The sequence below is a fragment of the Citrus sinensis genome, chromosome 5, assembly GCF_022201045.2.
Source record: "Citrus sinensis cultivar Valencia sweet orange chromosome 5, DVS_A1.0, whole genome shotgun sequence".
Taxonomy (NCBI): Eukaryota; Viridiplantae; Streptophyta; class Magnoliopsida; order Sapindales; family Rutaceae; genus Citrus; species Citrus sinensis.
Window position 1 is genome coordinate 37,276,828 of NC_068560.1, and position 128,143 is coordinate 37,404,970.

Sequence of the window (128,143 nt, forward strand, 5' to 3'; positions counted from 1 at the left end):
GGCTGGTGCCAAATCAGGCGACTTTGAAGTTGAAGCTTGCCCAGTAGGCAGTTAGATGTAACCATGCTGGCATTACTATGATAGCCTTAGAGCTTGAAGGTCTCTGCCCCTAGGAACGTGATGCTTAGGGGCGAGGTTGAGATGACGGAAAGACAGAAGAGGATAAGCAGCTGTAAACAGGGCATGCCACAGCGGTCTTGGGCTGGGCTAATAAAGTATAACTCATGTCTAACAAACAATATGACTAACTCTTTCCTTGTAACTTTGAAGTGCCTCATTCGCACTCTGCATTTCTTATTTCAACCTTGTGATTAATGCTATTAAATTAGTCTCTCATTGAAAAGTTTTGGTTCACTCTCTTATGAGATCCAAGTGTGTAATTAATATATTATGGTCCGAAATTTCGCTCTGCGGACATACGCATGTATTGCAATTACATTCGCGTTCAGTGTTAATTAACCATTTCAATATTTAATTAGCTTGTCTGGCTGCTCGACCGCAGCCAAGCTGCATTGATTTGTTTTCCTTTTCCAATTCCTCTTTCACATCACACTGCCGGACAGCTGCATTGATGTTAAGCAGTTAATGATTAGATTTAATGCTGAATTTACTTGTGCTTAATTTTGTATAATTTTTTTTATCACATGTGTATATATAACAATATATAATTAAGATTTAATTAGTTTAATATTCTTTTAACCCAACATTAAATCTAAATTCTAACGTTAAAGGGTTCACAAAAGATACAATCATCTTGCGGACGTTTTTATAAAATTATTTTCGGTCAAATTTTATCATTCATATATTCTCACTTGAAAGTCAATTAATTAGGACTGTAAATAAAAGGGTAATTTTTAAAAATCTCCCCTGAGGTTTGGGCTTGTTGCAAGTAGATGACGAGAATTTGTTTATTTGTAAAAAACCATCTACCGTCAGTTAACTTTAACATTGACCGTTAGTTGACTTTGCAAAGACAATATTACCCTTAATAACAGTTTGTAGACGGAAATAACTAAAAAAAAATTAAAATTATTGGCGCGAAAAGCACAAACCCTATTTTTTGACAATTTTATCCTTGTCAATTCCAAAGATTTACAATATCATAGGTAAAGATTATAACTATTTTATTTTCAAGTTTTTAATTTTATCTTTTTTGTAGGAACTTTAAGAAAATATCAATAATTTAAAGAGGATTTTTCAAAATTTTAATTTTATCTTTCTTGTAGGAACTTTAAGAAAATATCAATAATTTAAAGAGGGTAAAATAGCCAACAATTTTAATTTTTTTTTTTAGTTATTTCCGTCTACAAACTATTGTTAAGGGTAATATTATTTTTGCACAGTCAACTAATGGTCAATGTTAAAGTTAACTGACGGTAGGGAGTTTTTTTACAAATAAATAAATTCTCGCCATCTACTTGCAACAAACCCAAACCTCAGGGGAGGTTTTTAAAAATTACCCGTAAATAAAATACATATTATATAATTTTATTGGATAGTGCTATGCAGATGTTCCATAAAAAACTTTTCTTAGAACTCCGAAATATGCCTGGTTAGCTTTCCTTGTTTCGATGGGACTCTCACTTTTGGCTTGACGGGAAAGAGATCAAAGCCAATAATTGTCATTATCCATGTTCCAACACATCAATAAGTATGAAGTATGAACTTGCATTCTTTCAAGCTTAGAAGTTTTGTTGTAAGTCCCTATACTCACAGGATCAGCATATCTTTTTAAACAATTGCTAAGTTTGAAATTCTTATCCAAAAGGAGTAAAAAGAGCACATTTAAAAAAAAAAAACTCTTTACAAAAGAGGAGAATTTTACTGTATATATTAGAGGTTTAAAGATATCAAGTGTGCCCTACAACAACTCAATAATATCCTATCACGTATATATTTATATTATAAAACTGTTAGATAATTTAAAGTTACATATCCCTTTAAAGTACATATATCACATTCTTATTGACATGTTGAATTACATTTGGTACATATCGAATTATATTTGATACATATCGTAGACTTTCTCTTACAAAAAAGGAATGGAATGTACTTATAAAATACATTTTTATGACAGCAAAATAATATTGTATTGTTTAAAACTCTCGCATTAAAAGTGTGGATGACAGCAATAAAGAATGACTAATATTGAAAAACTATTAATCAAGAATAAATATGAATTTAGTATTCATAGAAGTCATCATAAAGATAAAGACAAATGGAATAAACAAATTTTAGTCTAATCTCACCAACAATCTGAACTTTGGTTTTGATAGAATTGTTGTAGCTAGCGAACTAATTTTAAATTTCGTAAAAAAATTAAAAGGATGCAATAATCATCTTCAAAGAAGCCATGATTAGGACAAATCCTCGAAGAATAAACAATGGATAATGTACACTGCTTTGTATATATCCATCCTTTTCACTTTAAATTATAATTAAAATGCAGCTTAGACCTGAAGAGAAATTAAAGTAGTCAACGGTTTACAAGGATTAAGTTGCAATAGAAAATTAAATTGAACTAGAATAATTAAAATGTTCGAATCTTTGAAGAACTGATGTCTCAATCGCGCCTCTTGTTTGTTAACGTCTGGTTATTGCTTATTTTTATGAAACTGTTAGCTGACTTTATAGATAATTTGCCCCATTGTGCCACAGCATTTAAATTAAATATTCGTAAAAGATCATGAGAAATTCTGAAAAAAATAATTTATTTAGATTTTGAGTGAGGGAAATTCCAAGCATGAGATAGGCAGAGCATAATATAGAATATAATATTGGGAGTAAAGGAATATTTCGATAATTTTTCAAATATTATCGTAAAGAATGTGGAGCATTCTTGGACGAAAAATGATTTGATTTGTTTAAAATGGCAAGTTAATCATCCGGTTTTTTTTTTTTTTTTAATTTTTTCTCTAAGAATCTTCAACAAGCAGATTCAATGAATAACATTAGCCTATGGTTCGAGAAGAAAAAACTCTCGCAGTTGAAACTGAGTTGTTTTTTCATTGAAGTTAGCATGTCCTCATCAAAATTGTGCTCCCCAAAATTGACTTAATTTATATAACTAGCAAGAATATTATTGGAGCCAAAAAAAAAAGAGAGATTAATCCTTGAATATTTTATAAACGATTATTAATCAAGACCAATATTTTAGCATAAATTGGCAAGAGCCGACACAATTAAGGATTTGATCAAAACACTATTGTTTAACTATATAATAATTTAATATGCTGTAACTAGACAACTTAGTTTCTAAACTATGATGTTTTCAGATTTATATTTTAAAACGAACACGTGAGAAATACTCATATTTTAAATTTCTTATTTAAAAGATGTTGAGAAACATAGTTTATGGTAATTAAATTAAATTTGTAATATACCTTATTATGATAATTTTGGCGAGGATAAAATAATAAAATAGTGAATAAAGTTAACACCTTTATAACAATAAGAATTTTGAATTATTTTAAAATATCAAAGAATTTTGCTTATTTCACCAAACAACAGCCGTGCAGCTACACTCATTTTTCCTTGTCCTATTTTTCGAAGTTTTAAATTTTAAAACAATGCCGGCATTTTCCACTCACAAATATATGAAATCCCACCTACTAGTTGAAGATCATAAACAATGTATCAACTGAAGAAAAAAAAGAAAGAAATGGATGAAATATTTATTTGAGCTAGAGTCAAACTAAAACATTCATGTATACGGATTATTGATGTGTTTATGTTAAATGTACCAAAGAAGACATATAGCAATATGATTGCATTGTTTTTAAAGATTTCACAGCTCATCATGATTGCATTGTTCGTGTTGTTGATTAATAGAATACATATATGCTCTTCATCCACCAAATCAGAGGATATTTATTTCACAGAGCTAACCATGTTATTACCCTAACCAAATATGACAGAACCAGCTGCAAATTATAAATGCCCCCAATCATCTTCTGTTTTCTTATAAATCAAACCTGATTTTTTCACCAACGTACGAAAGTTTGAAAACATTAAATCATTTGATACTTGATTAATGGATTCTAGCCCAGTGAATTAATTTGGCTAATTCCAGGCCTCATATACAATTATTAGTGTTAGAGGGGGAAAAAAAAAAACACTTCTCCAAAATATTCGACTATTAATTAGGTAAGGACCCAACAACCATGCACTTGAAATGTGGACGCTAAAATAACATAGATAAATTATGACGTATTATTTGATTATTAGACCCAGAAAGCCGAACTTATTATATAACAGCAGGAAACATATATATTCAATAAAAGTCTCAATACACTTGGTCGTTGTATTCATGTTTTTTTAATTTTTTTAGTTCTAGGTTTACATTTTTGTAGTGCCATACATCTTATGAGGAGTAAAGTTCAATACATATCCTGATTAGGAGTCATATTTTTATTTTACTTAATAAATTTTTTCTGGTGCCATCGAGGTTTCCCAAAAAAAAAAAAGTTTCCGTTTTTTATTGTTAGATATTGGTTTTGTTTCATGCATAGGGGAAGAGAGGATTTACAAAAGATCTTGACAAAACTTTTATAGCTTTTTTCTTTACAGTGTGTCATGCATGCAGCGCAAGGCAGCGAAAAGAGATGAATTAGCTTTGACAAAAGGAATATTTTCTCAGCGAGATGAAATCTCATTTAATTTCTTCAGGCAAAAGTTTTGAATCCAATTACAGAATCTACGGACAGAGATTAAAAAACATTCTACATTTTGTGCACGTGATCAACTCCATTAAAAAGAGTAAACATACAAATGGAATTCCCTTAGGGTCCAAATTAGCTTGTTAAGATATAGGTATTTTACCCCTTTGTAAAGAGTGTTATAACCAAATTGGATAGTGTTTGGCTAAAAGTATGTGAATTTGAGGAATTATGATAGTTTTCACTATGGAATTTCTCTAGAGCAAACATGCGAGTGTATCGAATTATGCATTGGAGCAAGATTATATATAATATCTTGCTACAATATAATATTAAAGAGTAATTTTTCAATCAGTGATCCCTGACTTTAATAAAGTCAGTGATAAGCTAAAAAATAAAATAAACACATTCTTCAATGTATTGTATTTTGTACTGTAATATATTGAAATTTAATTTTTTTTTGTCTTTTAGACAATCTCTGATTTTATTAGAGTTAGAGATCCCTAATTAGAAAACCACTATAATATCAAATTATAATTAGATAGTGCAATTTAGCTTAAATCCAACTTTTGACTTTTTAAGAAAACCAATTTGATAATGATTTGATGTTTGGCTTGTTTATCTCTTCTTCCAATTTTTTTTAATGCTTTATGAGTTACTATGTTCACACCGTTTACCAAGTTGGCCAAATCTTGCTTTTATGGTGCTAGGTTCTCAATTTGTGCAACTCGGTGGGCTGTGTACATTTTTTTCAGATTCAAAACCCTAACTCGATCGCTCTGTGATGTTGGTACTCAATCGTAAATAACTTTTCGATTCCCCTATTTTGGGTTATATGAGGCCGACACCATTATCAGATTTGTAAAACTAATAACTAGAAAAGAAAAAAAGAAAATTACTACCCACAGAAACCAAACGCGGAATCTAGAGGAAAGATTAATTAACAATATAGGCTAGATTAATTAGGGTTAACTTATTAGTTATTATAATCCCTACGCATGAAAAGAGTCGTCTAAACGTATCTCTAGCAACATGACTCAGAGAATATGAATGATAAGTGAGGAATAATTCCAAAGCTAATAAAAAGAGCAAAACGACCAAATCACCAAACGCTGACAGAAGCTAATGATTTGGACATTATTCCGGAGCATGTATTTCATGACGAAAACTCTTGAGCTGTCCGGCCATCGAGAAAAGAAAAGAGAATCAATTCAGAGAATTAAATAATAAAAAAATCAGTGTGCACCGACAAAAAATTAGAAGAACAGAGAGAGACGCGGACCAGAGAGATGCGCGGCTGTTAAATTGTGAAAATGTACATTGGAAAAAAAAAAAAAAAAAAGAAGAAGCAAAACTATGAACTTTTATTGCTGTACGATGACAATCAGAAAGATGATGAAATATTCAACTGTTCCAACCACAACTCGTATCTTTTGCCTCATTCTCTGATTTAAAGCTTCAATTAAAACAAACCTAATTAATTAATTAATTAATCAGATGTGCTTCAACTAAAATCAGAGAACAATCAATAGAAACCCATTTTCAGTCCTCACATTTTCATGTGTCATAAAATGTGTACCAAATTAATATAACCCATTTTCAGTCCTCATACTTACACGTGCCATAAAATGTATATTAAGCTACACAATAATCAAGTTATCTACATTTTGTATGTCTTGTCTAATTTTCTCTTTTAAAAAATAAAAATAAATTAGAGTCTCTTGAAAACTTTTAAAGATTTTGTGTTTATGCCTTTTGAGGTTAGTGTATAATTAATTATAATTCAATTACTTTAATTTCTTATTTATTAAGCAATAAACTCATGTAAATTTTACTCATTTGAGGTTAAAGTCATGAGAGAATTTTAGTCTAAAAATGACACCTTTGAAAGATTAAAAGGGGCAAAAGCTCTTAATAGAACATAAATAAAGAGATCAAAGAGAGAGAGAGAGATGGGGAGGGATAAATTTTAGAAATGAAAGATTAATGATTGTTGAAAAAGAAAAACAACCGGCCAATATCTTTCATAGAAATTGGCTTTAAAAATAATAAGATAATTGGCTAGGACAGAAAAAAGAAAAGAAAAGAAAATTAAATAAATGACTATAAACTTAAGCAAAGAGCCTAATGTACGTAGATGAAAATTAGTCTGTACAGATAACACAAAATTAGTCTTTACAGTTGCCCAGGCGAAAATTACTTTTTTTTCTAATTAATTATAAAGTAATGTTTTTTCTTATTAAAGAAGAATATATCAATTTCATTGAGGAGAATCTTGCCCCCACACGTTTACTTGCGTGTGGGATGTTTAAAATGTCCGCCCTCTTACAAGTATTTAAAGGAGACAAACCTCGAGACATCCACTGCACACAAAACCGGACCACAGCAAGGAAACACTCAGATCCAAACCCAAACACAAAATACATAATTCCAAAAAAACCCAACAATGGGCCAGTACTCATTTATAGTACTCTTGTTTCAGCTCATTTTGTGCAGCCACCGGATTGTGACCGACGCAGCGGGTGGCGGGTGGCAACTCCTCCAGAAAAGCATTGGCATATCATCCATGCACATGCAACTCCTCAACAACGACCGTGTCGTAATGTTCGATCGATCTGACTTCGGACCATCAAATTTATCGTTACCCCCTGGCAAGTGCCTTAAGACTGACTGCACTGCTCATTCCGTTGAGTACAGCGTTTTGACCAACGAGTTTCGGCCTCTTTTTGTGCAAAGCAACGTATGGTGCTCCTCAGGCGCTGTGAGGCCTGATGGCGTCTTGATCCAGACCGGTGGATTCAATGATGGCGAAAAAAAGATCAGAAGTTTCGTGCCTTGTAACGATGAATCCTGTGATTGGAAAGAAATTGACGGACTTGGTGCTAGAAGATGGTACGCCACTGATCATATATTGCCTGATGGTAGGATAATTATCATTGGCGGGAGAAGGCAATTTAATTACGAATTTTATCCGAAAAATGGTGCTCCGAACGTGTACAGCTTACCATTCTTGGTCCAAACAAATGATCCTAGAGTCGAGAACAATTTATACCCCTTTGTTTTTCTCAATGTTGATGGATTCTTATTCATTTTTGCTAACAATCGAGCAATATTGTTCGATTATGTTAACAACAAGGTGGTTAAACAGTACCCAGCTATGCCCGGCGGCGATCCGAGGTCTTATCCGAGCTCGGGCTCTGCGGTTTTGCTTCCATTGAAGAACTTGCTGGCTCCCAGCGTTGCAGCTGAAGTTTTGGTGTGTGGTGGAGCCCCGAAAGGAGCTTATGAGCAAGCAGAAAAAGGTGTCTTTATCGCAGCTTTGAATACGTGCGCACGGATTAAGATAACCGACCCGACTCCAACATGGGTCCTGGAGACTATGCCTCAGCCTAGAGTCATGGGTGACATGACATTGCTTCCCAATGGGAACGTGCTACTCATCAATGGTGCGGGTAAAGGAACTGCCGGGTGGGAACTCGGGCGGGACCCGGTTCTTGCCCCGGTGGTTTACCGACCTGATAACATACCGGGGTCGCGTTTCGATTTGCAAAATCCATCAACCATACCCCGCATGTATCATTCAACAGCAGTGTTACTTCGTGATGGCCGAGTCCTTGTTGGTGGCAGCAATCCCCACGCGTACTATAACTTCACAGGCGTGCTATTTCCTACGGAACTGAGCTTAGAGGCATTCTCTCCCTATTATTTGGACGCTCCTTTTGCTAATTTGCGGCCAACAATCGTTCTACCCGAATCCCAGTTTACGCTAAAATACAAGCAAAAGTTTAGAGTGCGATTCTCAGCCAGCGGTCCAGTCGCCTTAAATAAAGTGACTGTAACGATGGTGGCGCCATCGTTTAATACACATTCTTTCTCAATGAACCAGAGATTGTTGGTGCTTGCAAGTGACACTGTGACAAAATTGGGGAACTCGGGTTACGAAATTGTAGTGAATTCACCCGGCTCTGGAAATCTTGCACCGTCCGGATATTATCTTCTATTTGTGGTTCATCAAGATGTTCCAAGCGAGGGCATTTGGGTCCATGTGCAGTAACTTTTTTTTTTCCCCCTCACGTACTCTGGTTTCAAAGTAAAAGAATTGTTTGAGTTAATTCTATCTTTACAGTTTACAGATTTATCATACCAATTCTACCAATTGCAATTGTATTTACAAAAGTAATAATGATAATAATAATATATATATATAAAAAAAAAGAGTGAATTGTTGTTTCATTGTTTGTTACGTGTATACGTGTGTGTGTGTGTGTATATATATATATATATGTACGTGTGTGTATAAATAAATAATCCTTTACTTTAAGTAAAGGAAAAGGGAATAATTACTTTGATCAGTGCGATTACCCTCTTAAGAATATAAATAAACCAAATTGAATTACGGCAAGCAACGAGAGCTAGAAAAAGAATGCAATGACAAGAAGAGCATATATTATGCAGCTGAAACTAGCTTATAGAGCTAAGACGTGGCAGAGGTATACGTAATAATTAAATATTTAAATATGTAAGCGAGAAAAGGTAAAGCTTTTGAGCTTTGAGATAGGAAACTATTCTCATGATCTCGCCACATGGTCGTATCCTGTTTAGCAGTCAGATGATATTGGTTTTAATAATTTCTCTTTACCGATTAGTCCTTTTGCCCTTTTGCAGATATGCTTTATGACGAGATATCACTTGAAAAAAAAAAAAAAGAAAAGAAAAAGAATACAGCTGTTTTCAGTTTTCCCTCTTATGCAAGTTTTCTCAAGCCTTTGAGATTAATATTCTAGTTTCCCATCAATTGAAGAACCAGCCAAAAGATTGAGTTGCGTTGCAGTTATAGTTGATAGATATATATAGCTTGGGCTGCATTATATTGGGAGGGGTCAAAATCATGTAATGCAAATTCTAATTAATTAAGACTTGTTACTATGGACCTCAATAAAAGGATAGACTCTGCTCAAGAGTCATTTTAAGAGTCAAAATTTTGGCAGAACGTGAACGTCACCTTCCAGGGGACCGGCCCAGCACAGATCAAATCATTCTCTTAATCATAGTATATATGAACATATAATGACTTAATCAGTTCATTATACAGATTTGGAATCAAAGTTGAACCAATGATTGCGGGTAGAATGAAGGCGACATCAAAGGGTTTTTTTTTTCGCTCATGCTGCTGAGATGAGGACTCCCGTTGTGTTTCTTTCTTACTCTAATTAATACTTAATTATATATATATATATATATAGTCTGCATCAGTTACTTGGATTATATATTTTTCTTTCAGGAATACGATGTCGTATGTGTCCAAAATTATATTCCACATCATCATAAAAGATATATATGAAATGTGGAAGAAATGATAAATAGAACGCGGTTTCGATCTACACAATTGTACACCGTTGGTGTTGGCCACCAGGCTAAGTAAAGAAATCACGAACTTGCGAGAAGTGAACGTGTGTTCAAACTACGTACAAAATCCTTGGACTCTTTTTCAAACTCATTTTTGGCCTGGACAGCATCAACATACTTTTGCCTCTACTTGTTAAGTCCTATTTAGGCTTAGATGTCAACAAGAATATATTCACACTCTGTAGGAAAATGTGACCCGGCCATAGTTTTCGAATTTGAAAACATCAATAATAATAATAATAATAATAAGCTGATAAGTTAAATTAGACAGAGGTAGAATCCTTTGATTTGGGTGAACATCCGTGAATGAAATAGAAAAATTAAATTTTGCTTGAGGACATCTTATTAATTTTGGTGAAATAGCACGAACTACATGTGGCATGTGCATGCAGAAACATGAAAAAAAAAAAAAACATAAAACTAAAAGAATAAATAAATAAAAGAGATTAAGGAAAAAAAAATGAATAATTTACACCAAAAAAAGAAAAAGAAAAAGAAAAAAGAAAACATACGCAATCTATATAGGGATAAGTTTCTCGTGGGACAGGTAAAACATGGGATTCATGCATGTGATGTGGGGGAGATCTGAGATTGGCGTTATTGATAGAAAAAAAAAAAAAAAAAAAAAAACAAAACACAGTGAATAAAATAAATGAGAGAATCAGAAAGAGCCATAACCGTGTCGTGTGTGCCAAAAGAGTTTCGGCGCCAGTATTTGCAAATTGCAATTGTTTGCGATTGGGCGGATAATGGCGATTGCCACTTAATGTGTCACGGGTTATTATTGGGATTTGGCTCCTTGAATCTCAAAGTTCACAAACCTGTTTCTGCTTTCTATTTTCAACAGTCTAGTTAACACTTTAGCTACACACGCCCTGTCTCTATCTCGAGCTGGTGGTCCTCCATTTATGGAAAAATGGAACCCAAAATTAAAGAAAACCATCATGAGTTGAGCTACCAGCAACCCTTATAGATATATCTTATAAAACCCTATATTTAGTATGTTTACACTTTTGACCCTAAAAATAATTTTATATAACTAAAAGTTCTTTCTAAACTCTGTTTTCATTCTTCAATACTGATAAATACGGGACAATCGATTATGTCTTAATCGACTATGGAAAATCTATAAATAAATAAAAAAAACAACTATAGAAAAAGTGTTTGAAATTTTAAATTATGAACAATCCAAACTAAAAATAGAAATTTTAACAATTCACACAAAAAATATATTGAATTTAAAAAAAAAATTACTTAAAGGGTGAATGTTAAAATTCTTTTTTGGAGAGAAAAAAAAAATTAAGATTTTTTGGGGTTTTATCCGGAAATAGAAAGAAAGGATAATGATCTGAAACAAGGCTATTGGTATTATGAAAAGTTCTCAAATGAATTTTGTACATGAGAGGAAATCTAAACCAAAATGAAAATATTATGAGTCCCTATTGGGCTTTCCCGAAAAGCCAACAATATTAAAGAGAAATCTATATTTTTTTCCCCGAAAAAGTTGAATACATGCATGTACTCGAGAGAAGTGGTGCACCAGCCCTTACTGGGCTGCAAAGCCAATGCAAGAACAATTTATGTTTAAAAAGAAAAAAAAAAATTGTACAGATAGTTTGTCGGGAAGTGAATCAGGCTCCGACAGTCCGACTCCGTGGCGTGGCTATACATTTATTTGGAAGATTGTAATTTTTCAAAGTTCAAAGGGTCTGTTTATAACTTTCTGTATAGAAATATATGCCTGCTAGTCTAGCATTGCTAGTATATTAACCACTTTGCCAGAGCCTTATCCCGAGCTTGTTCTGGCCCATTGTAAGATAAGAATAAATGTAATGCTCAAAATGAGGACAAGTAACTTAGACCGGTGAAGTCGGTAAACAAAAGGTAAGAACTTGTAGAACAAGTTTAAGGTCAATATTAGTCTAGTTGTGAGCGAGGCAAGAGAGGAACGTCACAGGAATCAACTATCGGTGAGAAAACCAAGTTGAAGCACGATTTGTAAGGTACAAAAAATTGGTCATCAGAAGCCGGGAAGCAGGATCGGTGGACTTTGTACAGGTGCTTTGGAAATTGGAATGTGATTACCAGAAGCCGGGGGGTTCTGTAAATGGATCACTCGGTTGGGGTTAAGCCAAAATCCATGTCAAAATTGTAAGCCACTGGAAAATGGTTACAGTTTTTGCTGCCAAGTGTCGACCTTAAGGTTATATAACGCCTCCCCTGCTTGTTCCATTGTATTTTCAATTTCAATTGGTCATAGAAATCGCCGGGGTGACATAAATAAACAAGTTTCCAGAAATCATTCAAATCACGGTATGATTTATGCTGGTATTGAAATAAGAGTCTGGGCTGAGAAAGAAAATTTGGCCAAGGACTCTTACAAATAAAGGAAAGTCTCCATGTAATTTGCCTTATTCAGAAATGTCATATATGATAAGTCAGACCTGTTGAATCTGGCAAATCTGGTGGCTTACCTAGAGAAGAGTACATTGTAGATGAAATGCAAGTCCTACATTTCCTAATTCCATTTGAGATGATTACAAAGTTTTTGTCAAGCATACAGGAGTATATAAATCATGAGTTATAATGAACAATTATATGTTTCCGAAAATCATCAATGACTTAACAGCCAAAATCAACATTATATTGGGAGTATCACATGATAAAGCAAATTCAATAGGTAAATTACAAAATAAGAGCCATAGCATAGAGGAGACTTGAGTATATAAGTCTAGTGTAGACAATAAAGCACCACAATAGATGGGCGGGCAAATTACAGCAAGTTCAACATGATGCCCCCTCAGGGTTTAAGTTCAACACAATGAAACAAACACCATGCATAATAAAGAACAACCCCTTTTCTAATATTAGTCCTAGTTCCATTAATCTTCCACAAATACATGCAGTTTGCTTCCACAAATATTTTTTTGACCTACCAAATTGATGCAACTTAGATTTACATTTATTTTTTTGTCTGAATTTTTTGAAGTTTAAATGAGTATGTAAATAGATATTTGAATGACATGTTTATATTTTCTTCTTTAATATCTGACTATGAGTGGCATTTTATTGTTTTTATAAATTAAAAATATCTTAAATATAATTATTTCACATTTATGCCATTGCAAATTAAAACAAAAAAGGATTAAAATTTATAGTTTAAGAAATAAATATATTTTATAGGTATATTTAAAAATATAATATTTACTTTTCATTTAAAATTTTCTCATTTAGTCACAAAAATTTCCTTTTTATACTCAAATGTAAAATATTAATCACAAAAAACAAGCATGCTAATTTAAGAAAATGTCTAAAATTAATAAAATTCCATACTTTATATGTTTAACAAACAATTCCTTAACTCCACTAAAAAAGTAGATGGTTGGCATTAAGTGAGAATCGCGATATTCAATATATAAATGATCACTTATATTGAATTCTTTTTTTTCAATCGGCTCAATCGAGATTCGGTGATAAAGTGGGATTGAAAACAAGGTTTCCAAACTTTTGATTAAACCCTAAGATCATGTTTAGCTTGAAGAAAGGGGAGGAGAGGGAAAGAGTGGAATAGAGAAGAAATTAGCAGTTTATAACTCTTTTCTCCTAATGCAATGACCTTTTCCCCTTCTATACTGTAAAATTTTTCAAATCTTCCCTGTTGATGCATCTTTTAGTCCAGCATACGCGAAAAGGACGGATCCACCTAAGAAGTGGCCATACTGAGACTACGACACGGCCTCCTATGAGAGGCTGCAATTTGAAATTTATCAACACGAGACGAAAGCCCAACGAATAAGTTCAACGAGGGGATAGAAAGCCGGCAGGTTATGAACTTCTTTTCCCAGAAAAGAAGCGACGACGGTAATCTGGCAACCGAGGAGTTTGTGCAGTTGTGCTTTTAATAAGCATTACACTTGTCTTTTACTCAAGGTTAAAATTGTAAATGCAAGTTGGGTTTTGTGAGAATGATTGAGGGTGCCAATGGCTCAACTCTAATAAGGCTTATGAAGAAGGCATTTGCGCAAATAGCTGCCCCGCGTAATTTAAACTGCAAACATCGGCCGATATTCCATATTTGTGGTGCCACGTTGAAAACGTATACGATGAGACTGCATCAACTCAATTTAGGGAAATTTTTTTTTTCCTTTGAGAATATTTGACTCAAACAGGAGTCCGTGGAAAGAACCCATTAGCCTTCCAATGAAAATTCAAAATTGGCCGTCTCAAGAAGATTGGCAAAGAAAATAAAATTGCCGAAAATCCATACACGCAAGTCCTTAAAACCACCGATGAAGGTAAAGTGAAACAAGATAAGCTCCACAATAAACATTTATCTAGCAAATATCAAATGCCAAATATTCTTCAATCCATCATATCATTCTTTACATGTAAAAACCGAAATAAAGAAAAACTAGCAAACTAAATAGGAAACTGACGACTACCTAAGGAATCACAAATTAAGCACGCTCGCCTCGGATTCGCCTTGCCAGTTGAATATCCTTGGGCATAATGGTGACTCGCTTGGCATGGATAGCACAAAGGTTGGTGTCCTCGAACAGACCCACGAGATAAGCCTCTGCCGCTTCCTGCAGCGCAAGAACCGCGTGGCTTTGGAACCTCAAATCTGTCTGTCCAACCCAAAACCATGTCAATAATGAATTCATGATTCCAAACATCAATTTCTTTTAATCATAATTAAAAAATTAGCATTATCAGCCGAGCAGATCTTGCAAAATTTACCTTGAAATCTTGAGCAATTTCACGAACCAGCCGCTGGAAAGGCAGCTTGCGGATCAAAAGCTCAGTGCTCTTTTGATATTTGCGGATTTCACTGTAGGTTCAACAAACAAACAATCATTAACCAAATACAAATTAATTAAGCGTTTCTATTCAAAACCAAAAAGGTCAAAATCAAAGAAAATTCACCGTAGGGCGACAGTTCCTGGACGGTAACGATGGGGCTTCTTGACTCCACCAGTTGTTGGAGCAGATTTTCTTGCAGCCTTACATCAATTGGAAAATCAATTTCTCAGATCTAACTAAGAATTACCATTCAGCAAGAAATAAAACTAGTGCAATAAATTACTGAAACCCTAGGCTGAAGACAGAAATGTTTGCTTGTAAACGTACATGCAAATTTTCCCGCAAGTAATTTCTAATCAAATTGCGTAGAAAACATTAAACACCGACCACTTCTCTAAGATAATTTTCCTTCTAACCAAACAGACTAGGGAAAAAGACAAAAGGATGAAACCCTAGCGAGACACACCTTTGTGGCGAGCTGCTTCCTCGGAGCCTTTCCTCCAGTTGACTTGCGCGCGGTTTGCTTCGTACGGGCCATTACTCTTTAATCACCAACACAAACTGCAAAATGCACAGATCTGAATGCAACGCCTCAATAACGTAAAGAAATTCAAAGAAAAGTTTGTGAATTCCAGGTTTAAATAGGGAACAAAGGAGTTACGTCGGTTTTTTAAAAAGATACTTGAAACGGCGGCGTTGCAAGCCTTTAGAAAAGTCCTTGATCCTAGTGCTTGTCTTTGATTGGCCCGTTTAATGATAGGGGGATCGCCAGCTTGGACGAGTTGTGTTTCTTCTGTGAGAGAAAGTTGCTGCCGACTCACATGAGTCAAAGTAGTACTAATGTTTTAGTCCCTTTATAATTTTAATTTATTTAATAAATATATAATTTAATCATTTTATTAAATAAGTCTCTAACTTAACTTTATTTTGAAAAGAAAAGAAAAATTGAATTGGGAAGATACATGAAAATAAAACAAAACCTATGATATTAAATGAAAAAGTATAAAAATTTTACGGCCATAACTAAAATTGTATTGGGTTAGACCGAGCTAACCTAGGCATTGGCCCGCCTTTGCTCTATTTAAATAATATAAATGTATTTTTTGTTGGCACTTATTATCTTATGTAATAATAAAAAATATATAATTATCTCATAATTATTTTATGTAAAAATATAAGGTACACAATTATTTCATAACCATTTTAATAAAATTTTAACGATCGCTAAAAAAATGAAATAATAATTAAATTTTTACTAAACAATTGTGAAAGTAATAATACTCTTTTTTATTTATGTGTTATCCTAACTGATATAATATTTATATAATTCACGTATGTCAAATTCGTAAATAACATAAAATAACTAAGGGCCAGTTTGGGATTGCGGAGGCTGATGAAATAAGTTGATTGTGTTATGCATATGAAATAAGCTGCTAATTAAAAAAGTAGTTTGGTGTTTGTTAAACCGTATTGTTGCGGTTGTTGCGAGTTTAAAAAGTAGAATACATGTATTTGGTAAATTTTATTCTGAAAGTGTTGTTGTATTATTTAACGACCAAAATGGGCATACGTTTTAATTTTTTTATTTTATGTTTAATAAATTGATTAGACATATTTTTTCTTAAATATGTGAAATTAATTAAAAAAACTCAATTAAGAAAAATCTAAGAACTTCATAATCTATTACATAAAATATAATAAAAATTTATACTTTTACATAATCTAAATAAAATAAAAAGTAATATGTATTACATTCACAATAAATTTTTTACAATAAAATTATGACTCTAATAATTTATATATTAGGGTTTATGAACAAACACGATATAATTATTTTTTTATTAAAATACTAAAGTTATAACAAATATTTTTTAAAAAATATAATAATTTATTAAATAAGCTTATTATAAAAAATAATCTTATACTTAATTTAAAAAACTACAGGCAATATAAAAAAATTATAAAATAAACTATTTTTATAAAAAATTATAAAATAAACTATTTTTATAAAAAATTATAAAATAAACAGCTTATTCGGTTTTAACCTCCATCCCAAACGGGCCTAAGGTAGTGTTTACTTGCTGGAGTGTGGAGTGTGGAGTGTGGATTCCTCCCACTCCAGTGTTTACTTACCTTAAAAAAGGAGAGAGTGGGAGTGAGAATCCGTGGGTCCCACTCAATTTTGGAGTGGGGAGTGGGATTCCCACTCCCATTGGGGAATCAATATGTGGGAATCCACTCCCCCTCTTTCCATTTTATCCTTATAATTAAAATAAAAATAAATAAATAATATTTAATAAAATAAATAAATAATATCATATTTAATAAAATAAATAATATCATATTTAATAAAAATAATAATTATATCATATTTATTTTATTAAATTTAATAAAATAAAAATAAATGAATATTATATTTAAATTAATAATATTAAACATTAATTTTAATAAATATTAATTAATTATTTAATTAATAATAATAAATATTTTATTCTAAAAAATATTAATTTTGTACTATATTATCAATAATAATATTTCATTTGTGTTGCTATTATTAATAATTTTTATTCACATAATTTAAATTTAAATTAATAAAAAATTATAATTTACATAATTAAGAATATTAGTAATTATTATTAATTTATAAATATAATAAAATATTTATTTTATTTTCTAAATATATTTTTTATTAATTTTTTAATTACAAATTATAATTCTGTACATAAAGATAAAATTATAATTTAAAATAATTTACTCCCAATCCAAAATAAAATAAATAAATAATTAAAATTCTAATTAACAATTCATACTTTCATTTAGTCTAAATAAACACTTATTTCCAATCCCACTCCACACTCCTAATCCAAAAATTCTCACACCTCAATATTCCCACTCCAATAAAAAAAATAAACGCAGCATAAGAACCGACAGAAACTTCTTAAACGGCGACAATGTTCCGCCGACATTACACTATCGAGCGACGAAGATTTGGAGCCGTGCAATGGTGATGCCAGCATCGAGCGGCCAAGATCTGGAGCAGCGGCGATAACGCACAGCTTTGAACGGAAAGCGTAATCTTTCTTCCGCCCGCACTCGTTAATATCTAATTCGAAACTGAAAATTTCACAGATATTGCAGCTATGGAGGGCAGAAAGAGCAGAGGCTACACGTGGGCAATATTGGCTGGACTCAATGCTGCTCTTGCTGCCGTTTCCGCTAAATTCATCTCATCTCAGGTATTCATTTTCTCATCTCTCAATATGATTTCAATTCTGGGACTCAATTAGGCAATCAATTTAACGGATTTCGACTTTTTCCAAATAGGGAGGAGATATATATTTGATTTAACTAAATGTTAACCTTTGGGCATCAATGGCTTGGTGTTTTATAGATGATGCCAGTATCATTTGTTTAAAATTGGAAGTCATTTACTTTGTGCTTGACTTAGTGTGTCATTAACCTATGATTATTTCTTGTTATTAACAGATGATTAGATATGGTCTGGTGATACTATTTAACGTGGCCATGTGGGGATGCTACATCAACAGTCTTAGAGTTCTCTCGTCCCTACAGGCTACCGTCACAAACTTTGCTACTAACTTCCTCTCTTCTGGTCTAGCTGGATTCTTCTTGTTTGAGGAACAATTGTCGTTTCAGGTAATTATATTTATTGGTTATGTGGTTAACAGTGTTGGAATTTGCCCACAGGGTTTGTGCATGCTTTTATCAATCTGGATCTTTTTAGGATTCCTCTTGCTCCACTGAAATAAAACAAAAATGACTCTGGTGTGAAGTATTGTGACCCTTACCTTTGCTTATTTTTAGAAGGTTATCTTAAGTATTGCACACCATGACTTAGTGACTCACCCCAAATTGTTTGCATAGTTGGTTTTGTAAATTGAGAAACCATGAAAGTGTTTGTTTGCCTCTGGTGGTTTGTCCTTCAATGAATGATAGTAGCAAAAAGATTGTTCTATGCTAGGTGATGTTCTTTGGTGTAACCAGAATGATCGGGAGAAAGTCAAATACTATGGTTTTCAGTTTGTTTGTGCTTGGCCCCAAACAAATTGTACTCTATATTGATAGGTATCTGTTGATATGCATGCATACCATTATGTGATGGGGAATCAATATTTTATTTTTTTAGAATATGCAAGAAAAGATTGTCTTTCTGCAATTTTTCTGAGTATCAGGATATGAGTATTTAGCGGTATCTTATCATATTGGCTGAAAATGAACTACTCATCCCAAAATCTTCATTCTAAGTGATGTAGCAATCACCATATGGATGTAGGATGGTGTAACAATTTATCTTGAAAAATTCATTATCCATTCGATGAATACCACATCATGAGGGCATCATTTGTGAGGATAAATTATTAGGATTTTTTTTTGGGTTGAGTATTACTTATTGAAATCTTAGAAGGTGATTGATAAACTTTAGAATCCATTTAAATGGAAAAAAAAAAAAAAATTTCTTAGGCATCTCTATTGTGTGTCCTGTGCTTTCCTTTATCTGTATGGGATAGCATAATTTGCTTGCAGTATTTGACTTGAGTTGTTTTGTGAAACCACATCACGGTTTTGATTGATCATTGAATTTGAAATGCTTCTGGCCAAAGTACATATTGTTTTTGATCACCTTACCCATTAATTTACATATTTTTGATAAAACCTCATTTTGCAGTGGTTTGCAGGCGCCTTATTCATTGTAGTTGGAGTGCTTATTCTTAGTAAGTCAAGTATAGAGATGAAGGACAGCATAGATTGAGGTTGAAGCAAGATAATGGTTGGATCCAATGGTGCCTTCCCAAGAATTTCATTGTTTGAATTGAGGCGGGTACATTAAGGAAATGGCTGTTCAAAGAGCTTGGAGCCTGTACTCCTTTAAAAGTATGTGATAGAGTGCTTTATGATAATAAATAGATAGTATTGATCTAAATTGAACCAGTGGGTCGGCTCCCTATGGACCCTATCCAAGTGGCCGAGCCGATGCTATAGTCCATTGTATGTATGAATAATTGGCTTCATTGAAGTTAATTTTTGAAATATTTGAGCCTTTTTATGTAAGAAAGAGGATGAACATTCATCTGGTTGAAGATGCTCTTCGATTTAACTTCCGTCAAAGAAAAGCATAAAACATTGATGGAACATAAATAATTCAAAAATGTTATAATTCTATTCGAAAGAAAACATGTAATTGGGAAACCATGTGTATTTGGGATCTGATTCTTACATTCTTAATTAAAATATTAAATTTGTAAATTCAGCAAAAATAACATGGCTAGCATTACCACTTTGTGACTCCTAAATTTTTTTTACGTTGAGTCTATGACAAAAGAAAAGAAAGCAAGAAAAAGAAGAACACACAGGCAACAACTGTCGCAAAAGAGGCTACCAATTTCACTCCTTGCATTTCCTGGGGTCCATGACAATATGTCCTAATAAAACAAACAATCACAAAAGCTTCGATTAAGTATAGGAAACGCTGACGCACGGTCTTACCATCTCTCCTCTCTCCCAACCCACCAAAACAATCTCAACCGTCCAATCAACCAAGAATCTCTACGCTTAGTCCACTTTGAACGGTGGAAACCGACTCTATCCGTTGGCCCATTTGCCTCACCTCATCACAGTAACTCAATAGGCTTCTTCATAAAACCGCGAGCAGTGAGTGAAGTTTAACTGCTATCTATGAGTTAAGTAAAAAACAAGACAATAAAAATAGGGACAGATTACACAGTCGATGAGCAATGAAGAGTAAATGACAGACAAAAACAAAATAAAAAAGGACATACATAAAGTAGAAAAATTCTCTTGCTCTCTCTCTCTCCTGCCCTGTACTGTGCTGTTCCCTCTTCCACAGATTCTTCACCTCTTGATTAGGGTTGTTTCACCCTTGCTGGCTCCTTCACCTGGTAAGCTTTGATTACTTTTTCCTCTCATATTATTTTATATATTTATAAATTTTATCTGTTTCTGCTTGCTATAATCGCGTACAACATTTTTATTTTTTGTTACATGAAATTGGTTTAGTAAATAGCTGAAGTGATATGAAGCGATTCAGAATTGTTTCTCGTGTCAGTTTCTGTTGGGTAGTTTTTGTTTGTGCAAGCGAAGCTTGCTTTGACTTGCTATAACTGTTTTGATTTCTACTGTTCTGGTTCTGTTGTAAAGTAAGTGTCGTGTAAGATTGTTTGGTAGGTGAATTTTGAGTTTCCCATCTTAGGTATTAGCAAGAAACAGTGTGTTTCGGTTTTTGATTGAAGCATAGGGTGTTTGACTAGACGAGAATTTGGATCTTGCTTTGGGGATTGGAGATTACTTAGCAACTTGGAAGTTGGTACAATTATTCAAGTTTTTTCAATCGTATTTGTAGAACTTATGGCTCCCAACTGGGTTGGATACCAGTCATTTGGATATTTGTTTTGTGTGATGCATATGAGGTAGTAGTTTTTTATGTGGAACTGGAACAGCAGTTACCATGTTTGAGATTCTTATGCTTTAACTTGACCTATTGACGACGTATAATTGGTTATGCAGTTGTGGTTGTGCTTGGTGATTAGCCAGTCTGAGAATGTTGTATGTGTTTTTTTTCCCGCTTCTGCATCTTAGGGCTTCTATGAAATTTCTGTCCTGTAGTTACTTACAGTTGCTTGGCTTTGTTGTCCTTATCCATCTTCCATGGAAGGTTATTTCAGCGACATTCAGTGTCATGCATCAAGTTTCATCATAGGCTGCCTTGAGTGTGACAGGGTTGATCTTGTCTAAGTCTAGAAGTTGTTAAATCATATAGTCATTGGATTGTTGGGTTTCCTTCACATGATGATTATATTGTCACATATCAATGTTTCCTGTGCAGGGATTGGCAGGATTTGTTTGGGCTTCTGATGTCAATTTTTTTTTGGTAATGTCTTTGCAATCATCCTCCACCCCGCCCATCCACATCCTTCATATCTCTCTCTCACACACACAGATTTTGGTTATTGCCTGAAACATGAAGGAAATCTTGTGCATATTGCAAGAATGAAATCTGAGTCCCCTTTTGTACTGTGAAAAGCAGGATATTTTCCATGAAAATTAACATTTAATTATGCTTATTTGACTCGGCGTTGTACATTTAGTTGAGTAGCATATCTGTTATTAGCAAATTCAGCTTTTTGTGCATCACAAATGGATGACGGTGGGCATCGTGAAAATGGAAGACACAAAGCAGATCAGTATAAAGCAGCTCAGGGACAGGTATGTTGAAGAAATTCTGCATAAACAATGTGGTTTAACGTATCACATTTTGCAATGTAAGCTTTTTGCATATGAGATCCTCTGTCTACTGACAATTCTTTCACTGATGTTGCCGCAGTGGCTCATGCATCACCAACCATCAATGAAACAGATAATGACCATTATGGCTGAGAGAGATGCAGCTTTACAAGAAAGAAATTTGGCTATTTCTGAGAAAAAGGCAGCTATTGCAGAGCGAGACATGGCATTCTTACAGCGAGACACAGCCATTGCAGAGCGAAACAATGCTATTTTGGAACGAGACAATGCCATTGCTAGTCTTCAGTATCGAGAAAACTCCTTGGGTGGTAATATGTCATCATGTCCGCCAGGATGCCAAATATCACGTGGTGTGAAGCACATGCACCATCCACAGCAGCATGTACATCAGCTGCATCACGTAAGTGAAGCTGCTTACTCAAGGGAAATGCACACAGGTGATGCCCTCCCAGTGTCTCCTGGCGCTTCCGAGGCTGCAAAGCCACGGCGGTATAAACGAGCAAAAGAGCCCAAGGTGTTGTCACCTAATAAGAAGACTGCAAAATCTCCTCGGAAGGTGAAGAGGGAGAATGAGGACCTGAACAAGGTCGTGTTTGGGAAGCCAAGTGAGTGGAAGAGTGTGCAAGATTTGGATGGTGGAGATGATGATGTAAACAAACAGTCAACAGCATCAAAGTCTGATTGGAAGGGTCAGGTATTGGGGTTGAACCAGGTTACGTTTGATGAGTCAACTATGCCACCACCTGCATGCTCATGCACTGGGGTATTAAGGCAGTGTTATAAGTGGGGAAATGGGGGATGGCAGTCAGCATGTTGCACAACCTCCTTATCAATGTATCCGCTACCAGCAGTTCCCAACAAGCGGCATGCCCGAGTGGGTGGGAGAAAGATGAGTGGAAGTGCTTTTAACAAGCTTCTTACCCGGCTCGCAGCTGAAGGCCATGATCTGTCACATCCAGTTGATCTAAAGGATCATTGGGCCAAGCATGGAACAAACCGCTACATTACAATCAAGTAGATTTTAAGATACCGATTCGGATGGAGGAATTTGGAATCTCACTGTAATGGTAAGGCATGATTTTGCTGGAAAACAAGAATCATAAATAGCCGCCATGAGGATTGTTAGGTATGGGTGTTTCATTTTTCATCCCATCTCTCTACTCACCATCACGGTATCACCATTTTTGTTGTCAACTGTATTAGTTTAATGATATTTAAGTTCAATATGTGTTGTTGTACTGAAGCTATCCTGAACGACTCTAGATAATTGTAAAGATCTGTATCTCGAAATCTTGTTATGTATGAACAAAAGTGTTGTATAAAGTTATCCATGGTCATTTGATTGTTCCAAGTTATCTACAGGATTGACACTCAAAAAGCTCTTTTAATGTCCTCGTATTTATGCCAAATAAAATCAAAATCAAAATCAAAATAAATTGTTCATTTTGTAGAAATTGTTGGAATTAGGATGAGATATATTATCATTGATGTATTTACTTTATCTTAAAATTAAAATAAATTATTACATAAAATGACTTTAAAATTATTATCATTATTAATTATAATTATCATTATTCAAAATAATTATTGTTAATAATAATACAATTATCAATTTATCACCATCATCAATAGATCAATCAATCAATAGTATTATTATTATTATTATTATTGTAAAAATTATTGTTATCATTAACAATAATTCCAAAAAATAATAATAATAATAATTCAATTTATAAAAAAATTAAAATTATAAAATTAATGAACGAGAACATTCCCAATCGTACCAACCCTTCTCATGGGATCAAATTCTTATTTCCTAATTCGAAAAACACGTGGTCCTGTATACTTCATTCTTATGCCCTGTAACTACTATTCATTCAAATAGGCAAACACCATTCCTTTCAATTCCGAATTTCAATTTTCCCAATCAGAGAGAGGAATCGGGGAAGTAAACCCTAAAGCCTAAACCCACCATTAATCTACTAAATGTTTGACCCGTCCCTGACGACTTTAACTTGTTTGTTTTTGTTCGCCGGTGCTGTTATCTTCTTCATATTAGACATTGTAGCGTTCAATAAATAAGAAAATAAAAATATCGAACAGTGAAGCAGAACAACAACAGAATCAATGCTTGGCGATGAAGATTTACAGTGTTTATGTCAGATTAAAAAGAAATGTCAGCACAGATAATCAGCCAGGGATAACTGTATTATTATTGATTTCTCGTCATCCATAAACACTGTCAAATTTTCTGAAAAGGAAAATAAAATTGAAACTTCGGCAAATAAAAATTTTATGACAGCACAAATCAAAAGCTAAAAAACATGGAATAGAAAAGCCTCAGACCGTCCTAGTTCATGAGTTTCAACATTAACGCAAGTGAGAACACCCGCAGTCTGTCAACCATTCCAATGTCGTCATCGGCCCCTTTTTCTAATAACAAAACAAAAAACATCCTGAAAACAAAATGTAAAATTATTAAACTTTGCATCATACAGTGGTGTCAGAGTTTAGAAATATCAGCAGAAATAAGTCAGACAGGGATAACTGTATAATTCATAATTCTCATCATCCACGAGTTTTACAATAATTTTTAAAAAAAAATTTAAAAAAAATTTAAGAAAACAGTTTGAACAATAATGAGGCATCAGATCTTCCTATTCAATGCATTTTAGAATCATAGCACCCAAAACAGAGTCTGGGCATTCAACAAATCGGCATATTCATCATTTGACCCCGTCAAATTCTACACAAAACATGTTCATAAAAGAAACAAGAGAAGAGGGGGGGAAAAAAAAAGAGAAAAAGAGGCATTTGCGACAGCAACTACAGGAACTGAAACAAGAAAGTAGAAATAAGAGAGACGGCTTAAATGAGCTAGGGTTTTAGAATCGAACTCTAGCCTCCAGGTGCCATTTTATAGGCAGGGTTTTCTTGGTCTCGAGTCTTTTTGCCTGGCTTTTGGGCTTTAATCCGACGGCCGAGATGTTGGATTCGAAAGCTGCAGGCGTAATGGGTTTACGAGGCGATGTTGGGCCTAGTCTTGTGATGCCCGCAACACTTGGGCCAGGTCGGTAAGAGAGGGAAGCTCTTCGATGAATTCCAATCATTTTCACTTTCTAAATAACGTGCGTTCTATTTCCACAGTTATTTAACTGCCACAGCTACTATGCTTGATAATTTCAATGTAAATTCACAATTTTATTATTGTTATTATAGTTTAATCATAGCCTTATTGGAAACTCCAATGTATCCTACTCTTAGTCAACTCAAAATAACTTCGAAGAATTAGGAGAAAAAAAAAAGTATAGTCAAAAGTCAAGACATCAACCAAGAAGTATAATTTGCAAATAAAAAAATTGATAAATTTGTAATCATACAAATTACCCCCTTTTTTTTTAATCTATCAGTGCAATATTATTCCCAAAAAAAAAAAAAGATTCATTACAATAAAATAAAGGATAAAATCTACGGCGGCGACGAAGGAAAACAGATTCCCACACCAAAGTCCAAACAAAAACCGCGTATATGTGGCATATTCTAGAATTATAGATTTAAAAAAATTTAAAAAAAAAAAAAAGCGAAAGAAATTTATTTAGTTTAAAGAGGAAAGTGAAGGAGTGAGCAAAGCCAAAGACAAAAGACGGTGTGGGGTGAGTCTTACTCTTAAAAATCCAATCTTGTCCTACACGAAACCCTTGTGCTTCTCTCGGTAATATTGAGGTTTCACAGATTTTTTATTTATTTAATATTTCTAATTCCGGCAGTTTTTGTAAATTTTGGCGTGATTACCGCCATATTTGCTTTCACAAAATCTCCCCTCTCAGATTCACTTTCCATTCTCAGCTCTCATTTGCCGTGTACGGACATCTTCTAAACCGACCATTCGGGTTTTGTTTTTTAACTTTTAAAAATAAATAAATACTTTGTTTTGCTTTGATTTTACAAAATATGCAAAAACTTGATTCTTCATCATCATCATCATCATCATCATCTTGATTTACAAAGCCTGTGACTGTTTACAGTGCAAGTCAAATGAGTCCAGACAGCAACAAGAGACCAGGTATCCCTCCTTCACACCCAAATAATAATAATCCTAATGCAATTTCTTTGCCTTTTCCACATATGGTGCTGCCATCATCTCATTATCGACCATTGCTTGATTCTTTGCCTCCATTGAGTCCTTCTATGTCTTCTTTCTCTGACCCTAATTCTGGTAATAATACTACTAGTGTTTGTATTGACGAAAGAGTTGTTAATTCTCTTGGATTATCAATCCCTTCTCCTGTTAATAGAGTCACTAATAATAATGGTTCAAGGGTTTCTGAGAATTTGCCTCCCCGTCGAGGTCATCGACGATCTAGTAGTGATATTCCTTTGGGATTTTCGGCTATGATTCAATCATCGACCCAATTGATACCCATTGGTAGTAAGGGAGCGATTGAGAAGCCAATTCAGTTGGTTAAGCAAGAATCCGAGTGGAATAATGTTAAGAAGGATGCAAGTAGGAATGTGGAAGGGATGGGTGAGAGGAAATCGGAGGAAGATGTTGCGGATGATTTGTTTAACGAGTATATGAATTTGGAGAATATTGATACATTGAACTCATCGTGTACTGAGGATAAGGATATGGATAGTAGAGCTAGCGGGTCTAAGACGAATGGATGTGAGAGTAGTGATAACGAGGTGGAAAGTCGAGTATATGGGAGGAGTAGCTCCGGTATTTTGAGTGAGAAGAGGGAGGGGATCAAGAGGAGTGCTTGTGGAGATATTGCTCCAACTGTTAGGCACTGTAGGAGTGTTTCGATGGATAGTTACATGGGGAATTTGCCTTTTGATGATGAATCACTGAGACTTCCTCCGGGAGGTCAACTTTCACCTGGCAATCCAAGTGATGGGAACTTAGCTAAGATGAGCTTGGAGTTTAATGGTGAATTCAATGATGCTGAATTGAAGAAGATTTGGGCTAATGAAAAGCTTGCAGAGATTGCTCTATCAGATCCGAAACGTGCCAAAAGGTGTTGTGCTTTTGACTTTTATCTGCATTAGTGTTCATCATTAATGACATTAATATGTCATTGAGCTCTTTTTCCCTTGTTTCTTTACCCATCTTAGGATTTTGGCTAATCGGCAATCAGCTGCTCGTTCCAAGGAGAGGAAGATGCGATACATTTCAGAATTGGAGCAAAAAGTTCAAACTCTGCAGACCGAGGCTACCACATTGTCTGCCCAGGTGACAATACTACAAGTGAGTATTGCAGAGTTGATTTTGCCCATTGCTGAGTTTTTAATTGTTTTGCTCCCATTTTTAATTCGAGCAATTTTGATTGTGCACTTGTTTGTTTTCCTTACCTTGTTCTTCTTCAGAGAGATTCTGCGGGGCTTACAAGTGAGAACAATGAGTTGAAATTCCGACTTCAGGCCATGGAGCAACAGGCTCAACTCAAAGATGGTATAAATTCGTTTCTTCTTTTTTATTACCTTCTTCTACTTCATCTGTGAACTCAGACCTATCTTATTTATATGCACAAGGTGTAAGCTCTTTTGTTATTGTGATTTATATCTGTTGACTACACCAGAAGTGCGAAACTTTTTCTGTGTTTCACCTTTTGTTCTGATATTGCTCTTAGCATTTGATTCCATGGCTTGTGAAACATACTGAGGTAGTTTTCTTTCATTTAATCCCTTAGATAGATTGATTGATGGCTTGTTATACTATTCATCATTATTTTGATTGATTTAACGACTAGCGCTTCTGAATAGCAGCACTTTCTTTGTTTTCTTATGAGAACTCTTCTCCAGCACGGTTCACTGCTCCTTAGCTCTCTTGAATGAGTTGGTCGGGCATATTAGATATGATTAACACCTCAGGATTGATACTTTGTCCTTGTGCTTTTGATTGGGGGCAGTGAGACCAGTGTTGATCATTGCACTGGTTCGGTTTGTTACTTGTCCTCTATTTATGCAATTAAGGGCATCTTGACTCGTGTTAGATTTATCTCCATCTTCCAAAGCAAGTTAATGGATTTTCTTAGTTTTTACTTATGGATTAATAAACTATTTTAGGATCACGCTGTCATAAAAAGGGGTTTTCTGTTAGTTATGCATCCTACTTTGTGCTTGATTTGGCAGCTTTGAACGAGGCATTGGCTGCAGAAGTACAGAGACTGAAGCTCGCTGCTGCAGAGGTCAATGGAGAGGCCCAACTTTCAAGCCGCATGGCTCAGCAGCTTTCCATTAATCATCAGATGTTCCAGATGCAGCATCAGCAGCAGAACCAAGATGCAGGAGCAGCCTCAGCGTGGCCAACTGCAACCTGGGCAGCAAAGTCATGAGGCTGCTATGCATGACTGGAAGTAATAGGCCGGCCATGTCGGCTAATAGTAGTATAGCAGTATACGTAGGCTCAAAAGTATCGTTCAATAGTTATTTTATATATAAGTGAACCTTGACTATTGTTCTTGTTTTCTTGGTTGGTTTCTTGTGTCTAGACAATGGAGAATCCAACTAACTTTGCTTGTTCATCCATTTGCCCGGAATGATGTTCCAATTTTAGAAATAAATAATTGTGTTTGCTCAGAATATTTACAATATTATATTTTATATTATGACTACGGTCTGAATTGCCTAGATCAGTGATTGGCCACTAAACGACCACCAATTCTTCATATCCAGTGATCAATAGTTTAAAACAAGAAAAACGGTTGTTTGTTTCAAGATTCATTATTAGTAGTATTATCGATAAAGTAATCGGCTGCGATGAGGGCAATTGAAAGTTTTTAACGGGTTACTTGGTGAATGTTTGTTTCAAGATTCATTATTAGTAGTATTATCGATAAGTAATCAGCTGCGACGAGGGCAATTGAAAGTTTTTAACGGGTTACTTGGTGAATGTTACGTAAGATATGGAACAAACTCTTGGTACCATAATTCATGGATTCGCGAACATGGAATCTTCTGGAAAATTGAATTTATGCTTTTATAATTGCACAACGAAAATTTACCAAGAATAATTTAGAAACCTGCGTCAACTAGAGGGAGAGATTCTTCTTCTAATAGTGCTAGTGTTTATGGGTTGGGGACTGTGGCAATTCAATACTATTTCTTTGGTAACAAGCAAACAATTGTGGCAGTTCAATTCTATTTCTTAGGTTTTTTTTAATTACACAAGACTATTTCTTAAATTACAACTCATATTACATGGGATTATAATTGATATTTACAAATCAGATTATTACTAGAACCAACTTACATCAATGCTTATGGAGCTCTGCCCAGATTTTTAATCTTCACTAATATGCGAAGGATGTCTACTCCACTCACACTTAGGTAAGGGAAAAGATTATATTTACTCAATTATACATTATAATTAAGGAATGAAATACCCCCACGTTGCGTTTGTGGGGGTTCGAACTGCTACTCTCCTGCCCTGACCACTCGGCCAAAGGGCGAGTGGCTATTCTATTTCTTAGGTTACAAGCAAACAATTGTGCATTTGTCTCGGTCTACCTATTCGTGGAACGGGGTTAAGTATCCAGCGTTCGTATTGGTGCCTTGGTGATGGTCTTTGTCTGCCTTGTAACGAGCAATTAAAATTCAATACAGGTATTATTGTCTGTTTGATGATTTTGCATAATTTAATTAATTTGCTTAAATTAATATTAGTTACCATAATATATGTGTGTGTAGGGATGGGAATGTTATCCGCAAACTTGCACCCCACTCAAACTTGTCTGTCAAAACTCGCTTGCTGTGGATAATTTTGTGGGTTGCGGGTGGATTTGGTATTAGCCAAATATCCAGTGGATACTCGAATAGATATACACCAACCCGCAACTTTTTTTTAATACTTTTAATTCAATTTTAATTGAAAAAAATTTAAATCTAAAAATATATAAAGTAAATAATGTAAAGTGCAAACGTGTGTGCAAGTTGCAACATGCCTAAGTCCTAACAAGCTTTAATTTAATGTATGGATTATTTTATACTTATTATAATTTTGTATGAACTATTATTCTTTAACTTAATGCATGCATTATTTCATTATTATAATTTTAGTCTTTGGATTAGTACTTAAAACATATTATTCTTTAAAAAATATTAATCTTGATTATTATTGTAGGAATGGTGTTGGATGGATGCTAATGGTGGTGAATGAAATAAATATCTTTTTTTGGAACTTGTGTTTAATGATAATATAAATTGATAATTGTTATTTTTAAATACTAGTTTGTAGCTTTTTTTATGGATTTATATATTTTATTCTTAAATTTCAAAATTTGTGTTGGATTGATGTTGAAAATTTAATTTTGCATTTACATTGGTTAAATTTAGAATTGAGTATGTTATGTAGAATTTTAGGTTGTTATTAATATAAATTTATATATTGAATATTTGTGATTTTAAATGTGAAAACCCATAAAAAATTCCTTGGGTACTATTGCGAGTTTGGTAATTGTAAAAACCCACAAAAGGTGGATTTTCTTTACAAAATTGAAACCTACAGCAAGTTACGGGTAGGTTTGGCAATTTAATTTTTGTGCAGATTTGAGTTTGGTAATGTCAAACCCGATGCGGGTAGTGCCCATTGACATCACTATGTGTGTGTAGGTACATACTGAACAATTTTTAAAATTAGAAAAATATTAATTTAGGACGGTGAGGCTACTTTCACTCCAAATTTTACTTTCTATACTTTAAAACATTATTTTGCATTTGTAACATACGTAAAAAGAAAAATAAATGGCAGGAAATTTTTTTACAAAGAAATGGCATATTTCGTTAATCATATTAAAGTATTATGTCTTTAAAGGCATTAATTTAACAAAAACTATACTTGCATATATAGAGCTAAAATTCTTAGGGCTTAAAGGTTATTTGGCCTATCAGAGTTGCTAATATCGACAAAACTTTAAAGGGGGAGCAACAAGCAAGTCACAATCCCCCTTTAATATGTAATTCAAGTACTTATTTTCTTGCTAAGATGTTTTTTTTTTAATTACTTAATTACTGAAATAGATTTAGCATGGTAGGGAGATTATGATATCCCATGAGAATCTTTTTGAAACTTTCTTTGTATTTTTTGACATGTACACATATATATACCAAGCTAATCTCAGAATTGACTTATCTTTTCTCAATCAGAAGTGCAATTCTAGAGAAGAAAATGTAAACGTGATTTTTTTTTCCTTCAATTATTGTGTTACTTTATGCATGGTTCTTTTTTATTTATTTATAAATTATTGATTATATATTAGTTTGCTGTGCATGATATTAACTTTTGTTTGGCATAATAGAAGAAGATTATAAGCCGATTAATTATAGATAAGAAGGAGAAAAATAATTAATTAACAGGACAATTGCTTAATGGCTTGATACTTAAAAAGCTCGTCAAAAGCTGCCTAGTTAGTTATAATGAATTGGCACCCTCTTGTCTTCAGTCGTTTGAAACGTTGAACTTCAAATCGGAAAGCTCTCTTCTATCGGGTTTCAAAATCAGCGTCATGGCGTGTTTGATTTTAGTTTGCAGCTCTAAATAGCAAAATAAATTTAGATCGAGCTGCAGCTAGCTGCTACAACTGACAGTACCAAGACCCCATCATAATTCGTCGGACGTCCCGAATGCAGCATCGATCAGCTTAGGAATTTGGCATTTGGCGTTTGCAAATGGCAATCCTTCTCACTCTCAGCAGCGAAATGTTAAGCTAACCAAAGTCCAAAGCTAATATGAGTAAGCCAATCATTCTCTATCAACTACATACACTTTTTATTTTATTCAAAACTAATGGTACATTTACTAATTGATAAATAATAATAATAATAATAATGGGTTGGAATTATGAGAAGCTGGAATTAGAATGGACTAAAATAAGAAGAAAGAATGTGAATGATAATAAGATATTTACTTCAATTATAGAAATTGGAATAAATTATATTGCCATTACTGTGTTTATTCTGTTTGAATTGAGATGAATTGTTACAAGTTAATAAAACTTCCTTAATTTATTATTAGTTATCATAATATTTATGATTATTACTATTATTCTTCAAAAAACTTACTGTTAATAAAAAAATAACAACATTATAACAATAATAACAACAATAATATTAATGAAGATAATAACGATGATGACCACAACAACAACAGCAACAATAATAATCATAATAATAACAACGCGAAAACAATACTAATAATAATAACAACAATAGCAAAAACAACTAGAGTAGCAATAATAATAATAATCATCATCATCATCAGCGTATCATCAACAATGACTGACATTGAATAGCAATAGCAACAACGATCGGCAACGATGACGAGTGCTTAGCGACAGTATTGGCAGTAGCAACCGTGATCTCCATAGTGAATTGATCTGATTTGTTGTTTTTCTCTTTCGAATATTTAACAGATGGATAAAATGGAAAATTTGAAAATATAGTGAGGGTAGTTTGGTCAGTCTTGGAGACGGGGTTCTGATTCTTAAACTCTCACTTAGAAATCTCAACATAATAGGGAGATTATGTTATCCCACAAGAATCTTTTTGAAACTCTCTGTATTTTTTGACATGCACGCATATATATACCAAGCTAAGCTCTGAATTGACTTATCTTTTCTCAATCAGAAGTGCAATTCTAGAGAAGAAAATGTAAACGGATTATTTTTTTTTATACATATATATATATATATATATAAACTATTGATTATATATTAGGTTGCTGTGCATGATATTAATTTGTTTTGCAGAATAGAAGAAGATTATAAGCCGATTAATTATTTCCAAGTTCATATAAGATGGAAATTCATGATGGAGTCCCTGCAGCTACAGGGTTTGCCGGTGATGTGATTTTTTCAATGGCTATAGCGAGTTTATTCACTCCCCCATCTTTGGACGAATAAATGAACTTTCGTTATTTATTTATTTATTTATTTTAAAACCTATTATTATCCCCATAATACAATACACACAAATTTCTTCATATATATGATAGATTATAGATAAGAAGGAGAAGAGTAATTAATTAACAGGACAATTGCTTAATGGCTTGATACTTAAAAAGCTCAACAAAAGTTGCCTAGTTAGTTATAATGAATTGGCACCACCCTCTTGTCTTCACTCGTTTGAAACGTTGAGCTTCAAATTGGTCCTTGGAGAGCTCTCTTGTATCAGGTTTCAAAATCAGTCTCACGATGTGTTTGATTTTAGTTTGCTGCTCTAAATAGCAAAATAAATTTAGATAGAGCTGCAGCTAGCTGCTACAGGTGACAGTACCCATTAGAATGTGTTTATTTTGTCTGAAATCGAGTTGAATTGTTACAAATTATTAGAATGTCCTTAATTTTTTATTATTTATCATAATAATTCTGATTATGATTATTATTATTCTTCAAAAAACTTACTGTTAATAGAAATAAAAAATAACAACATTATGACAATAATAATATTAATAAATATAATAACGATGATGATGACGACAACAACAACATCAACAATAATCATAATAATAACAATAACACGAAAACAATATTAATAATAATAATAACAACAATAGCAAAAACAACTACAACAGCAATAATAATAATAATCATCATCATCATCATCATCGGCGAAATTAACAATGACTGGCAGTAAATAGCAATAGCAACAACAATCGGCAACGAGCAGCAACGACGATGACCAACAGGTGCTCAACGACAATATTGGCAGTAGTAACAGTCATCTCCATAGTGAATTGATCTGATTTGTTTTTTTTTTTTTTCAAATATTTAACAGAGGGATAAAATAGAAAAATTGAAAATATAGTGAGGGTAGTTTGGTTAGTATTAGAGATGGGGTTATGATTCTTAAACTCTCACTTGGAAATCAAAACTCCAAAAATGATTTCCAAAATGGTGGTTCCAAGTCCAACAACAATTTTATTTCGATTCCAAACTTCAAATTTGTAAGTAAACACCTCATTTTAGAATTTCTATTCTTATTTCTTGTAAGTAAACACCCCATATAAATTTTTTGCGTTAAGTGTACTTGACCTAGGTGATCGATCTATATAAATTTTAACAATTCAAAAGTTACTGTCACTTAATCTTTTATCATTGAGAATATGTTATTGCTGCTACTACATTTGAAGGAATTCCATCAAACGACAGAGTATTACAATGCCTGAAAGAGTAGCGAAGAACTTGACCGCAGTTGATTAAACCTTTCACTAAATTTGTTCAATTTCTACAATGTTTCCACTTCGCAGATCAGTTCAGTTAATCTCCTCTCATACATCAACAATTGCTATTTAATTCTTTGTTGAGAGTCCTGCGAATTCTTTGAGAAATGAAAAGGAATGTCACCTGTCAAGTGGAGTGGATTCAAATTACTTTTTTCTTGCAAGTTAAATGAAAAAGATGGTGAGGGAAGTGCTATTCGTCCGATTACATTCAGCACGGGCCGGGTAAATGGACCTGAGCCGGTTTGAATTCCAAAAGGGGAACAGTTTGTGGGCTAAAAATAAGAAATCCGAAACCAAAAGGCGTCTGCATCTTGTCTCACTTTATCCATTCAACCACTACTACTCTTGTTAGTTAAACTGACAACATCAGCGAAATCAAGCGAGGGATAAAACTAAAACGAGTACATCACCCAGCCCCGCATGGGTGTCTTTTCCTTCTTAATTTTGCATCCAACTTTTTTTTTGGGTAATTTCTCCGTAATTCCTTTTAATAAAAATAGATTGACCAAGGTCCTCGTAATCTTAACAAGTAAAAGTGCAAAACAGAGAGACATGCGACAACCTAGTCCTAACTAATGGTAGGAGAAGAAAAATCTCCAAGACAATGACTAGAAAAAAGAAAAATCAAAAGTACTTAAAAAGAATTCGAGTTGAAAAAATAAAATTGTAGGCTACGGCTGGCTAAAGGTAAGGAGTGACAAAATCAATTGTAGATATGGAATTACAGACTATAATAAAATTAATCTTTTCCTTTTATAATTAACAACAATAATAATGGTAATAAAAAGGATTTAAAGGACCCACCCTGTTCTTGGAAATCCCAAACAATCGCTTTTTATCCTTTTAATAAAAAGTAAAACAAATACATACCCAATTACACAAAACATATAATACACTCCACCTCAACCGCAAGGCTCCTCAAGTCATCGATTGCTATTAAAGTTAAAGTTGCCCCTTTTGAAAATGAATTAGGGTTTTGTTTCGTTTTCTTCTTCACTTCCGTCCAACTGCTTAAACCCTAATTCCTCGATCTCGGATACTAGCCGTTATCTCCCCCTTTCCCGCCAATTTTACCCTTATTTTGGCCGTTGCTTGTTCATATTTCAAAACGCAAGCATCTAGATCTGCTCCATTGGGCTTATTTGACCCTTCCTCGCGCGTTTGACTTGAAATGGCGGAGCTAGAGGCCGAGAAGATGGTGGAAGAAGAGACTGGGAAGGAGAAGGGAGGAGAGCTGTTGTTTTGCGGATCCACGTGTTGGGATGCTGTTGGTCGACGCAAAGGTGCTCTTGATGGCAACTTGGTTTCTCCCACTCGCCTCCGCCCCCTCGTAGGAGTCGACATCCGCTTCGTTGCCGCCGGTTGCGGTTAGTACAATCAATTACTTTTTTAATAATGTAAAATGAATTATTTCAAGAGAATCGTCTTTTTGGTTATTCATTTATTTGTTTATACTTTTATTATTATTTTATTATTTTTAATTTTCATGCTATATTGCTATGGGTGATGCAGTGTCGTGCCATTGTGTGGCAGTAGACGTTGAAGGGCGATGCTATACTTGGGGACGCAATGAGGTTTGATTTAGCTTCGTTTGGATGTAAGTATGTGTATTAATCTATTTTGCTCCGTCTATCTCTACCAATGAAGCTTGTGTACATCTTTGCAGAGGGGGCAATTGGGTCATGGAGATAAAATTCAGCGTGATAGGCCGACAATTGTTTCTGAACTTTCCAAGTAAGCTGCCACTTTGTTACTGGGATAAACTTTTGTTTGTATGGCTTCTATTTATTAGAAATGCTATTGTTGACGATGATTGTAAGGAAGATTTGAGCGGAAAGATATATCTTTTTCCTTAATTGTATCTGCATCTTTCTGTTAGTTGATCATTCTGAGATGTAATTTTGTGCATAGAACTCTCGGCTTAGTGAATTAACAGCTAGTTCTTTGTGATGCTTCGGTTTTCTTAAGGTACAAAATTAAAAAGGCTGGAGCAGGGAGGAGTCATACTGTGGTGGTTACTGAAGATGGTAATTCTTTAGCCTTTGGTTGGAATAAGCATGGGCAGCTGGGTTCAGGCTCGATAAGAAATGGTAGGTTTGGTTTTGTGAAGTTCTTGTTTAATGAAATTTCATCATAAAAATAATAACTCTTGTTCTGGTTTTTTTATTAAATTTTGATCATTCTCTTAGAAGGACACATGCTTAGTGAGAACTTTAATATTTGATCTCTCTTGCCAAAGTGCTATAAATAAATTTTCACCCAAGTGTCAAGGCATTCTTGTCTTGTTTGGTGTTATAAATGATTTTGCAAAAGTGAAAAAGTTTCTCATATTTGTGATGGGCATCTATAGCATTGTGCATTCGTGATACAATTCAAATAATCTAGGTTTGTCTCATGTGAGCTTGGGTATGCCAATGTTGGAATGATTCATTAAGGGTTCCATTTATGTGGCTAATGGCCAACTGGTGTAATCTTCACGCTGGCTACATGGAGAGTCACTTTTGTATGCTTTTATATACCTTAGAGGATACATTCTTTTTAAATAACAATGTTCTAGATTACTTTGCCCTCTTCCTGCTAGTTAGGTCTTGTTCATATTTGGTTTTCTCTATTTTTGTAGAAATTGAGCCATCTCCTGTTCGCTGTCTTGTGTCTGAAGTCACTGCTACTGCTTGTGGGGCTGACTTCACAGTTTGGTTATCTTCTGTTGAAGGAGCATCTATATTGTATGGTTTGTAGATTTCTTTTGGATCTGTTACTTGACTGTAGCTGATTTATCCCAGTGTTTTTCTATTTGATTGGATTCCAATGTTCTTATTTTGCTCCCTGATTTGCAAACATTTGGTGATTTGTAGGAATGCCGGCCTTCCCCAGTATGGTCAGCTTGGTCATGGAACTGACAATGAGGTCAGTTTGTAGAAGTTTTACTTTTACTTTTATTTTTTTCATGGTAGATTAATAATGGATTTTTGTTTCCTGGACCATTTGCAACATCTGTGGATGCTCAGAGACATGACACTTTATGTGTTTTTGCGGGTGTCTTTAATCTTGGATGGAAAGTTGGAGTAATCATCCTGCTTTAATGTTGTGGTTAGCAGGTTCTCTTTTGTCCGAAAACGTCAATCACTATTCATAGGCTATTTAGTAAATATAATCAAGATATGGAGTCTCTGAGGATTTTAGAGTGGTGGAAAACATGAGGTGTATTAGAATTATGAATTATTTCTATTAGCGATCTGAATAAGTTCTCCTGTTTTAAGGTAGGTTTTGAAGTGGCTGCAGACAATCTGGCCTTTAGGTTTGGAATTTTCTGGGCTACAACTACATCTTGATTAACCAATTTGAAGTGTGTTTGATGAAACTTGATTTTGCCATGGATCTTGACTTGAAACTATCTGTTCTTGTAGTATAATACTAAGGATAGCTCTGTGAAACTTGCGTACGAAGCCCAACCACGACCTAGAGCTATAGCTGCTCTTGCAGGAGAAACTATTGTGAAGGTTGCATGTGGAACAAACCATACAGGTGGATGATAACACCTGCTTTCTTCTCTCTCTCTCTCTCTCTCTCTTTCTTCTTTTCCCACTAAAAAATTTTCACACTGTTATCTGTCTAATTTTCTAATTTGTTTCTGGCAGTGGCTGTGGATTCCAAAGGCTATGTTTACACGTAAGTTCTCTCCATGCTGATCATTTGTTTTTATCTTCCTTCAGATATCTGATATGTGCTGACAATTGACAATAACTTGTGCTGAAAAATGTGTAGGTGGGGCTTTGGTGGTTATGGAAGGTCAGTAGTTGCTATCTAACATTAGCCTCTTTGTTGCATTTTTTTCCCCTACTACCAAGGAACATTCATATTGTTCCTTGGTCGAACATTTGTAGGCTTGGACATAGAGAGCAGAAAGATGAGTGGGTTCCACGTCGTGTTGACGTCTTTCAGAGGAATAATGTTCTACCTCCTGAAGCAGTTATTTCAGCTGGTTCTGTTAACTCTTCATGTACTGCAGGTAATGTTTCTTTATGTGTTATATTGTAGCTAGCGTATTGAAACAATTTCAATTATATAGCAGCATTGTTTTTTTTTTTCTTTGCCTTTTTGTTTGTTTTCTGCTTCAAGGTGATGACATTGTAATGATTTAGCACCCTACCTGTAAAGTCAAGGCTCAATATTAAAATTATCCTGGTAACTGGTATGGGATGAGGAGCTCTTAAGCCAATGTGTTTCCTCTACGGTGTTGAATAGCAGGGTTCTGATACAGCATAATAGGCGAATGTGCTTGAGAATTAAGGGATGAAACTGGTTGTGTCAGTATAGAAAAATAGGCAAGCTATTCTAAGGTAGTATATATTTGCACCAATCTCTTTTTTGTCAAGAAAGCTGGATGATGAGTTCATTAATATAACCAGCCTAGCACCAGAAAAGTATATGAATTCAGTATTTTAAAAGTAAAAACATTTTAGTAGCATTCTGTTAGACTTATTGAAATTAGCTACTTGGCTTGCCAGTTATACGCTCACCCATAGCTGTGATTATGCTTCAGTTTCATCCTATACGAAATGGCGATGTATTATGAGATGTAGTTAGCATCTCATGTCCTTAGTGTACCTTTTCTCTCTGCTAGTTGCTTCTCTTCAAAGTATCTCTGTCTGTGTCCTTTTTCTTGCTGCTTCTAGGCTCATGTGTCTTTGTGCCCTTGCAAAAAATTTAAATTTGATTACTTTTCTTAATATCAAAGTACTAAAGAAAGTGGAGTTAAGCTTTTGAGTGAAGTGATAATTTTTCCGTATTTTGCTTTTATCCAGGTGGTGGACAGTTGTACATGTGGGGCAAACTTAAAAATAATGGTGATGACTGGATGTATCCTAAGCCTCTCATGGATTTGAGGTTCTACTCTGTTCCATACTTTGAATTGATCCAATCTCATATCTAGAATCCTATTAAATCAAACCTACAATCATATTTGCTTTAGTTTTATCTACTTGAGAAATTTCTACATTTAAGTGGTTCTTGTGTATGTGTACAGATCTTTAATCTGTTTAGCTTACATCAATTATTTTTGCTTCTGGGATTTTGAGGAATCAGTTTTGAAATGAACCGCCACTCATTTTCCATCTTTTGTCTGCATAGAGAGATCTCTACATGTAGATGTGGAACCTAGTCGGTATTTGCAGGACTTCAGAGTGAAATTTTTACTTGTATCATGTTAAGCTGGAGGCGCTGAATCTGATTTATTGAAGGTTGCTTTGTTTGTGAATTGAATGCTTTAGTAAAATTATTGTAACTCACACTATTTTCAGTTAAATAAATCTTATAATAATTTAAGGAATCTCAAATATTGTGTTTATTAACTCCTTTGGCGATGAGTTGAGTTGTCTATCATATTGACTGAGATTGATATTGCTTGTGCACCTTGTTATGATACTTGGTGTGCCTGCTTGAAACTAGTCTGCCTCTTGCTTACACTGATACCGTTTTCTGTTTTTTCAAGTGGATGGAATTTACGTTGCATGGATTCAGGCAATATGCATCATTTTGTCGGAGCTGATTCCTCTTGCATAAGTTGGGGTCATGCTCAATATGGAGAGTTGGGATATGGTCCTTATGGGCAGAAGTATGAAACCTTATCAGTATAGTAATGGTTTTATTACTTTGAAGCCTTATCCTTTATTCTCTTCAATCTTCAATTTGGTGTGATTCTGTTTTTCAGGTCTTCTGCAATGCCTAAAAAGGTAGATATTCTTGAGGGCTTGCATGTTATCAGGTGGGTACTTATTGACTTCTTTTATGATATTGACACTGAAATTAGCATTCTTAAAAAAATCTTTATATGTATCTGTATGTCAATTTTAATTTCTTTTGTGATATTGGTGTGATTATTTTTTTTTCTTTTTTTTTTTGGTTGCAGTGTTGCTTGTGGTTATGGCCATTCCTTGGTTATAGTTGATAGAACAAATGTTGGTGAACGACTTGATCAGGTAATTCTTTGAGATTCTTTGTCTGTGCTTTACCATAAACACTTGTTTACTCTTTATCTTATCGTACCCAAGCCTAGAACAAAATTTGCTAGAAGATTTTGTTACATGTTGGCTTTCTTAAGTATAATGGAAGTGTTAAAAGTGGTTTATCCTATGTAAAGAATATGCTCAAAGACCTAGAGATTGAAAGTGCCTTCTATTTATACAGTTCACACAATTTTTTGAGTAATAAAATTTCCTTATGGATGAACCAATTTAGGCTTGGCAGTTTGGATAGTTTTATTATTGGCCAGTTCTACGCATTTTTCATTTTCTTAGTTGAAACTCTCTAGTAGTTTAACTAGATACTATTGATTCTGTCAAGAGAATACCAACATACTGATAGGGGATTCTGTTTGTCGTGACCGGTTGTTTGCTTAATGCAATGCCAAATTATTCTGTTGGAGATGGATCTGGATTGATATTTTTGTTAGCTGCTGCTTAGTGTTGTTTATCTCGTCACTTTTATGTGGGAGGCTGCCTCTAATATGTGATCCTTTCGACAGCTTGATGTTTACGATGGCAAAGCTTCCAGTCAAGGTAAGTTGATGTAAAAGGCTCTAGTTATTTATGACTGGTCTGGTCCATAGGCCACTGTAGTAAGAACTCTTGGCGGTATGTTGTGGTATCCTGAATTTGTGGAATGACTAATTTTGGAAATTACTCATGCAGACAATGAGGAAATTGATAGAAACTCTACAGTGCCCCCAAAAAAAGGTGCTGCTAAAGTTTCTAATAACTCCAAGAAGAGGAAGAAATCCAAAGATTCATCAGAGGAAGAGGAAGAGGAAGAGAACAGTGATTATGAAAGTGACGACAGTGAAGAACAGGCAAATGGGCAGTCAGAGAGGAAGAAACAGGCTGGTGGAAAGGCCTCTGGTAGAGGTCGTGGTAAAGCTGCTAATAAGTTATCAGGTGATGGAAAAGGCACGGGGCGTGGCCGTGGTCGCCCTACTTCAACGAATAAAAGTTCACAGTCTGTCCAAGGGAAAACTGGTAAAAGAGGACGGCCCCGTAAGTCATAGCCCATTTACTTCCGCTTCAAATCAGAAATTTTGTTGTGTGTGTAGAGAAGTGTATCTTATTCTACATTAGCCCGGTTTATTTGCATTATTTTGTCATCAATTGTCTTTTTTTGACACGTTCAAACACTCAGCTCTCAGCACTTTGCTGTGCTTGATTAAATCAGTCATTCTGGACTACAAAGTTATTTATTTCGAGGTCATGGAGAAGTGAGAAATTTTTTTCTAGAGTGGCAGCGTCTTTTACTAATGGGGTAGAAATTTTGCTGTGCCATATAGTAAATTTATTTTGGCAGGGCTAAATATCTCCCTTACAAATACCGTGGAAATTTACCAATGGAATTGGTTCGAGTCCAAGCATTAATTCCCCAACCCTCAGCGCCGCGCCCAATTTTTGACTTTGAGTTGGGTTAGCGGTCTCTCCCAGTAACCTGTGCGGAGCAGGTGTGCCCTTATAATATTCAATACATAATCTATTCACAAAGGCTGGTAGTTTATCGTCACTTGATACGAAATCGCGACTGACATGACAAGTCAAGTGACTTAAATAGGGCAGTTTGATTGCTGACTACAAATTGAAAATGAAGTAGGAGAGATTTTAAAACACGAAAAGAAAAAAAAAATCATTAATGGTTTGGATAGAAACGACTCTGACTTTGATAGCAAACCTCAAAGGTTGTCTAAGTCTACAGCTCAGGAACTGTTTGTATAAAGTGAATCTGTTTCTAGAGGTTTCCATTTGCATCGTTTCATTGACGTTGCATTTGAAAGATTGCCCAAAATACACGGCAGACTTCATTTGTTATATGACATTTTTCCACGATTGCTAATTTTGACCAAAATCTTGATAGCACAAAGGCTTCACCCTAACCTGTTATTTCTATTGGGAGATCGTGGTCTCCTCGTCAATTCATTAGTTATTTAATGGTGAAATCTATTTTCCGTGCTGTCAATAATCAGTAATAATAATAATAATAAAAGTCAGCAGTTTAATTATTGCTCATTATCAATTAATGTCATGACAGTTTAATTCGCCTTAACTCATACATTGACAAACATGTTTTTTTTTTTTTGTTTTTTCTGTAAAAGATAAGATTGATAAATATTTGTGGCAAATGATTCTACCAAACATATTTGGGACAATTTCGAAAATAGCCCAACATTTAATCTAATTTAACAAATTCAAATAAACATACTCATAATTTTCTATTTTTTATAGTCAAAACGGACCGAAAAATCCAACCTCTTCGCACATATTTATCCATTAACATATGCAATGCACATTTTTTCATTCCATCTTTCGTTTCATCATCTTCATCAAACTTTCTAAAGAAAAAAAAATTAAAAGAGCTTTTTGGTTCATGATTTGGTGTGTAATTTGATTAATGGGTTAGTTGTGGTTAATTAAAGATAAAGAAACATCGCTAAAAGACTCTTCAAATAAGATTTTATTACTTATTTGAAGAGTCATATCATCATTTAAGGCTCCAAAAGACACTCTAATTAAATTTTTTTAAATAAAAAATGATCATCTCTCTTTAAATTTGGAGAGTTTCTTTCTCCTTCTTCAATTTATATTTTATTAATTTTTGTTGGAGAAAGAGAGAGAGGTGTTTTAATTACTATTGACTTTTCCATTAAAAAAATAATTATTTAATTAAAATAATATTAACTCATTTTCATTTGAAAATTCTTTTGGAGAATAATATATTTTTTCACTCTTATACTTGCCACATAAGTAAACAAATAAATATTTGAAGAGTAAAATTTATAAAGTCTTTTAGAGATGCTCTTATACCACTTAGTTGATACTTTGACAAAGTCAAAGATTCTAATAAAATAATTATTGATGATAACAACAAAGCAGACACAATCAAAATTAAAATGGAAGAAAGTTAAAGCCTTTGATCTGATCTATAAGAAATTTCTTCGAGTAGCTTAGCTCATTTCAGAATCTTATGAAATGATATCGGATTTATAAATAATATGGCCCATCATTTCGGGTGGGGGGAGTAGGTCTTGCTTCGTATTTGTTAATTCATTTCGGGTTTACACGACTTCAGGCAGACCAAGCAGCAATCAAAGCTACGCTTAGCATGTGCGTGTCAATCGGGTATCACAATATAATATAATCTTACAAATGGTGGATAAAGTATTCGCAAAAAGATTAGCATCCTTTGTTCATGCGTTAAACAAAGCAACGTACGTCAAAGTAAATTTAATGTGTTATTAATTAGGGAATAGTAGTAGTAATTTACGTAGCTAAAAATATATATATTTTAATTATCTTATTTTTTCTTAACTACAAATAATACTTACAAGTTTATATTCTTATTGATGTGATAAATACATGACTTCATACGAATTACTATGTGACAATAAAATGATAAATAATCAATCTATACTTGACAATTTATTATGAAGTCAATTTTTTTTTTTTCAAAATACACAAGAACATTTCTGTATTAAGAAGCATATTAATTGATATTGCTAGCTTATTTTTTATTTTTTTATTTCAAAATACATAAGAACATTTCTGTATTAAGAAGCATATTAATTGATATTGCCAGCTTATCACTCTGATAGACATGATCAACAACAAGACAAAGGAAACATTAGAAGCCATGCGATGGCACAATCGAGAGAGACGTACATGCAATCCCTTTTATTGACATCAAACACTTAATTATTCGATCGATATGCATGCGTTTGCCTATTCGTGGTAGTGGTACCTAGGCACGAGACAAAGCGGATTCTTCTTGTGCACCGCAAGTCCTGGGAGAGCATCAAAGTCTAGATCATCGTTGTGCATACCAAATGGCATTTCCCAATCAAATTTGTAAAGAAGATTAGCAAGAGCAAGGTCCACAGTGGCGATTCCCATTTGTATACCAGGACAAATTCTTCGGCCAGCACCAAAGGGTATTAACTCAAAGTGTTGTCCTTTAAAGTCAATAGGGCTGTCAATGAATCTCTCAGGGTAAAACTCATTTGGATTCTCCCAAGTTTCAGGATCCCTTCCTATAGCCCATGCATTTACGAAAACACGCGTCTTCTGTGGAATTTCATACCTGTCTATCTTGCATTTCTCCGTTGTTTCTCTTGGGATTAGCAACGGAGCTACCGGTTGCATTCTCAAAGTCTCCTTCACTACAGCTCTGAGATACGATAATTTTTCAACATCGTCTTCGTCTACAAAATCTTTGTTTCTGATTAATGATCTAATTTCTTCTTGAACTTTCTTCATTACTCTACAGTTCTTCATAAGATAAGTCAGGGCCCAAATCAGGGTTGCTGCACTCGTATCTGTGCCAGCAATTAAAACATCCTGCAATAAAAATAAATGATATATTAGTAAACAATAATTTTTTTTAGTAAGTTAAAATAAGGGGTAAACTTATAAAATAAGAAAAAACACGTATTTTAATATAGTGTATCATGTATTATAGTATATTGAAATTTGCGATTTTCTATCTTTTTAGCTTATCCCTCACTCTCGCAGTCTCGCTATATTAAAATAAGAAAGAGATCCCTTACTAATTAACCACTCTCTCTATATATAACTATATATATTGGTTGTGGAATTTAACCATGAGTACAGCTTTGATGTGATCCCAAGTAAGATCAACTTTCGATCCACCTTGCTTCCATAGTTGAAGTAAAACGTCAACTATATCCTCTTGCTCTGTTTTGATTCTTGCTGGATCCATATGTTCTTCGATGAGTTCTTGGTGGAATGCGTCAAATTCTTTGAAGGTTCTTTCCAGCCGACGAATCATTCCTGTGATATTATCAACCCAGCCCATGGAAGGAAAATAATCTGCGAAAAAAAAGCCTACAATCAAGGACTGAGTTTCTGCAAGTAGAGCACCAAACCTGCTTCTTTCACTTATTCCCTGGTCTTCGACTTCATAACTCTTGCCAAAACCAATTCTACAGGTAATAGAGCTGGTAAGAGACTTCATTAGCTCACTTAAGTTGACAGGTTTCGAAGCAACAGCTGATCTTGATACCTTTTCAATCAGAATGGATACTTCACCTTCTCTAATGGGTCGAAAACTCTGCACTCTATTAGAGTTGAAGAGATGAACGACACATATTTTCCTTATCTCCCGCCAGTAAGCGTTATATGGTGCAAACGCCACATCTAAGCCGTTGTAAGATACCTTTTGCTGGCTAACCAAAGCAGGCCTACCGCAAAATTGAAGATCATGAGTTTTCAATACCTCTTCGGCCATCTTTGCTGAGGAAACAACCAGGATTGGTACCGAACCCAGACGCAAGGACACCATGGGGCCATATTGTTTAGAGAGTCTCCAAAAATAATTTTGTGGGTTTGAGTAATCAAATTGATGCAAGTTGCCTATGAAGGGAAGACCCCGAGGCCCAGGTGGCAAAGCAATGCTTTTGATTGTTTTGTATCTTTGGACGTGGAGAATTATCGGGATCAGGAAGATAGGCACCAGTAAAAGGATCATTGGCAAAGCCATTATGTTGTAATTGTTTGAGCAATCGTAAGCAACAGCGTTGTGTCTACGATAGAATATATAGTTCCTTGAGGCAAAAATTGGTCAAGAAAAGGGGTCCATGATGGGTGAGTGTGTAGTCTTTAGTGCTGGCGAAGATATGGACTCATTCGCATGCTTGGTTTTTCAACCGCCGTAAAATTGCCGGCATAGCATTTGACTTCTAATCGTAAGCCTTGCGGAAGAGAGTCCGATCAATATCATAAGCATATGGTGCTCGAAGGGCATCCAAAGTAGATTCTATTTGACACGAATTTGTTTATCAAATTGGATCCATAAGAGGTGGTATTAGCAGAAGAGCTCAACCAAGAGCCCACAAGCCCAGAATCCACAGTCAATCAGCCCATGGATGAAGTTCACCATGAACCAGTGCAAGATAATCCACGGCCCAAACGAAAAAAGAAACTTCCAGACTGGTTAAGAGACTACGTCGTTTAGGATGATTCATGAAAGTGCTTTGCTTGGCTGCGTTTATTTCGGATTCCTTTTTGTTGTTTTCGGTTGCGTTGTCAAAATTAGTTATTTTCAATTTCTGTTATATACTGCTGAGCTTTGTTGTTTTTGGAGAGCATGAAATGAATGAACAATTTTCTTTCTCTCTCTGACTCTTCCTTCTCATTCTCAAATCTCTGAGATCCCTTCTCTGGAGCAAACACTCGCTCGAAGTAGTGGTAGTTTCGATATTGCTCTCGGTTTCACGAATTAAGAGCGTATCACTATTACTGCTAAAGTTCATTGGGAGCCATGGCCAATGTCCATTATGTGTGTTCAAAATTTTTGGATTCATTGTTGTGAACTCGATTATCTAAGAGCTGATGAGTACTGCGGATTCACTAATATTCCATCCTTTGCGTAATTTTACAAGATTGCCCAAAGGGTCCTATCTATAGGCTATTTCGGAAATAATCCTTTACAACCAACCCTCCTTGTAATATTAATTAGATATTTTGGTTGTGCTCAAATTGAGAAACTTATTCATTCCTGTGCCTTTTCCTTTATTATCATTTAGGGTGTGTTCCTTGCCATAAGGCTAAGAGCATCCTTCTTGTGCACGGTAACACGAGGTAAAACATTTAAAACCCAAGTCTTTATTTTTCGTTCCACCTGGCACTTCCTAATCAAACTTACAAAGAAGATTAACAAGTGCAAGTTCTACATTGCTAGTCCCATATATATTATATTGAAGGTCTCTCGTGATCTCTTTGGCCAGTTTTGCTGAGGAAAATATTGGGGTTGCCACGAAATTAACTGAGACCCAAGGGCATCACTCTTGACTCGTGAGGTCACCATGCATATTGTTTGGAGAGATTCCAGAGATAACGTTGAGGGTTTGAGTTATCAAATTGAAGGGAAAACACTTTACACTTCTGCTTGTTTTGTGCTTGTTGAGGTAAAACAAGATAAGAATAAGAATAGTGATTGAGAAGGATGATCGCAAGCAAATAAGCCGTATAAATGTTTGTATACAATTTAGAGAGCCTCCATTTAATTATTTTTATTGTGAAGTACGTAGTTATTTCTTAAACAGATAGAAAAAAAAAAAAAGAAGAAAGAAAGATGAAATATGCCATGCCATGCCATCAACGTTGAATAAAGTGCAACATAGATAAAATCATCTAAAGGTGGCTAATGGGCCGGACGGCACGAGGCACGTCACGGGCACGGCACGTGTCCATACAGTACGGCACGGTACGAGCATGTCTCGGTAGAGCACGCGGCACGGCACGACATGCACGTGGGCCGTGCCGGGCTTAGATTTTAGGCACGCGGGCCTTAAAAGCACGACACGATTAGAGATTGGCCAAATCACGGCACGCGAAAAAGCACGCAATAAGCACGTTTCATTTTTTAAGGAAAGTAAACTTAAAATTTTATGATTGTATAAATAACTTGAAATTGAATCTTTTAATATCTTTTGTTAGCTCAAGTTTTTTAAATTTATTTAATTATTAGTTTCAAAAAAAATTATAATTGATTCATGTTTATAATTTATTAAATAAATAATTGATATCATGATTTTAATAAATATAATGATTTTATAAATATGTATTAATATTATTATAAACTATGATATATGACTCTACTTAATTCCAAGTTAACAATTAAGTTAACCCTTTAAAAAAATTATTATTATTGTTATTGCTATGTGCTAAAAAAGAATTCTAATACCATAGAGTCAAACTTAGCAACTAATATTACATTATCTTATTATTATTAATTTATTATTATTGAATATGGACTTGAGTTTTGAATTTTTTATTCCATTAAATTAAAATAAAGGCATATGGATCCAAAAAAAATATATATATAAGCTTGAAAAAAATAAGACAATAAATTAGCATACGCTCTAAAAAAAAAACACTTAGTGGGCTATTTTTTCTAGGCACAGCATGGCACGCCCCATGGCACGGCACGACACGAAATGAATAGTGAGCACGGCACGGCACGAGCACGAACACGCGTGGGCTTCTTTTGACGGGCCTGGGCCGGCACGGCACGGCCCGTTGGCCATCTCTAAAATCATCCATAGTGTCAAATTTTGGGTCCAAAATGCAGACAAGAGTAGTGAGATATCACTCTACCCCAACGACAATAGCAGCAGCCCATTTATACACATACCTCATTTAGTTAAATATGTCTTTATTATGCGTAAGATAATAATAATGTTGATTATAATAATAACGTTGATTCCTTCCAGTATTATATGAGAATAAAAATTCAAATTATGGTATGATAAAATTGTTAAAGAAAGTTTCGACGAATATTAATAGAATTTAGATTGTAATATATATGTATTTGGGTATACGTAAATAAACAATAAATATTCTTCAAAACGCACGATATTTCCATGTTGCAAAGTGTGCGATGACCCTCTCTGGACAGATCTGCTCCTCTTCCATGTTATTTGTCCGCATGGCTCAACTGTGGAGGCACGTATGAAGTGGCATCGTAAGAAAATTATTGGTTTTTGCTGGGCGTTTTAATCAGACTAAACGTTAAGGTTTCCTTTCAAATCAATGATAAGGTTTATCATTTGTCCTATTGGTCTATGCTAACAACTTTATCAATTTTTTCTCTTTTTTCTTTTTCTAATGCAAACTTTTAACACTTGGCAATTATCTAGGAGATAGATAATCGTAATCTAACGTCAGCTGAGAGATTGGAATATATTTTTTTCCCATTTTAACTTATAATTTATGGCAACTGTTAATAAGCATTAACTCATGGAATCAAGGCTTCTACAAATATGACCCTGGTGCTAACAGCATTCCGTAAAATCCTCTTATTCCCCATTTTCTTTATTAACCCTTCTCTTGAAATACTTAAAATGGTGAAGAGATCTCTTAACACATATATTTTCACTTAAAACAATGATTTAGTTGGGGAATGCATTGAAATTTTCAATACAATACATTGATATATAGGTACATTGAAATATATCAAAACATTTGAGAATTGATTCAAATTTATCCTTTTTAATAAAAATTGATCCTCAAATTTATAGACAAAATAAAGTCGTGAACTTATGACTTTGTAGTTAGGACCATTATTTTTATTTTAATCATTTGTATTGGACTTAAAAGTAAGATGATATATGCTGCGCATGCTCCATCTTATTATTGACGGCAATAACTATAATAAGGTGGTGCTTGGCCCAATTATTTCGTAATCTAAATGTTTGGAAAACAATAATTAAGGACTTCGGTGTAAATACATTTTTAATGACCGTGCTTCGAGGCCCGTAAATACAAACTTACCCATCATCTTTATCCAGCTTCAAGCCCTTTTGAAGGTTTGGTCACAACCTATGGAAAGCCAAGTGTGGGTGGCTATAGCCTATAGGTTGGTTAGGCTTGCGTTTCAGGTTAACTCAAACTAAACTGTAAAAAAAATTTAGATCCAACACAAACATTTTTTTTACTCAAGGTAAATTAAACCATTTGAGTTGGTTTGGGTTTAGTTTGAGCTTTATACGATCAAAATGTCACTTACTTTGATAAATTCAGTTATATCAAAATCGTAATAATTATTATACATAATAATAACTTAAGAATATCAACAATATTTGGGTCCTTTATTTACTGAATATTACTTATAAATTTTCTTCCATCCTCCAAAGAGGTCTTTTATGAGAGATCATATATACCATAGTTGCCTCCGTTCCACTGTTTTCATGTCGAAGCTTATGGCATTATAAATAGTGCAATTTTTTGCCCCCCTCCAAATGAATTGACATATAGCACCATTCACTTAAAAAAAATGACATGCTACACAATGCCTCCAATTATGTTAACTTGACCGTTTATTCAAACGACGAAAGGACAAATTCGAAAGTTCAAGCCTTAAATATAAATTTTAAAAAATAGTCATTAAATTTTCCCTCCTCCTTATGTTCTGTTTTCTTCTTCTTCTTCTTCTGTGTCATATTCTAATTTTTCTTCTTCTTCTCCGTTTCTGTTTTATCTTTTACTACCATGTGAAGAACAATATTTACTGTGCACAGCCTGTTCGGCATCAGCGCAACGTCAGCTCGAAGCAGATCGCCACAAGCGAAGCTTCCTCTATCGCCGCTCATACCCGCTGCCGCTACTGTCGCTTACTTCCTTTGGTTTAGTACGTATCCTGTGATTAGGGTTTTCATTGGTTATTCACTTATTTGGTTTTTCTTTCTTTTATTTTTTTTTTAAGAATTACGATTGAAGGTTTTGAAACCCTGAAGCAGTTAATCAAAATTAAATGCATCAACAACAAAGAAGTCATCCTTGACGATTTCCCATTCCTTCCCTGCCGAGCTGCCCCTCTTCACCATTCGAAGTACTACCTTTGCCTTGCCTTTCTATAGCATAACCAAGCTCCTTCTTTTTCAAGCACTAAGAAAAAATCAATACCAATCAAAGCCCTGTCTAAGTAAAGCTTCGGCTGTTGGAAAGATTTATGTTCATCCACAACTTCCTTTCAATCCACATGGACAAATTTATGCTTTCTCTACTAGGAGTCATCAAAGGAGGAATAAACATATACTGGTTCGATAAGCCAAGGAAAAACAAACAGTCATTATTACTCAGAGGGGTTTGATTTTGATTTTGATTTGTAGATTAGGTTGCAGATTTTGTGGAAAGGTCTGAATTTGATTTTAATTCGAATTCTATTTTAGATTTTATGGATTGATTTGACTATTATTTTAGCAACAAGGGGAAGTAGAGTCACCATGGTCTTGCGGTCAATTTAAGAGAAGAGGGTACTACGAGCCCTCTGCCCCATGCATCTAACCTGCTCGCATGGTTCACCAGTTCCATTAACTATGCGGGAAGGTTTCCCATTACTTGGCTCACCAACTTCAATTTTCTACAGGAACTGTATGTCCAAACAGGCCTGGAAAAACAGGTATGATCTCGCTTTCCTTTGCTACTCAAGTGTACGGCATCCGCCGTGCTTAGGCCCCTTCTTCCCTTCCCTAATGAAAGAGTCCATCACCTGCCTTAGTAGTCTCATCTCAAATAGGGCGTGCAGGCCTACCTTTTTTTAGTAGGTGTTTCACTACCTAAGCAAAGAATGCAAGGAATGAACTTTATTTTGAAAGTTTTAGAATTAATGCTAATGAAGAGATTTCCTTTCTAGAAAATTTATTAGAAGTGGGTAAATTTGGATTTTTGTTGTTGCTGATAACATTGATTAGGCCTAATGCTCCGCAACTTAATTCATTGGTTTTATTTGCTTATGATTTTTGGTTATTTAATTATGCAGAGTGACAATAATCCCTTGGCAATGAAATCATTGAAGCAAATTCCTGTTACAAGTGTTAGGGCTCACCGCATTGTTGGCAATAAGGGAATTACTAATAACTGAGAAGGAGGCTAAGAAGTTATAGTGGATAACGGAATGGGAGAGAAGTTAAGCATGGTTTCCATGGAGCCAAAGATCTCTTATCTATTGAACTATATATTGTCAGCTAACGGTGATAAATCAAATTTTATTGGTAAGTTAAGTGGTGATGATTATTGTGTAATTATTTTTAATTAAAGGTTTTTAATGTAAATATCAATTGCTGGATTAGACTTTTATTCATTTAATTTTTTTACATCGAAACAAGGGGTATTTTTTATATTTAACCAAACTTTAAATAGTTCCGCTAATAATAATAGAAAAACTAACGGAATTGTGGGCGTCGTGCAACACGTCATTTCTTTTAGGTGCGTAATGTTATATGTCAATTCATTTGGGGTGGGTAAAAAATACCATTTCCCTGTAGGTTCGATCTCGTTACCATTATTCTATTTCTAGATTTGTGCGTTTGTGAGTATAATAAAATTTTACATAACACAGTCTCATGCCATAAGGAGTGCCAAACACACCTTAAGTTCATAATATGTGCATTGACAATTTGCTTGCTATTAATAATCTTGTTATATTGCACTAAATTAAGCAATTTTCTTTCCAAGAACTTTCAAATAAAATGTGTAAGAGAAATTGAAATATTCTAGATTGATCATGTGGATAATTAAGGTTCTACATCACAGAGTTGTTGAAAATTTTAGAATATAAATTATTTCCCAAAGGATTATCCTTATTTAATGGATTTAAGTTTTGCCCATGCAATATCTAAAGAATGTATGTAGTTAAGCAAATGAAAATTTTTCTTATGTGTATGCTACGAAGCCTAATTTATTTTTCAATACCACAAGATCAAGCAAAATTTTGTTTCTGATATATTATATAGATTTAAAGTAAACCATTATTGGACTAATAATGATTTGGTTGCTTGCTTTGAGACTAAAATTATGTATTATATATGACTGCAAAATTTATTTCAAGATTTGGATTGTTGACCTTAGTGCCAAGTTGCTGAAAACTTATAATGATTATGCTGCAGTAGTCTTCTTCCATTAGAACGATAAGTACTCTACAAATACATATTTTAAAATACTTGTGGTCCTCAATGAAGAGATTTAGAAACAATGAGTGTTATTAGAATGCATAAGCATTAAGCTTATGAGTACAAATCCTTTGATTAATGAACTATCACTAAAGACATTTAAGACCCACAAGAAAGAATGGATCTTAGGTGCAGTTAAAAGTGATGATGTATGGATTTAAATAATGTTTATTGTTTGATACTTTTGGCTCAATTATGTGTTTCTAGTAGTTATTATTTCTAATTAATCGTGTACACTTATGACTTCTAATGTATGACAATAAGACAAGTTTATGACAAAGATATTATAGGACCTTTATAACTTCTTACTTATAGACCATGTTAGTATACTAGTGTTGTGGTACATGGAAGGGAGCATGTCGCATATAACGACATACAACCGCTATGACTCGCGCAAGTATTATACTTAACAATGGTGCTTATGATTATAACCTTTTATAAATACAAGCTAATATTTTATTAAACCATTATGCAATATGTCATATGGACCAAGAGGGAGAATGAAAGAAATTAGTGGCGCACACGACCTATTTATGACTCGTACTTATATATATAGTAGGTTTAATAAAATAAGAACATAAATGATGTGAAAAACTTATTATGTAATGAGACCCAACTTTGATGGAAAGCAAGTCAGAAGTGAAATAGGAAAGTATGATCCTCTCTTTGTTTATATAAGGAACCCTATTCCATCAATTATGATAACGCCCAATAATTTTAACCTATAATCAAAAGAGGTTAAGAGAGAAATATAGTTTCTTTTCGATGTCGTATTCGTCAATCGAAAGCTATGAATTAAGGTGCATTATTATGTTTAATGATGTGTGAAATCATGTTAATTATTCAAATTTCTTGGATTATATTTTTTGCTTGATTGTTTAGCATAAATATTAAGGGTTTATTTTACATAAAGAGCATAGATTTGTTGCAATTTATGTAGGCCAAGTTCATTCAATTGCAAGTTTTTTCAAAAAGAAATTTAATAATATTAGGCACCTCAATATTTATGACTCGTAATACTATTTATCAATATCTATTAGATGTTGAATGTCTACAAACTCATGAAAAATGAATGTGATATCAACGCATTACTTTAGGAAATATTGCCATGCCACAATTGAGCACGAGGAACACTGTCTATGGGAATAACATGGCAATATCTCTCTCGGGCCAAGATTCGAACTAAGCCCAGCAAGTAGCATGCCCATCTCTCACCATTTGAAGTTTGAAAGTCTAGGTCACTTTACCATACTGAATTGAATGATGATAAAACTGGTCCACACACACACACACAAAATCAATGATCAGTGATAGTGAAGAAGAAACTGTGACTTTGTGGTTAAGATAGGCGTAGGGGCCATCTCACTTGTATTTGATTCAAAAGTCAAGTAGAAAGCTGGGAAGTGGCGTCAGCAGCTCTCATTGTGTTAGTGACTTTACTCCCAACAAGTTTGTTAGACGTGACAAATAAAGGTAACATGCCCCATCTTCTATTATTCAGTCGTAATAATTATATTAATTGTATTGTGTCCAAATGGTAAGAGATCGATCCTACAATACAACTATGCCCTATCTATCTATATGACTATATATATATATGTGTCGATTGATGGTGATCACGACACGAATTTACTCATCATTATTCATTGCATTGCATTGCACATGTGATCATGATCAGTATTTAACTTCAACTGTATAGCTAGATTATCTTTTGGATCCAACAAGAACTCCATTATGTACAGTACCAGACTTCAAGCTCATTTATAGGTAAGAACGATTTTATCTGAAAATTTAAACTATTAGATGGACACTCTCACGAAAAATATACAAAATGCGACTGCGCCTGAAAATGGGATTTGATGAATCCAACATCTACAATACTGCGACTATGATCCGATTTCTCAAAACAGACCAATTCCAACATTTTATTATTTCTTAGACCTTACGCACATACAAAAACAGCTATCTAATCAAATAAATGGTAATTAAAAACTTGTTGAAAAGAACATTTGATCGCATTATTGATGCTTCCCCATGTGAGAGGGCTCCACCGAAAATACTTTTTAAGGAGGGACGAATGGTAGACAGTCATAGGGCCGTTGTACCTAAATAATGCCCCATTTAATTGCTAAAATAATTGTTCTTCTCTTCACCCCACCTATCGGATTAGGAAGGAGCTAGGCGTAAAAATAATAAAACCCATGATGATTTATTTATTTTTGCTTCTATGATGATTCAGACTCTCAAGTCTCAAATCATGCTAGAAATCTATGAAAACGTTGTTCTACTACTAAAAAATTATTACTACTATCTTATAAAGGTTGGTGAATTAGTCTCATCGCTAATTGGATTAAATCGGAAGGATGAAATAATCATACAGTTGACCTAACATAATGTTGCATGAGAAGCTAAATTCGAAAACCCAAAACGGAAGCAAACATGAGTGCTTACAAATCTGTGTCATTCATAGGCCTCACCACATGTCTCGACTTGATATATTTATTGATCTCTTCTTTGGAAATAAGGAAAGAAAGAGAGATCAGTCCATTAATCCATGCATGGTAATGGCATTTATTCGTACAAATTATTGTCTAGAATATTGTAGAAGAAGGGTCAGAGCAATTTCAAAATTCACTATCGCATACAAAGATTCTGTAAAATCTTTCCTTAAATTCCAATGAAATTAACTAAAAACCTCCTCAACAAAGTAATTAATAATTAATAGAGTTGAACTAATAAGACATATTCATGTGTATTTTAAATTATGGGCTTGTACATGATTGGTGGCATTTAAACAGTGATAATTAATGATCAATTAGGTTGTAAATTATTTCTTTTGTACCTACGTGAGTAAGAATTTAAGAACTCATGTGCACAAGCGAAACATTTGAGTTCACCATAATGAAGTTATTTAAACAAAATTTAACAATATTGTGATTAGTACACATTGTAATGTCATTTAAACAAAAAAAAAAAAAAGTAAGCCATGGTCTAGTATTTGGATAAGATATTGCTGATTTGACCACTAAAATGGTTTGATTGCTGGATTTTGACGCGAAAGACAAATAATTAAATTAATCCATAAGATAGGAGTTGGTTAAATAAACTTTGAGCAGTTGCATCTACGCTCGAACTCGGAGATCATGATTGTAAATCTGGGACCCACGTTGATAGATTCACGGCGTCCCCACCTCCGCCAGAGAAAACATGGCAAGCCTTGATCATCCCATAAACAGTGAGGTGGCCTCCACATGATTGTACGTGTCACGAGTTCAAGAATCCACGTCATGTGTGAAGACAAAAGAGCTGTCAAATAGTTGCTAACTGGTTTGGTTTGGTACCATATTCGTAGTGGCGTAGCAACTGAAGTGAATATATAAAAACATTATTTGACAAGGGGGATCCTTCAGACAGACAGCCTCCGTTTGCCTCCGCCTGCGACACGCCGTTTTTATTTTTATTATCCCTCATCCCTCCCTCACAACATGAATGAAAATGAATGCCGCAGCTTGGGTCCCCCACTCTCCCCTTTTCCATTTTCCTATTTATTTTTATTCATTTATCTTGTTTTTGACCTTTTTCAATTTCTCAATTATGATACTCGTCTCATGATAACTTCTATGATTTAATAAAATTAAAGTGTTATTTAAAAAGAAAAGACACCCTCGTCCCATTAACAATCAATCGGTAATATAATCTATAATCAAAACATGTTATGAATTAAAGATCAATTACTTGTTAATCATGAAAGTTTAGGCTTATACTCTTTATCTTTTTTTTAATTCACTTTTTATCATTAAACGAAAAAGTATTACTTTAACTCATTAAAACCATTAATGAGCCATTTTTTTTATATTTTAGTCCTCTACTCTTGAAATGAATGGGTCTTTAGTTTAATAAGAGAAATCTTACACTTACAATATTGAGTGTAAGAGTTCGAGTCTCGATAAGAGTTTTATGAGCGTTAATTTCAGTACTTCCTTATGTTGATAATTGAGTGGAGACAGTCTCTCCCTTACGAAATGTGAGTCAAGTAGACACTTCTTGAATATTAGAGAAGGTTTAAAATATTTAGGGAATGTGAGTCGAGTAGACATTTCTCGAATAATAAAGAAGATTTAAAATATTTAAGTAAGTGTTTCAATGTGTCAATGTATGATAGTAGTCCCAATTATATAGTATGATTGTAAATATTAATTATAATGTCTGATTTAATATTACTAATATCTCTGTATAATAGACTTAAAAAAAAAAATCCTCTGCTCTTGAAACTCCACCGTTTTAAATTAATACACAAACATGTCAAGATTAGAAAGGAAGGATAGAATTAAGTCAATTAACAATAGCTTTGCAATACGAAATCTAATTTGTTGTCTAGCAAAAGATTATGTACAATGGATAAAACGGCAGAATTCACCCGAGTACGAAAAATACAACTTCTCGCGAGTCTCGTGACGAGCGGGCGGGCGGGATACGATATTTACAAAATGAAAAGCCAAAAAAAAAAAGAAAAAAAAAAGTAGCGATCTGACAGCTTTTCTTGGCCTGTCTCAACGGACAGGGCAAAGGAGGCAACGGATTTTTATTTTAAGTGGCGGACTCCAACACTAAAGTTAAAATTCATTTAAGGATGGTTTGAGGTCCGCGGTCTCTTTTGTAACAGTTTCCAAATTACAACACAACAATATAGGCTGTAGAGTGTCTTGTCTCCGCGAGACGGAGTGAGGTGTGTGCGCGAGGAGGACCAGATAAGGAGAACAAACTAACCAAACAAAATGGGAAGATCAAATTCTTGTTTCAAAATTATCACCTGCGGTAGCGACTCAGCTGGCAACGATGATCTTGATGTCTCCGAGGTATCTGATTGGTTTTAAGATTCCTGTTTTTGATTACTCGCATTGCTATTTGACTTTTCTTTTTCTGTTTTACTTTTTGTCCTACAACCTTGTCGTCTCGATTTGCATTTGACGGGTTATGTTTAGTTAATGCCACTTTCAGTTGTTATCCATTTAAAACTTGTTAATCCCAAGATCTGTGGTCAATTTGAAGTCCACAGCTGAGTGTTGATTTTATTGCTTCCAGAAACAACGTCACGGTGATTCTTCAGTGGTTTTATGTTGATTAGATTTAATGGCGGCTAAACAAGGCATTAGCGATATAATGTTGATGTGCGTTATGAATTCATAAAAGATGTGTATATGCAACTTGCGGCTGTTTGCGTTTTCTATTTACTGAACAATTATAATCTGATAATTCTTCAGTGCGGTGCGCATTTTGTGGTGTTCTCTGGAATGTTTGATGATTAAATCTATTTCAGGATCAAAATTTATTTATCTTTTTGGTCTTTCAGAAGCTTCCTCATGCTTCCGTAATATAGCTCTAGGATCTCCATGCAAAATGTTGCATCCATGTCCCATTTAGCTGATAAGATTTGGGTTTTGCTCAGGCTATTTTAAGACTATTTTAAGAGCAGCCTGATTTGTGGAGATTGAAGTACATTTTGGAGGTCAGGACTGGCATTTACAATTAGTTACACCATATTGCGATCTCATCATTTATCAGATATAAATTGCACATTGAGGCAATGCAATTATGTGGAAGATTTGTTTATGTGCTTTATCTTTTGACAAGTTTGATACATTTCAGATCTAAATTACACTGTAGTTGAAAGATTTTTTCCAATGGTAAAATGCCCTTATCTTTATGTGCAAATTAGCTCGTGCTCGTCTGACGTTGCAAAGTCATTCTCCTTTTGAAACCTGGGTAAAAGTTTGGGGTGAATAATAGTCTTTATTCATTTGTTATACATTTTTGTTATATTTGTCTCGGTTGGAGGGTGGGAGAAGATGATTGTTCTCCAGTTTCATTTGTTTCTCTTTTAGGGTTAATTAGTATTTGAATATCTTTGTAGAGCAAGAGCTCAAATGACAAACGTGGGTGGAGTTTCCGGAAGAAATCTGCCCGGCATCGAGTGCTAAGCAACAGTGTGGTAACAGAAACTGCTTCATCTGTAAAGAAAGAAAATCTGGAGACAGCTGATGTTAACTTCCAAACCCCTTCATCTGTAAAGCAGAGTCTGGAGTCCACTGATGTTAGCTTCCAAACTCCTTCATCTGCAAAGAAGGAGAGTCTGGAGTTGACTAATGTTAATTTTCAACCACCCAATATCTCCAATGTTCCAGAGAAAATCCCCACCATACAGTGCATTGATGAGAAACCCCAGTTGCCAACTCCTGTGGAACCGAAAACATCTGAGACCATTATTGAGACAGATGCAGATGATTCCCCCCTAGATGAGTCTGTTGTTGTTGTCATCCAGGCAGCTGTCAGAGGGATCTTGGTATGTTTTCTTGAATATGCAAGTTTGAATTTACTGGTTAATATTATCTTTAACCTTTCCTTTCTTAAGAAATTCCTTTTTTTTTTTAGGCTCAAAGAGAACTCTTAAAGCTTAAGAATGTGGTTAAGTTGCAAGCTGCTGTACGAGGACACATGGTTCGGAGGCACGCTGTGGGAACCCTACGTTGTGTTCAAGCCATTGTTAAGATGCAAACTCTTGTTCGTGCTCGCTATGCTCGTCTTGGAAAGGAGCCAGATTGGAAGGCAGAGAAGGATACCTGCAATTCTGTAACCTCGGTAATGCAACTGTACTCGATTAAGCATATGTTAATATGTTTCTTGTATTTTTCTAGTTGACATTTGTTTGGCAATCTGGTTGTATGCTGGGTCAATCCCAAGCAACCCCCCTCCTGTTAGTAGTTAGCTTGTGGTCTGAAAAATTCATCCCAAATTCTTATAATAAGCAAACCAATTGAAATAATTATCTCAATCATAAGAGAAAAAAGTAATTCTAAGCAATTATTTTTAAAGTAGCACAAACTCTTTTGAAAATTTGTGTTGTATTAATTTCTTTGAACACCCATGTGAATATCATTACATGGCAAACACCATGGAAGGATAAATAATAGAGGGCAAGATTTTGCTATAATTTATCGAACTTAATCAGTTAGGTAGTTTTTGAAATGGAATTGCCTTTGTTCCCTGTGCATGTTGTAATCACCTTCCTCCTTGCACTTCAATTCGCCTTTGTCGTAGTGTTTTGTGATTGAGGATGAAAGATAAGCAAATATGCAATGCCAAATCATCATGCCTTACATCTGTGTTTTAAATTGTTTGACACTCAGATGTTATCTGTTTGCTGTCAGTATGTTGGTGACATTTCCTTTTCTTAAGCTTGAAATTTTCATAAGTTGTTAGAGTTTTGTTGTTTGTGCTACGATTATAATAAGCTTTGGATTCTAATGCAAATTCCCTGTTGTTTCTTGACTTGTATATGGTTCTTTATTTATTTTTTTAACAGATAGTGAACATTATCTTCTAAGCTTTTTGATGAAAGAATCTTTTTACGCAGTTTGTAGACCGCAGTTATTGTTTCTTCACCCTCAAAACAACTTTTCTTAATCATTCTTTCTTGTTTCAGAAGGGAAACTTAGTAACTAAACCAAATGCAACTCGCACTTCTATTCAGAATCTGCTTAGCAACAGGTTTGCTCGTCAGGTATGCAAAGTTACTGTCTTATTCTGTATTTTTATAGCTTTATTGTAGGCTTTGGATCTTTCTTTACATTTATCCAAGCCGAGCTGATACTTCCCTCATCCACCAAATTAAAGCTAATGGAGTCAACACCGAAGAACAAGCCTATCCACATTAAGTGTGATCCTGCAAAACAAGATTCTGCTTGGAACTGGTTGGAAAGGTGGATGCCTGTTTCATCTGCAAAACAGACTCTGGAACCAGGGTCAAAGATAGAGCATTCGGAAAATGGGAAGAATGAAAATTTTGCCTCTCCAGTGGAAACTAAGATCCCTTCTGAAGTTTTATGTGATTCAGCAGATTCAAAGTCAAGAATAAGGGAAACTGATGTACTGTCCAAAATTGAAGAAAATCTCATTACTCATGATGCAGACAAATTTAACTTTCAGCAGAGCCAGCCAACTTCAGTGGGAGATGATTTGGAGCTGTCTGAGCCAGAGAACAATGGTACATCTGATGTGAACAAGATCTCAATCGAGACAGATTCTCATCAAAGTCAAATCGTGCAATCTGATGCACCTTCTCAGCAGGAGCTGAAGTCTCTTTCCAATAAGCCTGAAATGGAAAGTGAACTACCAAAACGTTCCATGAAAAGGTTTGCCTCTGAAGATCTTGAGACCGAGGGGAAGAAGTTTGTATTTGGATCAAGAAAGGCAAGTAATCCGGCATTCGTTGTGGCCCATTCAAAATTTGAGGAGCTTAGTTCATCAGCCAATTCTGGCAAATCAATCAGTTCGCAGCACCAGGATGTTTCTGTGGATTCAAATGCCAACAATATTTCGTCTGGGGCCGATTCTTTAACCAGGACAAAGAATCTCAGCATTGGAGAAAACTCAGTTTCAAGGATCCAATATGGTGGCTCTGAATGTGGCACTGAACTTTCTATTTCTTCCACTCTTGATTCACCTGATAGATATGAAGCTGGAAACACAGAGCATGAACATTCAGCTAAAGTTTCCGAGAATGAAATTTGTGACCCTAAAAGCTTAAATAACCCGGATGTTAAAGCTAGTGATGCATCTACCATCCCAACTTGTGATGCCTCCCACTCTATCGTCGGTCAGCCTGAGAAGGTTGATGATGTTCGTAATGAATCTGTTAATTCACTTGTAGTTATAGATGCCGCAGCACAGCAGAAGCCAGATAATAGTGCTCCTGATTTCCATAAAGAACCAGACTTACAAACTGGACATCAAATGTATAGATCATACAGGTCATCACCAGAAGCTTCTCCTAGAAGCCACATAACCGTTCCAGAATCCCAAGGAACACCTTCAAGTCAGGTCTCAGTGAAAGCTAAAAACAACAGATCCGATAAGAGTGGATCTTACCGAAAGCGCAAGCCCCTCTCTGCAAGTAAGGGTTCTCCATCAAATCCAAGTCAAAACTCTGGTGCAAGAAGTAGTACAGAACAATTGCCAAAAGATCAGAAAAACGGCAAGAGACGCAGTTCCTTTGGTTCATCAAGAACTGATAACATTGATCAAGAACCAGGAGATAATAGTAGTAGCAGTTCTCTACCACATTTCATGCAAGCCACAGAATCTGCAAGAGCTAAGATCCAAGCAAATAACTCACCGAGGTCAAGTCCAGATGTGCAAGACAGAGACACCTACATAAAGAAACGGCATTCTTTACCTGTTGCAAATGGAAGGCATGGTTCTCCACGTATTCAACGGTCTCTGTCTCAAGCACAGCAGGGTGCTAAAGGAAATGGTACTCTTCATGGTATTTTCTGAACTTCCTTGTGTTCTTTTGAAATGGTGGTCTAGCTGATAGATTTACATCTGACTATCACATTTTGCCCAGAAATCCTTCACTTCCTGCCCATCCTCCCCCTCTATCACACATAGATAAAAAGGAAGATAAACACTGTTAAGTTGCATTATTTATATCAAGGGAGCTCTTTATTGATGGTATTCATAATTAGCTTATAGCTGAATGACAAAATCTATAACTTTACATACTGGATTTTATTGAACATATGAGTGTGATGCCGGTGAATTATCTTTATTTTGCATCTGCATGTCTTGTAACACCTTGACACATGGAAGAGCTCAAGAATTATGGAATTTTCGAATGACATGACATAATAGGCAAGGCTTTTGATAGGGCGGGGTGATTTTGTCCTCGAGATTATTTTTTAATGAAAAAGAAATAAAAGCTGAATGAGGATTCTTTGACATTAATGATTTTGGTACTTCGCTGTTTTGCTTCAGAGAAAAAATGGCAGAGGTGAGCGGATAACAAATTGTTCTTGGTCTGTCGTGGTAGTAACCTGTCCAAATACAGACTTGGGGACGGTTGGTCTACTTGACGTCACTGTCCATATTTTTAAACCTCAGTTCTTCGAAACTTTGATGGTACTTATAGTTGATATATGCAGAGAGCTGGAGTAAGGTTTTGATGTATATTACTATTAGCCAACTCAATAATTTTTAGTATATTTTTCGAACTTTCGGCAGCTGGGAATATGCTTGTCTGTTTGTTCAAGAGTGTCGTGTGATTATTATATGGGGCTTGTAACAAATGTTTTGGGATGTTGGTCTGAAAGTTTGACACATTAGCAAGCTTCCTCTGGCCTTTTGCCACTTATTTTGTAATAAATTGATTAGTTTCTTTTATGCATTGGCTGCATGCTTCCATGAGCTTTGTTTGAGCCAGTAGTTGAGTTCAGTAATGGTACCTTATTGTTCATAGAAGATGCGCTGTCACACATCATATGCTGGTTTAGAAGTTAGAAGATACGCATACCACAAGTGTAACGGCTGTGGATTTATTAGCGACGAATAGAAAAGCTATATCATACATGACTTGCAAACTGACAATCAAGATTCATAACGCAATGACGATAACTCTACTTCATTTTTAGGATATTATCATTTTACTACTTAATTTTTCTGGATATATTATTTTATCACCTAAATTTTTAGACACTTATAGTTGAACTTTTATTATTTTATTACTAAATTATTGAAAATAATAGAAATTTTAACGGAAATTAGGGTAAAAGTCTATTTTACTCTTAAACTGTATAAATACAATTTAATCTTTTGAACTAAAATGTGTAGAATATTAATTATATGCAAAAGATAATGTTTTAATTAATTAAAAAAAAGATTAAGATGAAAAAAATAAAATCATAATCATTAGATGAAAAAAGCAGTTATAAAAAAATTTTGATAATAAAGTGAAATGTCAGAAAAATTATGTAGCAAAATGGGGAAAACTTGTGGTGCAACTGTAGAGTGGTACCGTGCCACAGTTGCACCCAACCGTTGGATGTCAGTGGACCCTATTAATTCAAGTGCATCTAACGGCTGGATGCAATTGTGGCACGGTACCACAGTTGCACTGTAGCCTGATCCAGTAAAATGATAACATCACTTAATATTTTCTTAATTTATAAATCAACTTTTTCAATCTCAATTAATAAATATTTTTTTCATTCAATGCGTGCACAATAAAGAGAACCGAGTCTCAGGGAAGTCAAAGTCTAGAAAATTTGTCACTAAAGATATTTTAAAGGACATATATAATTTTGAAATAATTTGCATGTGGTAAATAAAGAAAAAAGATTAAGTGATTTGTAGAGGGTTGCAAAACCTATTAAGCATCATCAGGGCAGCCCATCAACAAGTTGCAGTCAAATTGTTTCGAGATTGCTAATATTTGAACCCCTTGATTTATATCGCTAATCTCACATCTCAATTGATTTAAGCTATTTCCCAAAATTACCATTGTTCAAAATTAAAAATAAATATTAATCTTTTTTACCTTTTTATCTTCCTTCTCATCTACACAAATTTCCCTTTTCAGGAATCATCATCAAACCATCTTCATCACCACCAAATCTATCACCATATTTTTTTTTATTTGTAAAACATAGTAACTTATGGCTGTACGGTTTTATAAAGTTAGCCCTGTGTCTCTAGACTCTCAGTTTCTTTAACCAGGAAAAAAAATAATGCAAATAAATAAATACTCATCGTCATATTTTCAATTTTTTATTTTGGATCCTTCCAATATTTTTAATTTGTAATTATCCAACTTATTTGATTATTTAATTTGTATTAAATAAAGAAGGGTCCCTGTATGAAATTGTAATTTTTTTTTCAACATCAATAATGTAAAATATATGTGCCTTTAGATTTAATCAATGACTTATATTTTTTTTTAAATAAAAAATTCTAATTATTTTAAAAATAATATAGGCGGTTAACAAATCGGTTAAAATATGTGGTTTTAAATTTAAAATAAAAATAAAAAGAGATATGATAAAATATAATATAATATTTCAAATTCTTTTACTTCAAATTTGATTTCTTGTCGAGCATCACTGATATGCAATTGTTTTTCTAGTTGATTTGATAATCAACCCTTGTGAATTTGAATATATTGGATATAAATTTCAAATATAATTACTATCCGCTATCGCCTATTATGAAACAATACGAGAAGTCAGCGTATTGCCGTAGCCAGTGTCCATGAGTGGTTCTGATCTACTGCAAGAATTCCAGGCATCATTATAGGCCGCTGGCAGGCGGTGCTCGAGGACAAGCCTATAATATACTGGGACAAGACAATCACAGTGGGGAGTCAGGCTGCAATATCTGCGCATAAATCATCGTAGATTTTTGTGGCTGCGCTTAAGAGAATGAGGGCTCCACCGTGGATATAAAGTATAAACTATGAGGGGAAGCTTGGTCTTGGCGGAAGAATCAAGTGCTTGACGGGGCAGGAATACGCGGACCCAACTGTTGTTTAATTGGTTGACGGGGACATCTTTTGAAAGAGAGCACTTTCGTGGTCATTTGGATCGGGTGTAGCTGCGGTAATCGGCTAATCGCTGTAATCATGAGTGATCATGCCGTCGGCGTTGACGACGAACGGTCTGTAAAAACTAAAAAGCTATAATTAACTACTAAAAAAGTGTCATTACATTTTTTTTATTATCTTTTACATTAAAATTGTAGCACACTGGCACTTTATAAATGCAACGTTTAATTTTTAACAACTTCATACAATATCATTTTCTTAAGTACCGTGTATGATATAAAATAATGCAGCACTTTAAATATGATTTAAAATTAATATTAATTTAAAAAAAACTAATATTTACTAACAACCTGAAAGTTATCTGTTATCTTTTAATAATTAATTATTTATTTATCTATTATATTAAATGAATGATTAAAATAAAAATACTTAAATCTAAGACTTCATAAAATTTATACTCTCAATGCTGTAGAACACATACAACATTATAGAGAAACTTGAAAAAGAAATGAAAAAATCCAACTTTTTAAGATCATGTGCGCCGTTGATTTACTTGTTGAATAAGAGTTGTGTTTTGTTATTTTTTTATTCATTAAACTATTTGTTAATTGGATTTTAAAAAGAAAAAGAAGTTGAATTTAAAAATAAACTTTGTTATTGATGGTTTTAGCTTTGAGGAATATGTATATGGGATGATTCATAAGAGAGAGAGAGAGAGAGCGAAAATAAAAAAGAAGAAAAATTAAAATAATAATAAGAGTAATGTTAAATATATTAATTTTTTAAAATTATTTATATAATATTTTATAAGTTTATTAATACGGTAATATAATTAATTTATTTAATTTTTATAAAAAAAATTATTAATCACCCAACAAACGACACATTATTTTAAATAAATTTAACATATTATCACTTCTCAAATACAAATATTTAATAACTTCCATAAGCCTACGTAGGCCCATGAAGTGGAGACGTGGCAGAGTGCCTGACAGACATGACTTTGTAGCTGGTGTTGACTGGACCATTACGTGATCTTTCGATTTTCGTCAACTATTCAAATATTGTCCTTTCATCGTTTATCTCGATTAAAAAACTGTGGTCAGATTCTCTGTCCTCATGACAAGTTAAATTTCTATCCCACTTACATTCACTGCGCGTGAACAGCAGCTCCACTGCACTGTCCACGCGCTACAATGTTGCCGTTGCATATCTCGTACGCGTACAACAGAGATAAAAGGACGACAGGAAATGGGAGTGACAACATCAGGGTCTCTAAAGTTTTAAGTTTTTCCTATTTGTACTACATAGGTATCAAAATGACTGAAATACCCTTAACACAATTCTAACATTGTGATTAAAACAAAAATGGAAAAAAGAAAAAATAAGTTTTATAAGCGTATTTTAGTCTTTCCGTTGGCAGTCCGAGACCAATTTCATAAAAGTAGATAAATTTACGCCCTTTCTTTCAGAACAATAAACCATTAGGGATCTAAATGTTATTAAGCCAGATAATATAAACAAAATGGAATATTGGAAATCATAACTATACGGTATCACATATTGAAAACGGCAGAGCATAGAATACGGAGGATCTAGGGTTTCCTGGGATCTCTCCGTTACTAGTAATTGCTCAATACAGATATTTATAAATCTATTTATCTGATCACTTTTTGTGCCTCTCCAATTCGATCTTTTACAATTCTTTTTAAGTTATTAGGGTTTTCAAAAATCAGCAAGGTATTTAAAATTCAGTAGTGATAAAGAGTCTAGCTAGGCTTTCGAATCGGAGATATATTTCAAAAAAAAATCTTCAATTGAAAACTGCTACAACTACTACTTGCATTATATAACATTTACTGAGAATCGAAGCTGGAAAGAAGTTATTTTTGAGAAATATTGTCCAAATATGCGAGGATTGCACAAATCGAAAAGGATTTCTTGGGCACCAGATGTAAATCTTTGTCAGGTAAAAGATCATTAATTTCGACAAATTCGATGAGTATTTTTTGGAATTAAGGTAACATAGAATCGAATTGATGAACAAAACTGTGGGAAAATTGGGGGGGGGGGGGACTGTCGTCTGAACCCCGATTGTTGCGCTGTTAATGGGGCTCGGTTTTTCATACTCTGGCGATTTTGGGGGTATAATTTTATTACTTATCTGAACTGTTGCGAGTACATGCAGTAATGGGAGTTTTGCAATAATGGAGTTTCTGTAAATTGCATCAGATTTGGGTATGAGTTTTCTCAAAATGAGTGTTTGTTCTTTGTTTTACTATGTGGATGTTAATTGGAAATTAAGTGCTTTGTATTAAAGCAGTCATTCTAGTCAAATATGGATTGAGAAGTATTTTCAAATTATATTAAGAAGGATTTTTTTTTCCTCAACACCATCATAGGCACAAGAAAAAAGCATTTTGATTTCTGGTATTAATTTTGAACAGATTAGTACAGAATTTCCTGCTAGAAACATGTTTGGCAATGCTTTCTTTTGATTCGGTGAGGACATGTTGCTAAATTTTTAAACTTAAATTTATAATTATGCATTAATTTCCTTTAGTTTTTCTGTGGAAACTGGAAGTTTGGATCCTTTTATGGTTCTTAACTGAATTCATATGCTAGATTGAAGATATGAGGACAAGTTATATAGTTGGTGAAATGCTGGATTCAGAATAAAATAGTGGGCCCTGCATAAATTGAATTGGAGGGAAAATGATTGCCTGAGCGTAAATTGAAATCGTTGTTAGTTTTGAATTTTACCTTGAACCTTTGATATGAACTCATGGAACAATTAGGTTTTTTTATTTTATTTTATATTTTAAATTGCTATGAACTTAGCAAGTATCTGGTACTACATTGATTACTTCATCCTTTTTGTTATTTTCTTGAAGTTTTTAGCATTCTATTCACATGATTCCTAAGTTTAGAAGAGGGAAGTATGGAAGCTTTTTCTCGTAAAAGATATTCTTATATTCTTGCTGTATTCATAAATGTTTATCTAATTCATTGAGAGTTGAAAGTGAGTCAAATGTAGTTTGCTAGGCAATGTTGTATTAAGTTGCTCAATTTTGTTATATGCATTGGTTAACACAACTGAAAGTTCTGTTCTTTTTGGTATTTCAGATAAATTATTGGTTGGTGATTTTTTCCCCCTTTATTGCATGTATGTCAAGCAGTTGGGCTATCTCCTTGAATTATTACTCAATTTTCCCTAGGCAATAAATGCTGGATAGCTGCACTCATAGAATTGTTGATTTTATAGTTTGCGTGATGACGTACTCAAAGTGTGTTCATAGATTCTGTGTACTGAAAGCACGCTTTATAGGTAATGTATTTTGTAATAGACAGATGTGATTACCATTGCTGTTGCTATATGGAATGATTGAAAGTAAATTGAGAGGGTTTCCCGATCTTTTGTTTTGGGACAATTGTTGTTGTGTTACGGTCATGCTTTAGCATGAAATTGGTTGTGTCTAAAATTGCTTTTTCTTTTCTTTCTGTTTCAAAAAGGGAGTGGCTCCAAGCATATGCTGCTTCCTTCAATGGAGGGTCAACTTCTAAAATTATCATAGGACATAGCTAAGTTACACACACCACCAATGAGGCGTGCAAGAGAATCAGACCACAGGTGACTGAAGTCCTTGAACAGCCAACTGATTAAAATGGATGTGCTTCCAATTGCATTCTCAATTTGTCTTTGCTGGTGATGATTTCTAAAGCCCATATGGCAGCATTGGGACTTGAAGGCATCGGCTTATGCTGGAAGCTATGTTGAATCACTTTGTCATTGGATTAGTTGATTTGATTGACCTCCAAAGTTTATCCATTATTTCTGTGGCCATGAAATTAATGCCGAAAGTTATAATGTACAATAGAGCCTCAAAATAATTATCTGGCTATGGCTTGCTAGGATTTTGAGTGTTATGATTAGGTTGATACTCCCTGCCTCCAAATGCTGAGAGAAAATGGCTTTTTCTCCGGGAAAAGAAGTTCACGACCCATGGGCCTTCTAGCTCCATGCGGCATTGCTCTGTCAGGCCTTTGCCCAGTGAAACACTATTGGTGCTGAATCAAGGGTTATTTCCAGAGGCATTAGAAGATATTATGTGTATAATTTAACTGCTCTAATGACTGGTTAAAGTTTCTGTCTGAATTATTCAACTCAGGATTGAGGAGTCTCTTTCATGTTTTATTCTTGCAATGAGGGACATATGCTCATTGTATGATTATGGGCCCATATCCACGTGGTGCAGAAAAGTTGGTAACTCGACAGTGATTGAACATTGTGAAATACCCTTCATTAGGTTTTATAAAGAAACCTTTGTTGGTCACTTGCTCGTGATTGAACAATGTGAAATACATATCAGGCTCTATAGCGAAATCTTCTCTTATAATTTGGCTTTGTGCGAAATTTTCTAGGATAGAGATGTGGAAAACGCTATATTATACTGTATTTTTTTTTGGCAGCAGAGAGTTAGGTGCACTTAGAGGAAAGCTTAGTGATTTGTATTTTTGCAGATTTTTCTCTTGTTGCTGTGCAATTGGATTTTATTGTCACCCTTCGAGTTGTCATTGGAGGTTTTGCAGATGAATTGTCATGAACTATTAATAACTTTCAGTTATGCCAGATAAAATTCAAATCTGACATATATTTTACATCATCTGTTTCCTATGTATATCCGATTTAGAGCAAAGATCGAACTGTTGTATGATTATGTTTTGATGGATTCATAAACTTCGGTTTCTCTCTTTTCAGGAAAGGCTGTTTTTGTCTGAGGAGTCTCCTTCACAAATTGGATTAGGTGCCCAAGATCACCTTCAAGCAAAATCATCATGGTTGTCCCATTCAAATGGCGTTGGCAATGATGACATTCTTCCTCCTGGTTTTGAAGGAGGTCATCCCCCAAACCAGTTCCAAGTTAACTTGTCTGAAATTCCCCTAATCAAATGGAGATGTCCTCCCAGGGTGAGTCACGGCTTCATAATTTGATTTTGGACCATACCTTCCACTTAAAATTTTAGTTGTTACCTGGATTATTAATATGAAGCTGGATTTGGTCATTATTACAGTTCCAGTTGGACATTACTTGGCAAGTTGTTGCTGGGGAGGAAAGCCAAGAAGTGGAGATTGAAAATCAAAGAGAAAGAAGAGTGCTTGAAGCAGTTTATCCGCGCCCATCTGCCATTCCTCCAAAGTTTGATTCCTGGCTTGTTTTCCCAATTTTTCTTCTCTTGGCTTGCACTTTTTTGACTTATCTTTTTCCCGTGTACAGCCCCTCTGTTTCAATGGACATAGAGCAGTCACAATACAGTGATCAGCAAACTCCTTTGATACCCATTACTCCCATTGAAGATGAAGAAACAGCCTTAGATGCGCCATCTGGTTTAATAGCACCATTTAGCATTTCCGTGAGCTCACAGCCACCAGTTTTGGCTCATGGAGTTCCGCTGCCTTCTCAGGTCAGCATACCTACCACTGCAAACAGTCTTGTCAGCGAGAAACGAGCGTCTGGAATGGCCCTTGGTGTCGACCCCGATGTAGTTGCTGCTGCTTCTGCTGCCTTAACTCAAATTTCAAAGAGCAATGAGCATGGTAATTTGATTGACCATGATTTGCTTATTAAACTCCTCAGCAACCCAAAATCCATTGAAAAATTGGTGACAGACTATGGAGGGGCCTCCAATGCACAGAACATACCCAAGGCAACATTGCCTTCTGTACCGGTGTCAGATCATCATCCTCCTCCAGTAGCAGTATCAGATCCTTCTTCTGTACGCTTCAATATGATGGAAACCAGTTCACCTTCATTGGTGGCTACTACTTCAAATGGAGGTTTTTATGCTCAAGCAAATGGTGTTGGAGTAGGGCATCATCCTAACTCATGGATTAAACCACCTGGGGTTGTTCCAGCTTCAGCATCTCCTTCCTTTGGACCTTCTCAACCAAGAGACTTGAACTACTATAAGAACTTGATTCAGCAACATGGAGGAGATAGACAAGAAACCTTGCAGCAGTTTGGTAACCGACTCAGTCACCAACAACCGGGGACAAGCCAAGAATTCGTAAATAATCCCAAATCAAGAGACTCGAAACCCAAAATAATGAAGCCTTGTATTTATTTTAATAGTTCAAGGGGATGCCGGCATGGATCCAAATGTGCGTACCAGCATGATACATCGTCCCAGCAACGGAGCAATAACATGCCCGAGGGCCAAAATGCAAAGAGAATGAAACTGGATAGGCAGATTAGCAGCTGACGTTTTGTTCCTATTGGGTGTGGGCATTTTGAGTGAGAGGCTGATTCAGTTTAAAGAGAGAATAGTAGCACAAAATTCACTGTTGCCAAATAGTGTAATTTTGAGTGTTCCCTTCCATGCTTTTCCTTGCACTACTGATGATGGTCTTCGAGATACGGGTTATGGGAGGAGCTATTTTTCATCACAATCTCAGCCGAGGATTTTGATAATTGTAATGACCCTGTCCTTTTAAAAAATTTTCTATTCTACCCCTTCAAAGTTGTAATTTTTCTTGAATGCTGTTTTTTTTTTTTTCTTATACAAACGAAATCCCTCTGCAAAAATTCAATCCTCTAATCGAAGTGAACTTTCAGCAGAAAAGAATGGGATTCAAGTAATCATTTATTTAATTATATACCAAATAAATATCAGATATTTCTTTCAAAAAAAAGAAAATCAGATATTTCTTAAGGTGGGCCGGCCATTTGAAAGAATAAAATGGGCTTGACTATTGTTATTATTGTAATTATCCTATTTCATTTTAAAAAGTAAAAGCCCACGTCACTAGATAGAAGAGAGTGGGCAGACTCAGTGACTCGCCCCTTTTCTCTCCTCTGAAAATAATAAAACCCCACCTGCCGTAGACTGAGTTGTTGAAGGCAAGCCGAATTAATCAATCCCATTACTACTCACGATTTCCTGAGTAGTAATAATAATATTAACAACATTTAGAGTGGAAATAAAAATGTTGAAGTTCTTATCAAAGGTACGGATCGAGTTCAACGCATTGGACCCACGCATAGCCTCGTGCATGGAGTTCTTAGCTCAATGCAACGCACCCAAGGCTAAAGAATCCAATCCCGCCTGTCAAATTCAGGTCAAGCGACGTACCGACGACCACCCTCCCGAGATCAAGGTCACTTTCGTCACTGGTGCCGAGGAGGTTTTCGATGCCACTTCCACTTCTGCCCACACCATCAGGAGCATGATCCTCGAGAAGGGTCAGATGCTTGAGAACGAGCAAATGTTCCGTGACGCTGGTCTCAACTGGCCCGTTCTCATTCCGGACGAGGAGCTTCAACAGCCAATGGCTGGTATCAAGGTTTGTTCTTAACTCTTCTTTGAGGTATTTCATCGAACGAGTGCGGTTGCTCTTAATATTGTAGATTTTGATTCTATGGTTGGTTCGTTCTCTAGCTCTTTTTTTCTTTTTAGCTAGTCACGTCACATCTGCCACTTACTTCCCATTAGTTCTCCTAGCAGTCTCTCTCCGTTAATTGATTGTGCTCGGTATTGGAAAATGGAATTGAGTACATTCGTAGTTTCTTTCTGCCGCATTGGTATCTCGCTATTTCTGGTTTAACTGATGTCAGTTGCAATGCTTTAAGTGATGGCTAACTCTGTGTCGTGTCTGTAACTCTAGTTTATACTAACTAATGGTTAATTCATTCTTTGAAATGAACACTTTTTAGAGGCATTGCCTTTTCTCCAGGTTAAAAAATATTGAAGAAAATCATGTATCTATCCTTTTACTTGTGTCTGTTCACACGACAAAATCATGTATGCATTCAAAGTGGTGGAATTTGATTCCTTAATTAAAGAAACTAAACAACTAGCTTTGTCTAATGAATATTTTTTTAATTATAATGATTAGATCTAAGTTGGCAAACGACGTGATAAAATTGCCTTTTCTTCAGGTTTTGTTATTTCAAGTTTCAACTATAGGTATTATCGTGCTTTCAAAAATGCTAGTTAATGGTAGTAGACTGCTTTTAAAGGGCATTTTAGTGCTTTCTACAAGTTGAACAATAATTTTCCTTGCCCAAAAATTTGTTAACTTTTTAAAAATTATTCGATCCACAGTGCAATTGGATATGAAATTGCCGTAATTACTGCTTCTCGTTTTCGGATGCTTGAGAATAGTTATGCAAGAGAAGGAAAGTAAAGATGACCGATGTTGTCTTGGAAAGACCTGATCCTATCATCTACCTTACCATCCTCACTTACTGTAGTCTCCTCATATGTAAAGTTGTACGATATGTATGTATGCAGAAGGATAAACTTAAGAGTGCTTTGCTGATAGCTGCTTCTTATAGATTGTATTCTCATGTCCTGTCAGAATTTTTATCAATTTCTGCATTTTTATATTTGTTTTTTGTTTTTGCAGCCAAGGTATGCAAAAGAAAAGAAAGGCTAATTGTAATCTGTGTCTTATCTGCATGCTTGGGATCATTGTGGATGGCCAACTTTGGAAACTTACATTCTAGGGGGAAGAAAATGTGAAACTTTTTTATATCTTATATTTGCAACTAGCATATGTTTTTGCCACATTATAAGCATCTAGAATTTCAGGTTAAAGTGGTTGGTTATGCTCAAGTTGTGGTTCTTGTCAATGATTTGGTTTTGTTTATTTCTTTTTAGAAGCGTAGTTCTGGTTTGCAAGCTGGTGCAGATAATCAGAGACTTACTGAAACAATTTAAATAACTGGCAAGGCAAGAAGATACGCAATAAGATTAGAGTGGCAAACCTCACAACCCCCCCCCCCCCCCCCCCCCCCTCCCCCCTTTCCCTGGGTGCATACTGTTGTCGAATTGTGTATCTTGTTTTCTGATCATTTTAAGTTGGTTTGGTTTTGCTTGCAATCACGAATGAAAAGATGCAGTACATTGCCAGATCTTTATATTGGGTACGCGTTTTTAAGATGGGAAATACTAAGTGCCTAGATTATAGATCGTGCTCTCAAAATGGATTGGAACTAGCATATCCAGCTAAATGAGGATGTTTGTCCTGGTGGCTCCGAATATTCAATTCAGCTTCTGCCAATCACTGAGCTAAGTTCGAGCATAATTGGATTCATTGCCTTTCGGCTGCTGTCATGGTTCTTGCTCTCGATTAGGCAGCTTCCGGCCCAAGGCTCTCGTTATGGCACCCGTCCATGGATCCAAAATCCAACACGTCTCCCTACAGACTCCAATCAACATTGTTAAGACACAAATTACAGCCATTTGGAAAATGGAGGTGTGCCGGACAGTCACTTCCAAAAGTAACTAGCCGCATAACTGTTACAACCGCATGGAAATGGCACCAAGTCTCTCAATTTGAAACAAATAAGAGTCCCAACCACTTTAATTTTCATGGCATGATGACAACATTAGAAACTGCAAGCAAACCTATACAACTGTTAATTACAAGACCATCAGGCACAAGCACAAATCTTATGTGACAGAGGAGGTTTGGTAAAGTTCACTTCCTCCCACGGTTCAGTACAAACACAACCTACATACAAAAGGGATGTGGCCAGATTGACACTCTCTAATAACATTTGCACCATTTCCGACAAGACACAGAAGCAGTTGGGAGACAAAGTCTCATTTGATCAACAGAATACAACTGAGCTTAATCCATTACAAACCATCTTAGCGATCTTCCCTTCTAACTGCATTTGGATCAGACATCATGTCCATCATCATCTTCTCGGGTGAATCTTCCCAGCTAGCAAATTTTTTCAAGTCAACCTGTAAAACAGACGGACAAGCATTCACTGTGAGCCATATACGTGCAAGTCATGAATCCACAAATTCACAACAGCATCCAAGGTGATCTAAGCGAATTACCTTGCGTCTTTGCTCGGTGAAAAGTTCCTCTCTTTTCTTGTATGACATCTGCATTTGCTTCGCTGACCTCCCACCTATTCCCCAAACTTCAATTTCTAAAATCAGAGATTCAACTGGGAGAAATCCCTGCAGTATACAAGTTGAGGTATTAAAGTCTGCCAGTCAATCTTTCACAGTAGATTTGGATTTTTTTAGCATTCATATCATGCAAAGAGTTCAAATACATGCTGAAGAGTTTCCCAACTCAGTCCATATTGTACCTAATAGAAAAAGTTTCAGTTGAATATATCATCTACAGAAGTTGGTATCGACCAGATTAGAGATTGTAACAAATTCTAGGAGCATCCATAATCAATGCAATCAAGGCACAGCTCAAATCTTAAAAAATTCATCATATTACCATTCAAAATTTGAATTGATGTGAGGTAAAACTTCAACTTGGCGAGTGAGAACAAAAAATAATTGGCAATAAGCAGTCCTATAGATTATTAGTTTTAAGTGCTGCAAACAATGATACCTGATGTGGAATAAGGGAGCCGTGTTGGTAGGTTCTGTCAACTGCATGATGACGAACAATAACTCTAGCAAAATCTTCATCAATAAAGATCCTCTCGTTGCCCATGGTTCCTCCAAATGCTATTCCCGCGGGCTTTGGATGTGGTTCATAAACTCTGCCACTAGGATGTAAATGGCTGTACACAAAGTTCTTCTCCTTCCCTATTTATAATTGAATAGTTAGTTTCATGACAGTGAAAAAATAAAAAAGGCTCACAAAAAACATGACTTTAGCTCATCAGTTTTGGACAAGAAAAGATATCAGAAGGTAAAAACGCATGGAAGATGGGACTTATACTATAAGTTACATACCAGAAGGTAAAAACACATGGAAGGTAGGACTTATAGCATACAAATTTCCTGAGCTTCCATAGAAAACATCCTTATTTTCTAAACCTTGTTGTGTAAGTGCACCTATGATCCATTTCCTAGCACTGGTTTCATGATCAGAGGCATCGCCAGAATTGGCAGAAACCAAAATCAGTAATGGACCATGATAACCTTCAATATTAGACCAGAATCTGTTCAGGCCCCTGCCATGAAGAGATGACCTGCATGGTAGTATTAAACAGATACTTAAATATAAATTAATGAATATAAGTTAATGAGGTAGACAGTTCAATAGAGTCTTCAAGTGAAATCATTATAAAGAAGACCCATCCAGACAGACAAATCCGCAATCTCAATGAGAGGAATTTTTTTTTCTTTTTTTTTTTTTGTGGGGGGGAGGGGGGATATCAAATAGGAAGAGAGTACAAGTGCCAACGCATGAAATAAAAGGAAAGAGATTCCATACCTATAGAGGAGATTTTCCTCAGCTTCTTCACCGTCAACAGGACAGCATAGTTTCAAAAACTCTTCACTGATTGAACTTCTGAACGTAAGGGAAATTGTCCACGCCCTTCCGGGGGATAGAAGATGAGTATCCTGAGCCTTCGTTGAAGAGATATCTCCAAAGGATGAAGTAGAAATTTCCGATGGATTCTGCCATCAGTCAGGAAATAGTCATCACTAGCAATATCTTAGAATGTTGGATACAATTTTTGGCCATAGATTTCATTGGGAAGGAGTGGAGGAAAAGCCCTCCAAAATCACTGATGAAATACAAAACAAGGAAGCATGAAGAAATAGCCAATGAATTTATAAAGGAACAATGGAACTTCAACATCAATCACGTATAAAGAAAGTCTCATTCTTTTGCTGAAAAATCAGTAACTACATAATGTCATGTAAACTCTGTCCAGAGAAAAATACTCTCTTAGTAAGTGTGCAAGGGCAGGTTTCCTTTATCAAAAAAAGAATATATTAAATAAATGCATAATACAGAAAGAACATCTTAATAGGATCTTAGTCTTCAATACGTCTCAAAAATGTCTAGCAAAATCTCTAATCCATCAACTCTTGTACATGATCGTTACATAAATTAACACTCATAACAATAATAATGTTATTGACAGGACTGCAGTAGAAAGAAGCAAGCCAACAAATAAAGATAGCTGGATGACAACAAGTCATAGAGGCTAACAATCTTTAATCAACTTGAAGAAAGGAACTAGATACCTCAGAGGTAACACAGCTTTGGAGTCTTGCATAGACAAATTGTGTAAAACAATCAGTGAGGCTTGGCACTGTTGTCAAAGTCCAAGTAAGAAACTTCCCCACAGGAAGCTGAATTTCCAAGTCTGAGATGTTACAATCCCAAAAATTGACATCACTACCAACTTCAGCACATGACTCGACAGCCGACAACACCAGATGATTAACATCCGGCAGGAAAATCTCCTCTTTCCCTTTAGAAAACTTTCTTGTTCTAGCATCCCACCACATAGTCCAGCACATCCAAAAAATCATTAGCACATCAATGGGCCGAAGAAACCCACTTATTTTACAATCAGCATCACCAGATTCAAATTCCAATTTCAAAGTCAGTCCTGCTCTAGCAAATGTTGTGGCAAACACTCTCAACAATGTATTAAGCAGCATTGAAGCAGGCATCCTTCCACAGCACTTAACAAAACCTCTCAAAAACTCAATCCAACTTAATCCTCCGTTTTCGGGTACGAAAAATAAGTCAGCTATAGATGGACCCAGATTATCCAACAACACCCTAAAGGAATCAGCTACCTTGGGTGTTTCACAAATCAAATTGTCATAATTCAGACTAAAACATTGCTGGAAAAAGAAAAAAAAAAGTTACATGTCAGCATAGTATTCAAATCTAAATCAGACAATTGGGTATCCTAAAGCTTAACTAATGAAAGGAAAGAATTTTTCAAGCAAAACATATAAATGCAACAGAGAAGTAAGAAAATAAAAGGATGTGAAATTGAGCATATAGTGGACCTGAAGAGACTGGGGAGGAAGTGTATTAGTTTGAGGATGGGCAAGCTTTGAGAAAGCGTTCCGAAGTAAAGAAAGTGCCCCAGTGGACGCTGCCAAGCTTTCCACTTCTCTTTGTTCACTTGGAGGATGTTGCTGTGTTGACGATGATGCTCCCATTTTTCCTCCGACAACATCAAACTCTCAGACTCTCTTATTTTTTATATTCATCGCTCGTAAATATTTCATGTTCAAGGCAAGGCATCGACCCATCATCCTCAAATGCCAACACCTGTCTCTCCACCTTAGTGAGTCACCGCCACAGCCGCGCCACGCGTTCATTTCGTGCGGACTAATTTGTTACTTCTGAAAACTGCAGGGAGGATTTTATAATAACACCCTTAAAAATAAGTAAGCATGAGTTAAAAACGACGTCTGCTGTCTCTTCACGTTTTTTAGAAAAACTTGAGCCTAATGGGCCTCGAGATTGGGCCCAGTTATTATATAAACACAAAGCAAACACGCACAGGCCCATAAGAAGTTAGAATCCCGGAACTCAGTCGGATACGTACAAAAAAAAGAAGCTGGAGTTAAAAAGAAGTTGAGATTTGAGATTTTTTTTATAAATGCAATCTCATCAGCAAACACAAAACCGTAGACTGTGATCGAGGGATTGATTGGCGTGCTGTTAATTTCTGCCCTTAGATCATCGTCCAATCAAATGGCACCACCTCCTGGACCTTACTCCGGCACCAGCACTCTCGCTCTGGTACTTGCTTTTGACCTTTGATTATTTAATCGACAAGACATACAATTGAAACACACTCAAAAGTCAGGAAACGCCACTTTTCGTGTTGTTTGGTCATTTGTTATTGATCGTGGATAATTTTCTTAGGTTTATTTTTTTTTTTAATTTTGAAAAAATAATCGTTTCTGTGGTAGGTGGCGCGTGCATCAGCCTTCACTTTTGGTGTGGTTTATGGTAACATGAAGCTCAAGATTCTTAAGGTTGTTTTTCCTCTTCCATTGACTGTTTAAGCATTTATGATTTTCATTTCTGATATTGTTTGGCTAGATCCATCCAATTAATTATGTTTCTGGCTTCTTTTGTTAGTCTATATTGTATTTTGGTGTCACTGTTATTGGCATTGTTTAGTTTATTGGGGGTAGAGAACCTTTTTCTTCTCTCGTTTTAGAATTCATGGAAAGGTTCTTATGGACTGATTTATATTATGAGCACAAGCACATTCAATGACTGCTCCCGCTTTGGATGATTGTATAGGACTATCCAAAAAGAATAAATAGAAAGAAAACTGGGTTTTCCTCGAAGAGCTTGTTGAAGCTTAATAGTTAGTACTTCTAGTGTAATGTGTAAAATGGGTACAAAATCACAATATTGGAAAATTATTTTGTGTAAACATTGCAGTTCATTTGATTTTAGAATGCCTAATACTGTGACCAATGCACTGCTTCTTAGATTTAAGATCTGAGAATGGTAAATGCAATGCTAGCTTTCGAGGAGCGCTTTCCTGTCTCTCTAAAATTATTTATGAAATTGCAGCTACGCAATCTTAGCATCTCTACTGTATTCCATGATCATAAACAATTTGTATGTTAATGTGTCATTTAGAGGAGATAAGACCAATCTATGGCTGATAGTAGCATGAATTATCATTCTTCTTCATATTTGATAATGTTACCAGTACGAAGAAGCATATTAGCTTGGTATTCAGTACAATGAGTTCTTCTACAGTTCTCCATGCATGCATTTTTAAGGTGTTAATTCATGTGTTATGATGTTTGGAGGCTCTTCCTTTTAACGATTCATGTGTTTGAATCACAATGAGAGACTCATCTTTCTGCTTATGCAATTTGACCTTTTGTATTAATATCAGATGAAGGCAAAGACACATAGCAAGGCTGAAGCAAAGGCACATCACTGAAGGTATGCTGTTTGAATGAAATAAGTAGTCTTTGATTCTTTGAACGGCTCCTATGTCTGTTTTTATACATTTGCAGAAAATAGTGCTTCATTCTAGTTTCTCAGTTTATAAAGGTTTTGTTTCATCATTCAGACTATTAGAATGCTTATTATTGCTTTTACATGGTGTGGAGAGAGAGAGAGAGAGAGAGAGAGAGAGAGAGAGAGGCAATTGTATTTTTGCGTAGAGAAGAACCATGGTTTAGTTTTGCAAAGGGTTTTCTTTCATAATTTTCGGTGACTGTTGATTTGATAGTCCTCCCAAGCTCCAAGCAGAATTTCTTCGTAATATTCTGTTACGATTCATATTTAAAATGAGTGCATGCCAATCTTTCCTAGATATCTTCCTAACGTTAGCAATGAGCAAGGACAGGTGCAAGAGAGGCTGCTCACGTCTTGGGAGTAGTTTTGGTGTATTTGGCATTGTCAAGGCGGCCTTGACATGGGGGGAAAAGCTTATATGATTCCTTTCCGAAGTGGCTTTCATTTGTTCTTTGCCTCAAAATTATGATTGGTGGTATTATTATTAGAGCAACGCTAATGAACAAGGTTAAATTGTTTTTAATGGTTTTATCATTCTCCTTATTGTTACTACCTTTGACAAAATTTCACGGAGACAGCAAGATTATAGAAATTGGAGACCTCCCCGAATATTTATCTCCGTTTGGAGGAATAAATGGAAGACGGTGAAAATGCTTTTTTTAATTTTATCCTTTACTTAAACATTGAAATTCAAATCAAATCAAATTATAGGAACAAGTGATTTAATTCCTCATCTTTTTAGGGGATTACTCAATCAACCAAATTCGAAACAATCAGATGTCAGAGAAGTTGAATGCAATCATCCATTTGGCACACAATATCAAATCGTGCACAATTATCTCATAACCTACCTGCCCCTCCCTCTTTCTTAAAATATTCATTTAATTTGTTCTCATTTCAATTTTCAAATTACGGCTCTTAAAAGGAAAAACACTCGGGTAAATGAAAACGACACAGGACTCTCTCGGATTATTATTCTCTCGGGAAGAGTCCCTGCTCCTCTCATGAAGAGTTTTTGCTTAGATTTATATGAATGGAATCATAAGCAACTACCAAAATGCTGCAGATTCTCTGATTTTTAGTAGTTTTGGGCTTTTGTTCGCTGAAAAGCCGAAGCCAAGTCGCACTTTGGATGGCAGCACGTCTCTCATTTACAAGATCTATTTTTTCTGTTTAGAGCATTTAGAAAGAAAGTACACCAATTTAAGGACATTTTCTTGGCAGGTGCGCAACATAGAAATTAAATCCACGCAGGCAACGAGCCACCACTTGGGCTTTTGGGATATAAGATCCGTACTCCGAAGACCAAAGAATCTGATAGTTGATTGGGGCTTGATGGCATTCGTCTTTGTCCGTGCTTGTATTCACTGTTAGCTGCTGATGGAGGCTTACATATGTTTGAAGAGCGCGAAACAAGCAGAACTGCAATCCATGGAACGCTCTTCCAACTAAATACCGATGCTGCAATCAGCAATCAGTGTAGATGGAAACAAGGCTGAAGCACGCTGCATTATAAGAAATTCAGCCAGGCAGGTCATGGCCCCTGCAGTGTGTACAAGATGTTGATATGGAAAAGGCTGAGGGTGAAGCTTGAGCAATCTATGCGGGGTCGAAATTGGCCGAAGAAGCCGGATTTTTTCCCGTAATTGTTGGAACAGATGCTGTGAATTTCAGTGGAGATTAGGAGCGTCCTGATAAGAAACAAGCGTCTGGATAACATATTGTTTAGTTGTTTCATTGTTTGGCAATGAATTTTTCTTTTTCCCCACTCCTCTGAAACTTGGAAACAACGAGGTTGCCCCAAAGCTGGATCATGAATTAGATAGATCTTACATTATGGAAGCTTTGACTCAGAGGTGGGGTGGTTAATCGTCGTGGGTTGGTTGACTATCATTATTACGTTCCTTACCGAGGATGTCTTGTGGACTATTTGTGGTACGAGCGAAATTTAAAATATAAAAAAGCACTTATGGGTCCACTTTCCTTGATCTTCACACGTTTTACAGTCCCCAATCCAAACTCTCGCTTAATCATCTTCCACAGTTCAGTCCACTTACGTTTGATTTTTCGTGTCACGATGTCTCAAACCCAATTAATAATTTATCAAAATTTTAACATAAATTCATTCATTCACTTTTAGGAGTTAAGATTTAGAGAAACAGCAAGGCCGCCCTTGTTCTAGCACTCGCTAACAGCGACCGACAGCACCAACCAGTGTTAAAATTTTCTTATCGCTCTGTTATTATTAAAAATAAATAAAAATCGCAACTTGCTCCACTACACAAATCTCTCTTTTTAAAACCCCACGCCCACCCCTCACTCACACTGTTGACGCTAGCAGTAGCAGTGCACAAAATGGGTTCAGTTTCACTGAAAATCGGTGATGGAACAGCGAGATTCAAGAGAGCAACAATATGTTCATCGGCATTGAACATTCTCATGCTCTTCTCTGTTGTCACCACAAATCTTTTTGCTTTATACGCCTTCACATCATCCCCTAAAGATGGCCAAATCCACTCACTCATCCACAATCACAAAAACATTTCTTTAATCTCCGAACACGTCTCGCTTATTCTCAAAGAGATTGATTCATCTCAAAAAAAGCTTGCCAAGATGGAAAAAGAGCTTTTGGGATATCAAAGCATCGATCTTTCCAGACCCAATATTGCAAGTGAGCTCAAATTGTTTCTCCAACACCACCAGCTTCCTCTTGGTAAAGATTCAAGAACTGGGATCACTGAAATGGTGGCATCTGTTGGCCATTCTTGTGAGAAATCTGCTGATTTGTTAACTCAGTACATGACTTACAAGCTCTCTGGGCCTTGTCCTGACGGTTGGAGCCTTGCCCAGAAGTTGATTTTGCGTGGATGCGAGCCTTTGCCTAGAAGGAGGTGCTTTGCCAAGTCTGTTCCTAAGGTGGGTCTTCAATCTTTTCCTGTTTCTCTCTGGAAACCTGTTAGTGATAAGACTGTTACTTGGAGTGGTCTTGGTTGCAAGAATTTGAATTGTTTGATTAGTAAAAAGTTGAGTAGGGAATGTGTTGGTTGTTTTAATTTGGATAATCCGAACGAAAATCAGAGATATATTAAGGCTAGAGGCAAAAATGATTTTCTTATTGACGATGTGCTAGCTTTGGGAAGTGGAGGAATTAGAATAGGATTTGATATTGGAGGTGGTGCCGGTACCTTTGCTGCTAGAATGGCGGAGAGAAATGTGACTGTGATCACTAACACGTTGAATGTCGATGCCCCTTATGGTGAATTCATTGCTGCAAGGGGGCTTTTCCCCTTGTATTTGAGTTTAGATCATAGGTTCCCTTTTTATGATAATGTGTTTGATTTAGTTCATGCATCCAGTGGATTGGATGTTGGGGGCCAACCAGAGAAATTGGAGTTCTTAATGTTTGATTTTGATAGAATTCTGAGAGCTGGTGGATTGTTCTGGTTAGATAATTTTTACTGTGCCAATGATGAGAAGAAAAGTGCTTTGACTCGTTTGATAGAACGATTTGGGTATAAAAAGTTAAAGTGGGTTGTGGGAGAGAAGGGAGAGACGGGCAAATCTGAAGTTTACTTGTCTGCTGTTCTACAGAAGCCAGTGAGGGTATCATGATTTGAGCTCTCCCTACAGACTGGAAAAAGTGGAGAATACATGACCCTGGATTTGAATGAGTTCATCATCTCAAAGACCCTTATGAAATTCATTTCAATTCCGAATAAGCGCATCTATTGTTTCTTTTCCCACTGCAAACTGCTGTGTGGATGATGTGTACTCTGTAATTTAAAGCTGCTATATCTGTTGTTTTTTGTACTTCAGATGATACAAATTATTTCAGGTATTTGGTCAATATAATGTTAGTGAATTTGTTTGTTATTTATAATCTACTTCATGAAGCTGTTTAGAGATTAATCTTGTTCACTTTCTATGGATAATATTTTTAGCATAATAGATGTTCCCTTATTTATCAAAACAGCATGATTCCAACTTGACAATGAGGTTGCTGGATACTTGGCCCCATGTTTGGAAGCTTCCAATTATTCCATCTGCTTGTGCTAAGCAGAGTGTTCTTGTAGTTATTGTCTGGCGTCTTCAAATTTGGTGATGCATAAATTTTTTTCAATCATTTCACCAGTAGTTGCCTTACTTCATACCCTTTTCTGCATGATTGATGGCTGTCTTATTTTACAATTGATAATCTTCATTCATTGATTTTGTTCCCATACCAGGATTTGTGAGCCTACCAAAAAATGATTGCACTTAGTTTTACTACCAACCGTAATGTCACAGTATTTCAATGGGGTGCTCTGATTTATCATTCCATAATCCACATAATGGAGGGTACTAACAGCATTATTAAGCATGCGCGTTTAAAATGCACTAAAACCACCGGCAAAACGGTTGATGATATTAATATGTTGCGTTAAATTATGGTATAACATATTGAAGCATGGTCTTTAACTCCTTGGATGAATAGGACCGAAAGTGATGAACTTGAAGTATCACGGTGACAGTATGATTTAATAATTTAATGATTAAGGCTACTTTAATTCAAGCGGCTATGATTTTGGCCTTGCAACCACTAGTTCCGGTCCTCTAGATATTGGTTCCTGTTAATTGTTATAAATATTTTGATTCGCTCCAGCCCCTGCCAGTTTTGCATTTTTAAATGCCATTGGATTAATTGCGGATTTAACAAATTTTTTTACAAATCTGCTACTTCTAATCTAATGGAAAAAAGGGTAAAATTATCATCTCATAATCTTCAAATTACCATACATAAATACAAGTACACTAACAGGGTTTGCCGATCCTAGTTTCACTTCCTACCGAACAAATGTTACCTCCCCACATTTTCCCGTCACAGTTGGAACACTTGGAACTTTCACAATTAAATTCTAAAACAAAGGTGATGGCTACTAGGCCTCACTTGGAGTAGTATTGATAGTAACGTCGATCACCACAAGGCAGCGTGGAAGAAGTCTAGTTTCACACGCGATCTATTGTGATTAATCAAGGGTCAGTGCTTGCGATCACCACAAGGCAGCGTGGAAGAAGTCTAGTTTCACATGCAATCTTTGTGATTAATAAAGGGCCATTTCAAGCACGGCCACCTTCTGGCTTGGTACAATCAATGCCTTGCATTGCAGCACTGTTAAGAAGCTTCATTCCCTCTTCACTCATCTGCTGAACTTCTTGAGGTGAGAGAATCCTGATGCAGCGCACACAGCCAACAAATTCCCTATATGCAGGTAAAAGTGAAATGAGAAATTTCTTTGTAGCAGATGTTTTAGGATTTGCAGCCCCTCAATTTTAAATTTTAACAGAGGAGACCGCACAAAATAGTCCACGGCTAATAGCAATTGATGCATTTTATTTCTTGGTTACGACTTCAAGAAAAAAGGATAAAGTAAGAAGGCAACACTTACTCCCAAGGATCATCCCCTACAAGTAGAACGTCATTTTCATAATCCACATACACCAATTTCCACTCGGTACCTCGTGGATCATTGAGTAGTCCCTCAAGCCCAAACATGCGTTCTATCGCAGAGCATAGTTCATCATAATTCTTAAAATTAGTGACATCAATTGACCTCCCAACAGACCCTGTCTTTTGAACCTGTCAGCCAGATATAACTCTAATCAACATTGATCAAGTATCAACAAGATACAATATAATAACGACAAGAACTCTGATCCCTTATAAACACGAGGAAAGCATGCTGATGGTTGTTTACAGATTGATGCATGGCCAGTGGCTCAAAACAGAGATTGTGCTCCCATTCGAATGTCAGCAGGCGGTCTTGCCCACCTGCTGTATTTAAAAGGTGCATTTGAATACCATAGAAACTGATGATGAAACCAATAATAGGTCTACACTCATCGAAGCAACCAATATGGCTAAGGTTAATCTGGTCACAAAAAGTTATTGAGTTCCTTGGCTTCTAAGAATTTTCATTTGAATGTGCAAGACAAATGAGTACCTTTGTATATGTCCTCATGGGTGGAACAACTGGCTGCCATGAGGTATTTTGAAGTAGGCTGCTCTCGTCAAAATCCACATTACTCGAAGATGTACCACCAGAGTTGTCCGGGAAGTCTTGTCGAGAGAAAGCCTGAGAATCTGCTAGGCTTGCAGAAGTAATCTGAGATTGGACATCCTGGCTAGAACTAAAAGTGTTCATTAAACAATCTGGAGGATTTTGGAAATTTGCATCCTTCAATGTACAAAATTCATCTAGAATGGCACTAGATACAGAATGATCAATCATTGTACTTCCACCATTACTAACATCAATGTTAAGACAGCTGTATATCCCACTTTGATTATTGCTCTCATCTGACAAATCTCTCAATCCACTGGAATTTAGGCTACAGTGGTCCTGCTGAGTGAATGAAGTAAGTGGGTCAACTGGGGATAAGAACCTCAAATTGTTCAGTTGATGATCCCACATCTCCTGACCCGGGAATGACAGAGAAGGATTAATGACTTCAGGGAGCATTGTTGAAGGTTCTTGCAACCCAAACATCGGTAAAGGCCCAGGCGACCTATTGTACGTCCCAGCAAGAGAATTACAAGAAGTGTGTGACATCCATTCATCAGTGTCTAGGATAGGTAGTGAGCCACTGTGGGCAGTAGAATCAGACTGAGGTACATTTATCTGTTGTGCTTGGAATACTGATTCCAACTGTGACTGCATCGGCCAGCTGCTTTGCAGTTGCAGTAGACCCTCATTTTGGTTATGGAATGCATGCTGGTTAACAAGATTTTGAGGATTTAGAGGACCAGACGGTTTTTCCATACTGCAGTCAGCAGCTGAAGTTAAATTGCTTGACTGCTCTATAGATTGCCTAGGTTCTGATTTCAAATGATCAGTGTTCATTCCAGGTGGTGCTTGCTTTTCACATTTGCTTGGTGGATGAGGCTTTTCAGGTATATTTATCCTTGATAAACTTGAATTGACAGTATCAGCTTGGTTGAGGCAGATTTGGGAACAATTTTGGTTGTCAATCCTATTCATTTCAGACGGGACAAGCCGAGGTTTCTGATTGATTGTAGACTGCAAGGTCTTCACCTCTTCCAGGTGAGCTCCTTTAGCACCAGATGTTTCTTGTAAGCTAGATGCTGCAAAGCTTCCCGGATTATTAACAAGTTGAGGTTTCAGCATCATCTTGATTAATTGCTCCGAACACAGGTTCGAAATTGAAGAGTATGGCATAACTCCAGGTGCAATTTCTGGACAAGCCAGGGGTCTTTTTATCAAACTTCCCCACTCAGTTTCTGTAGCTGCTAGCACAAAAGCCATGGTCAAATAAATTTTGAAAATGTAACAAGCATGACATAGAAACTAGCAAAAAGATAACGGACCTAAAATGCCAGAATGAAATGGTCGTTTGAGTCCTGAAGTCAGAGAAGGAAAAATGAAGAGGCTTTCAGGAGTCTCAATTTCCCAAGGACTAACCCTTTTCTGCTTGTCGCTACACCCAGGCTCATCCCACTCAACCTGCATACCAAGAAAATATGTGGAGTTCAAGAGTTAAACTGGAAAACTACAAAGAAAATATCAGCTTCAACTATATATCAACAGAAGACCCAACATCAAATCAGAATAGGACGCATGTAGATTCAGAAGTAATTACTCCACCTGAAGATTTCGCCACTTCGAACCAGGCCACCTTAGTGGATCTAAGTCACTTATACCAACTATTGTACCCATATATCTGCAGAAAATATAGGAAATATGGTTAATTAGAGTTAGACGTTACCACAAACAAGCAGTTGAGCTAGCTTTTAGATATGTAAGAAAATAACAACAAAAGTCTCAGCGTACTATTTCTAACAGAAGAAAAGATAATCTACTCTTTTTACTCTATGCAGTATTTGACATAAATCAGAAACAATGATTAAATTCTGTAATTACCAAATTTTCAGAGATACATCTGAAAATACCTAATGCTAGGAGGATACAGGAGAATTCAATCACTGAGATCATTACCTGCGTTTACCCGACTCCTCAGTTTCAAACATCATCCCAAAACGCATACCAACTGACATTTGGGTCCCATATACAGACTTTCTGTATTTAGCCAAAGGAATAACAAAATCTGAAGGGCACGCCCTACAAGATACCATGATCAAGGATCAGATTCAACAGCCACATACAGGGGCTGGAGCACATGGGGGAATTGGGAATGAGGGTATCAGAGGAGAAAGTAAGGCAAACAATCATTTGTTAAACAGACCTTGGGTTGTAGAAAATTAAGGCAAACAATCATTTGTTAAACAGACCTTGGGTTGTAGAAAATTGTAAATTGGCTTCGGTTTGAGGCAGCATGAGCCGCAGCAGCAAGGACACCAATGTGCATACTGTCAGCAGAAAGAACAGATGAAGGTAATGCTGTTTGTTGGCGATTTGCACGCCTCACACCCACCATTAACTGTGATTTTTCATCCCTTGTGACAAGAAGAAAAGAAAACAATAAATGAGAAAATCATATCAATTATAACATAAATAATTTTTTAAAATTCAAAACTACATGACTTATCTTGCACATAGTAACTATTTTTGGTCTGCTGAGGTTCAACTCAACATACAAAGACATTCAGTCATCTCGACTGAAGCATATATCCAATATTACTTGATTAAAGGTTTCCCAAAGGAGAAACTGAAAGGTTTGCAAATACCCAAGGCGTATTGATCCCAATGAATAAGTTATGCCAAGTTAACATTTTGAATAAGTTAGAAGCAACAATCTATTTATGACTCGTACTAGAAGGAGCTACATTTCCACAGCCAAGAGAATTACTGAGTGACATGGAATAAATAAATATCAAATACACAGCCAATGGTGAAAAGTTGGGTACAGTGACAAGGTTTCTGCCTCCCAAAACTTCACTGAGAAAAGCATTCAATAACTGTCAAACCATTATAACAGGATGACTACAAATTACCTGATAAACAAAACAGAATCACCTGCTCTAAGTCTTTTAGAACCAACAAACAAACTCCAACCAGTGGTAAGAAGGTGTCTCTTTGGCTGTCCTGCATACAGGAACAGAAATAGAAGATAAATACTGTGATCCTGTCTCCATGGTAAAGCAAGATTAAACTGAAAAACATAGAACACTTGTTCTAGTCAACACCAAATTGATCATTGAAGTTAGAGATATTGAAAAAGAATAAATTAAAATAAAAATCAAACTCACCGCGGTATATATGACGAAATGTCCAAGTATTATCATGCAAGTCTCGGACAACAAGCTCTTGAGTGGGTGGTTGCATTGTGTAATCCTGAAACAGTAATGCAATGAGTAAACATGAATATGTGTAGTCCACTACAGGTTGCAAAATTATCCATTTAACTGAATTGAGTCCCACCAGTGGAGGAAAGAGCTTTTCTGCTGCCCTACGTGGCACTGAGAAGCCACCATGTGTGCTTGTGTCGCTTGCAGTCAGAGTTTTACAGAAAAATTCACTTGGATGTTTGCTGGGCTTTAGTCCAAAGTCTGGAATAGGGAACACATCCTTTTCCTGATCCAAGGAGAGGGCATTTGAAGAAATAGCATCGAAGGGAAACAGTTCCTACTTCTAAATTATATGAAAGAATTCATGGCTTTCCATTTTCAATTTCTGCAGTTCCAATACAAACACTATAGATCAACGTATTACTTTCAGAGAAAAGTCTGAATAGCATAACTTACAGAATTCACAGGTTGAAGGCTCATTTGGGCATAAATTTCATCTGTATCTTTGTCTGCCTATAACATATTGTAAAGCATTAGTGAATAGATGTTTGGATGAAGTACAACTAGTAACAGATGCCAGAAAATCATTGATCAGCCAAAATTTACATACATGTAATGTAACATTATGAACTTGGCACAATAGCTGAGATGGGAGATTAGGATAATTGGGAATTTGCGAGGTTGCTGATCTTTTAGTAGATGCTGCAACCTGATCAATAAAATGAACATGGTAATTAGTTTTATAGATGATGATGTAATAATTGACAATAAGATGATAAGTTATAATGGCATGTGCTACCAATCAACAGTTCTAATATGGTTGAGGATGTTTCTTTCTGGAAAGAAACTAAGACATTGAAACTCAATTGGCCACACACTATGCACTATTTGAAATTTAAATCAAGATCAGCTAACTCTGAAACTGCCAGTTGCAAAAGAGGCTAGTGGTTTTCACTCTAATAACTGATTAACATCTGATAGCATCGTAAGACTCCTTTAAGATAGTATTAGTTCTAGTTTCTTACTCAATATATTTAATTGGTTATCACTGAAAGGTTGCATAGAAAATGAATGAAGAGACTCATCTTTAAATGAGATATTTGAGAAAGATTTTAGTGGCAAATCTAGCCTCAGCTTGGTAGTTTGAAAGTGGATCTCAGGTAATGAGGAGGGAATCTCAATATCTGAGATACCAAAATTAACAGTTTTATAATCTGGCATTCAGAACCACCCATGGCAGAAGCACAATTGTATTCAGAAAGAGAATGATTATTAAAATGTTAAAAGCAGAAAAGAAAATATAATCAACATGTTGAAGGTAATAGATTAACCACACAGCATAAGCAAATGCTATCACTATGTATTCTTTGAAGAAGCAATAGAAGAAGAAACAAATCAAACCTGTTCACTGTGTCCTTGAGGGAAGTAATACACAAGACTCCCAACCTGAGGGAGGAAAACAAGGGGACCTGCACAGGCATGCCACAGCTCGGAATTGATTGCTTTCCTGGCCCCTGAAATCAACCAGAACCATAAGTCAATAAGAGAAATGCTTCTTCAACGACGCGTCAAATGAAGAAAACTAGCTGAAAATTTTATAAAGACCAGACTTAATGTGCTCAAACACAGACATGAAAGCTAAGATCGAAACTTTATTTGCTTCGTTACGACTCAGGCAAAAACCAAACTTTTAACGAACAAGAGTAAAAGTAGTTTCTCATCAACTTCACCAAAACCAAATCACCAATTTGCAATATATAAAACTCATCAAGCGGTACTTAAAAACAAAACAAAGTAGGAAAATTTTCACAACAAACCAGATTGATCCTGCATTTCTTTTAGCAACTTCATTTCCTCAAGCAAAGTTGTTTGTGCTCGAATAACCAATCCTCCAGCTTTGATCTTCTCTTCAACAGAACCCATGATGTGCTTATCTCTCCCTCCAACCAGAAGAACTCAACACAAAGATTCCATCTTTACATCAAAAGCCAGAATCCCATTTGCGAGAACTCTTCATTCGTTGTTCGTTTTTGCAGAACTTGCAAAAACTATGATCGACCCATGTCATGGAACCTCAAGAGCAGTCCAATTGAGCAGAAAAGCAAAGTCTTTTTAACTTTCAAGAGTCCAAAATCAGGGAACAAAGCCGGCTGCTAGTAACCCAAAAAAAAAAAAAAATACTAGTATAAACTGTAAAAATCTGGCTTTTTCACAACAAGAAACCCATCAGTTAGCATCAAGGCACAATAACCAATGAATGAGTGCTCTCCCTTTTGGGCTACTACCGAGCGTTATTCTTGTTTTTATCTCCTAAAGATACCGACCTTTCAATGAAACCAACTCACCAGTCATCAACCATAATAATACTCTTCTGATTCCTCCCTTTGCCTTCGCCTCTGCTCAGCCTCAATCAGTCTCAAACAACAACCTTTTTTTATTTTCCCTCTCTACATAATCTGCATGAATTGTTAATTAGAAACTGGGAGGAGTGTGCGAGCTCTTTCTTATCCTACGCCCGCACACATACACTTTCTGTACAATCAGGCGATTCCGTTGCAGCTTTAAACTGTGTAGGAAAATTATAAAGAGAAAAAGAAAAGTTACATATATATGTGTATATATATATATAAAATAATAATAAAGAAATGTGGAAAAGCAGCAGAGCAAGACTAATCGAACACGAAAACACAGCAGTACTTATGAGGCTGTGCAAAAGAGAAATAAGACAGAGAGTGTTGGGTGTGTTTTTTCAAAAAGGGGGGGAGGAAGGTCTGTTTCTGTTGTATAATGTCAAGAGGGCGCATTTTAGCACGTGGATTACGAGGATTTGCTTCTCTTTATTAGCTTTTGCCTTTATATTAGATAGCTTCATTTTACACCAGCTCCATCATGCAACATACGTTCTTTCTCTTCTGTCTTTTTACGTTTATTTTAAATGGAATCTTTTTCATAAAAAAGAAAAAAATCTTTTTTTTTAATTTTCGACTGATCAAAACACAAGTGATTAGACCACTTGGCCTTTAGTGAGTGGTCAGAGTTGCGAGGACAATAGTTCGTTCGAGTCCTCACCATGTATGTAGAGACTTATTTACTTTTTTAATTATGATATATAATTAAGTAAATATAATTTTTTACTTTTAAAATGTGAGTGCAATAAATATCTCTCCAATATTAATAAGCCACTTCGGCCTTAGTCGGCTTGTGAGGGCAGCGGTTCAAGCCTCCACAAAAGTATTTGTGGGGGCTAACGTGCTTATTTGTTTAATATTTTAAAAATTTTCTCTCTCTCGTGTAATACGAGTGGAGTATGGACATCCCTCTTCTGTAAGGGATTATTTGTCTGGGCATGTACTTCACAGAATTCAATGTAATAATATAAGTCTCAATCATGTATTTCTGATTGTAAATATCAGTGTAATATATCTGGTATAATAGCAGTTGTAACTATCTGTGTAATGCAGTAATATGATGATTAATCAGTATTTAAAAAAAAAACTAATTTTAATAATTATCTGATTATAAATATCAGTTATAATATCATACAATATGATTTTTAGTATGTGTATTAGTCTAATATAATTAAAAAAATAAAAATAATTAAAAAAAAGAAAAATGGAATAATAATATCGAGTTCCCTAACTTTTTAAGTAAAACCATATGTAAGAACAACAGTTTATACTTTATATGTCTTTTCACGTAAGTCTCTGCCTTATATTAGTGGAATAACTTAACCTATTTTAGGTTTAGAAATTAGAATATGAAATTATGGACTACCATTACAAAATTAATTTGGAAAATTTCTGCAGATATTTTATTATATTAATATATTTCTAATGCAACATTCAAATTTAATAAATAAGAGATCATGCCATGAGTGCAATCATATATATCATTTTTAAAATAATAGCATTCACATAAATAAAACTTCAAAAATGTGTAAGAATGATGTTTACATTGGAAGAAAATCTTAAATTACTTACCGATCAGTTCAAAGAACTTTCTTTTTCAGCGCTATTAAGGTCTAGCTCGAGACCTCCCCCCATAAATGCGTATCATCACTCTATTGTTATCTTATATGATTTTTCTTATAAAATAACTAGCACTTAATGATTCAAATGGTCTTTATATTCTATTAAAAGAATGGATTTTATTCCCTAAAAGTTTAAAATAAGTTTGTTCCTATGATTAGTAAAAACAATTTATTGATCTATGAACCAATTGTTAAAAGAATTTAAAAAAAAAATTGACGGCAATGCCGCAACGGAGACCTGTGTAAAAATAAATTTCAAAAATATGCTCTTATTGTTATTTTATCCTAAATGAAGGGGTCTGATGTTATTACTCTCACAAGATTGTATACTTTTGCGCCTGTATTTGACCGTTCATCACGCGTGCAGTTCACGACAAACAAATGGTGGCAGAAGCGTACGTTAACAAATAGTGAAACGTGTCGCGCCACGCCGACTGCTACCGTGGGGCCACGGCGCCGTTTCCATTTTTCCATTTTTTTTTTTTTTTAACGATTCAAACTCACTTATTAGTTTTTTTTTTTTGTTGATGTGAACACACTTGAACTTCGCTGGCAAAACAGTGAGGTACCCCACGATCCAAATCTTTGAAGCAAACCAAAATTAACTCAATCTGAACATTTTTGCCTTGCAACTTGTCACAATAATTTATGATCTTGTTCAACTTTCAAGAGGGTCATTAAAGAGAGAAAATCATATGAGTATCCTAATTGGGTAACAATATCTTAAACAAATAATGCATCCATGATATTATTTGCTTCAAAAAAAAATTACCCTCTTTTCGTCTAACTCTAATCAATTGCAAGAAATGGAGAAAGATATTTTGCTTGGCACAGCACTCTTCACAGAATCCACTAAGAAGAAAAAGTGACCACTTTCCATTATAGATGACTCATGCCAAGTACATGATAATTAAGAATGATGTCTTTTAGCCACTGTTGCATGGTTGAATACGCATGGCAAAAGCATCAAGCACGCATCCCCATCCCCATTTAAATTTAATAAATATATAAATATAGAAACGGAGAGTAAATTTTCCAGTGTAACCCGAACTATCGCATTAAAAAGCGTTCGATTAAAAGATAATTTACATTTACTAATTCACTTGGAACTGATCTTGTCAACTTTTTTTTTTTTTTCTTTTCTGATAATCAGCAATCCCCAGGGGGGCACGTTACGTTTAGAGAAAACATGTGCCTCGCGCTCGCGCTCGCGCATGCATTTATGTGGATGTGGGTCGTGATCGAACGGTTAGGATTTGATTCTCGAATCGAGCGGGCACGCCGGGGCTGGGGCTCATCAATTCTCTATTCTCGCAGCACATTATTCAATGGCTTTGGAACTCAGACTCGCCGTATTCTCAGCTTAATTCCTAGCTTTGGCTTTGATCCTCGAAATAATGCGTATAAATCCAATGACCATCAGATAACTCCTTTACACGTTACAATCATGCAAACCAATGGGTCTTAACACACTTTCCTTTGACCTGAGCTTAATCAAAACATCTTAATCTCCAATGTTAGAACTAAGATACAGTCAAAAACGAAGAAAATTGCATTAAGATCTTTACCGCTCATTATTGTCATTGCGATAGTGGTCCAGCTCACCATCCTTTAAAGCAAACGACATCGCAAAATAAAGTCAAGATAAGCTTTATGAATGCCAAAATGTGCATAAATTGAGCAATCTTACATATTGATGAGGTGGGTCCTTTCACAAATATAAAGTGGGATCCGTATTTTTGCCAATAAATCATATGGGGGGTCAATTCAAATAAAGTGAAAAAGTACTGGTACATGGAGGGCCAACGCCGTGCTTCAAGCCTTCACTAGTTCACTTCATTTGATGCTGTCTATTGCTGTATCGCTCAGTTTCTTAACTCATAATTAATTTCGAGCAATGCGTAATGATTCTTATGCGCTGCAAAAGCAGAGAGAATCAAAAGATTGCGAGCAATCATAGCATATTAACATGCCATGCCAATAGTATATGCCATGATATACAAGCAACAAGAGACAAAATAAATAGATAACAAAAAAAAAAAGGCCTCAAAACTTGACCCTAAAGCTAAAACAAGAGACTTGTTGCCTAATTCATGGCCAATTTAAAAACACCAAAGGCCTAAAAGTGTTTTTATCAAAGTTGATTAAAGATCGCCAAGATGCCATTGACAACTTACTGGCTAATCTATACTACTTTCAGGTACTGACTGCACAAGCTCTGCAGAAGACTGTCATTTACAGCTATAGCCTATAGAAGATTATTTATTAAGGTAAACATCAATACGAGGTTCACATAGTCAAATGTAAATAAAATTAATTCATTCTGAATTTTAAATACGCGCAGGCTAAGACATCACCACCAAGCTGAATTAAAAGTTTTGATGGGTTTTTATGATAATAATTTAACGAAAACAAAAAGCAATAATCGGCACTAGAAGCAAAAGGACAGAGACTTTTCCATTAGATTTCATATCATTATTCTAAGGGAATCGGGGTCCACGTATGATAATTGGAAGTGAAAGGAACAAGAAATGGGCGTGGTATGAGGGGAACATTGGAGCAGTAATAAGCTGTAGGGATGTAAGGGGACATCTTGCTTCTGAATCTTCTGACGATTTTGAACTCCCAATTTGTCTCTAACTACACCAATAGGCTCTATTTTAATCGCTTTACTTTTGTCTTTATGGTTCTGGGCCGAGATTCAAGGCTGCTTTATGGGCTTTTTCAATAAGGGACGAGTAAGAAAGTACTTTTTTTCCTTTTTTGCCCTTTGGCATTCTTCATCTCTCTCCGTGATTGAGCTTCCACTATTGCATTAGAATTTTTTTTTCTTTTTTTTTTTTGAAAAGCGCTACTGCACTAGAATTGAGAACACGTGATACGAGCTTTCCATCATTGAACTAATGCACGTGCCACGTGATGCTAAGAGGGATAAAATCAACACTCTACACTCAGCCCACTGTGGAGTGTTGGGCATGGGCCTAACTCCCCGTCATTCAGGGGAGAAGGCATTGGGCTGGACAAAATGTGATACTAAACGTACTCCCGTATTGGGAGATAGGGAGGTTATGATAGTGATCAGACATTCTCATTGGAGTGGTGCTATTGGCACCTTCTTCAAACTCACTTGAAACCCCATTTCCATTTTTATACCTTTATTCTTAGTTAAAATTACATAAAAGGACAAAAGAAATTTAATTAAAATCAAATTTTAATTTCTTTTTGTTACAAATTCTTCAAACCCAATAAATTACTTTATTGGTATTTTTGTTATTTTTGCCTTTAATTTCTTTTTTTAAAAGTAAAATAAGTGCCCACTTGGTGAAGAAAATCCAATAATTTGATAAAAATCCGATAATTACTTGGACCTTTTTTTTCTTACTTATTTCAAATTATTTTGGAACTAAAAAAAAAAAAAAGAATCCAATATACATTAGATACTGAAAATAAGAGTTTATGATGTATGGGTATGAATTGCGAAGAGTCAAAAATAGGGATGGCAAAACCCCGGGCCGGGTCCGGGTATTGCAATGACCGAACCCTGCCCGAATGCAACCGGTCCAGGTCAGGTTTTAATCTGGGTACCCGAATTTTATATTTTTTAATATTATATGTATTTTTTTTTAATTTTTGGTAATTTTATAAGTTTTAAATTTATTTCAATAAAATTTGACATGAAAATATAAACTTTAAGTGTTTAAAACTTTATATATGTATAATAAATGAGTCAAATAAATATAAATATTTAAAATAATATATGTTTTATAATTTTTTTAATAAAATCCAGGTTCCGGGTTTATCAAGTGATGCTCAAGACCGACCCGGCTTCATACTTGGGCCGGGTAATACCCGACCCACAACGCCTGGGTACGGTCCGGGTCCGGACTGGGCGGGTATTTTTACCACCTCTAGTCAAAAAGACAATACGTATATGGATTGGGGTTTAATAATTTTGTATTTGTAGTTTTAGGTAATTTTCTCTTGTGAAAGAGCTGTTAATGTGAAAACGGTGTTTCACAAGGATATTGAGGGGTTGTCAATAGTATCACTCTTCTCATTGTGGGTGTAAATTAACGCAGCAGACTTGGGCCCCTTTCTCCTCTTGGAGTCTTGGGTCAAAAATTGAACCCAAATATGACCATGCGCGCAGGTGCAGCCCATATAAATTTCAAGCGACCTTGTTTAACAAACACAATCAAAATTTCATATCAGTTGTTTTAAAACCCTAAAACGAAAGTTGAAGATCCAAAGGGTTTAAGAGTTGCAGAAAGCAGCAGCTTTCAAGAAAAGCAATAATTTTTTCGAGCAAGAAAACATTTTCGTAATTAGGGTTTAATTTACAGCTGCTGATGGAGGGACTAAAAGTATCAGATGCTGATATGGAAGTTTATTTGCACCCATCCAAGAGTAAAAAGGTTTCTCAAGCCATCCTCCGCGAGCTCAGTTCTCTCCTCTTCAAGTTCGTTCACTTTCCATTTACTTCACTGCATCATTTGTATAATAATAATTATTATTATTATTATTAATATTATTATTACTACTACTTATTTTGTTAATTATAGCTTAGAGCGTATGATTATTTTTTTGGTCACCTTCGGGAATGTTGGGTATTAAACATTAGCTTCCAAGTAAAAGTGGGTGTTTACCAAACACGTCAGCTGCCAAAAGCACAGCTCTTACAAGCATAGCCTTTGCAATTATTTGTTGGCTCTGTGTTAACAATGTTCAAAATGTGGTCGAGTATACAACTTTTAGATATGTGGAACTGAAATTTTTGAAACATATTGAAGTCAATACTGAGATTCACATAGTGGCAATTGATGTACGTTTGTATGTACATTGGTCTTTACAAACCTCTGCTTCTTTTTATAATATTTCCAATTTGGTTTGCCTGGCAGGTTCAACGAAATTTTTGAAGGTGTACTGTTGGCTTATGATGTCAACATTTTGGATAAAAATGGAAAAATTCTTTTTGGGATTCATCCCTATTTTGGTGTGAAGCTTAAAGCAAAGCTCTTGCTTTTCTCTCCAAAGCCAAATATGCTCGTAGGTAATCTTTTCATGATCTTTCAATCTTGGTTTTATCGCCTTACTATATAGACGAAAAATTCGTTAATGATTTTCAATCTGTGTTTACTGGTTATAATGCTCTCTTAGGTAAATTTGCTTTTGGGTTAAATTTAAACAATATTAAAATTGTATTTATTTCTATCTTTTTTTCCCCCCAAATGCCTTTCAGAAGGGAAAGTTGTGAGGCTTACACAAGCATCCATTCATGTCATCGTTCTTGGATTTTCATCTGCAATTATAACAGATCAAGACATTCGAGAAGAGTTCAATTATACTACTGTAAGTACCACTTGTCCATTTTATTTTTGATGTTCTGCCCATTCCTCATTCTTGTCTCTTGATTTTTCGACTGTATATGTTGAGAGTCATTATAGAAATTTTCTTTTTCATGAGATAGAAATATGGTGAGGAAGTATTTGCTAGTAGATCACACAAGCGGCACGTTATAAAAGTTGGAACCATGATACGGTTTTTAGTCAAGAGGTGACTTATTGCTCTCTTTGAATTTATCATATCTAAAAATGAAATAGATTTCCATTGAAATATGTGAATTCTAACATTTGATTCTTTCAGTTTCGATGAAGAAATTCTGCACATTTCTGGATCGTTAAAACCAGCTCATACAGGAAGTATCCGTTGGTTGGATAAGAAATCAAAAAATGTTTGCCTAGCTGATAGGTTTGAAATTGTACTTGGAATCCTAGAATTTCAAAGAGGTTTTAAAAAATTAGCAAATATAAATACTTTACACCTGTTAATGTCCAACCCGTAATGATATATAATACTGCAGTAGCACTACGAAGAGGCGGGAGGTTGAAGGGAAATCAGAAATGCAGGACAATGAAACTGTTGGGGCTGCAGTATCTTCGGTGAGCAATGATCATCAAATTAAGAAGTCAAAGAAGCGTAGGTTTGCCGAAGATCATTGAAGTCTGCTGTGTGATTTTAATTTTTGAAGGATTTTCTTGGGTAATTTTTCAGCTCTTTTCTATAATAACGGCAAAGTCTCTAAAGGTCTGCAGAAGTCTTGAAATACTCTTTTCTATATTAATTCTTTAAGGACTTTTAATCATTGACCGTCAATGACCATCTTATTTATTGGTTTTCCATTAAAGTTTGGCTTTATTTTATTTTCATCTGTTTCCAGAAATTAAGTACATTTTCTGCTTGCAGAGTTGTGCATTCTGGGAGATATTTGATGAAATTGCAAGGCAACATGTGTTCTTGTAAGCAAATGGCTTAGTTTCCTTTCAAATCTTTTGATAATCTTTTGAATGGCGGTGCTGAATTTCCATACCTAGAGATGGAGCTTTGTTCAGCATGTACATCTTTCATGACGATGATTGTCCTGCTTTTGATTTTAACAGGTGGATATATAAGGTTCACACATCATTCAGTTATACATTTCAAGGATTTTCCTCATCCGGCAATTTAATATAATGGTATTTTGTAATTTGCTTAGAAGATGAGAGTATAGTGCTGCAAATCATTTTGTCTTGTCACTGACTCAAATAATTAGATTATTGATTTAATGCTAGATATTTCTGTTCTATTCTTTCTATTCTTTTATCAACTAGCAATTCACCTGGTTAATGATACTAGAAATTTGAAGCAGTTGTGTTACAGCTTAGTCTGCACAGATGTCATTACAACTCAATTTCCTGTGATTTTGCTTACCTAGTCTTGCTTATATCTATGTAATGTAATGTAAATGGAGTTCTATCTCTATTCTAGTGATAGTTTATCCCATCAATTTGACTGTGGAGTTGGGTGTGCAGATGCATTTTAAGAATGGCAGTAAAGCTGCTGCAAATATATATCGGCGGCTCGTATTACAAAACCTGATCCGTACAATCATGGTCAATCTCTCAATCATAAATTCATAATTGGGTATGGGTTTTCTTCTCACAAACGCCTCATTTATTTTTCGTTTTGGGTCCCTCGCATCCAATAAAATAAGAGCAGATTATGACAAAATTTTCATCTGTATAGAATTATCTTTTAATCATGTATATTAGTAAGATTTTTAATGGCAGCAATAGGGTAAACCCTCAGATAACGGTGAATGCGGAGGTCCAAATTATGATTGTAGCATAAACTATTCTTCATGTTCAAGTTTTGAATGTATTTAATTAATTATTTACTAGCCTTGAAAATCGCCTCCTCTCCATGTCCATGAACAGCAGTTGGCTTTTTGGTATTTGATTATACAGTAAAATCTTTTTATAGTAATGATAAATCATAAAAATTATAATCTCAATTTGGGTTAATTAGGAATGAGAATAAATTCCACTTTGTAAAAAATTATAAGTTTTAATATTATTTATGATCTTAATTTGGACCAATTATAAATAAGAATAAACTCAACTCCCATTGTAATAGGTATTTTAGATCCTATCTTAAATAACATGTTTCCACATGGTAATAATTAGGGAGATTGTCAATTTTCTTTCTACTGAAATTAATATATATCACTTACTCCTTATTGTTTTCATAATAGCGAATAACCCTCACTAGCATAATTTTATAGTGTGATTCTTGTTTTTAAATATATTTTTATTCATATTTTAATTTTTATTTATATAATTTATAATAAATATAAATAAAAGTGTTTTTAAAAATAAGAGTAATAGTGTAAAATTATGTTGTCATAGGGATTATTGGCTATTATTAAAACAGTAAGGGATAAGTGGTATATTCAGTAGGTTAAAATTGACTCCTCGTAGTGATTATTTGTTATTACAAAAATATAAATGTTATATTAAAAGTTTAACAAGGGATAAAATGCTTTTAACGTAAGAAGATAATTTTTTAAAGTTGTTAGAACAATGATTTATTTTTTTAAAATTATTTCCACACTTTTAAACTTGTAGTTACATAATAACTCTAGAATGTGTATCTTATCGTTAAGTCAAAATAATTCTACCTTCTCAAGAATGGTTAGAGATTCATCGAATTGACATGCTCCATTAATTAATTATTAATATATTTACCTGCATATTACTTACACTAAAGATATTTTAAGTCAATGATAATTTTAAAATTAAATCTTTACTAAGTTATAACTTTCTTATAGTGATAAAATTAATTGGTCACAACAATGAAGCTAAAGAGATTTTATACGTACTGTAGGTTGGGATCGACGTTGCCCAAAGCTACATAAATTTTCTTCATACCGTTGCATTTGCAGCGCCAGTTGTATGGGCCGTAGCTAGCTAGACTGGACACATGTCAATAATCTATACGCGACTCTTATCCTAAGATTTGATCAATCTAATCTTGTTAATCAATCATTTTAATAAATGGATTTGGGTGTGCAAAGTACATTCCAATTACGCCATGTACTTACGACTGGCATATAATTTATATGTGCTGCTGCTGCTGCTGCTGCGAATATATATATATGTATGGACGGCTCATATGACAAATTAAGACAGATCATGATGATCGATTTCACTTTCATCATCTCATTGGGTATGGGTATTGCGGATTCTTTCACAAACACCTAATTTTTATTCGTTCTGGGTCCCTTCAAATAAAACTTATTAACCTTATAATTATAATTTAGGTGTGTACGTTTGCATAACGATTGGACAATAGAATTGTTTATATACGAAAATGAGGGAGAAGAAGGGGGTTCTCGAGTTTGGTAAATGACTCTCTCTGGCATGTGAGATTGAGTTTATTTTAATTGAACAAAAGACAAAGAGAACCTTACGACAAATTTTTCCCGCATAATCCGCGCTTCTAACATGTTCTACTTCTCTCTCTCTTGATGAATCATCTAACAACCAAAATCTTTGGGATGGGACTGCTTACACTCTTTGATCTTCACACACACACTCTCTCTAATTACGAGGAAAAAAGAGAGAGAGAGAGAGAGAGAGATTAGTTATTGAGCATCTTCGAATCTTGTTCGGTTAATCTTTCATTATTTGTCAACACTTTTCTCTATACATGTTGATAGTGGAGGATTTTCGAAGATATGCTTTATATATCGAGAAAGATGATATTTTATAAATATTTCATTGACAATTATTAATTAGATGCCATCATCTTAAAGTAACCTTTCACCTTTGTTCTTATTTCCAGGACTAATGAGATTGGTGGTGTATACTGAGATTTTAATTATGTCTTTCAGTATTTTCTTTCTATGCATGTTTATTAAAAAGATGGAGCATGCGTTCTCATATTTATGGATAGGAGAATGGGTAAAAGTTTATTTAGTCCCTATATTTTAATATTAATATCTATTTAGTTCCTATATTCTTAAAAATACCTCGAAACATCCCTACCGTTAAAGTATTGATACCCTTACCGTTACTTTTTATTTTTTTGGCTTACTTTTACAATATTACTCTTTTTATAATAATTTTTTTATTTGGACATTAATAAAAAGAAAATAATTAAATTATCAATTTAACCCTCAAAATAAAAAATAAAATTTATATTAATTTTTTTGCAAGCATCATTTGCACACTTGGTAGTTTGCATATAATTTTTGACAATTAAAAATTAATATAAATTTTTTTTATTTTCATTTTTTAAGGTTAAGTTGGTAATTTAATTATTTTCTTTTTATTAATGTCCAAACAAAAAAATTATTTTAAAAGGGTAATATTATAAAAGTAAGCCAAAAGAAATAAAAAATAACAGTAGATGTATTAATAATTTAACGGTAGAGATGTTTTGAGACATTTTTAAAAATACAGGGACTAAATGGTCACTGATCTTAAAATACAGGGACTGAATGAGCTTTTACCCTAGGAGAATTCAACTATTGACTCTTTTGATAAACTTAAGATTATCGTGTAACATTTTCACTTAGTGGGATTAAACACTAGTTTCCATTTGTAACAACCTTTAGAAGATACTTGAGGTTTGGGGTGGCCGCTGACAATTGGCAGTGGGCTCTTGGCTTCGCCATTGAGAAAAAATAAATACACTTTTTAGTTGGGAAATAGATTTAGGTGCGTTAACATCCTTTGTCTTTGTGAGCTTAAAAATTAAATACACTTTTTGGTTGTAAATTACTATCGATTGGCACTCGCCAGATGGCTATCGGTTTGGCCGTAGAAAAATATATGTAAAAGTACCTCTATAGTTATTATTCTTGTAGTTGTTGGATCTCACTTTGTTAAGTGTAAAATAATATTTATGTCTAACAAAATATAAAATTCATACAAATTTAAAATATAATATGTGAAAAATAAATAATAATTAACTTTATTTATTTATTTATTATATTATCAACCCATACACTCATTGAAGTTCGAACCCAAGACTTTAGTCCTAAGATGAAGAAAGATTAATTATTATTATTTTTTTGCGCCACTCCACTTTTTACTTTGATAAAGTACATAATCAATGATAGATTTTTTTGTTCACCATCAATTATATATATATTATATATATATATATATATAGAGTCCGATTCTAATAGGAGGTCACACGCTTTAATAAAATGTAGAAGCGGCTTTAACGACGCTGTCAAACATTTGATAACATTATAAAACCTTTGTATGAGTGACTGTCGATAAATAAAATGCAGGATGCGTATTCGATAAACCACTATTCTACTTGTGAAAAAGCTGGAACAGATGCATGGGAGGTACTTACTTTAGAGAAGGTGTTGACGTAACTAAAGCCAAAGTTGGTATTGGAGGAATATTATGATTAAAACCAATAAAGTTGGTGATTTTCTGCAGCAGAGGGTGGGTAGAATCTAGTTTATTATTGAAATATAATGACCCCTTTTGAAATATATGTAAATTTAACTATTACTCTTATATTCCGTTCTTATTTGAAATTGATCAATTATTAACGAACAAATTTTTTCAACGGTCCAATATGATCAGTTATGAGATTAATTGAAGAGCTAGCTGGTTGATCAATGAGCCCAATTGGATAATATACCATATAATAAGACTAGCTAAAAAGCATATTTATATTCCAATAATAAAAATCATTATTGTTCAAAATGCGTGTGTGTATCTTCAAACACCAAATGTGGATTTTCTACAACAAACCGTTACCTTCTGCATTACGCTTATTTTATGTTATTTGCGATTGTGGGTTTGAATTCGAATCAAATGAGTGGTTAAATTGTCTTTGATCAATCAATTAATGTGGGCTTTGCAGTCAAGAATTAACTCGGATTTACCAATCTAGATGGACCTATATGAAAGAGACACTCTTATTTTATTCGAGGGAAATTATCATTTTGTTAGCCTAAAGGGCTACACATAATGTAATTTTGATGATAACAAACATGTGTCTTAAGTAAAAATAATAAATATTGTATTTCACATTTACACTAGTTTTTGAAGGATAATATTTATGCAAGTGAATCAAGTGAAATCAAGATTGAAGACACTCAACGGACAACGGCGAAATCAAGAATAAAGCTTAGAGCTCAACGGACGAATTATTGCGAAAAATTCTTGTAAAGCCGGTATGATTTAATTGATGCATGATTTAGCATTTGAGAAGCTCAAGAAATTAATTTAATTAAATACTTTTCATAAACTAAAATATTTTATTTTTATAAAGTAAAGTATTTTGTGGATTTAAGTAAATTGGACTTAAATGCTAAGATTTGAAATCTTTGATTTTAATAAGTATCAAATTTCGGAGTTGGATGTTTTTTTAAACATTTTAAATATTTTGGGCCATACTATAATTTATGAATATTTTGAACTAAAGTGAAAGATTTTGAGAACTTTGAAAAATATGGGTATTATGTTGAAAAAGACCTTTGTGCGAAACAATAAAATCTTTGGGGTCATATCATAATTTTAAAAAGTTTGGGAAAGACACTATTCTTGAGAAGTTCTGAAATTGGACCTATTTGCAAATTTTTCTGACGTTTTGGGCCATATTATAATTATAGAAAGTTTTGGGCCAAAGTGTAATTTCAATGAACAGTGTTACTGTAGCAAATTCAAAAATAACGGTAATATTACTGTTCCTGAGCGGCTAGCCGGATAAATCAAGCGGCTAACCGCTTGAGCGCTGGAATTTGCCTATAACGGCTAGTTTTTGGGCTTCCACTATAAAAACTCAACTCAAACTTCATTTTAAGCACCAATACATGCAAATATAAGATCATACAACATATATTGAGCTTCCAAGACGCAAATCATTATTGATTGAATCATTGTTGAGCTATTAGTTGCATATCAACTCTTAAAGAGAGTTTTTGTTGTAATTTTCATTCCTTACCAAATTGTGAGTGTTTAAGTGTGGGAAACACTTGGGGTGAAGAGATTGGGGAGATAATCTCTTGGTTGTAAAGGTTCATTGACACCTTGGAAGTCAATTGTAAAAACTTGAAGCCTTGGGAGGCTTAGATAGTGAAATCCTCGAGCTCGGTTGGCTTGGAGGCGTGGACGTAGGCGGGGATTGCCGAACCACGTAAAAATCCGCGTGTTTGTTTTTCTCTTCCCTTGCTCTTTTTATTTTTACGCTTGCTTGAATTTATTGTTCTCTATTTCATTAAGGCGTTAGATTGATTTATTGTGCGAATCGTATTGCATTATTTTTAAAAACCCAATTCACCCCCCTCTTGGGTTGCGTTACTTGCATTTCACATTTCACTATCAAAATTATTCTAACATATCATGTCATTATTATAATTTGCCGAAAAGTACATTTTCCTACCAAACGGTTGCGCCGTTATTAATTCACTACTATTCCGTTAAGAAAACATTAATATTTAACAGAAATTGAGTTAAAAGCCAATTTTACCCCCAAGAGTTTAAAAGACAATTTTACTCGTTGTAGTTTAAGCATTATATGTCAGAATAACTTTGGTAGTAAAATGATAATTTCTCTAAAAGCTTGGTAGTAAAATGATAAGTTATATATCAAATTAACAAATAATTTTACTCTTACAGCTGAAAATGTCTTTGATGCTCTTATAACATCAACAAGATATTAGTAAAATTTTAACGTTCTTAACAAAATAGTAGTGAATTGATAACGACATAAACGTATAGTAGTAAAATACATTTTTCGGCAAATCATAGTACTGACATGATATGTCATAATAATTTTGATAGTAAAATGATAATATCCCTTTATTCAACCTCACAATTCTATAAATTATTGCTAAGAACTCACGACAAAATAGTACTAGTTGATGATAATTACTTCAAAAAATATCAAAAGTAAACTAAAATGGAGTTTTGTTTTGATTATTTTCCTGATCCACAAAAAAAATCCAAGCAATCTTTTCACAGGCATTTGCTCTCGATCTAATCGAAGGATTGAATTGATTATAGAAACATGATTTTAATAAGTTAAATTTCTATGGAGGATTATTGCTCATTTTTGTACTTACTGTTTTATTTTGCAATTACTTCTTCAATTAAGAGAAGAAAAGAAAATACCAGAAGAATCCAAAACATTCTTCATAACGTCGCGATTGGAGCAGCTATGAGTTACAGCCAGCTGGACAAATGTCAATAATCCTGAGATTTTGTCAATCTAATGACTAATCTTTGTTTTTATACATAATATAATAGTATAAATGGAGAAATAATTAATAAGTCTAGAATTAGTATATCAAAAATTCTAGGGTGTGGATTTGGGTGTGCAAAAAGTACATTCCAATTACGCTATATATATACTTATTATTATAGAAATTCATAACTCAGTATGATAACAAAACTAAACCTGGTATCACGGCCAATTTCACCTTTATCATCAATTCGGCAGTTCCACATGGCTATGGGGTTTTCTTTAACAAACACCTCATTTGTTATTCCTTTAGGGTCGGGTCCCCCACGAAAATCCAATTCTATTTAAGAATATATTTTTGCATAACTATCGGTTTTTCTTTCAAGCTGGCGTCCTAGATGATTCTGAGTTTGCATGTGAGTTGTGAGATTGAGTTTATTTTATTTCAATTGAGCTGTCAAAAACAACAACAGGTTATGACAAAACTTCCCCTCATAATCCGAGCTTGCAACAGGCACGCTGCCGCTTACCCCCCTTTAGTCTTAATGAAACAATCAAGAGCCAAACATCTTTCGGACGGGACAGTTACCTTCTTCGTGATCAACTGATCACATGCATGCTTGATACTAATTACAAGGGAAAAAAAAAAAAAAACTTAAATTAGGAGTTAATTAGCTAGTAATTATATACATATAGGATACTAATTAGCCAGTAATCCTATAATATAGAATTTTTAATCTATAGATCATATTCTTTAGGCCGATGCAAGAGAGAGATAATAGATCATTGTAAGAATTATCTCGATAGCAGCACGTTGTTATTTGATGTGTAATCTTATAAAAATTAACTTTTGCTCTTATTCCCGTTATCGCATTCAGGAGCTTCGTGTGTTAATAGCTTGAAGAAATTATTTGCTTAGCATTTTAAAGCTGTTGCTAATTAAAAAGCGATTATACATGCAGGGCTTTGAGCGGGAAAATTCTGGCAAAAAAATTAAGTTATTTAAGAGCTTTATCAATTCTGCCAGATTTTTTTTAAAATTTTCGATAGTAAAGCAAAAGAAAAGAGATGATAAAGTTACGAAAACTGAGATTATTAACATAGCCAAAGCATCATCATTAAACAATTAAAATATCCAATTTCTGATGCTTCTTGTTTATCGTATTTTAATTGTTTTAAGTGTTGACCATAAATGTGTAAAATTATCCCATGGATAACAAGGTTAAGCGATCTTTCCAATCATTTGAATCAGCTAAAAATATTAGGCCGTTTAAAAGGAATCATGAGCAATAAGTTTAAGTTTGACCCATAACTATACTACTGTCAACTGCCCACCAAAATTTGCCAGTCAACAAAGCAGCACCATTATCATTGATCAATAACAAATATAAGGTCGTTTACTAATATCATTGCCTCGTCCACTAAAACGTAATTATCTATATAATAAATACTTGGTTAAATTCCTTTCAATCATCATTGAGTGAGAGAAGAGAAATACCAAGTGCTAGCCTGCTAGACAGCTAGCACCACAAGTTTTTTTTTTCTTTTATTAAATGTATTTGTACCACTTGGTACATACACTATCTCGAAGGTTTTTTTTTATTATTATTTAAAGAGAGAGAGAGAGAGAAAAGAGAAGATGAAGAAGAAGAAGCAGCAGCTGTGTTGATAATTGAACGCGAGCACAAAGCACGGATTTCTTGGGAATGACACATCAAATTATAATAATTATCTTGTTAATAGGAAAATTCTTCAAAAATAATAAATAAATTAAATTGGGGTTTTACCAATTGTATATCAGTATATATGTAGATGAGGGGTGCGTGTATATATATTAATAAATACACTGGCACACACTTGTGTATGTATGGGTTGGCAGGTACCAATTGGGTTGGCCCTTGTAATATAAAAATAGCTGATCACTTGATTGAACTAGAAACTAGTTATGGGGCTTGGTAATTAGATTCGTACTTAATTAACCGTCCAAGTTTATTTATGGTTCTGAAAAGCTGGGGGAAAAGGGGTGCCATTTGCTGCATGCGTTGACATAATGATGAAAGCAAAAGTTGGGATGAAAAATGATAAATTTTGTGACTTTTTCGTCATTAGATACGTAAGGGGAGGTGCCTTTTTATTTTCTCTGCGTTTGCATGTTGTGTACGTGATAGTGCAACTCTTATCTGTGCTGTCTTCTCCTTTTGGTTGCGCACGTAAAATTACTTTTAAATTGTTAGTGGGTTACAAGTTGTTCTGCATGTACGGTGCTCATCAGCTCATCACATGGACATTGAAAAAGATACCTTTTTTTTTCCCCCTTTTTTCAGAATTTCCACTCTTATATGTAACCATATGAATATTTGTCTCTTTTTTCTCGCACCTTTTTGTGTATCAAAATCTTAAGTATGATGAACAATTGAACATTACTACATAAACCACCAATTAATGCCCCTGACAATTAGCCGGATAATTAACATTATCATGTATGAACATCTATACATTTTAAAATACGAACTTCGGGCTAGTTATTGTCATTTATCTCTAATTTAGTATTGTATTATATATAATTAAACAACCGGTGCATATGCATAGGATAACGACTTATTGACAATTAGACGGTGAGCAATGGCGCATTTTCAAATGTTGATTTGATTATTTGCCTCAAATTCTTTTCCTATCCGAAACTGATAAAAATATGAGAACAAATTAATTATGCCGAGGACGACATAATGATGAGCTTTGACCTGGTTCCACTTCCATAGCCAGCTAAATTGATTACTAAATAAGCTTAGTTGGAAGTATATTAATCGTACCATCTCATCTAGGCACGCGTATGTTAGATTTCAGGACTTGTTAAATGGCTTACTTGGAATTAATAGTAGAGAAAATTAAAGGTCGTTCATTTAACATATATAGCACGATGGACGGGACTTGGACCAACATTTTGTTAACTAAGTTCGATCATTTCATTCGAAAATAAGTCATTTAGACGCTCGAAAGATATACAACTCTTAAATAAATCAACTTTAAAAGCAAATTTGAGGTTAAAAAAAAAAAATACGTGTATATGCCTGTTTTGTTTAATACCCAAAATTATGGATTTAATTAGCTGTGATTGTACATGTACATGTACATCCTCTAAGCTAATAAAGAAATTGCGTGTAATTTATTTATATTAAAATACGCATATAAATGCCACCACTTGGAACAACTGATGGTCTTTTATTTTGGGAGGACCAATTAGTTTATAATTTTTGTACCTGAAGGAGCCAATGACTCATTAATCCAACTGGTTACAGATATTGCCTTAAGCTTTCGAAAGTCTACAAGCATCTAAATTTGTATCATTAATTAATTCACCATTCTTCTCTTAAGAGCTTGTTTGCTACTACAATTTCAAACACCAATAATTGTGACTTTTAAGCTAAATTGATTTTATCTCATAATTGTTTGATATGAAAATTAAAAATATATATACTAATTTTTGTTAAAAAAATATTATTTATAAGTCATATTCATGAAATACTTTAATAACACAACTATAATTTTTTTTTTTTTTCATAATAGCAATGAATTAAAAGATACATGACCTCAGCATCAAACAAATCCTAAGAGGCTAGCCTTGGAAGCTCACTATCTGAATACCAACCTAAACTCTTTATCTAACACCAAAAACTTTTGGCAAATTGGAACCCTATAACAATCTATCATCACAATGCAAATTATAAATTATATTTATGTTCAATGAGCAAGTGGATATTTATCAAATTCAGAACCAGCAAAAAGTTAGAAGTAGTATATTGTCTTTGTCACTTCAATATATCTCACGGGGAACCAAGCGAAGAAGTTGGGTTAGTTCCTTGTTGGGCAGATTTGAAACCAACAAGTTTTAATTATTTTCAGCTTATTGGTTTTATGCAATGCGTACAAATTATGCATACATTTCACCATCGTGTTTAAGTTTTAATTACCTCACTAGCTACACAATCAGAAAGAGCCAGAAACTGGCTCCCTCTAACAAGGCAACTATATCTCTAATCAATAATTATTTTTTACAAATCTAATGGATTAGATTAGGATCAACGTTATATGAGTACTGGTACAATGTTCTGACATGGAAATGAACAGGAAGAAAGCTGTCAAAGAGCACATTAATTATCCGGCAAACCTTCTCGCGTTGCAGAGTAATTATCTCTTGATCAATTAGGTTGTAGTCCGCGCTGCAGGACAAGCTCATGCACGTTTGCATTATCTGAGAAACTGATACTTTTGACCCGCAACAAGAAGGAAGAAAACACATCAACCCGTGTAAGAATGTAATTGGTTAGCCAAGTGTCAGCATCTAAAAGATGCTTTGCACACGCCGAAAGTTGGTGAAGAATAAAGCCAAAGCATAAACCTGATAAAGAAAGCTGTGCTGCTTATTTTTGTCTGTAAACAGAGCTTGTCATGTGCCAGCTTTATATATATATATATATATATATATATATATATAGAGGCAAATGTGTGTATGTGTTTTATTAATAATTACTTTTCCGCAATAACTGTCGGCCTTAATCCTAATAATTAATTAATTAATTAATTAGCTAATTGGATCAAAAGCGGATAATTAAAGAGATTCCCAAGGCAAAACACTACCACACTGGTACAAACTAGCTACGTGCAAAAGTTTTCTGTTGTAACTAAATTACAAATCAACAACACACGTCTTCTCTCCACCTTCCAAAGGTAATGAATTAACAATTATGCCAACTTTGTTTAACTCCCTAATCCTGTTTCCTCGTTTCTTTTTTAATTTAATTTTACTTACCCAAATAATCTAATGTTCGCGTGACCAGGAAAATAGTTGTGGTCCTAATGTAAAAATCTTAGCAAAGTTACATAAGATGTCAGGTTAATTAAATATGTGTGTGGCGATAATAGAGATTTCACTGAGTCCGGTGGATATTCCCAATCCCAACCAATTATATTTAGACACTTAGAATAGAATGGGTGAGGCCGTGAGGGAAGAGGCAGCAGGATTTTTCTTATTCTTCTTAGTTCTTACTAACCCAACCCATCATGCGTGTGTTCTACTTGCGCGGTTTATGATTGTCCATTAGTTGAGAATGGGTGTCAGCGAAATACACACAAGGGATTGCGATTTCACTTTTAAAATTTATAAAATCTAAAACAACTCTACGCCGTACGAGAAAGGAAACGAGAGAGCGTGGGACCGTGAGGGCCGAGGCCCGTGACTAAGTGTCCACGAACCTAGACATCTCCTTTTGTCAAACAAACTCGAAAGCGCTCCCAACTCCCCAACTGGCAACTGATAAATATACTATAACAAAATAAATAAAGTGAATTGATTAAAATAAAATCTTATTGGCCAATTCCTTTGTTGCCTGTCTGTCTGGACCCATTCACCACACCTCCGAAGATATAAAAGATGGTGCCACGTCAGCCCCTTACACTGACGTGGAATAACGGCATTCCTCGACCAACGTGCAAAATTGAAGCTTAATTAACGACTGCTGCCACGTCATGGCGCTTCGTGGGGTCGAGACCGCCCTTGATAAACGAGATTTTCACATCTTCGAGTGAGTACTGCTTGATCCTTGGTCAGATAAAATTCTCGGCTCAAAAAATATACAGAATCTTAATTGGCCTCGAATTTTTTCTGTAACTACGGCACTGCCCCTCCCCGAATTATGCATGTATATTCTCCAAATCCTCCTACATTTTTGTCCCAATAACAACAGAGAAAATGAAATTAAAAAATGAGAAAGAAAACAAAAGGAGGGGAAATAATTAATGTGTCATGAAATCTAATTGTATAATATATGAGGATCTTGTAGGGCTTTATGTTGTCCAGAAAGTTATTTGAATGTATTTGGATTAAAACATTGAACAATGAAAATAATAAATGACACGATCCTTAAATCTTAACAAGTGGGGGTAAGTAAGCTAATGTGACGTATTGGGGGGATGCACCCATATCTCCCTTAACATGCAGGTGGACCCATGAACCGAATTGCTCCGACTATTCAAATTTGTTTTTTAGAATGAAGATAAATCTTTTAAGCAAGAGTATCAATAGATATGACGAAAGTAAGGGTTTTGTTAAATTACATCGTGTATATTTTACATTAAATTCAAATGTAATTACATATAATTTTACAATTATCTCACATGTTGTCATTTTTTTTTTTTTGTATTGGTTGGTTATTTTGAAGTTACTGTAACTTAGGAAATAATTGATCTTAATTATTTAATGGTCACTTAAATTACCACGCTCAATATATTGCAATTATAATTAGAAAAATAAGCGAAATTTTGATTGGTTAAGATGATGATGGTTATTATGGGCAATATAGTGATTAGGGGAACATTTTGGCCGTTTGTTTCGGCATTTTAAAGAAATGGAAAGATGGGGCATCCTTGCACATGGGGGACGGTCAGATTTGGAGATTATAAAATCAATTCCTCCTAAGAGAGTTTAAAAAAGAATAATAAAAATTAAAAATTACAGAAAAAAAAAAAAGAAACAAACAAACAAAAGCATATCGAATAGATAGACTCAACCACTTACAGAGAAAGAAGCTTTTCCTAATTTCTTTCTTCAAACTTTGCATGTGGTGGGTTTATGAGTTTCATATTTCGACTTGTTGCGTGCTAAAAAGGAAGCCGCACGGGCAGCGGAAACTCTGTTTTTTTTTTTTTTTTTAAATAATAATAATAATTTCACCCTTGCTCTCTTTGCCCCGGCGGCTCAGGGGCTATATATATAAACTCTTCTAAATATTTATGTCATAATAAAATTACAGAGATAAATGTGTACGGCTTATTCATTTTTTTTTTTTTATCAAGATTCATGATGCTTCTAGGTTTAGCATGCAATTAATTCATAGAATAGGTCATAAAAGCTTTCAAGAATAAAAATGTTTCAGTTAAATTCATCATCAGAGATCAAACACAATGGTGACCAATTCAACATAGCTTTCCTCTTCGAAGATTTGACACTTAAATAAAAGAAATCCATCTTAACTAGCTAGGAAAGAATAAACCATTAATAACTCTAACCAAGAATATTTTGAGCCAATTAATTAACTTAATTACGATAAATTAATAATCACATGGTTTCCTGATAAACATCTATATTGTTAAAAATGCATGTCCTCCAAAGTATATTAAATACATTCTCCTTCTCAAAAAAAAAAAAAAAAAGGTACATTGACAATTGATGAAAAATCACATGAAATCTAATTCTTATTCCTCAAACGAGATTTAAATTTAAATTAATAATCATTACTAATTTTGTCCATCAAGCAAGATTGTTTCATTAGTCACTACAGTGTTATCCAAAGTTAATCCACAACCTGCCCGAAGCCGAAAGCAAATACAAAGCATGTTTTAATCAACAACAGACACAATATTGTAATTATCCCCAAAAAATGAGGGCGCTTTCTCAGCCCTCCCTCTTTATAAACCCTCTCCCTCCCACGACTTCGATCCCCCAAAATTTTTCATTTTCTCTTAGCAATCATCAAAGCCAATCAAGAATCTTGAGAAATCCCACAAAGCCAAACAAGGCTCGTTCTATTTTCTCTCACTTTCTTTTACGGGAAAATGTCGGTTGGATTCGGAAAATGCAGCAAAATCCGCCACATTGTGAGGCTGAGGCAAATGCTAAGAAGATGGCGCAACAAGGCCCGCATGTCCGCGGCTCGCATACCGTCAGATGTCCCAGCCGGATACGTGGCGGTCTGTGTAGGCACCAGTTGCAGGAGATTTGTAGTGCGCACGACGTACCTGAACCATCCCGTTTTCAAGAAACTTCTCGTTCAAGCTGAAGAAGAGTACGGCTTCACTAACCAAGGTCCATTGGCCATCCCATGCGACGAGTCACTCTTCGAAGAAGCGATCCGCTTCATTTCGAGGTCCGAGTCGGGCCATTCAGCCCGGTTCGTTAACTTTGAAGACTTCCAGAGGTACTGCCACGTAGGATTTAAGAAAAACATCGACTTTTGGACAGAATCTCGACCGTTGCTTCATGGGATTGCCAGTAAAACCATTTGGTAAGAAAGGAATCAAGACATGGACAGAAAAGGGCCAAAAAAAAAAAAAACTTTGATTCTGAGCCGGGTTTTGACTCAATCCGAGTTAACTCGCTCGGCTCGGCTCGAACAAATACAAATACAATGGAATGGAAACAATGACAATTTCTCAAAAAAAAGAAAAATTTGCCCGAATTATGTTTTACTAATTCTTAGGAATTTTACACTTTTTACTTACCATAAATAAAGGTAAGTTTAAGGGGTTATTTTTTTTCTTTTCTTTTCTTTTTTTTCTTGGAAATTAAATTATTAAATTTGGGGAATTGGGTTGTGAGTGAGTTAAAGCAACGAATTGCTCCGGAGAATGCAAAGGAGATGGCAAAATAGGTGGGGAGTTATCCGCCGAGTCGTCCCGGGTTCGAATCGGAGTTCACTCGTACTTTGAGACAATTAAATTGAAGAAGGCATGATGAGGAAGAAGAAGAAGAAGAAGAAGAAAGACATCATTTTTAATTACTCGCTCACTCTTGTAAAGTCTGTGATTTATTGATTGGATTTAAGGAAATATTGTGGAGAAATTCTGCCCATGATTTTCCAAATATCATCTCCATAATATCGTACAGGGTTTTTTTTTTTTTATAGTTTTTTAGAATTATTAGCAATAAGTAAGGACTATTATTATTAATAACACCATCTTTTATATACAAATTCTTTTTATAAGGCGTTTCAATCATGATAGCCGTTGTGGGAGTTATAATGGGCACCAAACCACGTGAAGTCTGAACACTACCATTTGCTCTGTTATTTCTTTCTCGCCTAAATTCCACATTATCAAAGCTCGGAACTTGGGATGTCACAGAGCATGATTCTTAAGTTCTTTGACACTTATTCTCTTTTATAAGATTAGAAATTCTCTAAATATTAGGGGAATAAATTTTTAAATTGAATGTTTAGTATATTTTTACGCTATGTTTCTATCTATAATCCTACTAAATTTCAGGTTATATATAAGTGAGATTAAAATAATTTCTCCTTTTTTTTTTTTACAATTTAAAAGTAAATGTTGTGAAGGAGGTCCATTTGTTTAAGCTTTATAGTAAGATTCCTGAGGTTCATAATTCAGTTGGTAGGGCAACAACCCCAAGCCACCCAAATCCAAATGGAAAGTTATGCTGATCCACCACTAATCATAGCCAACTGAAATGTGGATTGATATAATAGAACATTGACTGATCATAGCCAACTGAAATGTGGAATGATATAATAGACCCTTGACTGATCATCAATGAATGAGACTTACAGTAAGTCTGGTATGCAAGTTTTTAAACCAATAACTGCTATTTTGTTCATTCATACCACGTTTAAGCTCTTAATAACCATTTTAGTTACCCATTAATTCTAACATTTGAAATTGCGTCTCGTATTTGGCTGTTTCATCTGGTCTTAACACCAAAAGCCAATTGGTTATTAGCAGGGCTGGTAAAATTTAGCATGATCCGATTATCTAACACGAATAAATAGTTATAAATTGTCAAATTTGACACAATTATTAAATGAGTTAGATCCGAGTCAACGCAATTTCTTTCATTTGAGTAAGGATTGAAGCTTTTGACCTTTTACCCGATTAATGACACAATTATATTTTCTATTTTAAACCAATTTGTAGGTTCTCGTTATTAAAACTCAATTAGCAGACATAATTTCCCCTCTCTCTCTTTTTTGGAAGGGTGAACATATACATAGTATTTTATTTATAAAATTCTATGTAAATTTAGAATTTAAACAGAGTAAGTGTGTAATATTTTAGTAAATATATATTTTAAAACATCAATAGATAAAATTAATATAAATTTTATTAAATATACATATTAAATGGGTTGATGGATAACCCATTTATTTTTCATATCGGGTTTAGATCTCAATATTTTGAGATCATTATTAAATGGGTCGCATTTGGGTCAGACTAAATTTGGTAACACGATACGAACACTACTCGATGACTCATTTTACTAGTTCTAATTATTAGCTCATCCCAAAGTAAAACACATGTTGTTCGTCGATTAATGTGTGTGTGTGTGTGTGTGTGTGTGCGTGTGTGTATACGCGCGATCTTAAAGTGAGGAAAAATCCAGGAAAACTTAAAAATCATGGAATTTAAGAGGCTTAAAATTTTAAAGCGCTTAAACAACACGATTTCTGTGTTTTTTCAGATTTTCTCACACTTTAAAATTCAGACTTTAACTGGCATATATATATATATATATATATATATATATATATATATATATATATATATATATATATATATATATATATATATATATATATATATATATTTCAATCCAGGATTTTTAAGTGCGGAAAAATTCGTGAAAGTTTTAAAATCCTGCGATTTTAAAGCATTAATTTCATAATACTTTAAAACTGTGTGGTTTTAAAATTTTCTCAGACTTTTCTGTATTTTAAAATTCAGTAGTTTTATGGTCTAGAATCTTAAAGTGCAGGAAAAATTTAGAAAAATTTTAAAACCGCGAGATTTTAAAAATTTATAATTGAAACCGTTTAAATCACAGGATTTATGTGTTTTCCCAAATATTTCCACACTTTAAAAATGGAGGATTTAAACATTTCTAATATATATATATATATATATGCCAGTTTGTAATCGTTGAACGTTCCCCATCCCAAAGTTGATTCATTGACTGACGGAGATTTTACCGGCCTCAAAAAAATGGAAAAGACTTGTCATTTTGTCCAAGTCAATACTCATAATTTAGCATGCATTTTGCACCGATGAGGCTCTGCATGTGCTGCCGTTGTGCATATATACATAAATCCACACTATATTAGTATATTTTAAATAAATTTATATTAAATGACCTGCTAATTGTATTAATAAACACTATGCTATGATTCGGTGGACCGATTGACGAAAGTGACCTGCTAATTTAATCTGTTGTTGAAAGTCACCTGCTAGTAGTATTTGAACACAACAAAAATGAGATAGAGTGTGCAAAAACTATTGGCTTAAATTAATTGGGTTGTTTGTTTCTTAGTCAATCAATTATTAATCAAACAAGCCTACCTTTCTAAATGCTTTTGCCTCGAGTCTACCCACCAAAGGGCTAGGCAGAGCCTAGAAAGCGATAGTTAGGAAGTGTTGATGAACCTGGAGGTCAATTTGTTAAAGAAAATATGAAATTATGCTACTGCCATTGCCTGTGGTGGCGGGTTGGGTTGATGAGGCCCGTGAGGGGAAGAGATTAGGCTTTAGATTCTCTTATCATCTCACAAAAACTTAACAGTAAAGCATTTTGATTAGTCTGCGTAATTTTCAAGTTTCACGTCAGCCCAATCCTTCCTAAGTTGCAACTGTTAAATATTCTCTCTTAATCACAGACCCCTCATTGATTTTGGGGGAAACCTTTCTGTATGGATCTCTCCTAGACACGTAACCTTTATATGTCTAACTTATCATGTTAGTCATGAACCAAAAAGTCCAAAAAAAAAAATAAAATCGGGAACGCGGTTACAGCTACAAAATGGGTGGATTAAGGCCCAGGCTCATTCTGGACACACTCTGAGCCTGAATCTTCTCATTTCAGCCCAAATCAAGTTCAGCAGGCCGAACATGAAAAGAGACCATCACGTTTCTGCGTGGGCTTGGAGACATGCCTTGGGGCTGCCACATAACAATTTTCAGACTTAAAACTTGAGTTGAGAAACTTATTCAAACAAAGAATTGGTTGCCACTACACCACCAATTTGCAAAGGATAAGATAAAGCTATCCTTATTTTACAATCACAGCAAGGACGACAAACAATAATGAACATATTATTGTGAAACAGGGGCAGGGACAAGAAGAAGAGGAAGAAGATACTATTAATGTTAGACATCATTAATCACACTGCCGGTTGTTGGTGACAGCAAGGTTGCAAGAAAATCAATCTCTAATCTGCTCCTTACAGTTAAGCCAGTACTGGTACTACACCAGCATCCAAAAAGATAAAAAAATAATAATAATAATGCAAGCTCAATTGCTCACGCTCATCGTCATCATCGTTCTGTGAGGGCAAGGGGCAATCGAATGGTAATCAAAAAGATGAAAGAAACCAAACAAAGACAAATGAATGATATTGTTGAAGTTTGAGAAAAATTTTGAAAGTGGGGCGCATGTGAATTATTACGTACAATGGGGCTAACTGCTAACTAAGATTTGCAGAGCAGGGCACGAGTAGTCAAACCAATTAACTAGACAACAAATATTGGGTACGTTCTGAATGGGAACGCGAGCTTGGCTTCTACATCTACAAATATTATAATTCCCAATTTTTTTTAAAAAAAAAAAAAATTATTTATGCAATAATTTTGGACCACCAACGTAAGTAATTGATTTCTATTTTGGGACCTTTTTATCTTCTAGGATTTTGCCCATCTTCATCATGTTACTTATATATACATACTTTACCATCCAACCACACTCTACCATAATGTTCCATAAATATTTCCGTTTACAAGAACAATTTATATAAACGAAAGCTTTTACTACCCAATATTAATTTTTTTTTGCTCTTACGTATCTTGGCGCGAATCTTCTCGTGTTGTAACAGAAAAACTGTAAAAAAAGGAGCACCGTGACGTGATTCTCTGTAGCAAGGTAGACAAAAATACTAAGAATGTCTTAACTTCAGCTCCACTCGTTGCAACGACCAAATCTCCAACTAAAGTAATAAGGCTGAGATATGCATCAAAATTAATATGTCATTTTTGTACTCTTTTTGTTTTTCTTTGTTGGTAATTTGGCTCTTTTTTTTCTTTTTGGTTTGTCGGTACTCGGTCTTGAAAAAGGAACGACCCAAATAAAAATGAGGGAGAGATAATTAGTTTCATTGGATCAGTGAAAAGTTAAAAAAGAAATAAGTTACATAAAGTAAGATGAGCACTTTTCATTATGAGTGAGATCTCTCAGTGACACCTATGAAATTCCCTTAACCCCACCTCTCTTTTGTTCCAAAGTGAAAATGGTTATGATTTAATTAACATTATGGTTTGCTTAAGAGTCAAACTCAGATCCGGTGTGTCTAAATTAATCGAATTAAAGGTTAAACAGTTTTAAGAATTTCACTCCTTTTTCACTTTTTCTTTTCTTTTCTTTTCTTTTTTTGGGTCCATCTTAATTTTGTCGTATTCTTTTTATTTTCAACTGAGCAATCGGCATTAATGATTAAAAAGAATGAGAATTTGATATGGGATTTGTTACTTCGCTCGCTCACGACTAGGGGGTGGAAGGCTTGCATTAAATCTTATTATTAGTTTCTTTATTTTAAGATTATGAGATGCGTTTTCTTTTCTCATTCGGGTAACCTTTCGAGTTATCAGACCAGTTTCAGTATATCGTCCTCAATGAAATTCGAAAATGAAGTAACAGCAAACAAAATTCAATTCATAAAAGTGAATATTGAATGATTTCGTTAAACCGTGATTACAAAGTCACGACGGGCCCTCACAAGCCCCATTACTCAATTAAGACCAATTACGATTTGCGAGCTACAGAGGGTCCAGCCTTCAACAAGTTCGGTTTTGTGTCACTTCGAAGCCATAAATCATTGCATCTCATAAAACCCCAAACCTTTCCTTTTGCCTTAATAGAGAGCACGTTTGCATCTGTACCTTTTTAAAATATCGACCACTGACCCTATAGAAAATATTATAAATTCCAAATATTCAATCGTCAGTCTATGTTGTATAAATTTTTACCTTTAGTATGTATATATAATGAGTGACGTTACTCGTATTGTGACATGCAATATTTTCATACGTTGGTTTTAGGTTAATCCACGTCACAAAATTACAACATGCGTAAACTCACCGTATTATAGGCAAAATTTAGTACACTATTGATATGCATTTTTGTAAATATCACGCACATGGTTTCATTGGATCCATAATGCTACAAATGACAAATGATAAGCAGCTCGATAAACCATTAAGTAATGCTAATTAATATGCTGATTAAGCCAATAAGATTTGAGGACAAATAGTTGAGAATGTGATAATGATCGGCATAGGGGAAGCCAAAAAAAAAAGAAAAAAAGAAAAAGTGCAAGTGACTTGGAGAAGTATCAAAGGCTCAAAATCGAATCCAAAGATAAAACCCCCTTTTACTTTGGGTGGCATGAAGCTGTCTTGTGTTAGGAGTGGGGTCCTTGAAATGGGTATAATTTTTTAGGTTTCCATTCATCTCCGCCTATGATATTTTATTCCATCCTATCTCTCTCGACATACATAAAAATTCTATCGTACCAGCAAAGCAAAGGTTGAAAATTCCCCCAAAAAAGTATTATTAGGCTCCACGTTAGCAATCATTTTCATCCTGCCACTGCCAGTGCCCTTTTTTAGGATATTCTGAGGGTTGAAGTCATTCGCCATTCATCCTATACTTGGAATTCTTCGGCGAAACACTTGGTCTGATCATGACATAATTTGAAAAAAAAATAATAATAGAGGGATAGAATACCGCACGATTTCAGAATGAAAAATATGAGTCGACACACTGCTCAAGAGTTCACGTACGCTACCAATTCATATTAATTTGATGTGCGTAAAGTCAATTGACCGATAGAAAAAAAACGAATTATAATTCTAATGAAATTTGTTGTATTTTTCTGTTATTATGTAATAATATTAGCGAAATAAAATAAATCTTTATGGGTATTTGATAATATTTTCACACAGTAACATTGTCACCCATCTATGACTGTATATTTTACTAAGCTGAACTCTTGTAACATTTAAGTTATCTTTCGTGTAAAACAAACAAGAATTGGAAATAAAAAAAAAAAAAAAAAAAGTAGCGACACCAATAAAGTATTCCGCACAACGATTTCAATAAGATTCAAATCGATGATATGTGCGTAAATCCTTTCAACACACCTTTTCACATGACACGCACAAAATATATAGCGAGTGCACGGATGTGCATTGCGACTTACTAATTAATGTTCCCAAAGCTGAAATGTTTGGCTTTGTTACACGTCTTTTTACATAATTAATAGTTAGTAAAAATCAAAATAACACACATATATATACATGGGTGTCCGTGCAAAATCTGGCTCTAATTAAGTTTTGTTGGTGACAAAATTTGGAGCAAAAGAACAAAATCGTATGTTGTGTAACGAATTTAAAAAATTTGGCCACAAGTAGCCCGTCATCGATGCAATTGGTAACAGCTAGCCAGTCCAATATTACTAAACTATTCGAAGATGCTATCTCTTATCATTCTAGCTGGCAATGGAATTTCCCTTTACAATACTTGCCAATATGGAACCATCCACTGCCCTTTCCATCCCTTCCTTTATCCTTTTTCTCTTTACATATACAATTATTATATTTTGATATCTTCACTCATACTCTTTTGTGTTGCAGTGTCATCTTTGCCTCTAACATGCACTAAAATTATAACACCATAAAGATGCCTCAAAGAGTTGACATGATCTGTATGACTGTATGGTAGTGCTTTAGTTTCCCCGGCTACGTTACCACTGTTTCTAACTCAAGTTTATTTTAATTTCTCAATTTGATGTATATCCTAAATTTTAAACATAATTTCATGCATATAATGATAAATTTGTCAATAGTAAAAGAATAACATTGTAGCATGTAACTATTGTGAGATTGTTTCTTCGATTCTCTTTTTCAGGCTTTTATTTTAATGAATGATTTTTTTCTTTTTTAATAAGGTATTTTTGTGTGGAGTTTATTTACAAGTCTTTCTCCCTTGCGAAATGCGAGTGGAGTAGAGATATCTCTCGTCTGTGAGGGTTATTTGTCTGGGCATGTATTTCATAGATTTAATGTAACAATATAAATTTTACTTATATATATCTGATTATAAATATAAGTGTAATGTCTGCTGTAATAGCAGTTGTAAATATTTGTGTAATTTACAATAATCTAATGTGTAATTAGTATTTAAAAAAAAAAGTATATTGAATACATCACAACAGGTTAATTGTAATTATGGATGAGCTAATTAAAAGGGACCATTATGTATTTATAATATTGGTAAGTAAAATAGACTTTCTTATGACTTGACCATGTGCATTTAACAAATTGACATTATATTTCTGAATGTATATATTCCTTTTGTACAGTTGTGGCTTTGAAACTCTTACTGTTGTATTGCAATAGATCGTTTGCATATCGATTCTGTGTTTGAATTTTATTTATTTATTTGTAATTGTTAGGGCTGTTTATCGTTTTTTTTTCATTATGTTTTTGTTTGTTTTAACGAACTCTTTATATGCATTTCATTATTTTAAAAAATAAAAATAAAATAAAACAGTCTGTTGCGTAAACCCAAACGATCTTTGCATATATATTATTATTTAGTATTTGCGTTTAAAAAAAATTGGCTAAGTACAACTGTCGCAATCTACTCATCATTAATTCTTTGATTACAGTTGGAATTAATTTAATTTCTATTATATTTTTCTATGGTTTGATATTGATGTTTTCAATTGTGAAATTATCTTATGATGTAGTTTCATACATAATAAAAAGTCCAAAAGCTTAATAATGATCATTAAAAAGACAAGTCGGATAAGTAATTAGAAGCTAATAATTCAATTAACACCAATCAATTGATTATACTTTGTTTTGAGAAAATGACTTGGGGCCTAACTTCAGGCAGTGGGTCAGGTTGGTGACAACTACACGGGCATGACAAGATTGAGTTTGTTTAGATGTTAGTCAAATTTATGCTGGAGATTGAAAGTAATGTTATTGTCCTTTTTATATGTAAAACGGTATTACAAATAATTGTCAGATTAAAGGCCCGTTTGAGATTATTTTTATAAGACTCAAGAGTGATTTTGAAATATCAAATGGTAATTTTAGTGTTTGATAAATTTCTTTATAAATCACTTTTCACAAAACCACTCCATTAAATTCTAAAAAGTAAGGAGTGAGTAACTTTTTAAAGTATGATTTTAAAAAACTATTAAATTATTAAACTACCCCTAATTCTTTGATTAGTGGGTAATTTAGTTGATCCAAATTATATAGTTTGCTTGCTATTTCAATTGTACGACTTTGATGCTCTTTAGTCCCATTATTCTCTTGCTTTTCTAGTGATAGCACTGTCGTCTGTCGGTCGGTTCGAGTACTGGTTTTTTTTTTGGTTGCAATTGCACCATTTGTAATAATCTCAAACGGATGTTCAATGGAGAAATTGAGAGTATCCAACGGGTTCGTTGTCATTTTGTTCAGAAAATATTTACGCAATGACATGATTAGGAACATCATAACTCCTTTTCGTTCATATGCTCACACATTATAAAATAAAATAAAAAAAAATTTGACCATATATAACGGGCAGACCGTGAATCTAAAATATTTATAGCTTTTCTTTGAATAATGGCAAGTTACGATACTATAGATTAATTATATTATAACATAGTCTATATATTAATCATCACTAGTATTATGATATTTAATTTTTGTAGTCTACTTATATTTTATAGGATAAATGTATGCTCCTACTCAATTATTTAATTGAAACCTAAATGATTGTATAAGAAACTCAGACCTAATTTAATATTAAGATTTTTTTATGAGAAAAAAATTATAATTATAAAATAAATATTAATTGTGTGAGTAAATATGACTTTTAAATTATAAGTTTGATGAAAAAATAATAAAATATTATAGATTTTTTTATCACATCAGTGGTAGATCAAAATACGTTAGTTTTTAAAGTATGATAACTAATGTTTATTAAATACTTTACAGTGAATTAATTTTTATGAAGTCGAAATAAATTAAAATTAAGTTGAGGAATGAAAAATAAAATAAATTATTTACTCGAGAACAAGAAGATACCATCTGTAAACACATGAGAAAAACAACTCATGCATGCAGATGCAGGTTACCAAAGCCCACTCACGGGATTTTATAAATAAAAGTGGTTCGCTTTGCCTTTATTCATTTACGACAACGATTGATGAGTACCTCGTTGTTAAATAATACACCCGAATTCAGGCGTGCACGTACAGTGACCAAGTGCTCAAAACTTGAGTTTCCGAAAATAACCCTATCCGTTTTGCAAAACGCCCTGGTCTCCGTTCCGGGATACAAAAGGTATTCTGGAGCTTCTGTTGTCTAAACTGGTCAGATAAATGTAATGATACTTTTCGCTAGCATCGCTGTTTTATTGCATTTTTGTTTGGGGGTGTTTTAATGATGATTTGTCGTGATTGGGCAGGTAAACGCTGCACAGCGTTCATTTTTCTCTTTCCTTTTTCTTTTCTTCGACTCTCTGCCGACGCTGTCAGCTTCGACAATTGGGGCCCGGGCATCCGGTTTTAATGAAACGTGGTGGTTTCCTTTTGACACGTGTAAGTAAATTGCAGGTGGATCCCACTTGATAAATAGGCTATCGCCACACAAAAACGTGTGGAGCGTAGGGACCACGTGTCTCTTTTAAGTATGTATTTTTTAATTTTTCTTTTCCTTGGATGCTACTCTTTCTTCTGCTCCACTATTAAGGATCTGGCCCTCTTACATCATGGGCCGTATTTCAGACGCGCTTCAATGTCTGTGATTATGCACGTGCGAGTCTTTCTGGTGGGGACCATACGCTGCGTCTTGGGTCTCACACGTCGCACCTAATCTATCTCCTTTCTCCTCTGCCTGGTTCTCAGTTCTCAGTTCTCAGTTCTCAGTTCTCACTCTATTGACGGTGCTTTACAAACCATGTTTGCTCTTTAATTAACACGAAAGATTACAATAAAAAAAAAAATTCCAATTAGCGTGTGATTAGTTTATTAACGTTTGTATCATATAAAATTCGAGTAAAACAAAGTTCGGTTCATTTCATTATCATTAGTTTTTTGTTTATTGAACTATACGTACTTGTTTGATTAAGTATAGTTTCATTAGGAATTAGTATTATTAGACATTTTCAATGGTACGTATATGAAGATTCTCAAGATAATATCATTGTCTATATATATATATATATATATATATATATATATATATATATATATTTATTTATTTATTTATTTATTGGGTTATTTTTATTTGGGATAAAACATCATTGTCTATGCTACAATAAAATAAAGAAATTAGTTTTAAAACCGGAATATTACGTCACCCGTTGGTGTATACATTAAGAGGGCTGGGGCTGTACACGCGCCCCCATGGATTGATGGGACTCGCAAATATTCATGCAGTTATTTTCCGGGGTGACCAAGCATGCTGACATGTCGTCGTGTGGTTGGCTACTGGACAAATGTAGAATAGTTGCTTGATTTACTCATCCCACGTCACACATTCCTCTTCTTTGAAGCCAAGAATCAACATTCAACAGGATGAAAGCAAATCACGGCCGTCCAAAGTTATTTTAATCAGGAAAAGAACGAAGAAGGTTACAATGGGAAAAGTAACCATGTGTTTTCTGGCTGCAGGCTTTGCAGCTGTTTATAGTCAGAAACAAAGGTCAGTCAGATCCAAAAAATAAGTTTGACTTTAGAAACAACCTAGGAAATGTAATAGTACCCATACATTAGCTTCACCTCCGTTCCTGTGTCCATTTCACATTCAATTTCGTCTATATATTTTAAAAATTTGAAAAGATTTTTTTTTGAAAGAAAGAAAAACTCACCAGTAGTTCCGTCACTTCATTCTTCATACATTCTATACAATTAAAAAAGGGAATTACTACGGTACAGCGACTAAGGTCACACCCTCTCAAATTTTATTTCAAACCCTCAATCAAATTATGACACATGAAAATTTGTTGGTCAATTAGGAGAAAAAATTTAGGTCATAACGAAAAATAAGGATACTATGCATACAACAATTTTACTAGATATGCTTAAAAGGGAATTATTATGTCAAAAGATTTGATGGCGTGACTTTAGATATAGCAAATTCTGCCTGCGTCCTTTTTTATGCTTTGAAGAGAAACATGACCATATTTTTGCTACGCCCACCACGAAGGCTTCCTGTTGTTTTCATTTCCGATGACTTTGCTTTAGAATCCAAAGCAGATTGTTTTGCTTATTGGAGGAAAAATCAAACTTCAATACATTTGGAGAGGTAGAAAGAGATACTTATTAGCTTTGTAGAAAACGACATATACAGATGCCTAGCTTCTTATTAGATACTCACAATCTACCATCAAATCTCATTGCTCCAAAACTAATAAAATTTTCCGTATTACTTTTTTATTTTTTCATTTCCTTTTGAAAGCCATTATTAGCTTATAAAAATCGTCATGAGTGTCAAGACAAAAGCGTACAAAATGTAGGGGTTTGTAAATGAGGACCACAAAGACTCAGCCCATGACATGCAACACAATCGGTCAGGGAACAGTAAAAATTGTTAGATTTTGAAGAGAGACTCTTTTACTGGACTCTGTTACAATCTTTTTACTTACTCCACTCTAATTGAGTCACATGTCTGGTTGCTAGACTGTGAACTCCCCAATAACCTTTTTATTGAAAAAGCTGATTATGAACCCTGAAATTTCCTCTTATTAAGTGGAATTGTCAGTCGAATGATTTAATTATTTTTATTTATTCTTTTGTTGGGGAAGATGATGACTTCATACAATATTTAGCAACTGACATATAACCCACAAGATAAAATATAATATGTTTTGCTTATGCTTTAAGTTGTAATTCCAAGTTGATTATTGATTATAATATGTATTTGGTTTATTGGGAGAATTGTGAGAGTATGTGTTTAAATTCTCATAAAATTAATTAATTATAGGAGTTTAATTTTTTTTTTTTCCATAAACTAGTCTCAACAATCTTATGTAATACGAGTTATAATCTGATTACTCTCAGTGATGATGTGGGGGGGGGGGGGGGTAAGGAAGCTAATGGTACACATATTCTCAAAATGACAATAATCTCGTCGTTTATCTGCAGTTGTCATAAAACCATTCACACACACACACAACATCCTCATGCATAAACGTATATAGAAAAAAAAAATAAAAAATTAGATGCAAGAATTTTAGTGGACTAATTAATAAAACATCATCAAAAGTATTGTTATATGTTATTAATCAAACCGTAGTGTATAAATGTACACGTACTTGTCGACGTAAAATGTTTGTTCCATATAATATTCTCTCATTTGTAACCATTTACGTAGACATCATGTTTGCTACCATTGCCAAATGTTCATCAATTTAAATACATACCTTCTGTATTGTCACAAGACATGTAAAGTAAAGTGAGAGGCTGTATTCTCGATTTTACGATAGTTCATACAGATTTGGTAACTCA

At 34.6% G+C, this 128,143-nt stretch overlaps 16 protein-coding genes and 4 non-coding genes across 32 annotated transcripts; 12 read left to right on the plus strand and 8 right to left on the minus strand.

The window, feature by feature from the left end:
* Nucleotides 1-7,003: 7,003 nt before the first annotated feature.
* On the plus strand, nucleotides 7,004-8,857 carry LOC102614711 (aldehyde oxidase GLOX). The gene has a single exon (XM_006473543.4). It carries the CDS (start codon nucleotides 7,105-7,107, stop codon nucleotides 8,710-8,712), a length of 1,608 nt encoding a protein of 535 aa, XP_006473606.2. The 5' UTR covers nucleotides 7,004-7,104; the 3' UTR covers nucleotides 8,713-8,857.
* Nucleotides 8,858-14,354: 5,497 nt separating this feature from the next.
* Nucleotides 14,355-15,502, minus strand: LOC102615014 (histone H3.3). Its single transcript, XM_006473544.4, has 4 exons — nucleotides 15,334-15,502; nucleotides 14,991-15,067; nucleotides 14,805-14,895; nucleotides 14,355-14,692 (listed from the first exon to the last, which is right to left on the minus strand). The coding sequence occupies exons 1-4, from the start codon at nucleotides 15,403-15,405 to the stop codon at nucleotides 14,522-14,524; spliced, it is 411 nt and encodes a 136-aa protein (XP_006473607.1). The 5' UTR covers nucleotides 15,406-15,502; the 3' UTR covers nucleotides 14,355-14,521.
* A 2,239-nt stretch (nucleotides 15,503-17,741) lies between these two features.
* Nucleotides 17,742-19,966, plus strand: LOC102615307 (uncharacterized). Of its 2 annotated transcripts, XM_006473546.4 has the most exons (4): nucleotides 17,742-17,938; nucleotides 18,006-18,103; nucleotides 18,354-18,524; nucleotides 19,555-19,966. In XM_006473546.4, the coding sequence occupies exons 2-4, from the start codon at nucleotides 18,008-18,010 to the stop codon at nucleotides 19,636-19,638; spliced, it is 351 nt and encodes a 116-aa protein (XP_006473609.2). In that variant the 5' UTR covers nucleotides 17,742-17,938; nucleotides 18,006-18,007; the 3' UTR covers nucleotides 19,639-19,966. The 2 variants fall into 2 exon arrangements, with proteins under 2 accessions (XP_006473609.2, XP_006473608.2); XM_006473545.4 differs by having other exon boundaries at nucleotides 17,745-18,103.
* A 592-nt stretch (nucleotides 19,967-20,558) lies between these two features.
* Nucleotides 20,559-23,503, plus strand: LOC102615788 (protein BASIC PENTACYSTEINE6). 2 transcript variants are annotated; one of them, XM_006473547.4, is made up of 4 exons: nucleotides 20,559-20,785; nucleotides 21,730-21,774; nucleotides 21,992-22,109; nucleotides 22,228-23,503. In XM_006473547.4, exons 3-4 carry the CDS (start codon nucleotides 22,041-22,043, stop codon nucleotides 23,164-23,166), a joined length of 1,008 nt encoding a protein of 335 aa, XP_006473610.2. In that variant the 5' UTR covers nucleotides 20,559-20,785; nucleotides 21,730-21,774; nucleotides 21,992-22,040; the 3' UTR covers nucleotides 23,167-23,503. The 2 variants fall into 2 exon arrangements, with proteins under 2 accessions (XP_006473610.2, XP_006473612.2); XM_006473549.4 differs by lacking the exon at nucleotides 21,730-21,774.
* A 797-nt stretch (nucleotides 23,504-24,300) lies between these two features.
* Nucleotides 24,301-24,386, minus strand: LOC112497765 (small nucleolar RNA R38). Its single transcript, XR_003064748.2, has one exon. It is a non-coding gene; the product is annotated as a small nucleolar RNA R38 (small nucleolar RNA).
* Nucleotides 24,387-24,485: 99 nt separating this feature from the next.
* LOC112497774 (small nucleolar RNA snoR20a) lies at nucleotides 24,486-24,573 on the minus strand. The gene has a single exon (XR_003064757.2). It is a non-coding gene; the product is annotated as a small nucleolar RNA snoR20a (small nucleolar RNA).
* Nucleotides 24,574-24,644: 71 nt separating this feature from the next.
* Nucleotides 24,645-24,728, minus strand: LOC112497764 (small nucleolar RNA R38). The gene has a single exon (XR_003064747.1). It is a non-coding gene; the product is annotated as a small nucleolar RNA R38 (small nucleolar RNA).
* A 64-nt stretch (nucleotides 24,729-24,792) lies between these two features.
* On the minus strand, nucleotides 24,793-24,874 carry LOC112497773 (small nucleolar RNA snoR64a). The gene has a single exon (XR_003064756.2). It is a non-coding gene; the product is annotated as a small nucleolar RNA snoR64a (small nucleolar RNA).
* An 888-nt stretch (nucleotides 24,875-25,762) lies between these two features.
* LOC102616667 (bZIP transcription factor 29-like) lies at nucleotides 25,763-28,730 on the plus strand. The gene is made up of 4 exons (XM_006473550.4): nucleotides 25,763-27,166; nucleotides 27,264-27,396; nucleotides 27,516-27,600; nucleotides 28,281-28,730. The coding sequence occupies exons 1-4, from the start codon at nucleotides 26,184-26,186 to the stop codon at nucleotides 28,481-28,483; spliced, it is 1,404 nt and encodes a 467-aa protein (XP_006473613.2). The 5' UTR covers nucleotides 25,763-26,183; the 3' UTR covers nucleotides 28,484-28,730.
* A 6,505-nt stretch (nucleotides 28,731-35,235) lies between these two features.
* Nucleotides 35,236-41,599, plus strand: LOC102617176 (uncharacterized). Its single transcript, XM_006473552.4, has 16 exons — nucleotides 35,236-35,735; nucleotides 35,881-35,942; nucleotides 36,035-36,102; nucleotides 36,337-36,458; nucleotides 36,989-37,094; nucleotides 37,224-37,275; nucleotides 37,776-37,893; nucleotides 38,007-38,037; nucleotides 38,134-38,157; nucleotides 38,253-38,377; nucleotides 39,174-39,255; nucleotides 39,860-39,982; nucleotides 40,079-40,132; nucleotides 40,277-40,346; nucleotides 40,892-40,925; nucleotides 41,058-41,599. Exons 1-16 carry the CDS (start codon nucleotides 35,540-35,542, stop codon nucleotides 41,408-41,410), a joined length of 1,620 nt encoding a protein of 539 aa, XP_006473615.2. The 5' UTR covers nucleotides 35,236-35,539; the 3' UTR covers nucleotides 41,411-41,599.
* Nucleotides 41,600-43,884: 2,285 nt separating this feature from the next.
* Nucleotides 43,885-45,939, minus strand: LOC102617466 (cytochrome P450 71B36-like). 2 transcript variants are annotated; one of them, XM_025097120.2, is made up of 3 exons: nucleotides 45,447-45,939; nucleotides 44,998-45,227; nucleotides 43,885-44,735 (listed from the first exon to the last, which is right to left on the minus strand). In XM_025097120.2, the coding sequence occupies exons 1-3, from the start codon at nucleotides 45,895-45,897 to the stop codon at nucleotides 44,121-44,123; spliced, it is 1,296 nt and encodes a 431-aa protein (XP_024952888.2). In that variant the 5' UTR covers nucleotides 45,898-45,939; the 3' UTR covers nucleotides 43,885-44,120. The 2 variants fall into 2 exon arrangements, with proteins under 2 accessions (XP_024952888.2, XP_006473616.2); XM_006473553.4 differs by having other exon boundaries at nucleotides 44,998-45,939.
* Nucleotides 45,940-57,415: 11,476 nt separating this feature from the next.
* On the plus strand, nucleotides 57,416-63,085 carry LOC102617946 (protein IQ-DOMAIN 32). Its single transcript, XM_006473555.4, has 6 exons — nucleotides 57,416-57,723; nucleotides 58,779-59,207; nucleotides 59,297-59,503; nucleotides 60,348-60,425; nucleotides 60,539-62,189; nucleotides 62,681-63,085. Exons 1-6 carry the CDS (start codon nucleotides 57,643-57,645, stop codon nucleotides 62,698-62,700), a joined length of 2,466 nt encoding a protein of 821 aa, XP_006473618.2. The 5' UTR covers nucleotides 57,416-57,642; the 3' UTR covers nucleotides 62,701-63,085.
* A 3,685-nt stretch (nucleotides 63,086-66,770) lies between these two features.
* LOC102618224 (zinc finger CCCH domain-containing protein 6) lies at nucleotides 66,771-71,777 on the plus strand. 2 transcript variants are annotated; one of them, XM_006473556.4, is made up of 4 exons: nucleotides 66,773-67,209; nucleotides 70,000-70,209; nucleotides 70,314-70,438; nucleotides 70,517-71,777. In XM_006473556.4, the coding sequence occupies exons 1-4, from the start codon at nucleotides 67,150-67,152 to the stop codon at nucleotides 71,499-71,501; spliced, it is 1,380 nt and encodes a 459-aa protein (XP_006473619.2). In that variant the 5' UTR covers nucleotides 66,773-67,149; the 3' UTR covers nucleotides 71,502-71,777. The 2 variants fall into 2 exon arrangements, with proteins under 2 accessions (XP_024952159.2, XP_006473619.2); XM_025096391.2 differs by having other exon boundaries at nucleotides 66,771-67,209; nucleotides 70,314-71,777.
* Nucleotides 71,644-73,856, plus strand: LOC102618504 (uncharacterized). The gene is made up of 2 exons (XM_006473557.4): nucleotides 71,644-72,582; nucleotides 73,648-73,856. The coding sequence occupies exons 1-2, from the start codon at nucleotides 72,226-72,228 to the stop codon at nucleotides 73,675-73,677; spliced, it is 387 nt and encodes a 128-aa protein (XP_006473620.2). The 5' UTR covers nucleotides 71,644-72,225; the 3' UTR covers nucleotides 73,678-73,856.
* A 722-nt stretch (nucleotides 73,857-74,578) lies between these two features.
* Nucleotides 74,579-78,329, minus strand: LOC102618783 (uncharacterized). Its single transcript, XM_006473558.4, has 7 exons — nucleotides 77,994-78,329; nucleotides 77,211-77,822; nucleotides 76,447-76,634; nucleotides 75,963-76,201; nucleotides 75,613-75,812; nucleotides 75,096-75,221; nucleotides 74,579-74,996 (listed from the first exon to the last, which is right to left on the minus strand). The coding sequence occupies exons 1-7, from the start codon at nucleotides 78,147-78,149 to the stop codon at nucleotides 74,898-74,900; spliced, it is 1,620 nt and encodes a 539-aa protein (XP_006473621.2). The 5' UTR covers nucleotides 78,150-78,329; the 3' UTR covers nucleotides 74,579-74,897.
* Nucleotides 78,330-78,539: 210 nt separating this feature from the next.
* On the plus strand, nucleotides 78,540-81,970 carry LOC102619089 (hypothetical protein). Of its 4 annotated transcripts, none has more exons than XM_006473563.4 (4): nucleotides 78,540-78,738; nucleotides 78,912-78,977; nucleotides 79,865-79,914; nucleotides 81,217-81,970. In XM_006473563.4, exons 1-3 carry the CDS (start codon nucleotides 78,691-78,693, stop codon nucleotides 79,910-79,912), a joined length of 162 nt encoding a protein of 53 aa, XP_006473626.1. In that variant the 5' UTR covers nucleotides 78,540-78,690; the 3' UTR covers nucleotides 79,913-79,914; nucleotides 81,217-81,970. The 4 variants fall into 4 exon arrangements, with proteins under 4 accessions (XP_006473626.1, XP_006473624.1, XP_006473625.1 ...); XM_006473561.4 differs by lacking the exon at nucleotides 81,217-81,970 and adding an exon at nucleotides 80,290-80,541; XM_006473562.4 differs by lacking the exon at nucleotides 81,217-81,970 and adding an exon at nucleotides 80,099-80,239.
* A 154-nt stretch (nucleotides 81,971-82,124) lies between these two features.
* On the plus strand, nucleotides 82,125-83,865 carry LOC102620145 (hypothetical protein). The gene has a single exon (XM_006473564.4). The coding sequence runs from the start codon at nucleotides 82,348-82,350 to the stop codon at nucleotides 83,602-83,604; it is 1,257 nt and encodes a 418-aa protein (XP_006473627.2). The 5' UTR covers nucleotides 82,125-82,347; the 3' UTR covers nucleotides 83,605-83,865.
* Nucleotides 83,866-84,717: 852 nt separating this feature from the next.
* Nucleotides 84,718-92,015, minus strand: LOC102620437 (auxin response factor 5). Of its 2 annotated transcripts, none has more exons than XM_006473566.4 (14): nucleotides 91,054-92,015; nucleotides 90,638-90,750; nucleotides 89,847-89,945; nucleotides 89,693-89,749; nucleotides 89,370-89,522; nucleotides 89,198-89,282; nucleotides 88,943-89,033; nucleotides 88,280-88,444; nucleotides 87,987-88,109; nucleotides 87,636-87,711; nucleotides 87,359-87,494; nucleotides 85,974-87,271; nucleotides 85,419-85,609; nucleotides 84,718-85,231 (listed from the first exon to the last, which is right to left on the minus strand). In XM_006473566.4, exons 1-14 carry the CDS (start codon nucleotides 91,157-91,159, stop codon nucleotides 85,090-85,092), a joined length of 2,835 nt encoding a protein of 944 aa, XP_006473629.2. In that variant the 5' UTR covers nucleotides 91,160-92,015; the 3' UTR covers nucleotides 84,718-85,089. The 2 variants fall into 2 exon arrangements, with proteins under 2 accessions (XP_006473629.2, XP_006473628.2); XM_006473565.4 differs by having other exon boundaries at nucleotides 85,974-87,277; nucleotides 91,054-92,011.
* Nucleotides 92,016-97,445: 5,430 nt separating this feature from the next.
* On the plus strand, nucleotides 97,446-100,485 carry LOC102620892 (uncharacterized). 5 transcript variants are annotated; one of them, XR_008055278.1, is made up of 9 exons: nucleotides 97,447-97,725; nucleotides 98,165-98,316; nucleotides 98,506-98,615; nucleotides 98,734-98,819; nucleotides 98,910-99,014; nucleotides 99,127-99,305; nucleotides 99,510-99,562; nucleotides 99,704-99,778; nucleotides 100,115-100,485. XR_008055278.1 is itself a non-coding variant. In XM_006473567.4 (7 exons), exons 1-6 carry the CDS (start codon nucleotides 97,616-97,618, stop codon nucleotides 99,263-99,265), a joined length of 702 nt encoding a protein of 233 aa, XP_006473630.2. In that variant the 5' UTR covers nucleotides 97,447-97,615; the 3' UTR covers nucleotides 99,266-99,305; nucleotides 99,510-99,897. The 5 variants fall into 5 exon arrangements, 1 of the variants encoding a protein (XP_006473630.2); XR_008055280.1 differs by lacking the exon at nucleotides 100,115-100,485 and having other exon boundaries at nucleotides 97,446-97,725; nucleotides 99,130-99,305; nucleotides 99,704-99,897; XR_008055279.1 differs by lacking the exon at nucleotides 99,704-99,778 and having other exon boundaries at nucleotides 99,510-99,703.
* A 13,776-nt stretch (nucleotides 100,486-114,261) lies between these two features.
* On the plus strand, nucleotides 114,262-114,935 carry LOC102621655 (auxin-induced protein 6B-like). The gene has a single exon (XM_006473568.4). The coding sequence runs from the start codon at nucleotides 114,408-114,410 to the stop codon at nucleotides 114,858-114,860; it is 453 nt and encodes a 150-aa protein (XP_006473631.2). The 5' UTR covers nucleotides 114,262-114,407; the 3' UTR covers nucleotides 114,861-114,935.
* Nucleotides 114,936-128,143: the final 13,208 nt, after the last annotated feature.

Excerpts from the sequence above, each read along its gene's own strand:
- LOC102616667 (XM_006473550.4), top strand. The coding sequence starts at position 26,184 with ATGAGTCCAGACAGCAACAAGAGACCAGGTATCCCTCCTTCACACCCA. Across the intron at positions 27,167-27,263 it reads GATCCGAAACGTGCCAAAAG|GATTTTGGCTAATCGGCAAT; the intron begins GTGTTGTGCTTT and ends TACCCATCTTAG. Across the intron at positions 27,397-27,515 it reads CCCAGGTGACAATACTACAA|AGAGATTCTGCGGGGCTTAC; the intron begins GTGAGTATTGCA and ends GTTCTTCTTCAG.
- LOC102617946 (XM_006473555.4), top strand. The coding sequence starts at position 57,643 with ATGGGAAGATCAAATTCTTGTTTCAAAATTATCACCTGCGGTAGCGAC. Across the intron at positions 57,724-58,778 it reads ATGATCTTGATGTCTCCGAG|AGCAAGAGCTCAAATGACAA; the intron begins GTATCTGATTGG and ends ATATCTTTGTAG. Across the intron at positions 60,426-60,538 it reads GCAACAGGTTTGCTCGTCAG|CTAATGGAGTCAACACCGAA; the intron begins GTATGCAAAGTT and ends ACCAAATTAAAG.
- LOC102619089 (XM_006473563.4), top strand. The coding sequence starts at position 78,691 with ATGGCACCACCTCCTGGACCTTACTCCGGCACCAGCACTCTCGCTCTG. Across the intron at positions 78,739-78,911 it reads GCACCAGCACTCTCGCTCTG|GTGGCGCGTGCATCAGCCTT; the intron begins GTACTTGCTTTT and ends TTTCTGTGGTAG. Across the intron at positions 78,978-79,864 it reads TGAAGCTCAAGATTCTTAAG|ATGAAGGCAAAGACACATAG; the intron begins GTTGTTTTTCCT and ends TATTAATATCAG.
- LOC102618504 (XM_006473557.4), top strand. The coding sequence starts at position 72,226 with ATGTTGAAGTTCTTATCAAAGGTACGGATCGAGTTCAACGCATTGGAC. Across the intron at positions 72,583-73,647 it reads AGCCAATGGCTGGTATCAAG|CCAAGGTATGCAAAAGAAAA; the intron begins GTTTGTTCTTAA and ends TTGTTTTTGCAG.
- LOC102615788 (XM_006473547.4), top strand. The coding sequence starts at position 22,041 with ATGGATGACGGTGGGCATCGTGAAAATGGAAGACACAAAGCAGATCAG. Across the intron at positions 22,110-22,227 it reads ATAAAGCAGCTCAGGGACAG|TGGCTCATGCATCACCAACC; the intron begins GTATGTTGAAGA and ends ATGTTGCCGCAG.
- LOC102620892 (XM_006473567.4), top strand. The coding sequence starts at position 97,616 with ATGGAGGGACTAAAAGTATCAGATGCTGATATGGAAGTTTATTTGCAC. Across the intron at positions 97,726-98,164 it reads CTCAGTTCTCTCCTCTTCAA|GTTCAACGAAATTTTTGAAG; the intron begins GTTCGTTCACTT and ends TTTGCCTGGCAG. Across the intron at positions 98,616-98,733 it reads AAGAGTTCAATTATACTACT|AAATATGGTGAGGAAGTATT; the intron begins GTAAGTACCACT and ends TTCATGAGATAG.
- LOC102621655 (XM_006473568.4), top strand. The coding sequence starts at position 114,408 with ATGTCGGTTGGATTCGGAAAATGCAGCAAAATCCGCCACATTGTGAGG.
- LOC102620145 (XM_006473564.4), top strand. The coding sequence starts at position 82,348 with ATGGGTTCAGTTTCACTGAAAATCGGTGATGGAACAGCGAGATTCAAG.
- LOC102615014 (XM_006473544.4), bottom strand. The coding sequence starts at position 15,405 with ATGGCCCGTACGAAGCAAACCGCGCGCAAGTCAACTGGAGGAAAGGCT. Across the intron at positions 15,068-15,333 it reads GGAAGCAGCTCGCCACAAAG|GCTGCAAGAAAATCTGCTCC; the intron begins GTGTGTCTCGCT and ends AATTGATGTAAG. Across the intron at positions 14,693-14,804 it reads AAATTGCTCAAGATTTCAAG|ACAGATTTGAGGTTCCAAAG; the intron begins GTAAATTTTGCA and ends TGGGTTGGACAG.
- LOC102617466 (XM_006473553.4), bottom strand. The coding sequence starts at position 45,897 with ATGGCTTTGCCAATGATCCTTTTACTGGTGCCTATCTTCCTGATCCCG. Across the intron at positions 44,736-44,997 it reads ACATCAAAGCTGTACTCATG|GATGTTTTAATTGCTGGCAC; the intron begins GTTAAATTCCAC and ends TTTTTATTGCAG.
- LOC102615307 (XM_006473546.4), top strand. The coding sequence starts at position 18,008 with ATGGAGGGCAGAAAGAGCAGAGGCTACACGTGGGCAATATTGGCTGGA. Across the intron at positions 18,104-18,353 it reads CTAAATTCATCTCATCTCAG|ATGATTAGATATGGTCTGGT; the intron begins GTATTCATTTTC and ends TGTTATTAACAG. Across the intron at positions 18,525-19,554 it reads AGGAACAATTGTCGTTTCAG|TGGTTTGCAGGCGCCTTATT; the intron begins GTAATTATATTT and ends CTCATTTTGCAG.
- LOC102617176 (XM_006473552.4), top strand. The coding sequence starts at position 35,540 with ATGGCGGAGCTAGAGGCCGAGAAGATGGTGGAAGAAGAGACTGGGAAG. Across the intron at positions 36,103-36,336 it reads ATTGTTTCTGAACTTTCCAA|GTACAAAATTAAAAAGGCTG; the intron begins GTAAGCTGCCAC and ends GGTTTTCTTAAG. Across the intron at positions 40,926-41,057 it reads TGGCAAAGCTTCCAGTCAAG|ACAATGAGGAAATTGATAGA; the intron begins GTAAGTTGATGT and ends TTACTCATGCAG.
- LOC102614711 (XM_006473543.4), top strand. The coding sequence starts at position 7,105 with ATGGGCCAGTACTCATTTATAGTACTCTTGTTTCAGCTCATTTTGTGC.
- LOC102620437 (XM_006473565.4), bottom strand. The coding sequence starts at position 91,159 with ATGGGTTCTGTTGAAGAGAAGATCAAAGCTGGAGGATTGGTTATTCGA. Across the intron at positions 90,751-91,053 it reads AGAAATGCAGGATCAATCTG|GGGCCAGGAAAGCAATCAAT; the intron begins GTTTGTTGTGAA and ends GGTTGATTTCAG. Across the intron at positions 89,946-90,637 it reads CTCAAGGACACAGTGAACAG|GTTGCAGCATCTACTAAAAG; the intron begins GTTTGATTTGTT and ends TTTATTGATCAG.
- LOC102618224 (XM_025096391.2), top strand. The coding sequence starts at position 67,150 with ATGCGAGGATTGCACAAATCGAAAAGGATTTCTTGGGCACCAGATGTA. Across the intron at positions 67,210-69,999 it reads CAGATGTAAATCTTTGTCAG|GAAAGGCTGTTTTTGTCTGA; the intron begins GTAAAAGATCAT and ends CTCTCTTTTCAG. Across the intron at positions 70,210-70,313 it reads AATGGAGATGTCCTCCCAGG|TTCCAGTTGGACATTACTTG; the intron begins GTGAGTCACGGC and ends TCATTATTACAG.
- LOC102618783 (XM_006473558.4), bottom strand. The coding sequence starts at position 78,149 with ATGGGAGCATCATCGTCAACACAGCAACATCCTCCAAGTGAACAAAGA. Across the intron at positions 76,635-77,210 it reads AAAGCTGTGTTACCTCTGAG|AATCCATCGGAAATTTCTAC; the intron begins GTATCTAGTTCC and ends GACTGATGGCAG. Across the intron at positions 75,813-75,962 it reads CCATGTGTTTTTACCTTCTG|GGAAGGAGAAGAACTTTGTG; the intron begins GTATGTAACTTA and ends AATTATAAATAG.